We start from the raw sequence: 127,237 nt of genomic DNA on the forward strand, positions 1-127,237 counted from the left end.
TAGTATTATAAGTGTGTCAAAGTTATTACTTAATATATAGGATTTAGAATCATAATTATGTCAAACGTATACTTCATATTTATGAATTAGTATCATAATTATGTCAAAACCTATTATTTCAGAATTAGGATTTAGTACAATTATGTCAAACTTATTACTTCATATTTAGGATTTAGTAATTATGTCGAATGTATTACTTCATATTTAGGATTTTATAATTATGTCAAACCTATTACTTCATATTTAGGATTTAGTATCATGTTTATGTCAAACATTACTTCAGATTTAGTATCATAATTATGTCAAAATCTATTTCAGATTTAGGATTTAGTGCAATTATGTCAAACTTATTACTTCATATTTAGGATTTAGTATCATAATAATGTCGAATGTATTACTTCATATTTAGGATTTAGTATCATAATTATGTCGAATGCATTACTTCATATTTAGGATTTTATAATTATGTCAAACCTATTACTTCATATTTAGGATTTAGTATCATGTTTATGTCAAACATTACTTCAGATTTAGTATCATAATTATGTCTAAAGTATTACTTCAGATTTGTGATTTAGAATCATAATTATGTCAAATGTATTACTTCAGATTTAGTACTATAATTATGTCAAATGTATTACTTCAGATTTAGTACTATAATTATGTCAAACGTATTACTTCAGATTTGTGATTTAGTACCATAATTATGTCAAACTTATTACTTCATATTTAGGATTTAGTATCATAATTATGTCAAACGTATTACTTCAGATTTGTGATTATTATCATAATTATGTCAAACTTATTACTTCATATTTAGGATTTAGTATCATAATAATGTCGAATGTATTACTTCATATTTAGGATTTAGTATCATAATTATGTCGAATGCATTACTTCATATTTAGGATTTTATAATTATGTCAAACCTATTACTTCATATTTAGGATTTAGTATCATGTTTATGTCAAACATTACTTCAGATTTAGTATCATAATTATGTCTAAAGTATTACTTCAGATTTGTGATTTAGAATCATAATTATGTCAAATGTATTACTTCAGATTTAGTACTATAATTATGTCAAATGTATTACTTCAGATTTAGTACTATAATTATGTCAAACGTATTACTTCAGATTTGTGATTTAGTACCATAATTATGTCAAACTTATTACTTCATATTTAGGATTTAGTATCATAATTATGTCAAACGTATTACTTCAGATTTGTGATTATTATCATAATTATGTCAAACATATTACTTCAGATTTTTTTTTTTTTATTTATTTATTTATTTACATTTTAGGCCTGTTTTTTATTATTATTTCACCATACAAATGCATTTGGGTTTTTTCTTCAAAATTATATATGGCAAGTTGCATTCATGCATTTATTTTTGAAGATATTTTTTTCTGTACTTAAAATATACACCTTTGATACTGATACGATACCATAAGTTTTTTTAAATGAATTGAATTTATTAGGCACAAATATGCTTAACAAAAATACCTCGTACACAAACAAAACTCATTTATGATTTAGTATCATATGTCAAATGTATTACTTCAAATTTAGGATTTAGTATCATATTTATGTCAAACATATTACTTCAGATTTAGTATCATAATTGTGTCAAACGTATTACTTCAGATTTAGTATCATAATTGTGTCAAACTTATTTCTTAATATTTAGGATTATAATAATTATGTCAAACATTACTTCATGTTTAGGAATTAGTTAGTGTCATAATTATGTCAAATTTATTACTTTATATTTAGAATTTAGTATCATAATTATGTCAACATATTACTTCACATCTATGATTTACTATCATAATTATGTCAAAAGTATTACTTCATAGGATTTAGTATCATAATATGTCAAATGTACATATTTAGGATTTAGTGTCGTAATTATGTCAAACGTAAAACTTGTGCCCAATTAACATGCAGAACCATCTCGAATCTGCTGTGGTGATCCTGAGTGAAACAAAGGGAGGGTTACTTTTTATTTCGTATTTATGATTTTTTATTTCCTAATTGAATTATTGCTTCCTATTTATATTTTTATGCAACATTATTACTTATTTCCTCATATTTATAATTTAGTAAATCAGAATTATGTTGCTTCATATTTATGATTTTGTACCTAAAAATTATTACATTATTTCACATTTCTGATTTTGTACTTCAGAATGATGACTTATTACTTCACATTTTTTATGCTGTACCTCAGAAGTATGACATTACTCCATATTTATGATTTGTATATAATTATGGCCTTACTTCATATTTATGATTTAGGATCATAACTATGACATATCATATGATTACATTCATTATTTATTTCATTCAATTTATATTTGTGATTTAGTAACTCATACTTCTGACATATTTATGATTGTGCAACTCATAATTATGACATACTTCATATTTATGCCTTAGTATTGCATATTTATGACGTTTAATTTTTATAATTATGAGACTTGATTTTTATGATTTAGTATCTCATCATGACACTTGATTTGTATGAATTAGTATCTTATTATGACACTTTTTTATGATCAAGTATTTTATTATGACACTTGATTTTTGTGATTTAGTAACTCATGACACTTGATTATGATTCAGTATTCCCTCATGACACTCGAGGTTTGTGATTTAGTATTTTATTATAGTACTTGATTTTTATGATTTAGTATGCTATCTCATAGCTGATTTATCACATATGTGACATAACTCATTATCTGACTTAGCATCACAATTTTGAATTAGTACATTTATTTCTGATTTCACAAATTTGACTAAGCTTATATTTGTGGCGTAGTAATTCATAACTGACGTATTTATGGTTTTGTATGTCATACAACCCCAATTCCAATGAAGTTGGGATGTTGTGTAAAATGTAAATAAAAACAGAATACAATGATTTGCAAATCCCCTCCAACCTATATTCAATTTAATACACCACAAAGACAAGATATTTAATGTTCAAACTGAAACTATTGTTTTTGTGCAAATACAGTGGCTTGCAAAAGTATTCAGCCCCTTGGTATTTCACGCATTTTAATTTGTTTATGGCATTTCAGATACAACTAGAAGCACTCAGAGAGTGCAAACCTCCGCCAAGGCCATGGGGTCACTGACGCCATACCTCTACACACCGTGGAATCATTGAACCTAAAAAAGTCTAACAATGATGTTTGCTCAGTAGTAAAAAAAGTTTCATCTGCTGTGAGTGGATAGCATGTATCCTTAGCGCTTGGCATCACAGTTTATTGCAACTTGCACCTTTCCCAGAAGCTACTGTCATCTGAGCACTGATATTGATATTGAATGTGCTTATAGACAAAAACAAATAAGAGACAAAAATCAATTTATTATTCAACTAAACTGCAAATATAAGAATTTTTTAACATTTATGAAACACTTCTCTAAACAAGGCCATAGGGTCACTGACCTTAAAGAGATTCCCTCCTTGGCACAGTGATCTATTTCTTTTTGTCTCTTTCTCTAAAACTGTATATAATAATCATTAGATTATTAATATATAAACAAAAATAAATTTAAGAAATATTACAATTTGAAAACAAATGCACCCGAACGTGATGACTGCTGCAACTGCTTAATGCTAACTTTTAACATTGAAAATACCATAGACATGCTAACGCGTTAGCATCCGGGGATCCGGATCACAACTAAAATTTAATCACTTGTTCCTCTTGTCATTTCCAACCACTCCACAAAATTTCATCAAAATCCGTTCAAAACTTTTTGAGTTATCCTGCTGACAAACAGACAAACAAACAAACACGACCGAAAACCTAACCTCCTTGGCGGAGGGTAATAAAAAGTAAATCAGGCTTCTCAATATAAAAATTCAAAAATATCTTCCTTAGACTCAAACTGAAAGTAAATCTCTACAAGTTGATATAAATTAAGTAAAAATATAAAAGCCAAGATGATGGGTTGCATAGGTAATCAGCCCCTTTGGTATAATACCTGTAAATCAGTTTAATTGCCATTTTCCTTCAGACAAGTCAGCGGATGGATACATGAACATTTCCAAGTCACAGAATATGTCTTGAACTTTATTTATATCTGTTATGTAGAAATACAAACAGTATGGCACGCTATGGTAAATCTGTATGGAGTAGACAGTTCTCAAAAACTGAGTGACAGTGCAAGAAGGAGAAGATGTTATGTGTCGACGCGGGTTGAGGAGCGGACCTGCGTCTGACGGAACCCAGCGCTAAAATAACCAGAAAGCGGTTCCAATAACAAAACAATTTATTTTTCCACCCTCTGGTGCATAACAAAGTGTATGAACAAAAAATGCGTCAGTCTGGTGGAGTGAAGGCTGGCACGCTCTCCAGCGCCTAAAAGGTTCAAGGCTCGGCGCTTCTGGACCCACGTTTACCGCCAAACACCCTCCAGGTGGACACGACAAACCGACTCTCTTCGAAGGATAGAAAAGGTGAGGTAAGTCAGCAGCTACAACCAATATCCTTCAAAAGGCACACACTATCAGCAACACATTCAGGTCTGTATTTAAGTTTTATGTAAATGAGCAGCTTCTCACAACAGGTCTAGGATCACCAGTCCGCATGCCACGGCAGTGAGAAGCAAGCTGCACAATTCTCATCACAATTCAAATATACTGCGTAACAAAATACCAAGTTACTATCAACAATTAGTCAAACAATTAATCACCTCTGATGTGTGCTGACAGCATGTGTCCCTCACCCTTCCTGCTTCACAGGCACGATGTGTCAAACCCAGGCGCGGTCCTCAGCGTCTCACAAACGAACATCACAAGGTCGAGTTCCCGGCAATTCTGCTTGAATCACACATGGCTTAAATGCAGAATGCCATCTCATTATCTGCTTCAGCTGAAAGTCTTTAAGGTTGCACGTGGGCACCATCCACAGGTGCTGCACATAACGTTGATGAGGGTGAAGGACTCTTCTGCCAGCACCTTCTCCACAGACAATAAATCAGTTTGCATACCACCTGGAGAGCAAAGAAAAGAAAAGAACACCAAAATATCCAGCCACACCCCCAACACACAACAGTACCCCCCCCCCCTTTAACGGGAAGCCTCCCGGCGACCGAACAGACCAGGTCCGAGTACAGCACCTCCCTCCGGGGTCCTCGTCAGGAAGCAGACAGCATAACGCTCCCAAGGTCCACCACAGACAGCAGGACAGGGCACCGCAGCTGGAAGGCCAGCTGGCATCAACAAAAACCCCAAAACAGTCCCTAGTACAATCCAACATACAAGAAAAAACATAAAACCCACCCAAAACCTCCCCAGGGGACCGTCCCATCCAACCCCGGGAAGAAAAGAAAAACTCCCAAATGCAAAAACCCAACACAGCCCCACAAACACAATACAAACATAAATGCATAAAAGAAAAATAACAAACAACCCCCCCAGAATGACTTGCAGAGCCCAACACCCCCCAGAAGGCCTTTACCGCCGGTTCCAGGAGGAATAGCCAGAACCGGAATCCCACAAAGGTCCCCAGGTACACATGGAGCAAATGGTGCCCCCCAGAGGACCGTACCATCAAACCCCAGGAGGCACCCTCCCCACAACCCAGGAACCCCAGACCCAGCCACACGTGGCTAGTCGGCCCCACAAGCCAATTCCCCCCCAGAGGACCGTCCCATCAACCCTGGAGGTGGAACCCGGAAGGAAACAAAAAAAAATCAAAATCCAACCCCCGGAGGACTACCTTAAACAACCCCGGGGGCAAATAAAACAACCGTTAAACCCTGTTACCTTCCCCGGCACCCCGAAAGACCCCAGGTCCCTCCCAGAGCCCCTCGGCGGCTCAATTTTGGTGAACTGCACAAAACAGCAAGCCGGGGAAGGGAACAGGAAAAACTAACCCGGCCCCAACCCCAAGGCGCAGCGGAAAACCGGAAATACGTCCGGTGCCCCAACTCGACCATACCCCAGCCTCTCGGGAGGGGTGGAACTACCGAAATGGCAAACGGCAACAGATCGGCCCACCCCTCCGACTGAGGTATGTTCCCGCTGCACCACACCCCGGCAACACCAATGACGAACGGTACAAAGGCCCACCGAGGCTGGAGTGGAACCGGGCCCTAACCAAACCAAAAAAACACCCCTAACAACCCCCCCCTAGGTGCAGAGGTCTTCTGAGAACGCTCAGCGTGACCAACCTGCACCACCCACAACCCACAAGACGAACGGTCTTGGGGCGAGTGAGGTTGGGGTTAGGGAAGTAGGGAAATAAAAAACAACAAAACAAAACGACCCCAGACCCAAACAGAAAATACCTAAATACACATAAAAAAACAACGATCAAGTGAGTCCAGACGGGCTTCTATCCGCCTATCGTTCACTCCACCAGACACGCCTCTGACTCCCCAAACAAATTATAACCCCTTTCAAAAAAACAAAACATTAGCCCATACAAGTTTTTTTTGTGTGTGCGTGTATTATTTCGCCTGTCCCAGAACACCTGGAGATACGTCACCAGAGAACATTGCATCAAAAACGAAGCACAAGCTTCAACGTCTCCCGCATAAGGCTCCAGATGACAAATAATCGGTTTGGACGCCGAATCTCTGGGTGACGGAGTTATCTGCACCGGTATCGATGGTGCCGCAGCTGGAGCAGCAGGAAGCGGAACGGCTTGCGCTGCAAGCTCCGTAACACGGGCGTCTATTTGTTTAATTTGGTTTGCGAGATGCTGTAATTGCTCCCATATTTTCTCCAAGTGTTCTTGAACTCTTTCGGCGAATGGAACCGCCTCTGCCGCTGGGTCCATTATAGAATGGCCGGGAACTACTGTTATGTGTTGACGCGGGTTGAGGAGCGGACCTGCGTCTGACGGAACCCAGTGCTAAAATAACCAGAAAGCGGTTCCAATAACAAAACAATTTATTTTTCCACACTCTGGTGCATAACAAAGTGTATGAACAAAAAATGCGTCAGTCTGGTGGAGTGAAGGCTGGCACGCTCTCCAGCGCCTAAAAGGATCGAAGCCCGGCGCTTCTGGACCCACGTTTACCGCCAAACACCCTCCAGGTGGACACGACAAACTGACTCTCTGCGAAGGGTAGAAAAGGTGAGGTAAGTCAGCAGCTACAACCAATATCCTTCAAAAGGCACACACTATCAGCAACACATTCAGGTCTGAATTTAAGCTTTATGTAAATGAGCAGCTTCTCACAACAGGTGGAGGATCACTTGTCCGCACGCCACGGCAGTGAGAAGCAAGCTGCACAATTCTCATCACAATTCAAATATACTGCGTAACAAAATACCAAGTTACTATCAACAATTAGTCAAACAATTAATCACCTCAGATGTGTGCTGACAGCATGTGTCCCTCACCCTTCTTCCTTCACAGGCACGATGTGTCAAACCCAGGTGCGGTCCTCAGCGTCTCACAAACGAACATCACAAGGTCGAGTTCCCGGCAATTCTGCTTGAATCACACATGGCTTAAATGCAGAACGCCATCTCATTATCTGCTTCAGCTGAAAGTCTTTAAGGTTGCACGTGAGCACCATCCACAGGTGCTGCACATAACGTTGATGAGGGTGAAGGACTCTTCTGCCAGCACCTTCTCCACAGACAATAAATCAGTTTGCATACCACCTGGAGAGCAAAGAAAAGAAAAGAACACCAAAATATCCAGCCACACCCCCCCCAACACACAACAGAAGAGTGAGGAAAGCCACCAAGACATCCTGGAAGAAGTTACAGGCTTCTGTTGCTGTGATTGGAGAAATTGTGCATGGTGCATGTTTTGCATTTTGTATCCCCATTATACAGCTTCATGATGAAGTGGGACAGAGGAGGGTTTTCTTTCACCAAAACATCAAATCTATAGGCTAGTATCAGATGTACCTTCTGGCAAATTGTAGCTGAAGTTTCAGGTCTTCTTTTTAATAAAATCCTCCTCTACACCACTTCATCATGAAGCTGTATAACTGGGGATACAAAATGCAAAATATGCACTGTACACAATTTCTCCAATCACAGGCAGAGAAGCCTGTAACTTCTTCTGGGTTGTCTGGATGTCTTGGTTGCTTTCCTCACTCTGCTCCTTCTTGCACAGTCACAGTTTTTGAGAACTCTCCTCCACACAGATTTACCATAGAGTGCCATACTGTTTGTATTTCTTAATAACTGATGTAAATAAAGTTCAAGACATTCATTGAGTTGGAAATGTTCATGTATCCATCCCAACTTGTATGAAGAAAACTGGCAATTAAACTGATTTACAGGTATTATACCAAAGGGGCTGATTACTTATGCAACCCATCATCTTGGCTTTTATATTTTTAATTAATTTATATCAAGATGTTGAAATTTACTTTGTTTGAATCTAAGGAAGATAATTTTAGAAAATTTTATATTGAGAAGCCTGATTTACTTTTTGTATTTGAAATGCCATAAACAAATTAAAATGTGTGAAATACCAAGGGGCTGAATACTTTTGCAAGCCACTGTATTAGCTCATTTTGAAACGGATGCCTGCAACACGTTTCAAAAAAGCTGGGACAGTGGTATGTTTACCACTGTGTTACATCACCTTTCCTTCTAACAACACTCAATAAGCATTTGGGAACTGAGGACACTAATTGTTGAAGCTTTGTAGGTGGAATTCTTTCCCATTCTTGCTTGATGTATGACTTCAGTTGTTCCAACAGTCCGGGGTCTCCGTTGTCGTATTTTGTGCCTCATAATGCGCCACACATTTTCAATGGGCGACAGGTCTGGATTGCAGGGAGGCCAGTCTAGTAACCGCACTCTTTTACTATGACCCTTACCAAAAAATAGTACTGATAAGTATATAAAAAGTAAACTAGAAGTATACTTGAAACATACTTGCATATACTACTTTTTAGTAAGGGGAAGCCACACTGTTGTAACACGTGCACAATGTGTCTTGGCATTGTCTTGCTGAAATAAGCAGGGACGTCCCTGAAAAAGACGTTGCTTGGATGGCAGCATGTGTTGCTCCAAAACCTGGATGTACTTTTCAGCATTGATGGTGCCATCACAGATGTGTAATTTGCCCATGCCATGGGCGCTAACACACCCCCATACCATCACAGATGCTGGTTTTTGAACTTTACGCTGGTAACAATCTGGATGGTGGTGGCAGTGGTTTCTGGATGTTGATGTATGGCTTTCGCTTTGCATGGTAGAGTTTTAACTTGCACTTGTAGATGTGGTGATGAACTGTGTTAACTGACAAGTTTTCTAAAGTGTTCCTGAGCCCACGCAGTAAGATCCTTTACACAATGTCAGTTTTAATGCAGTGCCGCCTGAAGGATCGAAGGTCATAGGCATTCAATGTTGGCTTTCGGCCTTGCCGTTTACGTACAGAAAGTTCTCCAGATTCTCTGAATCTTCTGATTATATTATGGACTGTAGATGATGGAACCCCTAAATTCCTTGCACTTGACCATTGAGAAACATTGTTCTTAAACTGTGTGTGTGTGGACTATTTTTTCACACAGTTGTTCACAAAGTGGTGATCGTCACCCCATCTTTGCTTGTGAATGGCTGAGCCTTTTGGGGATGCTCCTTTTATACCCAATCATGACACTCACCTGTTTCCAGTTAGGTGTTCTTTGAGCATTCAACTTTCCCAATCTTTTGTTGCCCCTGTCCCAGCTTTTTTGAAATGTGTTGCAGGCATCCATTTCAAAATGCGGAAATATTTGCACAAAACCAATAAAGTTTATCAGTTTGAACATTAAATATCTTGTCTTTGTGGTGTATTCAATTGAATATAGGTTGAAGATTTGCAAATCATTGTATTCTGCTTTTATTTACATTTCACACATCCCAACTTCATTGTAATTGTGATTACCTCATGAATTAGTAACTCAGTTATTTATTTTATTTCTCATCACGTCACAAATGTGATGGTATGTTTTAATATTACATGAAATGATATATACATTGAGGAAGGAGGCCAAATTAACACCTTGGAGTTCAAGTTCAGTTCTAAGGTCCACATGACCATCAGGAACTTATGGAGCCAGAGGCATCAGGTGAGAAATGTGACTTCATGCACCTTATTTAAATTTGGGAAATAATTGATGGCTCTGTACAACTGTGAGTTGTTACCCTGTAACTATCTAATAATTGCGTATTAGTAATTGCTGACAGACGGGTAGTCAAGCCGAGTCAGCACCTCACAGAGGAAATGTACCAGTTGCCTCACAAGAAGGTCATAAGATCACTTCCCGCCTGGCCCTGGCTGCGAGGAGTCTGCTTGTTCCGTGTTCATATGGGGGTCCCTTGGGCTTCCTCACAATTCCAAAGACATGCCAGTTAGTTGAACTGATCACTTTAAATTGATCACAGGTGTTAATGTGTTTGTGTGTCTGTATGTGGCCCCAGGACAGACTGGTGTCCTGTCCAGGGTGTACCCCGCTTCCACCCTGTGACAGCTGTTTCAGCCTCCCCGGGACTCCTGATTGAAGTAAGCGGGTATAGAAAATGAATTAATGAATGAAATAGAGGTATTGATTTCCTGCACCACATAATGTTGTGTGACTATTAACTCCATCTACATATGATTCATTTCTAACAAGGACAAAGTCAGAGTTCTCATTTACAGGATTTCTGCATTTTCTTAAAGTGGATCTCCACTTGATCAGTTGGTGTGTCCAGATTATTTTTTGACAAAAATTGGTCAAACCTTTGGGGGGAGGGAAACAAGGGTTGCTTATAATTATGACATTTCTTCCAATTTAGGCTCAATTATGATTTATTCCCTCATGTTATAGCAGTATATTTATGACCATTCCGCAATTACAACTTCATGGCAATTATGAGAAAATGCTAAAAAAATTTTTTTTGCAGAACCCGATATGCCGTGGCGTAGAAATGACCAGACTTCAGTTTCTAATTAATTCAAACACATCTGTAGTCTTTATTTATTTAGAGACAGTCACACTGTAGTGTGGATACACTGATTTTAAGAAAGGTTATGTGCAAAGAGCCACTGGATGACACTTTATCCATCCAGACATGAGGGATCTTCTTGGAATCTCACATAAAAGCACTACTTTCAACTTTCTGAGATTAATAATCTGGGGCAGGACTGAGCCGAGAGACAAACTGCACTCTCTGTGGGCTGGATTGATAAATTATCAAACAAGCGGCTCATCTGTAGACATCTGTTTGGTACTTGAGGTCCTGGGCTACGTAGGAGCCACATGCAACACCCCCCACCCCAATCTTTATGAAAGATGGTTTGTTTTTGGTTTTGTTTTTTTAGAACCTTGGGGCTTCTAGAATATTAAGTGGAATTGTAACAATGAAAGAAGAAAAAAAAGGATGTAATATGTATGGATGTAGTGATGTTGAACCTCGTATACGAATTGCGTCTCAAATACCAAAAAATAAAAAAAATAAAAAACCAACAGCAGCAGAAACCATGTTTAATCAGCAGAAACATTGAGCCAACATATAGTATGGGTACTACTACTGTCAGATATATGCTTCCCAGTTGCATCCCAATTCCAAAAAAAACCAAAACAAACACACAAAAAACCTTACTTAGCCCCTGGTCACTAAGACTGCAAGTCTTGTGACTTACTGCTGGAGACAGATGCAAAAAATACCCGTTATAATTTCAGCAGTTAAGTTTGATGCGTTCGGACACAAGAGGGCAGCAGAACGACGTTTCTCATACAAGCGAACCAACCTGATCAGTTAAGGCTCAGCACCATGGACTTTATGTCAGCCGTGTTTAGAAGTCAGACAGTTTAAAATACAGAGCTAGACACTGTTATGAGATACAACTGCAAACGCTTTAATTCACTCCTACTTGATATACAGAGGACAGGTTTTAAGAAGTAGGCACACATGAAGCACAGAGTATATAGCAGGAAAAATAAACACCTGGATGCTAAAAAGGTAACACTGCATGCACGCGCCCACAAACAGTGGAAAATGTGACCACAGCTGCACTGGACATGCGACACACAACAGCAGCACTTTGATTCTTCTGACAACAGAGAAGGGTGACTTTTGTTTTTTTAAATGAGACTGCACCAAACATTAATACGTTTCTGGGCAGCCACCATCTGGATTTATAGAAACATTTCACCATAAGGGTTCCCAGAGAACTTTGGAATTGAGTGGACATGAGTTTGATCAAAGAAACAACTCTAATCCTCATACAATCAATCATATTTCGACATTTAAAAATCTATGCAGAGGCATCTAATATTAGAAATTCAAACACAATGAGCATTTTTTTTAATGGTAATCCACAATCCTTCCATTGCCTGTTGAACTAGAACTGCATTTTCCAAAATGGTTTATGATTTAGTGTGGTAAAGGCTGACAGGATAAAAATACAGTACTAGCGTGTTACTTGTTCTCTGATCTAATCCTTTCAGTTAATTAGAGACACTGAAAGGACACATGTCCTTTGAAGCATCATGGCTGCTTCAGTGTAAAAAAAAAAAAACAACAGCAGGAATCGGCAAAAAAGGCAAACTGGTTTCATCCCCTCTTCCCACTGGACCCCTTAACAATCCACACTTTTTCCCCTTTACCCCCTGCCCGCCCGCCCGTCCTCAGTATCCCCTCCAGGACGTGATCGCAGGGGCACCACTCAGCTGCTGATGGTGTGTCCAGACCACGTCTCATGTTTGGATCCTGGATTCAGGTGGGTTATTTTCACCTCCACAGCCTGGACCTTCTCGTTTTTAGGAGGGATCGAACACAACTTGTAGCTCACCTCATCCCCTTCTACTGGCACATACTCGCCCTCAATACTGGAAAGAGGAAATCAAAATGATAAATAAAAAAGCATGAAGGAAGGGTGAGGAGGCGTGCATGACTGCGATGCTGACGTCCGAGCGTTTTAAGCCCGTGGGTGATAATGAAAGCAACATGTTGAAGGTCATGAGATATTCTGCTGCCCACCTACACTCCTGCAGCAGGAGCAGCTGCCATTTACACGTGCCATCTCTCAGTGCTCCTAAACACAGCTCTGCAGTCATGTTAGCAATTAAAAATAAACAGTCACATCAAAGCAATAACAATCAATCAATCAATCAACTTTTTTCTTATATAGCGCCAAATCACAACAAACAGTTGCCCCAAGGCGCTCCAAGCGCATAGTATAGAAATAATGAATGTTTATGAGTTCAATGGTAAGAATATTTCATGACGTGAAAGATGAAACATTCCATCTTTCACCAAACATTCATTATTTGTTTTATATAATGGATAAAATAGATCCTTGTCATTTGATATTTTATTCATTTATAAACAACAGAAAAGGGACTTACATGTTGGTGTTTGTTACTGGTGCTTTGATGTCAGTCCAAACGCAAACTTTAAATAGGAGTCCAAAAATAATTCTGACAATTTAGTCCGTGATGCTGTGCACTGACTGTGTACTCCCCCCCCAAAAAAGTACTTCCTCACTCAGTGAAAAATCACAACAAAAATTTGTCTGGCTTTTATCCTCTTCATCCTAACAGCTCTTGATGCCTCCAGATAGCTTACGGCATCCTGGATTTGTTTTGTGTGTGCGTTAGAAGAATTAGCCCCGACAATTAGCTCCTTCAAATCATCGTCTATCAGCAAACCAAACTCCGCCATGTTTAGCTAAACACCACCTCCCCCACTTGTGTGCGTGGGCGGTTTTCACAGCATGCAATGGTACAAAACGTATGGAACCCTTTTGCATGGTAAACAGAACCAAATTGCACGTTAAATGCAACGCAGTACAAATGGGAGGAATAATCCATGTCACGTGACATACAAAGCACCAATCAAATGACAAGGATCCACTCAGCCTTTATATGATATACAAATCAATGGTTATGAGTGCAATGGAAAGAATATTTCATGGAGGTGAAAGATAGAACGAGGCACTCTGATGACACACACTTGAATGGGAGAGTGTGTCCAAACTTTGACTGGAACTGTATACAGAGACTGCTTGGTGTTCAGAGAGTTAATCCACTATCATCCAAAGCTGCGCACACACTTACTCTGAGATGTGGACGAAGATGGCGCTGCCCCCATCGGATGGTGTGATGAAGCCATGTCCTTTGGAGCGGCAAAAACATTTACACACACCAGTAAAGACGGGACCCTGTGCTGCACGAGCAGTGCTATAAGACAAAAAGACAAGGGTTAGGAAAAAAGAAACATCCTACTACACCTGTTCAACATAATCCACCTGTTCCTCAAGCCTTCGCTCTGTCTCGATTGAATGGTTGCAAGCTCATCCAGACAAAACACTGTCATGAAGCAGCATGCTTTGGTTTGTGAAGTACATTTTAAAAGTCTGTACATAAGGAATATTGTTGTGAACAATTCAGAATAACTTGTCAGGATTACATTGTCTGCCTCAGTGATGTGATGTTTGCCGTATATACAGGATTCATACATTTGGCTTAGTAACAGAGTGGTCCTATGTTGATCAATGTACAGCTGTTACTGTCAAGGAAATGCTGGCAGGTCAGAGAGTGTGTACTGGAGCCACATTCACACTACAGCACTGGCTTGGGTTCAGGATGGCAACCACCCAGGCAGACAACCAGTTCATCCACAATTCTCAAAAATAACCATCGATCTGCCACAGCCAGGTGAAACACGGGCATCACCATGGTCTTCTCCAGCCCCTGGGTCGGTAAACACAAGGCACTTGTGTCCTGGATCACATCCAGAGAAATACGCCACATGACCCAAATGTCAAAGCTGATGTTCCCTAACAATACAAGGGGGAGGTGATGGTCTAGTGGTTAAGGTGTTGGGCTTGAGTCCAGAAGATCATGGGTTCAAATCCCCACCTGACTGGAAAATCACTAAGGGCCCTTGGGCAAGGCTTTTAATCCCCTATTGCTCCCGGTGTGTAGTGAGCGCCTTGTATGGCAGCACCCTGACATCGGGGTGAATGTGAGGCATAATTGTGAAGCGCTTTGACCGTCTGATGCAGATGGAAAAGCGCTATATAAATGCAGTCCATTTACAAGTGGTTTCCTCATCTTAGTCTCCTTAAGAAGCTTAATTTGACACTGATCATTTTAGCAGTACCCAAAAGTCTTCAGTACCAAAGACATCCAAGTTGTCAGCATCCAAGTCTCACAACCATAAAGTAAAACAGGAAGCAGCGGGACCCACAAGACTTTGACCTTCATTCTCCTGCAAAGATATCCGCATTGCCAAACACCTCTGTCCAGCAACCTCATGATCCCAAAAGCTCTTCCCAGGCACCTCTTGCTTAGGACTGAGCACACACAGACATGAACACTAGTGAGACACTTAAGTAAGTGTTTCTACAAGTTCAACACTTTCACCACATACAGATTCACTACTGGTGGCAGAATCCAAGAAGTCATTAAAAGTCTGGATCTTAAGCTATACCCAGAACAATCTCAACAAGAGTCCTCAGAGCACAGTATCCCCTGCTGGCAAAACCTGCTTTGCTACAAGTGCTTGCTACATTCTGATAACATTTCAAGGGCTTGCACGAAGGCTTTAACTCTGGTAAAATGGGCCCAACTCGAACAATATGATTACCAAGTAAGACTTACACCAAGTTTCACGAAATTCCTCCTAAAAATGTGAGAGGAGTTGATTTCAGAATTCAGATACCCACTCATGAAACTGACGTAGTCTGGATTTGTTAATCAAGGGCCATAACTTTGGCAAAATGGGCCAAACTAACATGATAATATGCGTATTACCAAGCTATAACAAGGACTTGCACCAAGTTTCTCAAAATTCCTCCTAAAAATGTGAGTTGATTTCATAATGCTTATACCCTTTACGGGATGGATGGGCAGACAGAAATCACCACAACCTTTGGCCAGTGGGGGATAAAAAAAAAAAATATCAGACAGACAGACTCCTCACTCAGCAATCAGAGTATCATTGACTTCACAGAGATCAGAGCATCATCCATGATGTCAAGGTCAGTAAACCTTTTATCACCAACAAATGCACCTAAGCTGCTGGTTTCCACAAACCTACCCACCACCCAGTCCATGCAAGCGATAAAGAGTGTAGAAACCAGAACTCTTGAGGAATACAAGCATTCATTGTGCATCATTTAGAGGCATGTTTGCTACAGGTATTTAAAAAAAAAAAAAAAAAAAAAAAAAAAAAAACTGAACACACCCCATAACTACCACCATTAGACTCTTATTGATATTAAAATATGCACCGCAAAGAGTGACTACTTTGGTGCTACTTGTAGATACATTTATTTACTATATATTAATTGTAACATATCTTGAGTTATGTAAATGACAACTACTGTTTGTGTGTCCTCACGCTGAGCAGGTCCTGGTTCTTCGTGTAGGCAGCGGGCTGGGGATCAAGAAGCCTTTCGTGGGGGACAGTGAACGCTCTCTCTGTTTGCAGCCCGGATTCGTCAGAGACTCTGATAACAAAAAGCAACATTTATCACATACATTTGTATTTAAATAGGACATCTTCATCCAGAAGGGGTGCTCAGTAAAGTGCGTACTCCTCCAGTTGCAGCAGGCACTTCAGCCATATTATGTATATTAATATAAATATTTATTGCTTTGATAAAAAAAAAAAAATTTTACACACAAACCAATTTTTAAAACTTCAGCGTGTATTAGCAAAAAGTGAATACAGCATTGCGAGCCATTTGTTCATTAGTGTATAAATTACCTGCAACAAGAAATCAATGTGTTTTCAAAAAGCAAACTCAGAGATTTTCATATTTAGATTGGAGTGGCTCGTAAGATTTTGGGGACAGATGAACTGAGAGTGACTCCTGATGAACCAGATGGCTGGAACACTAAAGGCTGTGTCACACTCTGACTGACAGAGCAAAAAGATTAAGTGTGTATTGAAATATTTTGTCTGTTGGCAAATTCGTCAGTCTCCTATGGAGTTGTGGCACTAATGGACAGATGATGTCACATATCCACGGAAATCTGCACTGACCAGAAGCATTTTCCTGGTTTAAAGACAAAAATGCTGCATTCGCGTAGCGTTTCGTGGTCTGACAGCATGACAGAGGGATCTCTTACAGCTGGAAAAAAAAAAAAAAAGAATAAGAAAGTTGAGTGAAGCACAGTCAGAGTTTGGCCTCCCCCTCATTAGCTAACAACAGAGTCCCAAACCAGGTGGGACTCAAGCCCCCCGTCAAAAAACAAGAGGAATTCCTGGAACAGGAGATGGCTATAGCCCACGTCCTGGGGTCTGATATGAAAAGCTGCCATCTTGTGCCCTCTTGGCAAGACACTGAGGTTTTAGAGTCTGTAAATAAAGCAGTCAAACCAATCCAAGACTAATGAGCTGTCAGGGGAAATGTATGAATGTGTCTCCTACATTAAACCAGTTATCCATTTGTTCCAAACCAGTCTTTTGCAGCCTGAGAAAGATGACACAGAGGTTACTAAAACAAAAATAATGCAAAGCTAAAATACCATCACCTGTATGAGCATAAAAACAGGAAACAGAATGTGACCATTTGACCTCTTAAAATAGGTCAAGGTTAACCATCTTTATAGCATGGTCAATGAGAACTCCATGTCTAACTGGCGTGCATTATTTTCGTGTATATGTACACGTAGTTCGAGGAGTTAAGTCACTGTAATATTACCCCACTCTTGTCGTCACCATAGCAACGTGCAAATCAGTTGGCGCAGATCAGCTGTGTTTTGACAGGTGAATGACAAATGCGATAAAACATGGATTTCCAAGTGAATTTTAATATTTTTGGTGATCATTCGAATAACGAGCCATGTATATGAACACTGCTCAAACAATTAAAAAACACTACGTATGAGTGCGAGTGAAAGTGTCAGCGCACACAGCGCAGCTCATCTGATTGATTATAACCAAACGTTAAATCTATCAAAAACATACTTTTAAAGCTGATCAGAAGAAGGAATGAACATGTAACTGTTTTACCAAGCCATTACAATATCAACATTATAAATAATGAATTACCTTTTAGATTGTTCCAAATACGTTCTCCACCTCATGCAGCGAACGAGAGAGAGAGGAAAAAGAGCTCCAGATGAAATGGTCCTCTTTGATTCCAGAAGTGATTGGAGGTGTTTTCAACAGCCAAACAGAGAAAATGATTAATCCGCAACAAAATAATTATATTAGACACAGCGTCCAGCATACAAAGGAGGTGGGATTGTCATGATGAAGTGTGCAAGAGGGCGGAGCCAAAATATCCTGTCCAAAATAGCCTGTCCTTTCCTCAGATAATGGGTTTCTAACAGCTTCATCCTCACCACAAACATGCCTCCGACATCCTCGTTTGTCCTTGTCGTACCTCGTACACAAACTGCCCTACACTGTTCTTGCTAAATTTTGAACTTCTTGAAATTCGAGCCATGCTCAGAGATGAGCCTCGTTAGCCAAATATTCTGCCTCTAAGAGCCACTGTTCTCCCACATTTGTTGAATAACTGGACTCGTACCAAACCAACATGCTACGTGGCTCATTCATCTTTCATTATTCGGTGGAACCAGGGCTTAATGCTATAATTTGTTTTGATCTCTTATGGTGTTTATTATTTTGCTTTCTTCATTTGTTACTTCCAATGTTTTTGACCCCTTGGTTTGTGAGGAAACACTCATTTTGTTCACGTAAAAAAAAAATAAAATAAAAAAAAAAAAAAAATAATAATAATAATAAAGAGCTATTTGAACTATTTTTGGCTGAAGATTTAAGATTGACTCACAAACCTACTGAGCGTTTTCAGGAGATACTTTCTTCAAACAGAGGTACAGGATAAAGTCTGCATCCTTCTAGAAAACCCATGATTTTATGTTTTTAAATGGAGGACAATGCTTCATCACATGCATCCAACTAAGTAATGTACTGCTTGTCTAGCAAGCAAAGGCATCAATGATGCAATAATGATTTTTATAGTTTCATATTTAGTTGCATAATTGTACCCAGTCCCCATTTTCTTTGTTAAACATTCAGGTCAGAGGTTTAGTAACATTTGGGGTTGTCTGCCAGCACTACATTTGTTCAACAATAAAATGAATCCCCAGGAATACAACTTGCCTAATAAATGTGCATGCAGTATATATCAAGTGCCAGTTACAATGAGGAAAATAAGTATTTGAACACCCTGCGATTTTGCAAGTTCTCCCACTTAGAAATCATGGAGGGGTTTGAAATTTTCATCTTAGGTGCATGTCCACTGTGAGAGACATAATCTAAAAAAAAAAAAAAAAAAAAAAAAAAAAAAAAAAAAAAAAATGGAAATCACAATGTATGTTTTTTTTAAATAATTTATTTGTATGTTACTGCTGCAAATAAGTATTTGAACACCTGTGAAAATCAATGTTAATATTTGGTACAGTAGCCTTTGTTTGCAATTACAGAGGCCAAATGTTTCCTGTAGTTCTTGACCACGTTTTCACACTGCAGCAGGGATTTTGGTCCACTCCTCCAAACAGATCTTCTCCAAATTTTTCAGGTTTGGAGTTTCAGCTCCCTCCAAAAATTTTCTATTGAGTTCAGGTCTGGAGACTGGCCAGGCCACTCCAGGACCTTGAAATGCTTCTTACGGAGCCCCTCCTTAGTTTCCCTGGCTGTGTGTTTGGGGTCATTGTCATGCTGGAAGACCCAGCCATGACCCATCTTCAATGCTCTTACTGAGAGAAGGAGGTTGTTTGCCAAAATCTCGCCATACACGACCCCATCCATCCTCCCTTCAATACGGTGCAGTCATCCCGTCCCCTTTGCAGAAGAGCACCCCCAAAGTATGATGTTTCCACCCCCATGCTTCACGGTTGGGATGGTTTTCTTGGGGTTGTTCTCATCCTCTAACCATGGTAAGTGGAGTTGATTCCAAAAAGCTCTATTCTGGTCTTATCTGACCACATGACCTTCTCCCATGCCTCCTCTGGATCATCCAGATGGTCACTGGTGAACTTCAAACGGGCCTGGACATGTGCTGGCTTGAGCAGGGGGACCTTGCTGCCCTGCAGGATTTTAAACTATGACAGCATCATGTGTTACTAATGTAATCTTTGTGACTGTGGTCCCAGCTCTCTTCAGGTCATTGACCAGGTCCTCCTGTGTAGTTCTGAGCTTTCTCAGAATCATCCTTACCCCACAAAGTGAGATCTTGCATGGAATCCCAGACCGAGGGAGACTGACAGTCATCTTGTGTTTCTTCCACTTTCTAATAAATAATCATAACAGTTGTTGTCTTCTACCAAGCTGCTTGCCTGTTGTCCTGTAGTCCATCCCAGCCTTGTGTAGGTCTACAGTTTTGTCCCTGGTGTCCTAAGACAGCTCTTTGGTCTTGCTATAGTGGACAGGTTAGAGTGTGATTGATTGAGTGTGTGAACAGCTGTCTTTTATACAGGTAACATGTTCAAACAGGTGCAAGTAATACAGGTAAAGAGTCCAGAATAAGAGGGCTTCTTAAAGAAAAATTAACAGGTCTGTGTGAGCCAGAATTCTTGCTGGTTGGTAGGTTTTCAAATACTTATTTGCAGCAGTAACATACAAATAAATTATATATATATAAAAAAATAAAAAAAAATCATACATTGTGATTTCCGAATTTTTTTTTTTTTTTTAGATTATGTCTAACAGTGGACATGCACCTAAGATGAAAATTTCAGACCCCTCCATGATTTCTAAGGGGGAGAACTTGCAAAACCGCAGGGTGTTCAAATACTTATTTTCCTCACTGTTCATGTTCATATCACAATACCCAAATTTCTGCTTTTACCATTTGGTGCTGTGGAATCAGCAGCATCTGGTGTCCCCTGGGTGGGTGTGGCATGCGAGGTCATGATGGCAGATCTGAAGTCAAAAGGTGCGGCGAGGTTGTAACGTGTTGGGGGTGGGATGGGTCACCCTTGGAAGACAGCAGAGGTTTGAAAGACCTGAGGAGAAAACCGCACACAATAAAAAATAGGGGCCACTTACATTTGAACAGATAGACTTTACAGCATATTGGAGTAGAAACCAAATAATAAATGAACTCCCAGTGCAGACCATCTGTTTTAATTTGACGGCATCATTAGGGATAGAGAAAATCTGATCCAATATCTGTATTGAGTTCCAATACAAACGTAATTCACAGATCGGAAATTTCCGATACAACCTGCAGAGTTTTCTGATCCAGGAACCACGTGTGTGTGTGCTGAAACATCCTGCTGGCTGCTGAGTATGTGTGTGTGTGTGTGTGGGGGGGGGGGGGTTCCCTGAACAGAGGCGTGTCTCATTGAGATGCAGAGTAACGAGACACGCCCTTCCGCAGTTTGCAGTGACTGTCGCTGACCAACTTATCATCATAACTGAGAGGAAGGGTGTAATGATTTACCCAGACTGACTTCAAATATATGTCATTCAAAGCGCATATTAAACAAATATGTAGGACTGCTTTTTTGCATTTACGCAATATCTCTAAAATCAGAAAGGTCTTGTCTCAGAGTGATGCTGAAAAACTAATTCATGCATTTATTTCCTCTAGGCTGGACTATTGTAATTCATTATTATCAGGTTGTCCTAAAAGTTCCCTAAAAAGCCTTCAGTTAATTCAAAATGCTGCAGCTAGAGTACTGATGGGGACTAGAAGGAGAGAGCATATCTCACCCATATTGGCCTCTCTTCATTGGCTTCCTGTTAATTCTAGAATAGAATTTAAAATTCTTCTTCTTACTTATAAGGTTTTGAATAATCAGGTCCCATCTTATCTTAGGGACCTCGTAGTACCATATCACCCCAATAGAGCGCTTCGCTCTCAGACTGCAGGCTTACTTGTAGTTCCTAGGGTTTGTAAGAGTAGAATGGGAGGCACAGCCTTCAGCTTTCAGGCTCCTCTCCTGTGGAACCAGCTCCCAATTCAGATCAGGGAGACAGACACCCTCTCTACTTTTAAGATTAGGCTTAAAACTTTCCTTTTTGCTAAAGCTTATAGTTAGGGCTGGATCAGGTGACCCTGAACCATCCCTTAGTTATGCTGCTATAGACGTAAACTGCTGGGGGGTTCCCATGATGCACTGTTTCTTTCTCTTTTTGCTCTGTATGCACCACTCTGCATTTAATCATTAGTGATTGATCTCTGCTCCCCTCCACAGCATGTCTTTTTCCTGGTTCTCTCCCTCAGCCCCAACCAGTCCCAGCAGAAGACTGCCCCTCCCTGAGCCTGGTTCTGCTGGAGGTTTCTTCCTGTTAAAAGGGAGTTTTTCCTTCCCACTGTAGCCAAGTGCTTGCTCACAGGGGGTCATTTTGACCGTTGGGGTTTTACATAATTATTGTATGGCCTTGCCTTACAATATAAAGTGCCTTGGGGCAACTGTTTGTTGTGATTTGGCGGTATATAAAAACATTGATTGATTGATTGAAATATGAGTAAATTAACTAGTTTTTTTTTATTTTTTGGTGGTTCTGTGGCATTTTGGAAATGCAGAAATGTGCTCCATCCTCAAAACAATACATGTACTTGGGGCAGGTGTGCCATCTGGTGTTCAAGAGATGAAATTTCAGCCACTGACCCAACAATGGCCCCGTTTACATGCATACCATTAATCAGTTTATTTCATTCTTTCACATTTGCATGTCTCAGCATTCTAAAAGAGTGAATTTCTTGGACAGAGCGACAGCATGAGGGAGAGTCAGAGAGAGAGGGCGAGTGCTGTTTTTTCTCTATATAAAGTGTTTTTTTTTTTTTTTCAAGACCTGCTGTTTCATATCAATCAAGATTTGATTTGTTTCACAGGCGCATCCCAAAAACTGCGTACAAGTACGGTTTTGAGGAAGGAGTGCATTTCCGCATTTCCAAAATGTCACCAAAAAAAAAAAAAAAAAACCCACCAAAAAGCTTAATTCTTGACCCAAAACATCAAATCGAGGCTTGCATCTTAGATGTACCTTCTGGCAAGTTGTAAATGAACTTTCAGGTCTTCTTTTTAAGAAAATCCTCCTCTAAACACTTCGTCATGAAGCTGTATAACTAGGGATATCGGAATAGTATCGGTATTGGCAGATATCTAAAGTCAGGTATCGGGATCGGATTGGAAGTGAAAAATGTGGATTGGTGCATCCCTAGGTATCATAATTACATGTCAACTGGGTCAGCATTGTAGGCAATTTTAAAATGGACACAAAAAGTCTAAGTTGATCATGTTACTTTAGTCTCCATGTATAATATCCATGTCAGGAAGAGCATCCGGTGTAAAACTTGTTAAATAAACACGCTGGACAATTCTCATCATCAACTCAGTGCTAAAATTAACACTATGCACAAGTTTGTTATTCTGGCACTGCAGTGGCCAAGCAGTTAGTGTACTCGTTTCCAGACCAGAAAGGTTCCCGGTCCAAGACCACTCCTACCCATTCTCCATGTAATGTGGATCTGCGTCAGGAAGGGCATCCGGTGTAAAACGCAGCTCCATCTCAGATCTGATACGATGACCCCAAGTGTGTGTGTGTGTTACTCTCAGCAGCACAGAGTTAGTTATACCTTTGGTCATGTCAAAATAATCAACTTTCTGACAATGTCACTAAAAGACATGTAAAACTGCATTTAACACCACAGAGTACTTTAACAGTGATGGGAGACCCTGTTTATAAGCAATACTCCTGTGCGGGGTGTGGGACCTTTACCCTTCACAGCCACCTGTTCTCAAAAGCACATCCACTTAATAACAAACTGACCCCGTGACTTGCTGATCATGTCCTCAGAACCATTAATGTCATGGCAACACCAATTTGAGGGCAGCCCATCAGCACCGTGGCCCATCAGAATAATGGCCTCTTTCCTAGAACTCTGGATCTCTCAGTCATTACAACACCAGCTACAGTAAACAAGTTCTTAGGAGGAGGCAAAAAGAGAAAACTCGCATTGATTTCTCTGATCATGACAAGTGCATTTTTGAAGGAACAGAGGTATGGTGGGGTTTAAACGCAATTAAACATGTCGGTGGCTTAAGTGATTTGTTTGCAAGTTTGGCATGTTTCCTTTCAGATTTTTGGTGATAACGCTATTAGTCTGGCAGGTGATGTGCAAAAAGCAAGCAAACAAACAAAAAAATCCTACTAAGACGTTCCTGCAGAACAATGAGGCCCATCTTTACCCAGAGAGCATTAGTGCATCATGTGGTTTCATTTCAACATTAATATGCTGATAATTCGGCAAGCGGTAGTGGGATGCACATGCCGAGTAATTGAATTGTGCAGAACAAATAAACGACTTGCCTGAGGCACCAAAATGTCTACAATGGCCCTGATACGAGCAATAATGTCAGATGTAATTTCATAATAAAACAAAACAAATGACCATCAAAGCTTCTATCAAGCCTCATAGCAACCGAGTCGCGTAGGAACATAAGTCAACACATGAGCATAGGGGTGTCGTAAAAAAAAAAAAAAATCGATTCATGTCTGAATCGTGATTCTTATTTATTACGATTCTGAATCGATCCAAAATGTCCAAGAATTGATTTTTTAAAAGCATTTTTTAAACATAATCTTGCTTACTCGCTGCGTGTACTGTTTGTCAGGCATTGGCTTCCGTACTACAGCGTCCCCGCGAGGGGAGGGGGGGTGGTCCGGCGTGCTTCAAACACTCGTGCACTGCAGAGTTCAGTGGCTGTAGCTTAGCATGGCGGACGAAGAGCTAATTCAGCCAGCACCGTCTTTGCTGAAAGTAAATGTTTGGGCGTATTTGCTGCGTAAGAAGGAGCTTGACATGACTTATGTAGTGTGCAGAATCTGCAAAATGAAAGTCAAGTACTTCAGAAACAATTCAAATCCACAAGCCCACATGCTACGCTATCACCCGGAGCTAAAAGAGGGGAGCAGCGGTCTCTGCCGACTACTGACCAGCGCTTCGCTAAACTGCCAGCCAACTCCGAACGAGCAAAGCAGATAAGTAAATTTACATCTAGAATCACTTGATTAACCTTGTAAAGCTGCATTTTCTTAAACATAAACATTTCTTAAGTAATATAACTATTTCTCAGAGCTCTTTGAATCGAAAATCAATTCTGAATCGAATCGTCACCCCAAGAATCGGAATCGAATTGAATCGTGAGTTGTTGTACGATTCACATCCCTACATGAGCATTGGAAATAATACCACAAGGTCAAACCACCAGCTACTGGTTCACTGAGCAGTACACCAAAACTCGAAGAGCAGGCAGACCAACCTGAGCACAGCCTGGATCAACTACAGGTAGACCTATGACTCAATGCCTCACACATGGGTACTGGAGTGCTCAGCACTATAAGGCTAACTGTGCACTGATCATCTTCACCAGTAACTCAAGGAGGCTGTGGAAGACATCAATGGAGGCCAACTCTAAGGCCAGCCGATATAAGCCCTTTTCAAAGTACTCACTATTGGCTGAAATTTTGCCAATATAATGCCAATAATTTCTCATAAACAGAACAGTTACTGGAATAATGTTTGTGTTGGCAATGTAAAATGTCCTTGCACCCTTTGTCCAGTAGTCGGAGCTCTGACTCCATTCAAGTGAGAGCTGCTTACACCCCTGCTTAAATGTGTTCATCACCGGCCCCCGTAGTTCGCCGTCACACTGCACTGATCGGCTGACAAAAGCATACAAGTTTATAATAACTTTGCGATTACATTCACCCCACATTTCTCCCGCTTCAGTTCAACTCAGTTTGATTAACTCAGTTTATGGAGTAATGTGTCAAATCTGCTTCATTGCATCGGTCATGCTTTTTATTAAGCCCACGTTGTGTAGACCTTATTTCTAGCATGAAAAACTTTCGTTTAGAGCCCGACCAATATGGATTTTTTGAGGCCGATGCCGATAACGATATTTGGATGAAAACAATGCCGATAATCGATAAATCAGCTGATTTGCCAATAAATCAGTCGATATTTTTTTTTTTTTTTTGAATGAATGAATAAAATGTTCTTTTTGGACCCTTAACAAAAAAGGTATGAGCTGAAAGCTGAAGGGTTGTTCTCATATTGATTAACTTTATAACAGAAGAATTTTCAAGTTCAAAAAATGCAAAAATGCAATTGGAGCAGTTAGGGGGCTATTCAAATGGGCCAACTAGTAAGATATCACTCCTGAAAATGATCTTTGCCATATCACGTGAGGTAAATCTGCCCTACGATTGGATTTTGGAAAACCATGTGAAGGAGAACCAATTCCGATTGGACACTCACATTGCGCACGTCATCACACATCTTCTATGAGGAGTACCAAGATGGCCGACAGTAGATCGAAAGTCCGCGGAGTTATCTTTTCAGCAAAAAAAAAAAAAGAGTAGGTTTCTATCTCATATCATTAAAAAAATTATTTACAATTTAGTAAAGCTTTGTCCCAGCCGTTGTATACAACGGTGTCGGCACCAGAGAGTTAATGGCGAACGGCAGTAATTCCCAGAACCCTTCCGGACGACCAGTGAATCTGAATGTTTCAACCTCTTAGCAGCAGAGGAAAGTTTTTCATGCTAGAAATAAGGTCTACACAACGTGGGCTTAATAAAAAGCGTGACCGACACAATGAAGCACATTTGACACATTACTACATAAACTGAGTTGAACTAAAACGGGAGAAATGTGGGGTGAATGTAATCGCAACGTTATTACAAACAACATCCTTATAAACGTACTTGTATGCTTTTGTCAGCCGATCAGTGCAGTGTGATGGCGAACTACGGGGGCCGGTGATGAACACATTTAAGCAGGGGTGTAAGCAGCTCTCATTTGAATAGAGTCAGAGCTCCATCTACTGGACAAACGGTGGAAGGACATTTTACACTGCCGACACAAACATTATTTCAGTAACTTCTGTTTCTGAGAAATTATCGGCGTTCTATCGGCAAAACTTCGGGCGATAGCGAGTACTTTGAAAAGGGCTTATATCAGTCGATATATCGGTCGGGCTCTACTTTCGTTTACTGCTAAGAGGTTGAAACATTCAGGTTCACCGGTTGTCCGGAAGGGTTCTGGGAATTACTGCCGTTCGCCATTAACTCTCTGGGGCCGACGCAGTCGTATACGACGGCTGGGACCAAGCTTTACTAAACTGTAAATAACTTTTTAATGATATGAGACAGAAACTTACTTTTGTTTTTTTTGCTGAAAAGTTAACTCTGTGGACTTTCAATCCACCGTCAGCCATCTTGGTACTGCTCATAGAAGATGTGTGATGACGTGCGCAATGTGAGTGTCCAATCGGAATTGGTTCTCTGTCATATGGTTTTCCAAAATCCAATCGTAGGGCAGATTTACCTCACGTGACATGACATTTTCAGGAGTGATATCTTACTAGTTGGCCCGTTTGAATAGCCTCCTAACTGCTCCAATTGCATTTTTGAACTTGAAAATTCTTCTGTTATAAACTTAATCAATATGAGGACAAAGTTTCAGCTTTTAGCTAATACCTTTTTTGTTAAGGGTCCAAAAAAGAACATTTTATTCATTAAATAAATAAATAAATAAATAAATATCGGCTGATTTATCGGCTATTGGCAAATCAGCCAATTTATTGATTATCGGCATTTTTTTCCACCCAAATATCGTTATCGGCATCGGCCTCAAATAATCCATATCGGTCAGGCTCTACAGCGAAGATATTGGGATGGCATTCGGATTGGATAAGTGTGGTCGAATGGTGGCAAAGAGAGGAAAGGTGATCCGGACTGAGGGGGTAGAGTTGCCAGAAGGCAGGATAGCGGACATACAGGACAGCTACAAGTACATGAGAATCTCACAAGCCAATGGGAACTATGATGAAGATGCAAGGAGGCCAGCTGCAACCAAATACCTCCAGAAAGTAAGACAGGTGCTGAGAAGCCAGCTCAATGGTAGGAATAAGCTCTATTGAGCTGAGTATTCCATTAACTTTAACTAGTAATGACTTCATGACTTTCTTTGCTAACAAAATTTTGACTATTAGAGAAAAAATTACTCATAACCATCCCAAAGATGTATCGTTATCTTTGGCTGCTTTCAGTGATGCCGGTATTTGGTTAGACTCTTTCTCTCCGATTGTTCTGTCTGAGTTATTTTCATTAGTTACTTCATCCAAACCATCAACATGCTTATTAGACCCCATTCCTGCCAGGCTGCTCAAGGAAGTCCTACCATTATTTAATGCTTCAATCTTAAATATGATCAATCTATCTTTGTTAGTTGGTTATGTACCACAGGCCTTTAAGGTGGCAGTAATTAAACCATTACTTAAAAAGCCATCACTTGACCCAGCTATCTTAGCTAATTATAGGCCAATCTCCAACCTTCCTTTTCTCTCAAAGATTCTTGAGAGGGTAGTTGTAAAACAGCTAACTGATCACCTGCAGAGGAATGGTCTATTTGAAGAGTTTCAGTCAGGTTTTAGAATTCATCATAGTACAGAAACAGCATTAGTGAAGGTTACAAATGATCTTCTTATGGCTTCGGACAGTGGACTTATCTCTGTGCTTGTTCTGTTGGACCTCAGTGCTGCTTTTGATACTGTTGACCATAAAATTTTATTACAGAGATTAGAGCATGTCATAGGTATTAAAGGCATTGCGCTGCGGTGGTTTGAATCATATTTGTCTAATAGATTACAGTTTGTTCATGTAAATGGGGAATCTTCTTCACAGACTAAAGTTAATTATGGAGTTCCACAAGGTTCTGTGCTAGGACCAATTTTATTCACTTTATACATGCTTCCCTTGGGCAGTATTATTAGACGGTATTGCTTAAATTTTCATTGTTACGCAGATGATACCCAGCTTTATCTATCCATGAAGCCAGAGGATACACACCAATTAGCTAAACTGCAGGATTGTCTTACAGACATAAAGACATGGATGACCTCTAATTTCCTGCTTTTAAACTCAGATAAAACTGAAGTTATTGTACTTGGCCCCACAAATCTTAGAAGCATGGTGTCTAACCAGATCGTTACTCTGGATGGCATTTCCCTGATCTCTAGTAATACTGTGAGAAATCTTGGAGTTATTTTTGATCAGGATATGTCATTCAAAGCGCATATTAAACAAATATGTAGGACTGCCTTTTTGCATTTACGCAATATCTCTAAAATCAGAAAGGTCTTGTCTCAGAGTGATGCTTAAAAATTAATTCATGCATTTATTTCCTCTAGGCTGGACTATTGTAATTCATTATTATCAGGTTGTCCTAAAAGTTACCTAAAAAGCCTTCAGTTGGTTCAGAATGCTGCAGCTAGAGTACTGACGGGGACTAGCAGGAGAGAGCATATCTCACCCGTGTTGGCCTCCCTTCATTGGCTTCCTGTTAATGCTAGAATAGAATTTAAAATTCTTCTTCTTACTTATAAGGTTTTGAATAATCAGGTCCCATCTTATCTTAGGGACCTCGTAGTACCATATTACCCCATTAGAGCGCTTCGCTCTCAGACTGTGGGCTTACTTGTAGTTCCTAGGGTTTGTAAGAGTAGAATGGGAGGCAGAGCCTTCAGCTTTCAGGCTCCTCTCCTGTGGAACCAGCTCCCAATTCAGATCAGGGAGACAGATACCCTCTCTACTTTTAAGATTAGGCTTAAAACTTTCCTTTTCACTAAGGCTTATAGTTAGGGCTGGATCGGGTGACCCTGGACCATCCCTTGGTTATGTTGCTTTAGACGTAGACTGTGGGGGGGTTCCCATGATGCACTGTTTCTTTCTCTTTTTGCTCCGTATGCATCACTCTGCATTTAATCATTAGTGATCGATCTCTTTTTCCTGGTTCTTTCCCTCAGCCCCAACCAGTCTCAGCAGAAGACTGCCCCTCCCTGAGCCTGGTTCTGCTGGAGGTTTCTTCCTGTTAAAAGGGAGTTTTTCCTTCCCACTGTGGCCAAGTGCTTGCTCATAGGGGGTCGTTTTGACCGTTGGGGTTTTTCATAATTATTGTATGGCCTTGCCTTGCAATGTGGCGCGCCTTGGGGCAACTGTTTGTTGTGATTTGGCGCTATATAAGAAAAAAGTTGATTGATTGATTGAATAAGATCCGTGCTAAGGCAATGGTGTAGTTGATGGATTCGAATGGCCTCTTTTGTACCAATATTTCTAAGTTTTAAGTTCTCTTAATTCAAATAAGTCTAAAATCTTATTAAAATTTGTTGTGCACAAATACAATTATGATAATGTTGATAAACTAAATGTTGCAAAATTTCAGTTCACATGGTCACTCCAGAGTCACCCGCAACTGTTGTCAGACAAAAGATGTAACTTGATTTGTAAAAGGTCATCGATGTGCATTTGGTGATGTAGGCAAAAAGACTGAAAGAGGAATCAGGGGACCAAAAGCAAAATTATGTTGACACTAGCCGAAAATTGCTAAAATTTCAAAATTTTGATTTGATATCTTAATGCACCAAGGAGGCAAAAAAACAAATAAACCCTTATTTGAGTCATTCAGCCACCATATAGGGCAACTTACAACATGTTAGCCCTTGAAGGAAATGTGCCTGTGCAGAGGGATGGAGAAAGACGAACCTGTCTTTTGTAATTTTCCATTCTACTGCACTCAGACCACCATCACAATGAACGACCCTGCTGATACAGCAACTGCCAGCCCAGTGGGTCACGCACAATCCCATGCATGTATAAACTCATGCATTTCATTGTACACAGCCTAACACTTAATCCATGGTTTTGCTGAGACAAACGGCTCTTGTGATGATGTCACTGTGCTGTATAATGCGTCCTTTAATGACTTTGCACATAGACCACCACACAAACACAATGTCAGCTCAACTCAGCGGTGTAGAATTTCACTCTGCCACTCTTTTATGAGACTACACATACTCATCTAAAACCTTTCTAGACAGCCAATCTAATGTGTAACATCTTGCAGTTACTGCTGTCAGACTTCATGGCTAACAAGCCTGTTTCCCAGCTCAAACCGTTCACATAGAAGAGAATTTAATTACCTGTGAAACTGGCAAAAGGAACACCTTGCACAGATACACGGCATATGACAGTAACCCCCTCACCCAAAAATTAAGGGAACACTTTTTAATCAGAACATAGCAAAAAGTCAGTTCAACTTCTGGTATATTGATCTGGTCATTTAACAGCCGAAATCTGTAACTTTCAAATGGGTGTTGATATATCATGTTTCAGTAGGCCACTGAAGTTTTTTGTATATTGTATTTTTTTGTATATTCCAAACGAACAAAAATTACATATTTTTATCCAAAGTCCCTTCAGGAGGAAAATTACGGCCCTTTTTAGGGTAGGGGTTAAAGGGGCCAAAACAATGACATAGTCAAAATGTGGACATTGACCTTTGAATATCTTTGTGCGTCCCCAGTAAGCCTCATTGATCTTATGGTATATGAATGTATGGATGGAGTTTTCCCATTTAGCGTTATATTTTTCAAGGCTAACTGAGGGCTCTGCCTATAGGTGGCACTTCAAGTGACAACTTTTGGCATTTTGGGCTACATTTGGGACCCTCCCAAGGCCTACGCCCTGAATAAGCCTTGCTCATTTATGCATATTTGGATACACGGATAAGTACTTTCCAAATTTGCATAAATGGCGGTGGCTTAGTTAGTGCCCTTTTGCACAGGTGGTGCTCTTTATGTTAAGAACGCGATGTTTGGCAATTTTCATTTGGCCATATCTCTGGGGGCCCCTATGGATTTCAGTGAAACTTGTTTTATTATGTTCCTCTATATTTCTGCTATTCAGGATAAAGATATCAAGAAGGCTTTTTTGCCTCATTAGCCCACAAGAAGGGTTAATGAGGCAAAATGCCTTCTAATTTTTGTCCGTTTGGAAAATATATCTTCCCCCCCCAAAAAAACAAAAAAACAAAAAAAAAACTTCAGTGGCCTACTGAAACATGATATATCACCCCCTTCTAGTATAAACCATTCCACAGTTACAGACTATGGCTCTTAAGTAGCACAGGGGTGTTGTTAATCAATTTCAGCTGCTATGGTGTTAATGAAATTAACAGGTGCACTAGAGGGGTAACAATGAGATGACCTCCAAAACAGGAATGGTTTTACAGGTGGACTAAGATTTTTTTCGTCCTCATCTTTTCTAATTTTTTTTCACTGGTCTTGCATTTGGCTAGGGTCAGTGTCACTACGGTTAGCATGGTGCGGTACTTGAACCCTACAGAGCTTGCAAAGGTAGTCAAACTCCTCTAGGATGGCACATCAATGTGCCATTGGAAGAAGCTTTGCTGCGTTTCCCAACACAGTCTCAAGAACATGGAGGAGATTCCAAGAAACAAGCAGTTACTCGAGGAGAGCTGGACAGGAACGTAGATGGCCCTTAAGCCATCTGCAGGACCAGTATCTGCTGCTTTGTGAAAGGAGAAATAGGATGAGCATTGCCAGGGCCTGAGAAAATGATCTCCAGCAGGTCACTGATGTGAATCATACCAATTTCATTGCCTTCCATATGGGACTGTGTCAGAAATCTACCATCAGACGATACACACAATCGTACAAAACAGAGCTGTCAATTGTTGATGACAATGTGTTTAAAGACAACAAATTTGTTATTCCAACCTCCATGCGCAAAGACATGCTAAAAAAAAAAAAAAAGATACAGGAAGGCCACTTAGGGAAGAAAAATGCAAACGAAGAGCACGCAAGGTTATGTATTGGCCTCAAATGAACCAAGACATTAGCCACACCATCGCCTCATGTGAACCATGTCTGACATATCGATCTCAAAAACAAGCAGAGCCACTCATGACATACCCTGTGTAGACCTCTTCAAATTAGACCTTTTTCATCAAACTTATGCAAACTGATATTATTCCCATTCTCCAAGGTCTAAATTAACTAAATATACCAGTTACTTTGATCTTGGACCTTGGCTATGCCTGCCTCAAGAGCCATGTAGTTTTTTCAAAAACGCTGCAAAATTCGGGATATTATGTCCTTGTTTTCTTTGTAGCTTCCCAGAGGTTAATGCCATAGCATTGAAAGTGGTACCAAATGAAAGCTAATAAAATTGTCTTGCATATGGTGTCAAACATGAACACCTGTGTAAATATTAACTAATTTTAATGCGCAAACATACATATTTTTGATGCTTGGAAAGGATGACATCATATGATATATAACTATCTCAAAAATGAGTACTCTATAGTCTATACAGCTTTACTAAAGCTGTATAGACTATAGAACTCTAGACTATAGAGCTCATGAAAAATGAGAGCAAAAACAAAAGTGTTGGATTTATATTTTTGTTCAGTGTATAATTGTTTCCTGGAGGTTAATGCAAAATATTAAAATGCATGTTTTGTTTTAATAGCAGTGCTAATATATTCAGTTTCATTTGGCTCATTGTAACTGTATATTTTACTCATTACTTCCAGTGAAATTGATGATTTTGTTTACTTGGTGATAATTTGGCTTTTTACTTGTCAAACTTGTCATGTGATGTTCACTGAGCTTGACGCAGCATTCAGCTTTAGTAAAGCTGTATAGACTATAGAGTAACAGTTTTGAGATAAAGTTATGTATCATATGATGTCATCCTTTCCAAGCATCAAAAATATGTTTGTGCATTAAATTAGTTAACATTTACACAGGTGTTCATGTGTTTGACACCATATGCAAGACAATTTTATTAGCTTTCATTTGGTACCACTTTCAATGCTACAGCATTAACCTCTGGGAAGCTACAAAGAAAACAAGGACATAATATCCCGAATTTTGCAGCGTTTTTGAAAAAACTGCATGGCTCTTGAGGCAGGCATAGCCAAGGTCCAAGATCAAAGTAACTGGTATATTTAGTTAAGTTAGACCTTGGATAATGGGAATAATATCAGTTTGCATAAGTTTGATGAAAAAGGTCAAATTTGAAGAGGTCTAACCCTGTGCCCAACAGACCATTTGAAAGAGTGGGAGCAGATCTATTCAACAGCAATCATAAAAACTACACCGTAGTAACATTTTACTCTTCAAACTATATTTTACCCCTTTAGTGTCCCCGCTCAAACGAGACTGCAGTGCTCAATTTCTTTTTTCTTAAAGGGAGGCGATTTGCTGTTTGGTGTTGTAAACTGCATTTCCCAGAATCCTTGGGGGGGGGTAGGTACCGAGGTAGTAGAACATGATGGCGTGCAGTAAATGTACCCAGAGAAAGCCATGCTGACAATCTCCAAGTCAACTTTTAAGTGCACTACCAAGCATAACAGGCATTTTGGTCCTTTTTAACATTAAATAGTCTCCTTGCAGCAGAACATTTCCATCATTTGGTTTGCAGTTTCAACAAAACGCAGCGTTTACGGTAAAATCTGTAATGGTGTCTCTCATTTGCTGCTGTGTGGATGAGCGGTGGCATGTTACTTTTTTTTTTTAGTATAGAAAAGCCACCATTTCTGACAGTGTTCAATGGACAAATTAAAGCAAAGTGGAGACCTTTGGAAGTGCAGTAAATCAGTTTTACAGCCCAAAGAAAACAACCTATCAATACTAAAACATGGTCAAAGTTCATGGTAATGTTGTGGGGCTGATTTACTGCCTCTGTTAACGGAGACATTAAATGTATCAAAGAAGTGACAAATTCAAAAGACTGAAACACAGAGTGAAGTTCACTGCCTGGTGTCGGAATGTGAGGTCTGACATGAAGGTCTTTGGTCTTTTTCAGCCACATAATAACCCAAAGACACTTCCAACAACACAGTTGAATAGCTGAAAAGGAAAAGATGGACTGGCCAGCAATTAGTCCTGACTAAAAACATCTGGAAAGAGCCGATGTCTGCCAATAAAGAAAAGACTCCTGCAAAATTAAGACCTTTAAAGCACAGCGATGGAAGAGCACCAGAACCTACCAGCAGAGGTGTGCAAGGTGCTTCTACATGGCTTTGAGAAATGTTTAGAGGAGGTCGTTATTCCCAGTGACTTTTTTTTTTTTTTTTGTAATTTATGTTTTATTGATTTTTTTTTCATGAACAATTGAACAAAAACGTGAACAACATTCAAAAACAGATAACAGTGGAGGAAAATAAAATACAGGCATTAAATGAAATCAGGTCTCACTTGACGTATAAAATCCAGCCATTTTGTCCAGTACTCTTCAAAAATGTCCATCTGTGATCTAAGTCTAAAGGTTATTCTTTCCGTTACAAAATTATATACGAGATCGATCCATTCATTAACTGTAGGAGAGTCCTTCACAAGCCACTTACGAGTTATTGTCTTTTTAGAAGCCACCAACAACACTCTAAAGAAATATTTATCAGGTTTTTGCAAATTAAGACACTTTATACTTCCCAGGTACATCAGTGCAAAATTAAACTGTATCCTCCTCTTAAGTATTGTTTCCAGGACCTTATGTATTTCTTTCCAAAAGTTGGTCACGTGGGGGCAGTCCCAAAAAAATATGAAAGTGATTTGCTGGTGAATGTCCACATCCTCTCCAACAGTCGGTCTGATGTGAATATTTAGACTTTTGTGCTGGGACACAAAAGAAACAAACCAGATTCTTCCAATTGAATTCCCTCCAGGAGGGGGCATTCGCTGCAGACCACTGTTCAATACAAATACCCTCCCACTCCTCCAATGTTAGAGTTAGGTTTCCCTCCATTTCCCATCTAGTTTTTATATGGAACGTGTCATTCCCCTTCAAAGCAGAGTTGTAGTCTTACATACCTCTCTGCAGCTTCTCTCCCCCTGCCATCCCCTCATTACCCCATCCCCGTAGAGACGGTGCCTGCTCCCAGACTACCAATAACCAGCAAAAATCTATTTAAGCATTAAAAATTCAAAAAGAAAAAATAATATAGCACCTTCAACTGCACCACAGACTAAAACAGTTAAATGTGGTCTATTAAACATTAGGTCTCTCTCTTCTAAGTCCCTGTTGGTAAATGATATAATAATTGATCAACATATTGATTTATTCTGCCTAACAGAAACCTGGTTACAGCAGGATGAATATGTTAGTTTAAATGAGTCAACACCCCCGAGTCACACTAACTGTCAGAATGCTCGTAGCACGGGCCGGGGCGGAGGATTAGCAGCAATCTTCCATTCCAGCTTATTAATTAATCAAAAACCCAGACAGAGCTTTAATTCATTTGAAAGCTTGTCTCTTAGTCTTGTCCATCGAAATTGGAAGTCCCAAAAAACAGTTTTATTTGTTATTATCTATCGTCCACCTGGTCGTTACTGTGAGTTTCTCTGTGAATTTTCAGACCTTTTGTCTGACTTAGTGCTTAGCTCAGATAAGATAATTATAGTGGGCGATTTTAACATCCACACAGATGCTGAGAATGACAGCCTCAACACTGCATTTAATCTATTATTAGACTCTATTGGCTTTGCTCAAAAAGTAAATGAGTCCACCCACCACTTTAATCATATCTTAGATCTTGTTCTGACTTATGGTATGGAAATAGAAGACTTAACAGTATTTCCTGAAAACTCCCTTCTGTCTGATCATTTCTTAATAACATTTACTCTGATGGACTACCCAGCAGTAGGGAATAAGTTTCATTACACTAGAAGTCTTTCAGAAAGCGCTGTAACTAGGTTTAAGGATATGATTCCTTCTTTATGTTCTCTAATGCCATATACCAACACAGTGCAGAGTAGCTACCTAAACTCTGTAAGGGAGATAGAGTATCTCGTCAATAGTTTTACATCCTCATTGAAGACAACTTTGGATGCTGTAGCTCCTCTGAAAAAGAGAGCTTTAAATCAGAAGTGTCTGACTCCGTGGTATAACTCGCAAACTCGTAGCTTAAAGCAGATAACCCGTAAGTTGGAGAGGAAATGGCGTCTCACTAATTTAGAAGATCTTCACTTAGCCTGGAAAAAGAGTCTGTTGCTCTATAAAAAAGCCCTCCGTAAAGCTAGGACATCTTTCTACTCATCACTAATTGAAGAAAATAAGAACAACCCCAGGTTTCTTTTCAGCACTGTAGCCAGGCTGACAAAGAGTCAGAGCTCTATTGAGCTGAGTATTCCATTAACTTTAACTAGTAATGACTTCATGACTTTCTTTGCTAACAAAATTTTAACTATTAGAGAAAAAATTACTCATAACCATCCCAAAGACGTATCGTTATCTTTGGCTGCTTTCAGTGATGCCGGTATTTGGTTAGACTCTTTCTCTCCGATTGTTCTGTCCGAGTTATTTTCATTAGTTACTTCATCCAAACCATCAACATGTTTATTAGACCCCATTCCTACCAGGCTGCTCAAGGAAGCCCTACCATTATTTAATGCTTCGATCTTAAATATGATCAATCTATCTTTGTTAGTTGGCTATGTACCACAGGCTTTTAAGGTGGCAGTAATTAAACCATTACTTAAAAAGCCATCACTTGACCCAGCTATCTTAGCTAATTATAAGCCAATCTCCAACCTTCCTTTTCTCTCAAAAATTCTTGAAAGGGTAGTTGTAAAACAGCTAACTGATCATCTGCAGAGGAATGGTCTATTTGAAGAGTTTCAGTCAGGTTTTAGAATTCATCATAGTACAGAAACAGCATTAGTGAAGGTTACAAATGATCTTCTTATGGCCTCGGACAGTGGACTCATCTCTGTGCTTGTTCTGTTAGACCTCAGTGCTGCTTTTGATACTGTTGACCATAAAATTTTATTACAGAGATTAAAGCATGCCATAGGTATTAAAGGCACTGCGCTGCGGTGGTTTGAATCATATTTGTCTAATAGATTACAATTTGTTCATGTAAATGGGGAATCTTCTTCACAGACTAAAGTTAATTATGGAGTTCCACAAGGTTCTGTGCTAGGACCAATTTTATTCACTTTATACATGCTTCCCTTAGGCAGTATTATTAGACGGTATTGCTTAAATTTTCATTGTTACGCAGATGATACCCAGCTTTATCTATCCATGAAGCCAGAGGACACACACCAATTAGCTAAACTGCAGGATTGTCTTACAGACATAAAGACATGGATGACCTGTAATTTCCTGCTTTTAAACTCAGATAAAACTGAAGTTATTGTACTTGGCCCCACAAATCTTAGAAACATGGTGTCTAACCAGATCCTTACTCTGGATGGCATTACCCTGACCTCTAGTAATACTGTAGAGAAATCTTGGAGTCATTTTTGATCAGGATATGTCATTCAAAGCGCATATTAAACAAATATGTAGGACTGCTTTTTTGCATTTACGCAATATCTCTAAAATCAGAAAGGTCTTGTCTCAGAGTGATGCTGAAAAACTAATTCATGCATTTATTTCCTCTAGGCTGGACTATTGTAATTCATTATTATCAGGTTGTCCTAAAAGTTCCCTAAAAAGCCTTCAGTTAATTCAAAATGCTGCAGCTAGAGTACTGACGGGGACTAGAAGGAGAGAGCATATCTCACCCATATTGGCCTCTCTTCATTGGCTTCCTGTTAATTCTAGAATAGAATTTAAAATTCTTCTTCTTACTTATAAGGTTTTGAATAATCAGGTCCCATCTTATCTTAGGGACCTCGTAGTACCATATCACCCCAATAGAGAACTTCGCTCTCAGACTGCAGGCTTACTTGTAGTTCCTAGGGTTTGTAAGAGTAGAATGGGAGGCAGAGCCTTCAGCTTTCAGGCTCCTCTCCTGTGGAACCAGCTCCCAATTCAGATCAGGGAGACAGGCACCCTCTCTACTTTTAAGATTAGGCTTAAAACTTTCCTTTTTGCTAAAGCTTATAGTTAGGGCTGGATCAGGTGACCCTGAACCATCCCTTAGTTATGCTGCTATAGACGTAGACTGCTGGGGGGTTCCCATGATGCACTGTTTCTTTCTCTTTTTGCTCTGTATGCACCACTCTGCATTTAATCATTAGTGATCAATCTCTGCTCCCCTCCACAGCATGTCTTTTTCCTGGTTCTCTCCCTCAGCCCCAACCAGTCCCAGCAGAAGACTGCCCCTCCCTGAGCCTGGTTCTGCTGGAGGTTTCTTCCTGTTAAAAGGGAGATTTTCCTTCCCACTGTAGCCAAGTGCTTGCTCACAGGGGGTCGTTTTGACCGTTGGGGTTTTACATAATTATTGTATGGCCTTGCCTTACAATATAAAGCGCCTTGGGGCAACTGTTTGTTGTGATTTGGCGCTATATAAAAAAATTGATTGATTGATTGAAATCACCCAATGCCCGATATAATTTAGAAATTATTTTTTGATATGGTACGTCTCTGTATGCATTCTTAAAAATATCCATGATTTCTTCATTTGGGTTGAGTGATTGTTTTATTAGTTTTTTGTTTAAAAAGTCTCTAATTTGTAGGTACCTAAAAAAAATCCCCATTTTGTAATCCAAATTTATCCTTAAGGTCCTGGAAACTCATCACTTTCCCCTCTTTTACTAGAGTAAAGTATGTTGTAAGACCTTTGTTAGACCATGTTCTAAATGTGAAGTCGATGGTACTTGGTAAAAACTGAGTCATAAGCAAACCATCTGAACAATTTGGCCCGTGTTTTAATTGGTATTTTTTTTTAAGTATATCACTCCATATTTTCAGTGAGCTTCTTATCCAGGGGTTATCAGAGTCTCTCAAATCTTTCGCCACTAGGGGGTCTCCTATCAATGTTTCAACTGGGAAGTTTTCTGCGAGGGAACAATCAATTTCCTTCCATCTTGATTTAAAACTCAATGTACACCAGCCTACCATATGTCTTATCTGAGATGCTTTGTAATAATCATATAAACATGGGAGGCCTAGTCCTCCTTTTACTTTAGGAAGCTGAAGTGACTTAAACCTAACCCTCGGCTTTTTACCTGCCCATATAAATCTTGAGATAATTTTCTCCCATTCTGCAAAATACTGATCTGGTTTCTCAATAGGAAGAGACTGAAATAAGTGCAACAACCTTGGCAGTATGTTGATTTTTATAGTCTCCACTCTAGAGGAAATATTTAAATAGGGGATTATATTCCATCTGTTAATATCTGCTATAATTTCTTTTTTAAGGGGGGAATAATTAATTTCTTCTAGTCTAGATAAGTCCTTAGGTATATAAACGCCCAGATATTTTATAAATGTTTTGTCCCAGTCTATTTTGTATTCACTACGTAAATGCTGTGGAGGACTGTAATGAATTCTAAGAACCTGTGTTTTCTGTTCATTCAATTTATATCCCAAGAACGACCCATACTCCCTTAAAACTGACATAAGCTCCGGTAATGATTCTGTTGGTTCTGAGAGATATACTAAAACATCGTCCGCGAACAAGGCTAGTTTCTGCTCCCCTGCTGCCATATTTATTCCTTTTATCTTTTTATTCTGTCTAATCCACTGGGCTAACAGTTCTATAAAAATAGCAAATAAAAGTGGACTTAACGAGCAACCTTGTCTTGTTGACCTTTCAAGCCTGAAAACGTCCAATAATTCTCCGTTGATCTTTAATCTGGCTGTGGGTCTTTCATATAGCGCCTTTAGTATAGTAATAATTGGTTCTTTAAATCCAAATTTGAGCATAACTTTAAATAAAAATTCCCATCTCACTGAGTCAAAGGCTTTTTCTGCATCTAGACTCAGTAGCGCAGCTTGTATTTTGTTTATGTATCTTATAATTTGCAGTGATCTCCTAACATTATCATGGGTCTGATAAGCTTTGACAAATCCAGTTTGGTCTAAGTCTATTATTTTGGGTAAAATTGTCTCCAGTCTCTTGAATATATTGATGTGAATAGTTTGTAGTCTAAGTTTAGTATGCTTATTGGTCTGTAATTAAACCCTCTAGTTTGTCCTTTCCTTCTTTGGGTATAATAGAGATGACAACCTGTCTCCATGACGGGGGGGCCACCCCTTTTGTAAGGACCCAATTAAAAGTCTTTAATAAAATTGGTGTTAGCGCCTCCTTTAGCTTCTTGTACCATATTGTAGTGAAGCCATCCATACCTGGCATCTTGTTAACTTTCAATCTTCCAATTGCAGAGTGGAGTTCCTCTCTTGTAATTTGTGCCACTAATTTATCATTGTCGGTATCTGTGAGAGTTGGCAAGTTTAATCTAAGCAAATTTTCCATTCCTTCATCATTGTCAATATTTGGTTGTGAATACAGGTTTTCATAGTATCCTTTAAAACAACCCTTTATTTCTTCAATTTCATGCATTACTAATTTAGTATTGGGATCTCTTATCTTATATACTGTGTTGTCCGCTTGTTGTTTTTTTAGTCTATAAGCCAATTGTTTCATGTGTTTAGTACTCCCTTCGTAGTAATTCTGTTTAGTAAACATTAACTTTTTCTGAATTTCTTGGTCGTATATCTCATTAATCTGATTTCTCTTGTTAGCAATTTCTAGTTTTGTTTTGGTATCAATATAATTTTTGTGTTTTATCTCTAAGGATAATAATTCTGATTGTACGGTTTGGAGTCTCGCCTCTTTGAATCTTTTCAGGCTTGAAGTGACCGCAATTACTCTACCTCTCATCACTGCCTTACAGGCATCCCACAGTATGAGCGGGGCTATTTCATCTTTATCATTAAACTCTAAGTAGTCCTCAATGTCCCTAGACAGATGTTGGCATGTTGTTTCATTTAAGATACTAGAGTTTAGTTTCCAGACGGTCTGTTTTTTCCTCTGAGTCACTGTTAAAGACAGGTATAAGGGGCTGTGGTCTGAGATGTCCATTGTTCCAATGTGGCAGTCTTGAATCCTATTTATTTCTGTGCCAAAAGAAAAAAAGTAATCAATTCTCGAGTAGGTTGCATGTGGAGAAGAATAAAATGTGTAATCCCTCATTGTTGGATTATAGTGCCTCCAAATATCCACCAGCCCAATCTCTGATAACATAAGGTTTATCTTTCTTGTTAGTTTCTGTGATTGGAATGTTCTCCTTCCAGTTGAGTCTAAATGTGGCTTTAAAGTGGTGTTAAAATCTCCTCCACATACAAGTATCCCTTTTGCTTTTGACACTATTTGGTCTAATATTTGCATATAAAATTCAGATATAGCACCTGGTGGTATATAGACATTATAGAAGGTAACCAGCTCACGCTCCACTTTACCTTGTACCATTACAAAACTGCCTTGTTTGTCCTTAATTGTAGCAACATGTTCAAAAATAACCCTCCTGGAAATTAAAATGACCACGCCTCTCGTGTGCCTTGTACCATTAGATGACAAGAAAGTATGTTTAAACCCCTGTTTCATCAGTTTCTCATGTTCCAGACCCGACAGATGTGTCTCTTGAAGGAATGCCACATCTATTTTCTCCTTTACCAGTTTACTCAGGACTTTCCTCTGTTCCGATGGGCTCTGAAGCCCATTCACATTAAGTGAAAGTACCTTTAGCATTAAACACTGTATTTAAGTGTAAGGCTAGCATTTATTCGAGTGTAGTTTTCTAGTGAAACAAAATAAAAATACAAAACCCCCACTGTTATCACTAAACTAAAACACACATATACAAACAACATAAGTTTCAGAACATTCCGTATACTCAGGGTCACTTTGACCCTTAAAGTCTTTGTTGGTGAGAAGAGAGTAAAGTCCCTCCGCTGGGTTGGGGCTTTCCCTAGTGGTGGAGTGGCTGACCTGCAGATACATCCCACTTGCACTAGATGTGTCCAACATTCACCCATTATTTGCCTTTGGCTCAACCAAAGGATTTGGTTAAGATTTCAAATATTTAAGAGAACAAAGAAAAATTTAAAAGAAATGTTAGAAATGTTACCTCTCTGTTTGGGCTGCACACTCAAAAATACAAGTCCTCTTCATTTCTTCTTGTGATGCTTTGATCTTTAAACGTCTCTTCTAAACTCCTGCAATTTACATCTGACCCGAGTTCCTATTTGTGACTCTCCTTCCTCAGTCGTAACTTCTTGCCATGAGAACACATTGCGTATCTGTTCCTCTATTCTGGCGTCTGCGCCCACCCGCGTAGTAGTCACCTCGATGCCCCATGCTCTCAGCTCCCTCGCCGCGCCTTCTGCGTCTCCGTAGGTCCGCGGGCCGGTGCTCCAGTGTATGCAAATCCACGTGAAGGGCGTCTGAAAGCGAATGCCCGTCTCTCTTAGAGCCTTCTTAATCGGGCCGTAGCTTTTACGCTTCTCCATAACTTCGTAAGCGTAATCATGGTCGAAGAAAATCTGTTTGTTGTTTAGCATTAGCTTTTTCTTCCAGGCGAGTCTGAGAATTGTCTCTTTCACAACATGTCGGAGGAAAGTAATTATCAATGAACTCGGGGTCGCGTCAGGCTCCGGCTTTTGGGTTGCAGCTCTATGCGCACTTAAAATTTGTAGAGACATACCGTCTGGGAGAGGTAGCTCCTTTGTGAGCAGGTTTTGGATAAAGCCGGTCACTGATTCGCCCTCAGAGTCCTCTGGTACTCCGTGTATGCGGATATTATTCCTGGACCTGCTCTCCAGGTCAATAACCTTTTCCCGAAGTTTACATTGTTCTTTAAGCAGTTGGAGTAAAGCCTGTTTACAATACCACTCTCTTCCATTTCTGCTATACGCCCCTCTGCTTCGGTAATAGCTTTACCCTGGTCCTCTTGTGTTTTAGCTAGCTCCGCTAGCTTATGGCTCAGTTCCTGGTTAAAGGCCGACAGCTCGTCTTTCAATTTTTTGCCGATTTCTTCCTTGAATCCCGAAAATGACTCGTGTGTCTCTCTTGAAGTTTCCGAGCTCTCTTTGGACATTTTTGTAATCTCACGCAGAATCTCCCCTCCAGTCTGATTCTGTCTCATTGCTGGTTAGCGAGCCGCCGCCATCTTCCTCGTGCAGCTCCATTCCTTCTTTTTCTGTTATCTCTGCTTCAGTTGTAGAATTATTGTTGTTTCTCTGTCCTCTTTTCAATTTGCCCCTTCTCATATCTATTCAAAATAATTCGAGTGTGGGGGCTTTATTTCAGCTCGGTTGAGTCGGAGCAAAAGCTATGCGTCCATTCCCCTGCACATCCCGACCGGAAGCCCAGTGACTTTTCAACCAAATATTAGTCACGGGTGCCAACATTTTATGTCTGCATTTTTAACTGCACCATATTTGTGCAGCGGATAAATGCCAATATCATAAGAATCTTTTATTTTGTGATACAAGCACCAAACTTGGTCTACTTCTTGCAAAAAACCCATTAGCCACTTCCATTTTCAAGATGGTGGCCCAGAAATAATATATAATATGTATTTTTGTCATATTTGCACAATCTTGATTTATTTCAATGTTGCACCTGTTAAAAACTGCACTGTGGACTAGGGAAGATTTGAAATTAAACTTAACTTCAGGCAAAATTTTACTTGCTTTTTAAATGGATAATATGTTTTTAATACATGTACATACATGCTATAGAATGTGTATGCTGCAGAACATGTCATACCATTTGGGGTAGGGTTTAGTAGTAGAGGTAGTACTTTTGCTTTTAAAGTCAGCCATGTCCTTTGATGAATGCTAGTCCTCACTGCTTACCTAACTCTGACCTGTGGGTCTAACTACTTGGTTGTGCACAGCAATGGCCACATCCCAGTAAATTGCACTGGCTTCTGGGCTACACTAGGTAAGAGTAGCACAGCTGCTCACATCCTCAACACTAAGCAGGTTTAAATTATAAATTTGTGCAAAATGTCAGCAATATTTTTAAAATGTTGACAAACAGATGCACCATAACACCATTTACACAGAGTGATGTTATATCACTACTGGGTTTTGTCCTCTCTCGCCATCTGTCATTCTAATAATCACAGAGACAGATTTGCAAAATGTTTTAAATGTAACACTTTATAAGGTTCAACAAGCTCAAAGTGTCTTCATTGGTGCATGCATAGTATATCTATTTAGGTCCTGGCAAGGGCTGTGACCCACTTTCTGAGATGATTACATGGTTAATCAAGAAATCAATCAAGTTAAAAAAAAAAACAACAAAAAACCCAGCAACAACACAGTTTGCCAGGTCGCAATATATAGTTCAATCAATGATTAATGCAAGATAAATACATACGAGGGGAGAATGATAGCAAAATGAACCATATTGTAATGCTTAATAATCAGGAACCATAACAGTTACAGCCTTTTGCAGCTCCACCTGTACTAGGGTGGAAACTTTGCCGGGGTGTTAGACATATAGTCCAATTAATGTTAGATGCAAGATACAGACACTAACTGATTTCACGTCCAAAACGCTGTAAAACTGAAAAGGGGGTGGGGGTGCCAGCTTTACAATCCTTGTGGTTTTCTCTCTCCCTCTCACCATTTTGTATATTCTGTTCATAGCGTTCATAACCGCTTTCTTATACTTTGTTGTTGTTGCTTGTCTACCTTTTCTCCCCATTATGCTGCTTTAACAAGTGAATTTCCCCAAGTGTGGAACCAATAAGGTCTTTAATAAAGCCCACAAAAAATAAAAAAAACCCAACAATTTCCAATTCTAGTCCTCAATGGAACCCCGAGTCCCTGACCTGTACATCCCATGTCATCTTTGTCTGCTGATTGGATGAGCACAACTGAATGTGCTAATCAGATTTTGGCAGACCTGGGGGGGGGGGGGGGTCACCAAGAACCGGAATTGGGATTCACTGCTCTTGATTAAATAAAGTAAAGAAAATGTTAAGATGTGTTGATTGATATCTTGTTTTAGACCACTAATTAACACTGAACTTACTAAGAGACTCCAGCTGAAACAGATGCCCCACTTTGGGAGTTTGGGATGTGATCATCATTCAGGACCTATGGCACATCCTTATTATTAATACTACTAATATTTTTTTTTCCTTTTCTTTACTGTGGTGGCTCTCTAGACTAGAACACAACTCCCCACCCCCCAAAAGGCAACAGTCAAAAAGTGGATGTGAAATGGATAAGACGGTTACAGCTTCAGGCAGGGTATTTAGAAACTGTACACACTTAGGAGAATGACAGGATGGGAACGAGAGAGAAAACATGGTTACTAAGCACAAGGAAGTGAAAATGCAACTGCAAAACAGGATGAGAGTGAATAGAAAATCTGCTGCTTTTAAAAAGCTAAAGTTTGATGACACATTAGAAGCTTTGTGCAGTGTTGGACAAAAGAAAACATTAACCTTAACAGAAACAGCGCAGTGTACGACTGCAGTCCATCAACCTATAGTGAATAGGATGGTCCAGATACTTCAGTGTGATGATTCACCACCAGCGTGCATCAGTGCAGCATCACCATCTTTAATCATACAGTGCACACGAGGGCTCAGAGTGCACAGACAGAAACCGGGACACCCCTTTTGTTTAGCCCGTTATATTAAATAGCAACATAAAAATTTTTCTGTTTTTTGTGGATCTGCTAATGTTAAGAGTTGTGTTGTAATGCAACAAAGACACGCACATCCAAAACACATAAAAAGGCGTGCTGGACCAAGAAAAATTGTACCAAAAATAGAAACCAAATGATCTGCACAACCACAGCGCTCCAATACAAAAAAGGTTTCATTAAACAAGATGCAACGTTTCGGACAGCCTGCCCTTCATCAGAAAGAAACAGAAGGGTTGTGTTGTGTCATCATTTCTGTTACAATGAAAGTAGTAATTACTTGCTCATGAATTAGCCAAAGGCTACCACATTACATCATACACCAATCTGTGTTGTGATCCTTAAGCCACCTTGACAATTGGACAAATTTGATTCTCGCACTGCTGCGAAATTCGTTGTGCCAAGGCAACCCGTTGTGTCCTACTGGAAGTTTATTGTATGTATTTATTTTTAATTATTAGTATTTTTGTTCCCAATTTGTGGGAAACAAGCAGAATCTCTTTTTCAGACGATATTTTTCCTAATCTCTTCTGCCTATTAAATTACACGAAATGGCCACCAGTGTTATTTAAAAAAAGATAAAGTGCTACAGCAGCTTCTGCTCCATTTGAAATAAAAATAAAAAATCCCTATTGTGACATCCCCCAAGCGCCACTATGCTTTAAGTTTCTGGGGAGAGCCCTGTGCTGCATATTTAATGTGGAGCAGTGTAACAATGTACTTTTAAAACACAGAAAGTGCTTTGTATAGCACTGTGTGCCTGCTCACTCCATTGGATCAGATTAGACAGAACTTAATTGATCCCTCAGGAAGACTCCCTCAGGAAATTGAGGTTCCTGCAGCATTGTATAGCAGCACACAGGGTAAGAAGCACACAAGTGAAAAGCTTAAAAAAAAAAAAAAAAAAAAAAGAGTTTGCAAATCTAATCAATAAAAACACCATCATGGAGGCTACAGCACCTCTTCCTGGACTACAAAAGAGTTCTCATTTGATAATGCTACTTAAATATCTCACCCATATTGGCCTCTCTTCATTGGCTTCCTGTTAATTCTAGAATAGAATTTAAAATTCTTCTTCTTACTTATAAGGTTTTGAATAATCAGGTCCCATCTTATCTTAGGGACCTCATAGTACCATATCACCCGAATAGAGCACTTCGCTCTCAGACTGCAGGCTTACTTGTAGTTCCTAGGGTTTGTAAGAGTAGAATGGGAGGCAGAGCCTTCAGCTTTCAGGCTCCTCTCCTGTGGAACCAGCTCCCAATTCAGATCAGGGAGACAGACACCCTCTCTACTTTTAAGATTAGGCTTAAAACTTTCCTTTTTGCTAAAGCTTATAGTTAGGGCTGGATCAGGTGACCCTGAACCATCCCTTAGTTATGCTGCTATAGACGTAGACTGCTGGGGGGTTCCCATGATGCACTGAGTGTTTCTTTCTCTTTTTGCTCTGTATGCACCACTCTGCATTTAATCATTAGTGATTGATCTCTGCTCCCCTCCACAGCATGTCTTTTTCCTGGTTCTCTCCCTCAGCCCCAACCAGTCCCAGCAGAAGACTGCCCCTCCCTGAGCCTGGTTCTGCTGGAGGTTTCTTCCTGTTAAAAGGGAGTTTTTCCTTCCCACTGTCTTGCCAAGTGCTTGCTCACAGGTGTCATTTTAACCGTTGGGGTTTTTACGTAATTATTGTATGGCCTTGCCTTACAATATAAAGCGCCTTGGGGCAACTGTTTGTTGTGATCTGGTGCTATATAAATAAAATTGATTGATTGATTGATTGATGTTCTTGTAGAGATGATCTAGTATTGTCAATAAAGTTACTAGAGTCCAGGTGGCTATATATTTAAACCCCACAAAAAAACCTTGCATGCATCACACTCCATTATGACATTCTATCCTTTGTGTGGGATTTCATTATTTACCTGCTGTAGACAGGAAGGCAGGACAGCAGGGAGGAAAAAGGAGGCACAATGTCCACAGTCTAAAATGAAACCTGTTCCTGAGTGTGTCCGGAATACCATCATCAAGATCAAATCTCCTTCACACCTCGTTATCATCTTTACACCTTTCCATCTGCTGTTGCCACAGTGGAACAATACCGCCAATGCTCATACAATTCTCTGTCAAAAGTTAAGTTTCACTAATTGAATAAGTTATACAAAAAAGAAAAGCAAAATAAGTAAGACGCACAGACATTTAAGTCTTCGACATATGGTCCAGAAGGTAAACTAGTCCCTTAAGTAATTTCACAGACAGACATTCACCTCAAGTTCAAGCTTGACAAATTCAAATCGATGCTTAAGTTCGGGTGGGAACTGATGTGACTGATAGATGCTATGATCGACTCTGCAAACCAGTTTGATTTTTTATCAATTCCTAGTCGGTTTTTGATGAGGAAAAATGTAGGCCTATGCAGGTTTAAGCATCAATGCAGTTTTCCTTTTAATGCAATGATGTTACATCTCAAATCATAGGTTTTTACAACCTGAAATGGTTAGGAAACAAGAGTCAGACATTTAGAGACATGTAGAGTCTTGTGTGTCCATCAAAGTCCATCCATCCATCCATTTTCTCCCGCTTTATCCAGAGTAAGGTCGCAGGGGCAGCAGCTCAAGCAAAGCCACCCAGACCTCCCGATCCACACACACCTCCCCCAGCTCCTCCGGGGGAACCCCAAGGCGTTCCCAAGCCAGCCGAGAGATGTAGTCCCTCCAGCGTGTCCTGGGTCTTCCCCGGGGCCTCCTCCCAATGGGACATGCCCGGAACACCTCTCCAGCGAGGCGTCCAGGGGGCATCCGGAAAAGATGCCCGAGCCACTTCAACTGACTCCTTTCGATGTGGAGGAGCAGTGGCTCGACTCCGAGCTCCTCACCCTATCTCTAAGGGAGCGCCCAGCAACCCTGCGGGGGAAACTCATCTCGGCCACTTGTACTCACGATCTCGTTCTTTCAGTCATGAGCCAAATCTCATGACCATAGGTGAGGATCGGAACGTAGATCGATCGGTAAATCGAGAGCTTTGCCCCCCTACTCAGCTCTCTCTTCACCACAACGGTCCGATACAGCAACCGCATTACTGCAGACGCTGCACCGATCCGTCTATCGATCTCACGCTCCATCCGTCCCTCACTCGTGAACAAGACCCCGAGATACTTAAACTCCTCCACTTGAGGCAAGGACACTCCACCGACCTGAAGAAGGCAAAGCACCTTTTTCCGGTCAAGAACCATGGCCTCGGATTTGGAGGTGCTGATTTCCATCCCGGATGCTTCACACTCGGCTGCAAACCACCCCAGTGCACGCTGAAGGTCCTGATTTGACGAAGCCAACAGAACCACATCGTCCGCAAACAGCAGAGACGAGATTCTGTGGTTCCCAAACCAGACCCCCTCTACACCCTGGCTGCGCCTAGAAATTCTGTCCATAAAAATAATGAACAGAACCGGTGACAAAGGGCAGCCCTGGCGGAGGCCAACGTGCACTGGAAACAGGTTTTACTTACTACCGGCAATGCGAACCAAGCTCCTGCTGCAGTCGTACAGGGACCGAATAGCCCTTAGCAAAGGACCCCGGGCCCCGTACTCCCGGAGCACCCCCCACAGGGTACCCCGAGAGACATGGTCGAACGCCTTCTCCAGATCCACAAAACACATGTGGACTGGTTGGGCGAACTCCCATGAACCCTCGAGCACCCGATGGAGCGTGTAGAACTGGTCCAGTGTGCCGCGACCAGGACGAAAACCACACTGCTCCTCTTGAATCCGAGGTTCGACCATCGGTCGAATTCTCCTCTCCAGTACTCTGGAATAGACCTTACCGGGGAGGCTGAGGAGTGTGATCCCCTATAGCTGGAACACACCCTCCAGTCCCCCTTCTTAAACAGAGGGACCACCACCCCGGTCTGCCAATCCAGAGGCACTGTCCCCGATCGCCACGCGATGTTGCAGAGGCGTGTCAGCCAAGACAGTCCCACAACATCCAGAGACTTAAGGTACTCAGGACGGATTTCGTCCACCCCAGGAGCCTTGCCACCGAGGAGCTTTCTAACCACCTCGGTGACTTCGGCCTGGGTAATGGATGAGTCCGCCTCCAAGTCCCCAGTCTCTGCTTCCTCTTCGGAAGACGTGACGATGGGATTGAGGAGATCCTCGAAGTATTCCTTCCACCGCCCGACAACATCCCCAGTCAGGGTCAACAGATCCCCACCGGCACCGTAAACAGTGCTGGTGGACAGCTGCTTCCGCCTCCTGAGGCGTCGGACGGTTTGCCAGAACCTCTTCGAGGCCGACCGATAGTCCTCCTCCATGGCCTCCTCGAACTCCTCCCAGACCCAAGTTTTTGCCTCTGCGACCGCACGGGCTGCGGCACGCTTGGCCTGCCGGTACCTGTCAGCTGCCTCCGTAAAATCATAAAATATATATGCAAATACATCAACAAGGGATATGGCTACTTTCACCATTAGACACAAGAAAATACATGAAATCAGTGGATAGCTTCGTAGCAGATATATGTGGAGGATTTGTGCCTTTTGCTGGAGATCTTCTTTCGACTGCTCCCATTAGGGTTCACCACAGATCAATCGTTTCCATCTCCCCAAATACTGTAATGGCACATTTTGTTAGTTTTTCCTTTTTCCATTTACACACTTCCTGGAAAGCCACAAAGTCAGCATTAGATCTTGCTAAATGTTATGTAACATACATTGCCAGTCTGGGAATTAAACCAAGAATGCCGTGCTACTTACAGTGCAGCCTGAAAGTATTCACAGGCTGTAACATAACAAAATGTGGAAAAAGCAAAGTGTGTTCATAATAATTATCATCAACATCATTACTATTAAATTTGCATGCGTGATTTTTTTTGGGGAATATAAGTTGCACCGGAGTATAGGTCACAGTACCTTCCAAACTATATACCGTATTTTTCGGACTGTAAGTCGCACTTTTTTACATGTTTTGGCCGGGGGTGTGACCTATACTCCAGAGCGACTTATAAATGAAAAATATACTGGTAGATTCTCAATTAATTTACTGTAATAAAAAAATTTTACGTGACAAAGTCGCTCTATTTTAAAATGACTACCAGAAACGGAAATGCAATGCATCATGGGCACTGTAGTATGGTGGCCGCCCTATAGGTCATGCCGGTCGCGATAACCAATCAGAGAACAGAACATTGGATGCGTATTCCTCACCTCACCCAGACAGTGATTGTGAAACAGCGTGTGAAGCAGACAAACACGGTGCTTGCTGTTATTCCGGGAGGGCTAGCAAAATAGCGTCAACCCTTGGATATCAGTGTGAGTGTTTAAGTTAACGCTGAGAGCTGCATGGGAGAACTGGGTGAGCGACGGCGGAGGATTAGCGTCTGCACTTGGAAGGAGCTGGCGTCGACACCACGGGGAGGTCATGACCTGCGCAGGTAGGTGCTGCACGAACATCGGCAGCTGACACCTGGTGTGTACTATGGTCCACAGCGGGTAATATGCTAGAAAAGAACCGTTCAGAGATGGTGCGGGTTGGTTCGGCTTGCAATGTGGTCCGCAAAATACAAACATATCCGTAGGTAAAATGCAGCTCACGAGAGGGCACTCAAGGCTTGTGTGACTGTTCCTGCGACTTCTGACTACCATAGAAAAATAAAAATTTCAACATTACTGATAACTTAAAGTAGACCTGCATTGAAATAAATGCAGTCAGCTCTTTGGACCAAAAAATGACTTATATTTACACATAAGATCCTTCTGAATGCAGTAAAGTAAATCTGCAATCCCAGATCTGTCATTCAACGGAGAAATCTTCATTTAAAAGTGACAAATTTACAGCTAAAATTTAGCTCTCCGCAAAACTGTCATCACATCCGGGACGCTGCTGAGACGTCAGGGAAAAGACCCTCTCCCAGCATGCATTGCGCGCGCCAACTGTAATTTGTGGATTTACGTCAGTTTGCATCTGCACCTTTTTCTTGTCTTATACGGAAGGATCTACTTTTTTAAAACTTCATATTGTCTTGCGGCACGTTTGGTGAGTACACATTTCTTTTATTTGTGCTAGAAAATTATTCTGGGGGACTTTTTCATACGCCCGTTTGATTGAGTGGTGTCGCATTAAAAATCTACTGTCTTTCGCCTCCGGTACCGTTGCGGGGTACGGAGGTGGGACCCGCAAAGAATTCAAGTCATTAAAAAGATATAAACCTCTCTCACCGGCCATGGAGCTCTGCGGCTCCGATTACCGAGACGTGCGGCGCTGCGGGAAGTCTGTCCTTGCAGCAACAGATGTCACCAGCCGCTCCGCATCAAAACAGCGAGCTTAGTCTCTGGACTTGTGCCAAGTTGGCTGCACCTCCATTCAGTAGACAGAGACGTTGTGCTGGCTGCACAGCAGACACGGGGGCGGTGTGAGTGGCCTGCTTCGGCGGTTACCGAGCACGACTCGGTAAGCGCAGCGGAGGCAGCGAGAGCGAGGCGTCTGGGAAGAACGGCGCCCGCTGCTGATATGAGCATGCAGAGCTGTATCTCATATTCATTGCAGCTTACTTTTGGATGCTGAAACCAGGATGTGTATAACAGTAACATTACTAACAGATAAAATCAATTTCAATGCGGAATCGGACTGAAGGCGCGAGCGCGCAGTCTTCTGCCGAACGTCACTGCAATGACCCGGATGTACAAACAGTTTTCACTGAGGGCCAAATTTTAGCTGCAAATCTGTCATTTTTAAACAAAGATTTCTCAGCTGAATTACAAATTTGGGCTTGTAGATTTACTTTACTGCATTCATAAGGGTCTTATAAATACATATCAGCTATTTCTTTCTGAGGTCTGACCACATTTATTTCAATGCAGGTCTACTTTAAGACAATGAAGAAGGCCTGAAAAAAATGCCACCAAAAACAAAATCATACTCTGCAGATTACAAGTTGCGACTGGTGAAATATGCATCCGAAAATGGTAGCCGTCACAATATTATCATTGACTTTTCATGTTAACATACCTGTATGTCCATGCGACTTACAGTCTAGTGCGACTTATTTATGTTTTATTGTTCTTTATAATGGATAAAGTGGCTGGTGCGATACGGTATATATATATATATATATATATATATATATATATACCGTATTTTCCGGACTACAAGTCGCACCAGCCACTTTATCCATATATATACACCGGGAGTGACATGTTTAGCCGCATGTTCTCCTTGAATTGCTGGCTGTCTGAGTGGTGTCCAAAAAATGAGGTGGGCTTCATAGATAATTGGCAAAGCTTCTGGGGAAAACCTGGTCTTGTTAGGAGAGACGGCATCCATCCCACTTTGGATGGAGCAGCTCTCATTTCTAGAAATCTGGCCAATTTTCTTAAATCCTCCAAACCGTGACTATCCAGGGTTGGGACCAGGAAGCAGAGTTGTAGTCTTACACACCTCTCTGCAGCTTCTCTCCCCCTGCCATCCCCTCATTACCCCATCCCCATAGAGACGGTGCCTGCTCCCAGACTACCAATAACCAGCAAAAATCTATTTAAGCATAAAAATTCAAAAAGAAAAAATAATATAGCACCTTCAACTGCACCACAGACTAAAACAGTTAAATGTGGTCTATTAAACATTAGGTCTCTCTCTTCTAAGTCCCTGTTGGTAAATTATATAATAATTGATCAACATATTGATTTATTCTGCCTAACAGAAACCTGGTTACAGCAGGATGAATATGTTAGTTTAAATGAGTCAACACCCCCGAGTCACACTAACTGTCAGAATGCTCGTAGCACGGGCCGGGGCGGAGGATTAGCAGCAATCTTCCATTCCAGCTTATTAATTAATCAAAAACCCAGACAGAGCTTTAATTCATTTGAAAGCTTGTCTCTTAGTCTTGTCCATCCAAATTGGAAGTCCCAAAAACCAGTTTTATTTGTTATTATCTATCGTCCACCTGGTCGTTACTGTGAGTTTCTCTGTGAATATTCAGACCTTTTGTCTGACTTAGTGCTTAGCTCAGATAAGATAATTATAGTGGGCGATTTTAACATCCACACAGATGCTGAGAATGACAGCCTCAACACTGCATTTAATCTATTATTAGACTCTATTGGCTTTGCTCAAAAAGTAAATGAGTCCACCCACCACTTTAATCATATCTTAGATCTTGTTCTGACTTATGGTATGGAAATAGAAGACTTAACAGTATTCCCTGAAAACTCCCTTCTGTCTGATCATTTCTTAATAACATTTACATTTACTCTGATGGACTACCCAGCAGTGGGGAATAAGTTTCATTACACTAGAAGTCTTTCAGAAAGCGCTGTAACTAGGTTTAAGGATATGATTCCTTCTTTATGTTCTCTAATGCCATATACCAACACAGTGCAGAGTAGCTACCTCAACTCTGTAAGTGAGATAGAGTATCTCGTCAATAGTTTTACATCCTCATTGAAGACAACTTTGGATGCTGTAGCTCCTCTGAAAAAGAGAGCTTTAAATCAGAAGTGTCTGACTCCGTGGTATAACTCACAAACTCGTAGCTTAAAGCAGATAACCCGTAAGTTGGAGAGGAAATGGCGTCTCACTAATTTAGAAGATCTTCACTTAGCCTGGAAAAAGAGTCTGTTGCTCTATAAAAAAGCCCTCCGTAAAGCTAGGACATCTTTCTACTCATCACTAATTGAAGAAAATAAGAACAACCCCAGGTTTCTTTTCAGCACTGTAGCCAGGCTGACAAAGAGTCAGAGCTCTATTGAGCTGAGTATTCCATTAACTTTAACTAGTAATGACTTCATGACTTTCTTTGCTAACAAAATTTTAACTATTAGAGAAAAAATTACTCATAACCATCACAAAGACGTATCGTTATCTTTGGCTGCTTTCAGTGATGCCGGTATTTGGTTAGACTCTTTCTCTCCGATTGATCTGTCTGAGTTATTCTCATTAGTTACTTCATCCAAACCATCAACATGTTTATTAGACCCCATTCCTACCAGGCTGCTCAAGGAAGCCCTACCATTATTTAATGCTTCGATCTTAAATATGATCAATCTATCTTTGTTAGTTGGCTATGTACCACAGGCTTTTAAGGTGGCAGTAATTAAACCATTACTTAAAAAGCCATCACTTGACCCAGCTATCTTAGCTAATTATAGGCCAATCTCCAACCTTCCTTTTCTCTCAAAAATTCTTGAAAGGGTAGTTGTAAAACAGCTAACTGATCATCTGCAGAGGAATGGTCTATTTGAAGAGTTTCAGTCAGGTTTTAGAATTCATCATAGTACAGAAACAGCATTAGTGAAGGTTACAAATGATCTTCTTATGGCCTCGGACAGTGGACTCATCTCTGTGCTTGTTCTGTTAGACCTCAGTGCTGCTTTTGATACTGTTGACCATAAAATTTTATTACAGAGATTAGAGCATGCCATAGGTATTAAAGGCACTGCGCTGCGGTGGTTTGAATCATATTTGTCTAATAGATTACAATTTGTTCATGTAAATGGGGAATCTTCTTCACAGACTAAAGTTAATTATGGAGTTCCACAAGGTTCTGTGCTAGGACCAATTTTATTCACTTTATACATGCTTCCCTTAGGCAGTATTATTAGACGGTATTGCTTAAATTTTCATTGTTACGCAGATGATACCCAGCTTTATCTATCCATGAAGCCAGAGGACACACACCAATTAGCTAAACTGCAGGATTGTCTTACAGACATAAAGACATGGATGACCTCTAATTTCCTGCTTTTAAACTCAGATAAAACTGAAGTTATTGTACTTGGCCCCACAAATCTTAGAAACATGGTGTCTAACCAGATCCTTACTCTGGATGGCATTACCCTGACCTCTAGTAATACTGTGAGAAATCTTGGAGTCATTTTTGATCAGGATATGTCATTCAAAGCGCATATTAAACAAATATGTAGGACTGCTTTTTTGCATTTACGCAATATCTCTAAAATCAGAAAGGTCTTGTCTCAGAGTGATGCTGAAAAACTAATTCATGCATTTATTTCCTCTAGGCTGGACTATTGTAATTCATTATTATCAGGTTGTCCTAAAAGTTCCCTAAAAAGCCTTCAGTTAATTCAAAATGCTGCAGCTAGAGTACTGACGGGGACTAGAAGGAGAGAGCATATCTCACCCATATTGGCCTCTCTTCATTGGCTTCCTGTTAATTCTAGAATAGAATTTAAAATTCTTCTTCTTACTTATAAGGTTTTGAATAATCAGGTCCCATCTTATCTTAGGGACCTCGTAGTACCATATCACCCCAATAGAGCGCTTCGCTCTCAGACTGCAGGCTTACTTGTAGTTCCTAGGGTTTGTAAGAGTAGAATGGGAGGCAGAGCCTTCAGCTTTCAGGCTCCTCTCCTGTGGAACCAGCTCCCAATTCAGATCAGGGAGACAGACACCCTCTCTACTTTTAAGATTAGGCTTAAAACTTTCCTTTTTGCTAAAGCTTATAGTTAGGGCTGGATCAGGTGACCCTGAACCATCCCTTAGTTATGCTGCTATAGACGTAGACTGCTGGGGGGTTCCCATGATGCACTGTTTCTTTCTCTTTTTGCTCTGTATGCACCACTCTGCATTTAATCATTAGTGATCGATCTCTGCTCCCCTCCACAGCAATGCTCTTTCCTGGTTCTCTCCCTCAGCCCCAACCAGTCCCAGCAGAAGACTGCCCCTCCCTGAGCCTGGTTCTGCTGGAGGTTTCTTCCTGTTAAAAGGGAGTTTTTCCTTCCCACTGTAGCCAAGTGCTTGCTCACAGGGGGTCATTTTGACCGTTGGGGTTTTACATAATTATTGTATGGCCTTGCCTTACAATATAAAGCGCCTTGGGGCAACTGTTTGTTGTGATTTGGCGCTATATAAAAAAAATTGATATATATATATATATATATATATATATATATATATATATATATATATATATATATATATACACACACACACACACACACACACACACACACACACACACAGAGAGTAGTGTTCAGAATAATAGTAGTGCTATGTGACTAAAATGATTAATCCAAGTTTTGAGTATATTTCTTATTGTTACATGCGAAACAAGGTACCAGTAGATTCAGTAGATTCTCACAAATCCAACAAGACCAAGCATTCATGATATGCACTCTTAAGGCTATGAAATTGGGCTATTAGTAAAAAAAAAAAAAAAAGTAGAAAAGGGGGTGTTCACAATAATACTAGCATCTGCTGTTGATGCTACAAACTCAAAACTATTATGTTCAAGCTGCTTTTTTAGCAATTATGTGAATCACTAAACTAGTATTTAGTTGTATAACCACAGTTTTTCATGATTTCTTCACATCTGCGAGGCATTAATTTTGTTGGTTTGGAACCAAGACTTTGCTCATTTACTAGTGTGCTTGGGGTCATTGTCTTGTTGAAACACCGATTTCAAGGGCATGTCCTCTTCAGCATAAGGCAACATGACCTCTTCAAGTATTCTGACATATCCAAACTGATCCATGATACCTGGTATGCAATATATAGGCCCAACACCATAGTAGGAGAAACATGCCCATATCATGATGCTTGCACCACCATGCCTCACTGTCTTCACTGTGAACTATGGTTTGAATTCAGAGTTTGGGGGTCATCTCACAAACTGTCTGCGGCCCTTGGACCCAAAAAGAACAGTTTTACTCTCATCAGTCCACAAAATATTCCTCCATTTCTTGTTAGGCCAGTTGATGTGTTCCCTGGCCTTGTAACCTCTTCTGAACGTCTTTTATTTAAAGAGGGACTTTGCGGGGGATTCTTGCAAATAAATTAGCTTCACACAGGCGTCTTCTAACGCCCCGTTTACACATAGATGGTAAGAGCTCCCGGGAAGAGTTTTTGGCCGGCTTAAGGATCAAATGCCGCTGTTAATGCCGGTGCAAGGGGGCGTGGCTTAGTTCCGGCTTCACCGAGAGTCGTCGAAAAAATTATTCAATATGTCAAATAATTCCGGGAGCGCTCCCGGAGAATTCGCGTGACGACGGAGACAACGCGAACAACGGCGTTTGATACTTTTTAATCGCCGTTTCATCCTGCCCCTTCCTGTAGTGCCGCAGTTTACACCGCCGTAATTGGCGGCCGGCATTGTATCCCTAACCCACGGCGTGTAAAACGGCGATAGAGCCCACGGCGGACATTACGCCGTTCTAAACGCCACCTCCCGGTTAAAACGGCGTTCCAAACAGCCAACAGGCGGCGGTCAGTATAAAAACGCTAGCGCGCTGCATGCAGGCCTCTCTCTCGCGGCCAGCTCCAGATATTTTTGCAGAGAAGCTTCAGTATACCTCCTAAAAGAAAGTTGGCACCGGCAAGGACTTAAAGAAGAAGGAAACCAAGAGGTCTGGTTCAGAAGCAGAGGGGAGGCCTGTGGTGGAGATGGAGCAACACGTTGAGGAGGGGGAAAGGAAGGAGAAGAAAAGGCTAAGGATGATCTCCCTCCCCCTGCAGTGACAGAGGCATGTATTCCTGCTGCTTCAGCCTATTATATTCTGGGGGCGGTGCCTATATGCAAATGATCCTGGAGTAATGCAGGATTTGCCTGGATAAAAACTTGCGTATTAACCAGCGGTACACAGGGCATTATAGGCGGCAGCAGAACACCGACGTTCTTACGCGTGTCTTAACCTGCGATTGTAAAGGATAGAACTGGGTATTAACCCCCTGTTGCCTGACGTGTGCCAGATGCTACAGCGTCAAAACGGCGCTTTATTTAGTGGATTTAGCGGCGTTTTATCCGCCCATTTGTGGATAGTACGGCGGTCAAAATGCCGGCGAAATGCTCCACGCCTTTCCACCGCGAAAACAGCCGGAACTACCGCGAACTTCAGTCTACGTACTACCCGCCGATAAAAACAGTCTATGTGTAAACGGGGCTTAACTGTCACAGCAATTACAGGTAACTCCAGACTGTCTTTGATCATCCTGGAGCTGATCAATGGGTGAGCCTTTGGCCTTCTGGTTATTCTTCTATTCATTTTGATGGTTGTTTTCCATTTTCTGCAATGCATCGCTGTTTTTTTTTTTTTGTCCATTTTAAAGCACTGGAGATCATTGTAGATGAACAGCCTAGAATTTTTTGCACCTGCGTATAGGTTTTCCCCTCTCCAATCAACTTTTTAATCAAATTACACTGTTCTTCTGAACAATGTCTTGAACGTCCCATTTTCCTCAGGCTTTCAAAGAGAAAAGCATGTTCAACAGGTGCTGGCTTCATCCTTACATACGGGACACCTGATTCACACCTGTTTGTTCCACAAAATTGACCAACTCACTGACCGAATGCCACACTACTATTATTGTGAACACCCCCTTTTCTACTTTTTTTTTTTTTTTTTAATAATAGCCCAATTTCATAGCCTGAAGAGTGTGCATATCATGAATGCTTGGTCTTGTTGGATTTGTGAGAATCTACTGAATCTACTGGTACCTTGTTTCCCATATAACAATAAAAAATATACTCAAAACCTGGATTAATCTTTTTAGTCATATAGCACTACTATTATTCTGAACACTACTGTATGCTTATAGTGAGGAAAATAAGTATTTGAACACCCTGTGATTTTGCAAGTTCTCCCACTTAGAAATCATGGAGGGGTCTGAAATTTTCATCTTAGGTGCCTGTCCACTGTGAGGGACATAATCTAAAAAAAAAACAAAAAAAAAAAAAAAATCCAGAAATCACAAGGGATGATTTTTTAAATAATTTATTTGTATGTTACTGCTGCAAATAAGTATTTGAACACCTGCGAAAATCAATGTTAATATTTGGTACAGTAGCCTTTGTTTGCAATTACAGAGGTCAAACGTTAACTGTAGTTTTTCACCAGGTTTGCACACACTGCAGCAGGGATTTTGGGCCACTCCTCCATACAGATCTTCTCCAGATCTTTCAGGTGTGGAGTTTCAGCTCCCTCCAAAGATTTTCTATTTAGTTCAGGTCTGGAGACTGGCCAGGCCACTCCAGGACCTTGAAATGCTTCTTACGGAGCCCCTCCTTAGTTGTCCTGGCTGTGTGTTTGGGGTCACTGTCATGCTGGAAGACGCAGCCATGACCCATCTTCACGGTTGGGATGGTTTTCTTGGGGTTGTTCTCATCCTCTAAACATGGTAAGTGGAGTTGATTCCAAAAAGCTCTATTCTGGTCTCATCGGGCCTGAACATGTGCTGGCTTGAGCAGGGGGACCTTGCTGCCCTGCAGGATTTTAAACCATGACAGCATCATGTGTTACTAATGTAATCTTTGTGACTGTGGTCCCAGCTCTCTTCAGGTCATTGACCAGGTCCTCCTGTGTAGTTCTGAGCTTTCTCAGAATCATCCTTACCCCACAAAGTGAGATCTTGCATGGAATCCTAGGCTGAGGGAGATTGACAGTCATCTTGTATTTCTTCCACTTTCTAATAAATAATCATAACAGTTGTTGTCTTCTATCTAGCTGCTTGCCTGTTGTCCTGTAGTCCATCCCAGCCTTATGCAGGTCTACAGTTCTGTCCCTGGTGTCCTTAGACAGCTCTTTGGTCTTGGCTATGTTGGACAGGTTGGAGTGTGATTGATTGAGTGTGTGAACAGGTGTCTTTTATACAGGTAAAAAGTTCAAACAGGTGCAATTAATACAGGTAAAGAGTGCAGAATAAGAGGGCTTCTTAAAGAAAAATTAACAGGTCTGTGAGAGACAGAATTCTTGCTGGTTGGTAGGTGATCAAATACTTATTTTCCTCACTGAAAAGTATTTGAACACCCTGCGGTTTTGCAAGTTCTCCCACTTAGAAATCATGGACGGGTCTGAAATTTTCATCTTAGGTGCATGTCCACTGTGAGAGACAATCTAAAAAAAAAAAAAAATCCGGAAATCACAATGTATGAATTTTTAATCATTATATACAACCCCTGGCAAAAATTATGGAATCAACGGCCTCGGAGGATGTTCATTGAGTTGTTTAATTTTGTAGAAAAAAAGTAGATCACAGACATGACACAAAACTAAAGTCATTTCAAATGGCAACATTCTGGCTTTAAGAAACACTATAAGAAATCAGGGAAAAAAATTGTGGCAGTCAGTAACGGTTACTTTTTTAGACCAAGCAGATGGAAAAAAATATGGAATCACTCAATTCTGAGGAATAAATTATGTAATCACCCTGTAAATTTTCATCCTCAAAACTAACACCTGCATCAAATCAGATCTGCTCGTTAGTCTGCATCTAAAAAGGAGTGATCACACCTTGGAGAGCTGTTGCACCAAGTGGACTAACATGAATCATGGCTCCAACACGAGAGATGTCAATTGAAACAAAGGAGAGGATTATCAAACTCTTAAAAGAGGGTAAATCATCACGCAATGTTGCAAAAGATGTTGGTTGTTCACAGTCAGCTGTGTCTAAACTCTGGACCAAATACAAACATGGGAAGGTTGTTAAAGGCAAACATACTGGTAGACCAAGGAAGACATCAAAGTGTCAAGACAGAAAACTTAAAGCAATATGCCTCAAAAATCGAAAATGCACAACAAAACAAATGAGGAACGAATGGGAGGAAACTGGAGTCAACGTCTGTGACCGAACTGTAAGAAACTGCCTAAAGGAAATGGGATTTACATACAGAAAAGCTAAAAGAAAGCCATCATTAACACCTAAACAGAAAAAAACAAGGTTACAATGGGCTAAGGAAAAGCAATCGTGGACTGTGGATGATTGGATGAAAGTCATATTCAGTGATGAATCTCGAATCTGCATTGGGCAAAGTGATGATGCTGGAACTTTTGTTTGGTGCCGTTCCAATGACATTTATAAAGATGACTGCCTGAAGAGAACATGTAAATTTCCACAGTCGATGATATGGGGCTGCAAGTCAGGTAAAGGCACTGGGGAGATGGTTGTCATTACATCATCAATAAATGCACAAATTTACGTTGATATTTTGGACACTTTTCTTATCCCATCAATTGAAAGGATGGTTGGGGATGATGAAATCATTTTTCAAGATGATAATGCATCTTGCCATACAGCAAAAACTGTGAAAACATTCCTTGCAAAAAGACACATAGGGTCAATGTCATGGCCTACAAATAGTCCGGATCTTAATCCAATTGAAAATCTTTGGTGGAAGTTGAAGAAAATGGTCCATGACAAGGCTCCAACCTGCAAAGCTGATCTGGCAACAGCAATCAGAGAAAGTTGGAGCCAGATTGATGAAGAGTACTGTTTGTCACTCATTAAGTCCATGCCTCAGAGACTGCAAGCTGTTATAAAAGCCAGAGGTGGTGCAACAAAATACTAGTGATGTGTTGGAGCGTTCTTTTGTTTTTCATGATTCCATAATTTTTTCCTCAGAATTGAGTGATTCCATATTTTTTTCCCCTCTGCTTGGTCTAAAAAAGTAACCATTACTGACTCCTAAATTTTTTTTTCCTGATTTCTTATAGTGTTTCTTAAAGCCAGAAAGTTGCCATTTGAAATGACTTTAGTTTTGTGTCATGTCTGTGATCTGCTTTTTTTCTACAAAATTAAACAACTGAATGAACATCCTCTGAGGCCGGTGATTCCATAATTTTTGCCAGGGGTTGTATATACGAGGTCTGTTAGAAAAGTATCCGACCTTTTTATTTTTTTCAAAAACTATATGGATTTGAATCATGTGCGCTTGCATCAGCCAAGCTTGAACCTTGATTTGATTTATTTATTTGAAACAGGGACAGTGCACAATATACATTATCCTTAAACAGGAGAGATGCATTATGCCAGGTTGTAGCACATGTGCTAATTTCCACCTGTAGTCCCTAGACAGGCTGATGGAAAACAATTAAAAAGAGGAAATTTACATTACATTACATTAAATTTTTAAAATTACAGACACTGTGTCCAAAGCACATGACATTAGATCACACCTTCATGGAACCCATTCGGAAGATTCAGATAGCTTTCGGTGGCTTTTCAGTCGAGTGAGTATCCGAGAAATTGTGTAACAGCTGGGCATGCCACAACATGTCCTGTGAGACTTCCAACATGGAGGTGTTTTTTGTTGTGCGCCATGAGCGGCTCGGTCACGACGCGCGAATTCCTCCGCACGTCTTTCATTACAACATCTCCTGTAACAGTGGAATGTGCCGCAAAAGTGCTGATGTCCACATTTTCTGCGATTTCTCTGGTAGTCACACGACGTCCCGGATCAACACAGCCTTCACTTTGGAAATTATCTGGTCGTTTCAGCCTGTCGATGGCCGCTCGGAGCGCGGCGCGCCCTCTGACATTGTGCGCCGTCTTTAAACCGGTTGTAATCCTCCTTAACCTGTGTGACGCTGATAGAATCTTCACCGAAAGCCATCTGAATTTTCCAAATTGTTTCCACCTGGCTGTTTCACACAGTTTCTGAAAAATTTTCATGGAGCAAAGCGGCAGTCGCTCAGCCATTTTCCTGACAATGAAAAGCCAACGAGGGGGCTGGACCAGTGCTCACTCAAAGCCTGCCCACAGGCGAATGACGCAACCGACAGGTGTGAAAAAACTCAGGCATGCGCACTAAGGTTCAAGCTTGGCTGATGCAAGCGCACATGATTCAAATCCATATAGTTTTTGAAAAAAATAAAAAGGTCGGAAACTTTTCTAACAGACCTCATATATACATATATATATATACATATATATAAATAAAAGACTTGTACTCTGGAAAATATGGTATATGCATGTACTTACGCTACATATTACTCATTTTAGCCTTCCTATGATAATGTAGCTACTGCAGGGTTCGAATTTAGCCGTTACCCGGGAACCCGTGGCACCCTACTTTGGGGGCAGGCACACAACTCTAGACTTGCATTCCCGACTGGAATCCACCTTTTTTTATTCGATAACTGTACAGAAATATATCAAATTTGGACAAAATTTGCGCAGAATTCGACTTTGAGACCTACACATACACAAAACGTCATCAAAAAATGTTCTTCTCCTCTGCTTGTAATAACACGCAATTTTATTGGCTGCAGCAACCACTCCAGTAAGCGATACAGCCAATCAGCACTCATGTATGAAAGGCAGCTTGAAAGCAACTACTTCCGTAGAGATGTTCAAACATGTTGGGTGCGTGGCTGAAAACCAGTAAATTGCGGGCAGAAAATTGGCAAAATGGGGACACAGGGGGTCAGCTATCGCCAAAAAAACACGCTAGAACAGAAGAGGAAAAGAAGGAGAAACAAAGGGAATATGAGAAGATCCAACAGAGAAATTTCAAACAGAGCTGGCAGGAAGAATTTAAATGGCTATTGTATGATGGTGAAGAGATGTTCTGCAAGATCTGCCGAGCCGAGTATGGGAATCTCGACCCCAAGAAAGTTCGTCAGCCAGGGATGGCGAACAAACTTGTTAAGTACTTCAGAAATGCCCATGCACTTATGAAGCATGGCCGGCCATTCACAGATTATGTGTGGATGGCCGAACTGGACAGTATGAAGGGACTGGAAATGGGTTCCACCTACAGAACTGATAAGAAGCGCAGAGAATTTGTTGGTGCCATAGCAAGGTGTAGACTTTATGAAATCGAAGATCTGGTAAAGGAAGCCAAATTCATGTCTGTTTTGAGTGATGGCCCTGATGGACTTGGTTCTTACACTGCCCGGGAGTTCTGCAGAGTGTGAACAGGGCTTCAGTGTGATGAAATTGGTGAAGACGGACACCAGGAACAAACTGAAATCAGATAAATGTTCATATTGGTAATTTTATTTGCACTATAAATTCACAGCTCCATAATTATGAATCTGCTTATAATTATTCTTTGGTGAAATTTTGTACAGGAATTGTATATACTGTCTGCCATCTCCCAAATTTTGTCATATGCTTAATAACTCATGATCAACCTCTCTTGCAGAAACAATGACAGATGTGATGACTGTCAAGCTGAACACCCCTGACATCTGTGACTTTGATCCACTTCCTGCCATCATCCTCTTCCTGCCATCAGGGGAGAGGTCTAGGCGGCCAGCCTTCAAGGACACCCATGTGCAGGTTGCTGCCACTACCATCAGTTCTGGTTCTGTGACAGTGGCAGTGGATGCTGATGAAGAGGCTGCTGCTGGTGATCCTGCTGCTGCCTATACAGCTGGAGCCTCTAATGTAGACTCAGACTCTGACTCTGGCTCACATTCTGCCTTAGATTCTGAGTTTAATTCTGATTCTGAGAAATAACACCTTGAAGTGCTGCAGAGAATGGCAGATGACCATGACTGCTAATAGATTTTCTGTAATCACAAGTGTAATCAACACTCATGGCAGCCATGATTGTTAATGGGCTGGATGTTTAATAAAACATCGGGAGCTTAGATGACCCCAATGCCAATCTGCCTGTGCATATTGGCATGGGGTCATCTAAGCTTCTAACAAGTAGAGCTGAAACAACTAATCGAGTTAATCGATTAAAATCGATTATTAAAAGAGTTGTCAACTAATTTAGTCATCGATTAGTTGCTAAATAACTTTGTTTTACCGCAAATGTTTCGTTTATTCCATATAATCAACCGAGCTTTGCTTTGAATCTTGAACTAATGAAGGAGTGCTTCAAGCTGTTGCTTCGTTGGTTTCATTTGTTTTATTTCGCTTTATCTTAATTTTTCCCCACTAAAACCCTAAAGAGCATATGTCTGTGAGGAATATTTACCTTTTTTATGTTAAACTGACCTGTTATGGTCTTCTGAAACAGTTGATAGATGTATTTTATGCTAACGCCGATGCTAATGCATTAGCATGTCTATGGCATTTTCAATGTTAAAGTTAGCATTAAGCTGCTGGTATTTCAGCCTGTTTGTGCATTTGTTTTCTGTATAATAATTAATGACTCAGTGTTTGTTGTTGTAAAAAAGTCAAATGTATTACAAATTATAATATTTAATTTATTTTTATGTATATATTAAAAGTAATAGCAACAATAATAGTAATAATAACTAATAATGCTACAATACCATTTTAGAGAAAGAGACATGAGTCACATGTGTCATTACAGAGATATACAGAGAATGTTGCACATATGAGTCAAGCTACAGTTTTTGATTTAGGTTTTATGGTTAACTGGTTATGCTAATTGCTCATTTGCAGCAACAAAAATACCTCTTTTTCACCATATATTTTATAACATTTATATGTTTCAATGTTTTATGGCAACTCAGCACTTTGAAAGCAATGCCATTTGAAATAATTATTTTTGTTCTTTATTATAAACTGTTTCATTCTTTATTATTTTATATTTCAACAGCCAAGGGACATTTGATGATTTATTGATTTTCAAGTATTTTACGTTTTCAAATAATGTTCTGCTGTTAAATGTGATGGAAGGAGAGAAAAATTGTTTCCCTGGTACATTTTAAAAACCCCATCAGATTCATCGATGATCCAAATAATTGTTTGTTGCAGCCCTACTGACAAGGTTAGAAAGTTTCTAAATTGGCACCGAACTTTTCCCCACACCCATTTTCTCCTCTGGTTTCCTCTTATTGTTCCCTTCACTCTTTAGAAACACACACAAAATATATATATATATATATATGTGTGTGTGTGTGTGTGTGTGTGTGTGAATCACACTGAACAGTTATCCACGCAAACACATTCCAAACTCCCAAGCAAATAAGTGCTCAGATTTACTTCCATACATGCTGCATATTCACCATTTCTTCCTGCTGTACCAAGACAAGTGTATCCAGTTAAACAAAAGCTGGGCAACACTATAGTGCTCAACACCTGGTAGCTATTAGTCAGTCAGACGTGGGCAAAGTAGCTAGAAATGTATGGAAGTAGAAATATGTAGGGGTGTCCACAGGACCGGCGTTCCCCCAGGACCAGGGTTCATAAAACCATTAATCATGTTCCGTCCTGCAAGAATAAATCAAAAGACAGTCGAGCGCATAGCTTCACCACGGGGAATAAGTCCTTCAACAAATTCTAACCATTTGAACTAGAACAACTACAGTGCCTTCATCATAATCTAATAGATTATCTGAAGAAAATGTCCTAGTCACACAATACTGAAACAATTTCCTGATCTGGAGTCTTTCTTGGTCAAAGCCCCACCAACTTTGGGGAAAGGGGTATGAGGAGTGTCATAGGATGGAATAATTCTGATGACAAAACTTACCGTACCAGTGGATGTGGGAGAGAACATTATGTCTTTGGCAAAAACTGTTGTGGCTGTCCTGAGCTAATCCTTTTAACACTCTTCAACTTGAACATCAAAGTTGGTTTGAAATAATAACAATAACAACAGCTGACTTTTAATCCCATGTTCACTGCAACAAAGCCACCCCCATCATATTGTTAAATGTTAGCCCTGAAAACTAAAACCACAAGCTCCACTAAAGGTAACACAGGGAGCAGCTCAACATGCATCCAAATGATTACAGGTGTAACAATACAAGTCACTCAAGGTTTGATAAGAATCGTTGTTTCAAAGTAACACTATGGTTCAAATCACAGTACGTTACGGTCAGGTTTCCTCACACCAATATAGCACAAAAGACTTGCAGTCATTTCAACGTGTAGTTTCAATTATTGAGAAGTGCACGTCAGGATACAGACAGGGGCCAGGAGAGGGATCGCAACAACGCAGGGGGCTCAGAGAGGGATCGCAATGATGCAGGGGGCTCAGAGAGGGGCCTCGAGAGGGATTGCAATGACATAGAGGGCTCCTAGAGGGATCGCAACGACGCAGGGGGCTCTGCCTGGCTACGGAGCTGTGGATACAAAGTAGCATAAATTGGGCTTAAACTGCATATAACGCTCTGGCAGTGACGGCCTTTACATATTCATTCTGTTTTGAACAGTCCATTCTATTATTTGTTTAATCATCCAAGTGAGCATTTTAAATCAACCAACACTGGTTATGGAATAAAATAAGTCAGCATTAATCGATTCAATTAATCAGCTTTTACAGACACATTTTTAAAAATAATGTCTAATAATCATTATCAAAGTCACAAAAAAAAAAAAGATTTTTTTTTTTTTTGGTCCATATCACACATCCCTACCATGAGTTATGGTATAATACCACACTGCATTATGGGTAATATGTAAACAACAAATTCTGTACATGCCCACAGAGCAAAGGTCCTGAGCAGTGCAAACTCAGGATTCAGAATGAGGCTCTAAATCCAATGTATCAGCTGCTTATCAACCACACAAATTACTTACTGTGAAATGATTTGGGGTTACAGTTTAATTTTTTTCTGAAATGTGTTTACTGGAAATTTCAACAGTACTTCAGCATCCTGGCAATGTCGTGCAGCAGCATCAGTCTGATACGGTTGAGGTTCTTAATTCTCCACATTTCCGACACATTATAAGCCACGGGGCCTATATTCGTGTCACAGAGGCCCTTAAAAACTTACTAGTGCTGAAATAAGTGGTTCATGCAGTTAGCAGGAAACCTCCGACTGTGACCTTGCACGTCTTACTAACAGTCTAGTCACTAAAAAAACATGACAGTGTAATAAATTCTGTACACACACTTCTACAACCAAAAAACACCGAATCCAAACTTCACCTAACGGGAAATACTCGTTTCGACGAATACTTTCATACGACATTCAGCTCTGTGACGTTCACAGCGCGTCTGCGAATCACTCACCTTTCCCCACGACTTCCACCTTTTTTAAAAGAAAAACCGATCCTGAAGTTAAAGAAAACGTAGGAGACATAAAAGTGTAGACTTCTATCAAGTATTAACGGTGATTTAGAAAGCAGATGTAGATCTTATGTGCAGGAAAGAGCACAGGTTCGCGTTCTCCGTCTTTTTCTTTTTTTTTTTTTTTCGCGACCTTTGAATGGGCGTGGCTTATTTGTCGCGCTCGAATTCTACCGTAAATGTCGCCATAACGTGCCCCCAAATCATGGTTACCGTAACACTTCGTGTAGAGGAGATAACGATTTTTTAAAGTACATCTAACACTCGTTACATCAGCATATATGGGGTTAAAATTATATTAAATGCTTAGACACGTTGTACTTTGTGTGGTAATAATCATCAAATACACCTTGCAGTGCAGTGGGACCCAAACTAGCAGCTTTTTAGTAGAGGTGGGCGATACAGGGAATTTTGGTATTGATCCGATACCAAGTAAATACAGGCCCAGTATCGCCGATATCGATACTGATACCGACACTTTTTCATATTTAAGCTTCATAGATCCAAAGGATCCAAAAGACCTAGGATAGAATTTTGCCAAACATTGTACGTGACAACAAAATACATTATTATCACTGTAGCGGGATGAAAGTCCCGGGTCCCAATTGAAAAGACGTTCCCATTAGCATGGCTAACGGGGAGTTCCCCTTTGGCTGACCTGGTAGAGGAACAGTCTTTTGTGCGAGCCGCGTGGGTTCGATCCCCACCGTCGTCCCGGCCACGAAGGTCCTGCTGCTTCAATCTGGCGTCACGAACAGGATGTGGGTCACAGAGTATGCTAACATGCACCTGTGACTTCGGGACGAAGTCAAAAATGGTGGGGAAATGTGTAGCAGGATGAAAGTCCCGGGTCCCAATTGAAAAGATGTTCCCGCTAGCTTGGCTAGCAGGGAGTTCCCCTTTGGCTGACCTGGTAGAGGAACGGTCTTTTGTGCGAGCCGCGTGGGTTCGAGCCCCACCGTCATCCCAGCCACGAAGGTCCTGCTGCTTCAATCTGGCGTCATGAACAGGATGTGGGTCACAGAGTATGCTAAAGCCTGGTTCACACGACAGGATTTTAAAATTATCTTTAGGTTTCCAAAACCTGAGAAACCACACACGTGAAGATAAAAAATCATGGATCTAACAGGTTTGGTCGTACAGTGTGTGGTGTCCAGCCACACGGTAATAACAACAACACCACACACGAACAGATTTCACACACGAACATTTACAGTTCAGACAGGAAATCTCGCAAAAATCTCTCGAGATTAAACATGACTTCAGAGTAAATAAACGGAGGTACTTTGTGGACTATTTAAAACAGAGGGAATAAACGATACAAAAAGAAAAAGACAAGGCGTTCTTTAAAGAAGTGGAGACAGCGCGACCACCGGACCTTATGGTAAGTCAGAACAGCTGTTTTGATTTTATTTTCCACTCCGTATGTCCGTCACCTCGCTTTCTGATTGGCTGCATGTCACATTCAGCAGGCTGCGTGCTCGTTTGTGGTCGGAGGTCACAACACACGCTGCGATATCGGGCCAAAAAAAACAACATGTTGAATATCCCCGATTTGCGATCGGCGCACTCCTGACGCCCTTCCGAGCAGATCAGAGCGCTCTGAACACACCACACACGGCAGGAATATCTAAGATTATCTTTGACGTCATCACGATTGTCGGGGCGTCCTTACAATTGTCGGAAGGGGTTAGATCGGGTCCGATATCGGCCTAATTATCCTGCCGTGTGAACCCGGCTTAACATGCACCTGTGACTTCGGGACGAAGTCAAAAATGGTGGGGAGATGTGTAGCGGGATGAAAGTCCCGGGTCCCAATTGAAAAGACGTTCCCACTAGCTTGGTTAACGGGGATTTCCCCTTTGGCTGACCTGGTAGAGGAACGGTCTTTTGTACGAGCCGCGTGGGTTCGATCCCCACCGTCGTCCCGGCCACGAAGGTCCTGCTGCTTCATCACAATCAACATTTTTGTTTAAGAAATATCACTCAACACAACTTAAAGCAAAATCTCCTGAGGTAGAGGGCTGACTCGAGGAGAGCGCTGAGTGGGCGGGCCAGGCCTACCTGCATGGCTGTTGGCTGGCGCCGCTGCGTGCGCAGCAGTTGGTGCGTGCAGGAGAGAAAAAAGCTTGATCTTTTTACACAAGAATCGTTCAATATCAGTACCAGTGTTGGTATTGATATTATCGATATTAGGATCGATCCACCCACCTCTACTTCTTAGTTCATTCACCAACTTCACAGCCCTGCACTACTCCTGGGAACCGTGATGTGTTCCAAGGATGCAGGCACATGGGGGAACAACTACCCTGGTTACAGCTACAGCGAACCTTGGACCTTCTCTTTGTGAGGCAAAAATGCTCGCCACTAAGCCGCTGTGCTGTCCAGTATATATCCTTATAAAGAACCTAAAACATAGATGCATATTTAAAAATGTTCCCAAGACCATAAGTAAGCGTTGGCTATATGGGCAACCAATGTTTGTAATTCTGATGACAACAGCAGAATTGTCTGACCTCTAAATTTTAGCCTGGTCCACAATCAGCATTTTGATATAACTCAAGTGCATTTCATAGAAATTAAACCATTTAAGAGAAAGTTTTTTAAAGGATGCAAACATCATCTTAGAACGTTGTTCCCATTCCAGAAGTGTGTGGTATTCTTCTGGAAGTGCCGCACAGTGTCAAAAGCACAAAAAGGTCAATTTGGGTCAGTTTCCAATATATCCAAGTTCACAGTTTTGAGTGTGCGTACACACAGAACCAGAGGTTAAAAGGACATAAAAGCTATTCAGTCATGGCATGCGTGAGCTTGGCAACAGAAAGCGTTTAACTTGTGAGAGCTACTGGGACAGGGGTTGAACCAATTTACACTTTCCTTGGCTAGCAATATAGCGCTTTGTCAAAGTGGCTAAATGATGTGTAGCCGTGACACCAACTGCATTAGCAGCAAAGGGGTCGGCAAAGATATCTGGCAAGAAATAATTCCACCTGGTGTGTAATTTGTAAGAAGTGTATAACCACGATAATTAGGTTCTTAGTCACTATGGCTAAAAGCAACCAAATTTTTAGCTACCTGGCATTTTTTTTCAGTATTTGGTGAAGCAGCCCAGCTTTCCAAAAACTCCACATTGATCAAAGAAAAATCATTGTTTGAAATGCCAAGTGCTGTGCTAGCATATTATTAATGTGCTTTAGCTGAACCCAGTAATGGTCACAAAAAACAGCTGATTACGAGGGCTGTCAATAAAGTAACGGTCCTTTTTATTTTTTTCAAAAACTATATGGATTTCATTCATATGTTTTTACGTCAGACATGCTTGAACCCTCGTGCGCATGCGTGAGTTTTTCCACGCCTGTCGGTGACGTCATTCGCCTGTGAGCACTCCTTGTGGGAGGAGTCGTCCAGCCCCTCGTCGGAATTCCTTTGTCTGAGAAGTTGCTGAGAGACTGGCGCTTTGTTTGATCAAAATTTTTTCTAAACCTGTGAGACACATCGAAGTGGACACGGTTCGAAAAATTAAGCTGGTTTCAGTGAAAATTTTAACAGCTGATGAGAGATTTTGAGGTGATTCTGTCGCTTTAAGGACTTTTCACGGTGCGAGACGTCGCTCAGAGCTCTCAGGCGGCGTCATCAGCCTGTTCAAGCTGAAAACCTCCACATTTCAGGCTCTATTGATCCAGGACGTCGTGAGAGAACAGAGAAGTTTCAGAAGAAGTCGGTTTCAGCATTTTATCCGGATATTCCACTGTTAAAGGAGATTTTTTTAATGAAAGACGTGCGGACGGATCCGCGCGTCGGGATCCGCGCGTCGGGACGCAGCCGACGCGGTGCGGCGGCACAGGAAAAACACCTCCGTGTTGATAACCATTTGTAAAATCCAGGCGGCTTTTGATGGCTTTCAGTGGAGTGAGTATATGAGAAATTGTTTAACAGGCAGGACATGTTCCAACTTGTCCTTAAGGCTTTCAACAGAGGTGTTTTTCCTGTGGCGGAGCGTCGCGGCGGCTGCGTCCCGACGCGCGGACCCGTCCGCACGTCTTTCATTAAAAAAATCTCCTTTAACAGTGGAATATCCGGATAAAATGCTGAAACCGACTTCTTCTGAAACTTCTCTGTTCTCTCACGACGTCCTGGATCAATAGAGCCTGAAATGTGGAGGTTTTCAGCTTGAACAGGCTGATGACGCCGCCTGAGAGCTCTGAGCGACGTCTCGCACCGTGAAAAGTCCTTAAAGCGACAGAATCACCTCAAAATCTCTCATCAGCCGTTAAAATTTTCACTGAAAACCAGCTTAATTTTTCGAACCGTGTCCACTTCGATGTGTCTCACAGGTTTAGAAAAAATTTTGATCAAACAAAGCGCCAGTCTCTCAGCAACTTCTCAGACAAAGGAATTCCGACGAGGGGCTGGACGACTCCTCCCACAAGGAGTGCTCACAGGCGACTGACGTCACCGACAGGCGTGGAAAAACTCACGCATGCGCACGAGGGTTCAAGCATGTCTGACGTAAAAACATATGAATGAAATCCATATAGTTTTTGAAAAAAATAAAAAGGACCGTAACTTTATTGACAGCCCTCGTAAGTCCACGGGGATCTTGAGCTACTGTCATCGCTAACGTAGCATTATGGGGAAAAGGATTAATGCCATTGTCTCACCTGGCAAATAGAGTTCATGTTATGAACATTAATTACTAAAGTGAACTTTTATGTTTATATCCAAAGATTTGCATGTAATTAATAAGCAATTTTAAAGTTATCCTTTGTCAAAAAATAGCACAGCAATGAGGTCCCACTTAGCACGTTCCATGCAAACTCTGAGCTCTGTGGATGATGACATTTCTACTCACAGTAGGCGATATATCAAGACATTTACAGACTTAAACACATCAAATTGAATAAATGAGAGGGAAAATGTGTCACTGTGTGAAACAGAACCACAGCTCTAGTAATTTGGATGTTTCTGTTGTGTGGCTGGGGGGCCCTGGCTGCCTTTTGTTTCTGTTTTCTGTCCTGTCTTTTGTTTTTCCTTCCAGGTGGCTTGCATTTGGGACCGAGTGGCTGTGTAGCTGAGTTTATCAGGACCTCACCCTGATCACCTGCGGCTCGTCAGGACTCACAGCTGTGTTGCATCTACAATGGATTGGAACATGGTGGCATTTAAGACTGGAGTACACAGTGTGTATTTGCCAGAGACTCGGCCTTGTGACCGGACGGGTGAGATCGTCGTCTCGGGAGCCATCTCATCATCAGTGGATGCAGAGAACGTCCAGGTTTGATGCATGGTCTGTGAAAGAGGAGGGGGTGAGGTCTCACGCTCGTCAGCACACTTCCTGAGGTACGTTAGATTTTGTGACTGACATTTATACAGTCAGTAAATGTGGTGTCCCTCACACCTTATTATATTGAGCTGTATGTTGGTCGTGTAATCAGCTTCCACTGCTGTGGAGTTTTGTGAACTGGATGTTCCATACCTGCAGGGTGGGAAGCTGATTAGTAATTAAGCCAGGAAGTGTTTGCTGTTTGTGCACCTTTGAGCGTTCTCTCTGTGTGTTGAGTGTGGACTCACATAATGATTCCTTCTTTCACAGACTCGGTTTGTCGCGGCCACCTGGGGGGTGTCGGCGGGGTCCTTGGGTCCGAATTGGTTCTGGCTCCGGACCGTTGGCGCTGCTGGGAGCGCACCGCAAAACCACCACGCCAGACCGCGCACTTTTATATTTTTTCACAGCACTGTTATGTTCATTAAACTCTGTTATCCTTTGTACCGTGCTCTGCTTATTTTATACTGGGTCCTTCAAACGTTGGTCGGTTCTCCGGGCTGCGTCTGACACATAACAGTAGTCTCTGGCCAAACATCACGGACCCAGCGGTAGCAGAGACGGTAACGCGCCGGGAAGGCGGCAGCAGACGTTCAGAAGTTATCCGGATCAGTTGCTGGTGCTCTCCGCCCGGATGGTGCGTGTTTGTGAAGCCATTACTGAATACTGATTCGTGCTCTCTTGCAGCCGTGTTTTCTGTGTTTGTGCCTTATCCGTGGGTCGTGGTGGAGTGTGACTGGCGACGGCTTCGCGTCACACTTCGACCGGATAAGAGGTTTAAACGGGAGCTGCAGGAGTGGGTCTGTAATGGGTGAACGCGCACGGCGGAGCTCTGTGGCACGGGTCGCGGTGCTTCCTGTGTTACAGTCGTAGCCCCGTTTCCCCGGGTAATGATAGCTACTGCGTCTGTTGTGTCAGCTCCGGTGTTATTTAGTTGAATCACATTTTTGGTTGTGTTGCGCACAGAAAAGCAGCTCGTTTGTTTTCTGTCACCAAAGGGGGTTTTTCGTTTTTAGCACTCTGGCTCCCTCTGTTGGTGACTGAGTCACATTACCGTCAAGCTCTTAAGTTGGAACAGGTGTGTTCCATTTGTTTGAGCTTGACGGTATAAATCACTTGTTTTGTGTTAGTTCATTTTGTGTGGGTGTTTTTTGAGTTGGTTTTTGTGTGGGATTTTATTTTTTTTTTCCACTTAGTGTCTGGGGTTGTGACCCTGCAGCCTGTTTAGAGCAACAAAACAGGACCCAAGCAACTTTATGTTAGTCTGTTAGTCTTTCTTTTTATTTTTTTTAGTTTCACCTCCCCAGGGTTTGATGGGACGGTCCCCTGGGGGGTGATGGGGTGGTAATTGGGTTGTTTTTTCTTTTTTTTTTGTTATGCCCTCTCTTCTCCTCTGACTCCAGCCTGGTGTGCCGTACGTGTCGGCGTCGCTGGAGTGGTGCAGTTTGGTTATGCTGGGCGTTTCCCAGATAACCTCTGCACGGGGGGGGGGGGTGTTTGTTTTTTTGTTTTTTTTTGTTGATTCCCTGTTCCACCTCCGGCTTCAGCGCGCCTTTGAGCCATCTGCCATCAGAGTGGCTGAGGTTTGGGGCAGTGGGATGTACCCATGGCTGGTTTAGAAGTCGGAGGAGTGGCGCCGTTTTGTGCCGTCTGCCATAACCGCTGTTCCACTCCTCCCGGTTGGCTTCTGGGGTATAGTCATGGTTGGTGACACTGGACATGCTTCCAGTTTCCACTGCGCCAAGGGGGTGGGGTTGGGGTTGTTTTTTTTGTTTTCCCCCCAGTTTCCGCCCTCAGGGTTTGACTGTGGTGTCCTCTGGGGGGGAAAGGGCTGTGGGTCCATCTAGCCATAGACGGCCGGGGCTGGGTCCGTTGGTCATGAGGGGAGGCGTCTCCTGGGGTTGATGGAATGTCCTCTGGGAGGCGCTGGGAGTCCCCGTGGGTGACGTTGGATCCCAGAGGGACCTCGGCTGTGGCTATTACTCCTGGAGCTGGCGGGATGTCCTCTGGGGGGTGTTGGTCCCTACATGTCGTTGGGGGGGGGGGGGGGGTGTTTAGCATTTTTATTTGTTAGCTTAAGTTTGGGTTGTTTTTCTTTTCTCCTCTTCCCGGGGTTTGATGGGACGATCCCCTGGGGAGAGGGGGGTGGTTTGGTTGTTTGTTTGTCTTTTTTTGTTTTATGACTAATCAGACTGTGAACATGGTTGGACAAAGGCTGACCGCACAGGTTTAAGAACTCCTGGCCACACCTGTGCTAAGTGACTGACAGAAACAAAGGCAAAGATGCAGCCAGAGGAGAAGACATCAACCATTCTGTTGGAAGACGAATGCAGATACGGTTTCCAGCCATGGCCCCTGGAGGGGGGTGTTTCTCCTGGGCCGGGTTTGTGTGGTCGCCGGGAGGCTTCCCGTGAGGGTGGGGTGCTGTTGTGTGGCTGGGGGGGTCTGGCTGCCTTTTGTTTCTGTTTTCTGTCCTGTCTTTTGTTTTTCCTTCCAGGTGGCTTGCATTTGGGACTGAGTGGCTGTGTAGCTGAGTTTATCAGGACCTCACCCTGATCACCTGAGGTTGATCACCTGCAGCTCGTCAGGACTCACAGCTGTGGTGCATCTACAATGGATTGGAACATGGTGGCATTTAAGACCGGAGTACACAGTGTGTATTTGCCAGAGACTCGACCTTGTGACCAGACGGGTGAGATCGTCGTCTCGGGAGCCATCTCATCATCAGTGGATGCAGAGAACGTCCAGGTTTGATGCATGGTCTGTGAAAGAGGAGGGGGTGAGGTCTCACGCTCGTCAGCACACTTCCTGAGGTACGTTAGATTTTGTGACTAACATTTATACAGTCAGTAAATGTGGTGTCCCTCACACCTTATTATATTGAGCTGTATGTTGGTCGTGTAATCAGCTTCCACTGCTGTGGAGTTTTGTGAACTGGATGTTCCATGCCTGCAGGGTGGGAAGCTGATTAGTAATTAAGCCAGGAAGTGTTTGCTGTTTGTGCACCTTTGAGCGTTCTCTCTGTGTGTTGAGTGTGGACTCACATAATGATTCCTTCTTTCACAGACTCGGTTTGTCGCGGCCACCTGGGGGGTGTCAGCGGGGTCCTTGGGTCCGAATTGGTTCTGGCTCCGGACCGTTGACGCTGCTGGGAGCGCACTGCAAAACCACCACGCCAGACCGCGCACTTTTATATTTTTTCACAGCACTGTTATGTTCATTAAACTCTGTTATCCTTTGTACCGTGCTCTACTTATTTTATACTGGGTCCTTCAAACGCTGGTCGGTTCTCCGGGCTGCGTCCGACACATAACAGTTTCAGTGTCCATCCTCAGAGTGAAAGTTTACAGGACAGAAACTGATTATTAAAATCCCTTGTCTTTATTCAGCAAAATCATCTAAAGGACTTTAGCAAGCAAACTAAAAGTTTAGAGCTAAACCCAAATCAATCTGAAATCAGACTGAGTTAAACATTTTAAATACATGTATTCAAATTTGATGAAAGTGAGCAATGCCATCACAAGAACTTAAATGCAAAAACAAACTAGAGCACTGCGCCCATAGAGCACAAACCTCTGCCAACACTAGCTTCCAATTCCACAAAATTTTACCTTGGAAAAAATTTTCAAGGTCAAAGTCTGCTAGAAGTGGATTTTCAATAAGCTAAATTATGTGATCAAACGTCAGGAGTATGTATTTAGTTCATGCACTTGAATCAAATGTTTTTTTGTGGCGTCAAGTTTTTTTTTTTCAACTTTCTCTGAATTCTTTTTAGATTTTCACAGAACATTGGTTATCTCTGCAATGCACAATTTGTCATTGCTTTTTGACACTTGGTTTCTGACTAATAACTGGAAAATAGACAAACAAGCATAAAATTGGAACCTTCATCCAATTTTGGTGGTGTAGGTAAATCGATAACAGAAAAAAATGAGTAATTGAGGCACTTTTGATGCATTGCAAAATGTACACCAAATGTGTTTTTCAATATTAAATTCAAATGTCCACAATCTGGATCAGAGCCAGATCAAACTTTGTCAGGCGATAGTGAGTGCCAGTCTGCACCTCAAATACGTATGAGAATGACTGGGGCATGGCCACAAAATCTGTAATCTGAATCAGCTCCAGATCAAACTTTGCCAGTCAATAAAGGATTTGATAGAGGTATGAATTTTTGAAAACTCAATGTTAAAGATAGGGACTTTTTGACTTTGAAAACTGAATCAATTCTTGCCTATCAGGATATAAATCTTCAGTAAAAACTTCATAACAATATATGAAAAATTGTGGGCTCCAGGCTGTCCACAAACAAACAGGGGCAAAAACATAACCTCCTCGAACTTTGTTGGCAGAGATAATAAATGCTGAAAGCCACAGTCCTGGTGCAGTAATATGATCACAGCGCTGAAGTTCCACCACCAGAGTTTCACACACAGCTTACACTGTAATTTTATCTATAGCCTCTCCACAGTGTATTTTTGCAGTCGAAGCCAATTGCTTGTGATACTTCAGTCAGTGGTGCCAAACCAAACAGGATGCAGCTTTGAGATCTTTTATGACACAAGACTGATGCCACTGCATCATTACTGGCTTCCTTATTTTGTGCTGTAATTGTATCCATGCTTTCAAAAATATCTTCCAATTTATGTAAACTCCCAGTCAGTATTCTATCAAATTTCTTAAATATAAAACAAAGTAAATGGAGTGAATACAAATTAAACAAAAACAAGCAGAAACGTAAGTGGGGCTTACAAACACCTAGTGGCATAGATGACAGCTTCGTTTGAGAAGAATCGTATGAACTGGTTTTGTAAAATCAGCCAGACAACATTAATGGTAATAAATAAATACAATCATAAGTTTAAAATTTAACTGTGCTATAAAAAAAAATCAATATCAAACTGTGGTGCACCTCTCCACGTGACACTGACTTATCAAGCTTCATTAAAATAATAATAATAAGCATCAGTTGAAAGGTTTTGGAAAATTAGTCAGACAACTATATATATATATATATTTTTTTTTTTTAAATCTTAAGTTTAAAATTTGAATACCTGTAAAAATAAATAAAAATCCCAATGTCATTCATTTCAATAAAGCCTTGCCCTGCACCTCTCCTTGTGGTAGATACTGGCTTCATTTTAAAAGAATTGATTGAAGAGTTTTGTGGAAAAAAAAAGTCAAAAATTCATAAAATGAAATATCACCCTTTCATTCAGTAAAAATCGGCATCAAAACATTCGTAACTTAATTTTCAACCAAACCTTCACATTTGTTGTTTTTAAGGCACACTTTGACACAAACCTGCTGTGGTCCTCACATAGTGTACAATCTATGATGGCCACCAAAGCCTCCAAAACCACACCAGTTGTTCCTTATTGATTGAAGCAGTCTCCCCATAATGTTGTCCTGTTTGGACAGTGTGATTTTGATGAAACATTCTTAAATTTCATACAAAATTAAGTTATTTTTAAAATATCTTCATTTTCTTGATGTCCACTTTGTGTGACTGTACATGTCACTACACACAAAGCACATGGAACAATCGAGTCTACTCATAGGAGTAATGCTTCTTAAAGAAACAAGTAAGGCATTTGTAAAATTTACAAGAATATATTAAGTCTCTCGCTCTATGGCTGCTGGGATAGGCTCCAGCCCCCCGCGACCCTTAATTGGACTAAGCTGTAGAAGATGAATGAATGAATGAATGAATATTAAGTCTATTTTAAAAATAAAACATGTTTTGTGTAATGGGGGGAGGTGACTGTCTCTTCACAGTCAGCAGGGGGCAGTATAAGAATAGCTTCACTTTAAGGGAGCCAAATTTCTAAGTAAGATCTTTCTTTTTCTGGAGTAACAAAGTCCAAATCTACACACTCAGTGTAGTGTCATGTGATGACAAAACACAACACCCAGGTACAATAACGCAATATCGCTTCAAAGATTCACAATTTTAGCCTTGCAATTTGAAGATTTCAGCAAACTTGGATGATAAATCTCTTTTGAACCGCATGAGGAAAAAAAAAATAAAAGCACATTATACAGATTAACAGGACACCCAGAGACAGCAGGGTACGTCTTGTTCCACGTTATTTTCCTGTTACACCTGCACCAAAACAGTAAAATGGAAACAGATGCTCACTGTGAGATTCTGTTGGTCTTCTTAGAAACAGGATTACTGCAAAAATGTCAATCCAACAGATGAACACAGCTCACACAATAGAACAAGGTCTTATTTTTATCCTACAGATAGTTAAATAACATGGACATATGAGTCAGATCAGGAGCTAGGTATAATGAAATAACATTGCTTTCACAATGTTTAAGCTTTCAGTCTTAATGTCTGGGTCACTTTTGAAAAATCAATGAGCAACATTCCCATTATTTTTGCACAAATCCTTTGCAAAATGTGCAGAGGTTTTGCAGCATAACAACCCAGCGTATGGGCATGTTGGGTGTTGCACTGCAAACCCTTGCAATGGTGAGTCAGGCAGTGATGAAATCAAAACGTCACAAACCTTCTACTTTGACTTATCTAGATACAATCATATTTTAGCTGGACTTGTGTAGCTACAGTCCAGCACAAACTTTTGTGATTTCGTGTTTTGTTTAATCAAAACAGCACTAATGTTCTTGGAATGGAAATCACGGTATATGTACATTAAAAATAAATGAGGCTCACTGAGAAAACAGGCCAACTGTCAAAGTGGCTTGTTGGGGAAGAACACACGTAAGAAGATGTATTGAAGGCAAGCAGTTGAAACAAATGCATACTGTATATTTAAAAAAATGTTCATGTTTATGTACAACAGTCACATAGTGAAGGTCAACAGTCCAACTCATTCTTAACATTGACTCAAATCAAAGTGAAATTTATTGCATACTTGCTTTGGAGTCAAAAACTTCACAAACTGAGCAGGTTATGTAAATTTTACACAGAAAGTTACCCATAACATTTTCAGTGCTCTGTCACATGTAAAATTAGATACTAACATTAGCTTATGACTAATGCAAAGGACCAGCATCATGAAGTGCAACAAAATGCAATAAAACTGAGAATCAGCATCGACAAAGAAACCAGTCAACACAGTAGGAAACAGCACTGGTTTGTCTTTCATAGACAAATGTTTACAGCTTTTCACAATTGCTACGCACTAATTTGGACCCTGGCTGGACAGACATGGACACATACATACACACACAAAGGGCCCTATCTTCCACCAAGCCCAAATCAGCAGACAGCACAGAACAGGTGCCATTGCTACTTTCCAACTGACATGGTTGATATTTTCACACCAACTGGCCACACTGTTTATGTACTTGCGCTCTAGTGATGTGCACGTCAGATGGGTGCAAGTAAGCTTGGTCAGAAAATATTGTGGGTGTAAGCGGGGCAGGTCAAAAAGTGACAAAGTTGAGTTCCTATACAAAGCAATCAATAACTTACATATACAGGCTCTCGAAACAGAATACAACAGGGTAAGATGTGATTACTTCTATCTTTTCTTCATGTCTTCCCCTCACACACAATTGCAGCACAGTGCGCTCTGCACTCTTAGTTATCGCGTGCATTTATACTGCGTTCACATGTTGGCAAGAGAAAAAAAGTCATACCGGTCTTTGCATCAGAATTCTTGTCTGTAGGCTGTAGGTGATGACATGAAATGTGGCCATTTTTCAAAGCTAACAATTTACTTGACTGAGGAATGCAGTATTTTGCACAGCATTATTTTAAAACAGCGGATGCACTCTGCAGTTCTTCATACTACCTGCATCAAGTAGTGTAACATATATCTCACAAATCTCTCTACACCAAATCATAATTGAAAAAAAATCTAAAGTACAATGCATTTACCGTCTGGCAGTAGTCTGCTTTGGCAAAAAAGATATACATATATACGAGGTCTGTCAATAAAGCAACGGTCCTTTTTATTTTTTTCAAAAACTATATGGATTTCATTCATATGTTTTTACGTCAGACATGCTTGAACCCTCGTGCGCATGCGTGAGTTTTTCCACGCTTGTCGGTGATGTCATTCGCCTGTGAGCACTCCTTGTGGGAGGAGTCGTCCAGCCCCTCGTCGGAATTCCTTTGTCTGAGAAGTTGCTGAGAGACTGGCACGTTGTTTGATCAAAATTTTTTCTAAACCTGTGAGACACATCGAAGTGGACACGGTTCGAAAAATTAAGCTGGTTTTCAGTGAAAATTTTAACGGCTGATGAGAGATTTTGAGGTGATTCTGTCGCTTTAAGGACTTCCCACGGTGCGAGACGTCGGTCAGCACTCTCAGCCGCCGTCATCAGCCTGTTCAAGCTGAAAACCTCCACATTTCAGGCTCTATTGATCCAGGACGTCGTGAGAGAACAGAGAAGTTTCAGAAGAAGTCGGTTTCAGCATTTTATCCGGATATTCCACTGTTAAAGGAGATTTTTTTAATGAAAGACGTGCGGACGGGTCCGCGCGTCGGGACGCAGCCGACGCAACGCTCCGCCACAGGAAAAACACCTCTGTTGAAAGCCTTAAGGACAAGTTGGAACATGTCCTGCCTGTTAAACAATTTCTCATATACTCACTCCACTGAAAGCCATCAAAAGCCGCCTGGATTTTACAAATGGTTATCAACACGGAGGTGTTTTTCCTGTGCCGCCGCACCGCGTCGGCTGCGTCCCGACGCGCGGACCCGTCCGCACGTCTTTCATTAAAAAAATCTCCTTTAACAGTGGAATATCCGGATAAAATGCTGAAACCGACTTCTTCTGAAACTTCTCTGTTCTCTTACGACGTCCTGGATCAGTAGAGCCTGAAATGTGGAGGTTTTCAGCTTGAACAGGCTGACGACGGCGGCTGAGAGCGCTGAGCGACGTCTCGCACCGTGAAAAGTCCTTAAAGCGACAGAATCACCTCAAAATCTCTCATCAGCCGTTAAAATTTTCACTGAAAACCAGCTTAATTTTTCGAACCGTGTCCACTTCGATGTGTCTCACAGGTTTAGAAAAAATTTTGATCAAACAACGTGCCAGTCTCTCAGCAACTTCTCAGACAAAGGAATTCCGACGAGGGGCTGGACGACTCCTCCCACAAGGAGTGCTCACAGGCGAATGACGTCACCGACAGGCTTGGAAAAACTCACGCATGCGCACGAGGGTTCAAGCATGTCTGACGTAAAAACATATGAATGAAATCCATATAGTTTTTGAAAAAAATAAAAAGGACCGTTACTTCATTGACAGCCCTCGTATATATATATATATATATATATATATATATATATATATATATATATATATATATATATATATATATATATATATATATATAAAATGACTGGTGGGCAGTTCAGCTCATCTGATAACCGGTAATTATCAAAGCTAATGTTTTTGCCAGCGGATTAGCTTTTCAGATAAGTTTTATAACCATCATCGGACCAATTATCTTCCAATAAATTTAGTTCCGATAACTTTCAGTCCAATAACATTTTTTTTTTTGTTTGTTTGTAAAATGAGCAAAGTTTAACAGTCAAAAATGTTTGTAAACCTTAAAATCAAACATTTTAGTCCATCTGTTGTGTGTTTGTGGCAGACCGGCTGCCTGTCGTTTGTTGATGACGCCATCATTAAACGCAAAACGTGATTGGCGGGTCAACGCAGGGAGCATAGTGAGTAGTGTAGTTCAGGTTCGCTTTGGACGTTACAGTGAGTGTTATCTGCTCGACACAAAAACAAAATTGCTAAAACTAATGCTGCTAAAACTAATTTTAGCATTATTTTATTTTATTTTTTGTGTGGCTGATGGTATAATTTAATCGCCAAGACTCTGTGGGGCAGAGGAGCTCTCACGGCACAGCTGTGTACAAAGGGAGGGACTTTTCTTTATTGTTTAGACACTGTTTTGGATTTTTTCTTAAAAGGGACGCTTTATGTGGATTATTTCTTCAGATGAATCCCACTGAAACTAACAAGTAAGAATTTATATTTACTACACGTCTTTTATTCTGGTAATCAATGCATTAATGGACACATGTCAGTTGTTTAAGCCGCAGGGTTCAAAGTGTGTGAAAAAACAGCAGCTTTTTAGTTCATAAATGATGGTATATCTAATACCGAGATAAACCTGTGACTTCTAATACTGTGTTTTGCTGCTTTTGAAAGATGATGACAGTGTTTGGGGTTTTATTCGTTCATTTTTCGTGTGTTCTTATGTGTTTGTGATCCTTGAATTTACTCAGCAGCCCCTGCAGTGTTTAGAGTGAAACTGGTTTATCAGAAACCGACAGTGTAATCTGATGTGGCCACGTCCGAATCATTACGAAATGTTATCGGTTAATAAAGATTTTTTTTTTTAGCCGTTTATCGGTTTAGCATCATAAAAGATAACTTTTCAGTTATCGGATTTTATATATATGTCTATATATAGGTGTAACGATACATATATTTGTATTGAACGGGACAGTACGGGACATTCGGTTCGGTACAGGGCTGTGCACGGGTGAGTTCACGATGCGTGTGTTTACCGTAATTTCTGGACTATAGAGTGCACCTGAATATTAGCCGCACCAACCAATTTTAAAAAGAAAAAAGAAATTGTACATAAATAAGCCGCACTTGTCTATTAGCCACGGGTAACATGAGATATTTAAACAGAAAGATGTTAGAAAGATTTTTTAACTTTTAATTAAATAGGTACCGTAAATGCTGTCATCCAGCGCGTGCGCACGGTGTTCCTGCTCCACACGGACAACTGAGTAATTCTATAACTTTTTCTTGAGATTTCATCACGTGTGTAGCCAGGACTGCATGGAGGCTGTGGTAAATGAGACACTACTGAAGCGCTGTGACTTTTTCGACTTGTTGCGCCAAGACAGAGAACCGGTGGGGACGGAGGTGAGAGAAGGCTCCGCTCCACTAACTGATCTGACAGCGCAAAGTGCTGCAGAGCGACTTTTCTTCACTAAAACGCACAGGTAAGACCTCATATTTACGCTGTGTGTGTGTGTGAATTCACACCGCATGAGGAGCGCAGCTTTCAGGAAATCAATTGACAGCATCAGTTCATATATTTGTTTATTTGAGTACATTTTATTTAACTTATTACCAGGAAGCACTTTGCAATTATTTTATTTTCCCGTTTGTATAATGTTACAATAAATTGTTGGTTCAAACAACAAGCAAATTTAAGGTTTTGCATTTTGTTCCCATACTGTACCGAAAATGAACCGAAAAGTGACCTCAAAACCGAGGTACATATCGAACCGTGATTTTTGTGTATCGTTACACCCCTAATACAGTAGTGTTCAGAATAATAGTAGTGCTATGTGACTAAAAAGATTAATCCAGGTTTTGGGTATATTTCTTATTGTTACATGGGAAACAAGGTACCAGTAGATTCAGTAGATTCTCACAAATCCAACAAGACCAAGCATTCATGATATGCACACTTTTAAGGCTATGAAATTGGGCTATTAGTAAAAAAAAAAAAAAGTAGAAAAGGGGGTGTTCACAATAATAGTAGTGTGGCATTCAGTCAGTGAGTTTGTCAGTTTTGTGGAACAAACAGGTGTGAATCAGGTGTCCCCTATTTAAGGATGAAGCCAGCACCTGTTGAACATGCTTTTCTCTTTGAAAGCCTGAGGAAAATGGGACGTTCAAGACATTGTTCAGAAGATTGATTGGAGAGGGGAAAACTTATGTGCAGGTGCAAAAAATTCTAGGCTGTTCATCTACAATAATCTCCAATGCTTTAAAATGGACAAAAAAAAACAGAGACGTGTGGAAGAAAATGGAAAACAACCATCAAAATGGATAGAAGAATAACCAGAATGGCAAAGGCTCACCTATTGATCAGCTCCAGGATGATCAAAGACAGTCTGGAGTTACCTGTAAGTGCTGTGACAGTTAGAAGATGCCTGTATGAAGCTAATGTATTTGCAAGAATCCCCCGCAAAGTCCCTCTGTTAAATAAAAGACGTGCAGAAGAGGTTACAATTTGCCAAAGAACACAACTGGACTAAAGAGAAATGGAGGAATGTTTTGTGGACTGATGAGAGTAAAATTGTTCTTTTTGGGTCCAAGGGCCACAGACAGTTTGTGAGACGACCCCCAAACTCTGAATTCAAGCCACAGTTCACAGTGAAGACAGTGAAGCAAGGTGGTGCAAGCATCATGATATGGGCATGTTTCTCCAACTATGGTGTTGGGGCTATATATCGCATACCAGGTATCATGGATCAGTTTGGATATGTCAAAATACTTGAAGAGGTCATGTTGCCTTATGCTGAAGAGGACATGCCCTTGAAATGGGTGTTTCAACAAGACAATGACCCCAAGCACACTAGTAAATGAGCAAAATCTTGGTTCCAAACCAACAAAATTAATGTTTTGGAGTGGCCTGCCCAATCCCCAGACCTAAATCCAATTGAAAACTTGTGGGGTGACATCGAAAAAGCTGTTTCTGAAGCAAAACCAAGAAATGTGAATGAATTATGGAATGTTGTTAAAGAATCTTGGAGTGGAATAACAGCTGAAAGGTGCCACAAGTTGGTTGACTCCATGCCTCGCAGATGTGAAGAAATCATGAAAAACTGTGGTTATACAACTAAATACTAGTTTAGTGATTCACAGGATTGCTAAAAAAGCAGTTTGAACATAATAGTTTTGAGTTTGTAGCGTCAACAGCAGATGCTACTATTATTGTGAACACCCCCTTTTCTACTTTTTTTTTTTTTACTAATAGCCCAATTTCATAGCCTTAAGAGTGTGCATATCATGAATGCTTGGTCTTGTTGGATTTGTGAGAATCTACTGGTACCTTGTTTCCCACGTAACAATAAGAAATATACTCAAAACCTGGATTAATCTTTTTAGTCACATAGCACTACTATTATTCTGAACACTACTGTGTGTGTGTGTGTGTGTGTGTGTGTGTGTGTGTGTGTGTGTGTGTGTGTGTGTGTGTATATATATATATATATATATATATATATATATATACACACACGAGGTCTCTTAGATAATAAACCGACCCTTTTATTTTTTTTTTAACTATATGGATTTGAATGACGTGCAATTACACCAATCATGCTTGAACCCTCGTGCGCATGTGAGTTTTTTCACGCGTGTCGGTGACGTCATTTCCCTGTGGGCAGGCCTTGAGTGAGATGTGGTCCCGCCCTCTCGGCTGAATTCCTTTGTTTCACACGCTGCTCGAGACGACGCGCGTTGCTTTATCAAAATTTTTTCTGGACCTGTGAGGAATATCCGAGTGGACACTATTCGAGAAATTAAGCTGGTTTTCGGTGAAAAGTTTAACGGCTGATGAGAGATTATGGGGTGTTTCTGTCGGTGTAAGGACTTGACATGGAGCGGGACGTCCTGCAGTGCTTCCAGGCGCCGTCGTCGGCCTTTTTCGAGCTGAAAACATCCTAATTTAAGGCTTAATTCACCCAGGACGTCGTGAGAGAACAGAGAAAATTCAGAAGAGGCCGGCATGAGGACTTTATGCGGACATTCCACTGTTTAAGGACATTTTTTAATGAAAGACGTGCGCGCAAATTCGCCGAGTTGTTTCCGTGACGACTCAGCAAATCTGTGTGCGCCGCGACAGGAAAAACACCTCCGTGTTGAAAACCATTTGTAAAATTCAGGCGGCTTTTGATGGCTTTCAACAAGTGAGTATCTGAGAAATTGTTTAACAGCTTGGGCATGTTCCAACTTGCCCGTTAAGGTTTCCAACGGAGGTGTTTTTCCTGTCGCGACCCCCCGCGGTCGGGTCCGGCCCGACATGCGACTCTGCCCGCATGTTCTTTCATTACAAAATGTCCGTTAACAATGGAATGTCCGAATAAACGCCTCATACCGACTTCTTCTGAAAGTTCTCTGTTCTCTGATGACTTACTGGGTCAACAGAGCCTGAAATGCGGAAGTTTTCAACTTGAAACGGCGAGACGCTGCCACCTCGAAGCGCAGATCGCCGTCAGGCGCCGTGGGCTATCCTTACGGCGACACTACCAGACCAAAATCTCTCAGCCGTTAAAATTTTTACCGAAAACCAGCTGAATTTATCGAATGGTGTCCACTCAGTTGTGCCTTACAGTTTTGAAAAAATTTTGATCAAACAAAGCAGCAGTCTCTGAGCCATTCCTAAACAATGAAAAAAACGACGAGAGGGTGGGCGACTCCTCACTCAAAGACTGCCCACAGGCGAATGACGTAACCGACAGGCGTGAAAAAACTCTCGCATGCCCACGAGGGTTCAAGCATGTCTGATGTAATCACACGTGATTCAAATCCATATGGTTTTTGAAAAAAATAATAAGGTCGGATACTTTTCTAATAGACCTCGTATATGAGCTGGGTTTGGGTCATTAATCAGTGTATACTTTTGTGGTTCGGGCGGTGGGGATTAGCTCTCATGATGAGTCGGGTGGGTGCTGGGGTTAAAACACCCTGACCCGCCCATCACTACTGCCCTCACTCTGTGTGCCCATCAATGTGTAAACGCCTGACATAGGCGGGTTCACGTCCGTACATTGCACTTCTACACAGAGGAGTGCACATCAGTGCTCATATTTTACTGCAGTCATCAAGGTAGAATGAAACTGAATTTAGAGCAAAAATTAAAAACTAACAGAAAATACAAAATTTTAAAAACTGTGGTTTGCACAACATTTTTTGGCAGTGGGAAGGGGGTGTCAGGTGGAGGAGGCATTGCTCAGGAATGAGGCACTCAGCTGTTCAACCTCAGGGAGCCGTGGCTGTTGACTGATGCTCCTGTAACTGATCTACTGCAAAATTTGTGTGCAGACGATTTTCTCACCAGAAAACCTCACTTCTGAATCTGCCATATAAATAGCAAGGTGCTAGTTTCAAGAACACGTTCTTAAAATCAATCACAGATGACTGATTGGTTTAATTTGCGCTATGCCCAAAACACACTCATGATTATTCAAGTGACTAAACGTTTCTCACCACTCCCAGTCTTACTTTGTGCTCAGATTATGCAATGTGGAAATAGCAAAGTGGAACCGGACACACTGCAATCACACTTGTGATATGCAAATTAGACCATGCAACATTAACCATCAAGATAGGGCCCAAAGTGTATGACATCCTTTCTTTTCTTCTGCAGACTGATGTAAATTGGCATATTTTAAGATCTAGGAAGTCACATATACTCTCTCACACACACACACACACCTTCAACCGCTTAGTCCAATCAAGGGTCGTGGGGGGCTGGGCGACACCCAGGACAGGACGCCAGTCTGTCACAGGGCCACAAACAAACACATTCACACCCACAGACACACCTACAGACAATTTAAAGATTCCAATCCACCGAACCTGCATGTCTTTAGATGTGGAAGGAAACCGGAGCACCCGGAGGAATCCCACACAAGCACAGGGAGAACATGCAAACTCCACACAGAAAGGCCACAGCCGGGAATTGAACCCATGACCTTTTAGCTGTGAGTCAACAGTGCTAACCACTAAGCCACCGTGCTGCCAAGTCACATATAATATTTATTTGATTTAACCACAGAGCATTCAGACTGGACTTAAACCAGCTCCAAATCAAAAGTTCTATAAAAATCAAAAACTCCTACATCCCAAAGGATTTGCGAATTATGAAGATGCAGTTTTTCCTCAAAAATGTAGAAAGACTGTTTTGCTGTATTCAACTATATTTGTCTGCAATGTTTAGTGGTGGACACTATAGACTGTGTGCTTTGTGTCCAAACTGTCCATTAGACCCTTCGATGATGTCACAAGAGTTTCCTTTATTGCACACATGAATCAGACAACCATATAAACAATATTAAAAAGGGAAGCATTGTTTTGAAACATTCTTGTTGCTACTGAACATAATGCCACATGGTATCTGAAAGTTTTCTCTGTATTAGCATTACGATGCTCGAGTATTGAGTAGCCTCAGAAGTTTTTAGAAATTCTTCAGCTTGTTCAGTTCTTTGTTGTAGAAAGTGGAGTCGACTTCAACTCTCAATTCAGTCTATGCTCAAAAGAGGGAACTGGAGTAAGTGGGAACTCTTCCAACTCAGCCCACTAACAGCATGAGTAGACATAATAATCAGATAAATTTATATTTGTTTAGTGTATATATATATATATATATATATATATATAATATACAAAGTGTATACATACATAGTCTCTGTGACCACGGTGGACAGGAAGCGGGGAATGTGATCCTGCAGCCTCTGTCGGGTTTAGGAATGTTACCCCCCTTTCACACCAAAACAATGACCCTGAACAAACGTGTTTGGCATTTGTGCGTCTTATCCAAACCCATATTTCATACAAAGACACATATCGCAAAACAACCACAGTAATTCCCAGTTTCAACACACATTATGGCCCTGTCACACCTTGACGATTTAGTTAGCATTATGCTAACAGTCCCGTTTCCTTGAGTGGTACGGGTCGGTACTGTGGATTGGTTTGCGTTTCTATCGCCAGTAGAACCCTTTTGTTTGGCAGGTGGAACACCTAAATATTGACGAGCAACAAATCCAGCGCATGTACGCTGTTGCACGGTGCCTCCACTTCACACAGAGACAAAACAGAGTAATTTAACATTATTTTATTTTAGTCTTGGTGTATCATGAGATTTAGTTTCATTGCGTGCAGACTGCTGATGGCTGTGGTAAATGCTCCCGTGAATGAATGAAGTACTGTGACTTCCAACTTTTAAGCGACGATCGTGGAGTAATCAGTCCCCTTGTGAGGTCTAATTAGTCCACCCCCCGATCAGTCCAGAGTCTGAACAGTCACACGAGGGGACTAAACAGACCGTGGATCCAGCATCCTCAGATTGAGAAACGCACTTGGAGCAGAAAAACCACAGGGGGACTTGCCTTAAAACGCTACGTTTCTTCAGCCATGACAAGGAAGTATTTTCAGACGTCATTCTCCAAAATCAGGACGTTTTATGTGGATACATTTTCATCAGGATGTGATGATGAATCTGACTGAAACAAACAGGTAAGATTAAAACTTTACATTTATTCTGTGTGTGAATGTTTGAAACAGTCTGTTTGCATGAGGACTGCAGCTTTCAGCCAATCAATGCACAGCATTAATGGACATATTTCAACTTATGAGTAAATTACAAGAAACATGTCAACAATCATCTACAACTTATGTCCCGCATGTGTGCGATGTATGAGACATACGCTGGCATACGTCAAAAAATCTTAAGCATGCCCTAAATTTTTCAAGGTACTTGGCGTATTATGACGTATATCATCATGCTCTTAACTTATAAAAAAAAACTTACCCATAACATATTAGAAGTATGCCCGCGTATGCCAGCGTTTTTTAAAACAGTTGGCATATGCTGTCTGTATTGTCAAGATGTGACAGGGGTGTTAATGCTGTGTCCAGTGTAAATGCAGCACTGGGTTTTTAAAGACGTAACCACCATATTTAGCAGTGATGGGTACAGAACTACAACCTACAGCCAAGAGCCTGGATCTGGAACAGTGCCAAACATGCTTTTACCGGCCCCAGATATTTTGGTGTGATGGTGACACACAGGCTGAATGTCAGTTGTGTGTCATTCACAGTTATTGTGTGTGAAAACTTGACAAGAGAATGTGAGTATGTTGTTGCAGTGTATAGGGAAGACTGATTAGAAAAAAGTTCTCCCTAAAGAGAAAAGATACAGAATCAGACCTTCATTTGTTGTCAAATATAGACAGAAAAAGTCCAAAATGGTGCTGTGTCATTGGCGCCCACCATGTTGTGTCACATGGTTCTGCTGTACTGTATGCCGGTCTTCGAGGCAATGTTGGACCACGGGAGCAGTGAGCGTAGCAGGGACTGGGCCTGGCGGTACAGCCGCTGTGGGATGGAACACGGGCTCAGGCTGGCCAGGGCAGAACCAATGTGCTGGATGTAGTCAGTGAGACAATGAGTCAAGCAAAACGGGAACCAAATGTGTGTTTGCCTTTTCTACCAGATATGTGCCACGACAGAAAAAAAAACACCAAAAAAACGCACACATACAATTATCTGCAAATAGGCCTGTCACGGTAAATATTTTTGTTGGATGATATACTGTCCCAGAAATATCAGTAATTAATGTTTAAAAATGGATTCAAACAAAACATAATTTCTATTTTCTATAGACATTCTCACATGTAAACCTTTGAACCCAGTGTGTCAGCGGCACCGAGCTCATCTGAGCTTATTTTCCAACCTATTTTCTCACACTATGTAGTTTAAGAAAATGATGACGTACTGTAAGTAAAATCCGTGATCAATACTTATACATTTTCAAAGAGTTATTGCAGCATTTACACTGAAACCTGAACTACTGGGTGAAATGTCAACAGCAGTCTTGGGGGATACTAATTCACACACTGCTGTAAATATTTGTGCTGGTAGTTGAATTTTTTTTCCAAAATCTTTAGGACAATGTGTAAATTTTCTTGATTGGCATCTTATTTTAGTGATTTTTTTTTTTTTCTGCAACTATGCAGTTCAGGAACATGTCCTATTTTGGTTGAATCTGACTGTTTTTACCATCAAAAGTCTAATTTTTTTCCACAAAATTCAAAATTCTACAAGGAAGAATAGTGAACAGTGCTTAGATGAATCAAGCAAAACCATCAGAATTCAACTGCATCAGAAACTGGAGAAGGAGCACTTTGACTGAATTTTAGGTTTTGCTGCAAAAAGTATTTTCTCACAAAATTCAAAATTTTTAAATTCTCTAAGGAAGAACTGTGAACAGAACTTAAATCAAGCAAAGAAAGAAAGAAATCAGAATCAAAATCCATCAAGAACTTAAGGAGAAACAAGTACTTTCTATGAATTGTGGACAGACGATGAATGAATGGGTGGATATACGACAAACGCTACGCTATGACCTTAGCTCATCAGTCTATTGGTGCAGATGAGCTAAAAAAATACTTGGTTTCAATCGCAGTATTTCAGTCGTAGTAGTGAATTTGTATTTATGTAAATATGACTGATTACAATTGATGGACTTGTACTAGCAGGGGTGGGCGCTAATAAGCTTTGCTTCAGCCCACAACCTTTCGGACTCACTAGTTTTGTTTATGCTTTGTGGAATTATTCATTTTTTTCTATTTGAATATTTTGTGTGCCGAATAAAACTGTCACTCAGTCTTTGAGCAATAATTTCATGAACTGAGATTTACTTTTGTTTTTTTTAAATAGCCTCCACATTAAAACATTACTGCATCCTAGAGTTATAATAAAAGTAGTGTGTTATGCTCCCCTGCCCCCATTATTATTGGCATGTCAACACAAAGTCAGTTCCAACAAATGAATGAATATGTGAGCTGTATTTTTTCCTACTACAATGATGATGATGATGTCAATAACACCAATAATAATAATTTTGTTGTATGTATACTGGCCAGTAGAATACCACATAAACACAGTTGCAAATGATTGCTAATATTTTTAATGCTTTTATGATGCATTAAATGTGCCTAAAACATTTGCACAGTACTGTAGACAACAGGCCCACTGAATCCCTTCTGCAGGAATTAAAATGCAATAAAGTTTCTTTCCCACAATAATAATCTGTATTCTACCCTCAATATTCTAAATATTTTCCTCACAGCATCCTCTCTCATAAGCCTTTTCACCTTCTTTCTGACTGGAAAGGATATAATATTGTCCACGGCGGATGACCCCCGTTGATGTAGAGCACATAAGTGAAGCCGTCTTTGAGGACGCCTCGTATGGAGTAGTAGTACGGCAGGTAGTGGTGCTGCCTGAAGTCTCTGTTCTCATAGAAGTGAATGGCAGTGTTGTTGGTGGTGAGGACGTGCAGGTAGATGGCCTTACAGTGGTCCTGGGCTGTGGTTGAAATGTGCTCCTTCAAACTGTCCAGCAGCAGGGAGCCTGAACAATCACACACAGACAGAGAGACAAGTTGGTCAGTGACAGGTGCAGAAGAGAGGACGAGGGCTACTCTAATGTAGCCTGAACAAGGGTCAGGCACACGTCATTTAGTCTGTCAGAAGACAACCGAGGAACAAAAGAAGAAATCAGTTTGGAGGGTCAAGTCATGCTCCTCTAGAACCCGTAAAGCACTCAAAAAAAAAATACACTGAGAGGGGTAGCAGAATAAAGGTGAGAGTCAGCGTGAGCCATGATAGTGATGTAATCACGAAGCTGCCTCAATAATTTACAAGTCAACAGAGGAAGTGAGAGGATCTGAGTGAAAGTACTGCAGTTCAAACTGTCAAGAGCAGAGCCAAGCAGTACCTATGCCGTGTTTCCTAAACTCTTTAACCACTCCCAGGCTGAGGATGTAGGCTACTTGTGTGTCCACAGGAAAACTGGAGGCCAGGATGTCTCCGTCCTAACACAGAAACACAAGATTAAAGATAATCCAAGTACACAATCCTACACAATCAGAAAACACAATACATTAATATCCATAATAATTGGGGGCGAGGGGGCAAAATAAACTAAAAGCACTTGTGCAAATGTCTCGTGAATAACTGCTGACAATATACAGAGTGGGAGTCATCTGAGCCCAAAATTACAACTAATGATTAGCTCAATTAATGACAATTTAATGAACTGTGCACAAAATAAAAGGAAGCACAATAATGGATAAAGGTCAACTAGTGGGTCAGAGTGCAAAGACTCAGCTTGCATTTGTCCATAAATTTGTTTTTGTGTTTTGGTTTTTCAAATTGAACAAATTTAAATCCATTTTCAAATCATTTACAGCTGTTTAACTCCAGTAAGTCACTTAAAGTTGGTTTTAAATGGATTAAACCTGTTTAAAATGCTTGAAACACACTTTAAATCAGCCTGCTGAGAATAACTGCTGTGTGAATGCAGTTATACTTTAAAGTAGTTTAAAACATTTTAAACATTTTACTTTAATCCTGTCAATTCTTTGTATAAAACAATATAAACAGTCAAACCATTAAAAAAAAAAGTCATTATTGAATTCTACAAGTAACAAAAAGTCAATTTTTTTCTTAATGGCATGAAATGACTGATCAAGTATCAAAATAATTAGATTATTTGTTTGTTTGTTTTGTGGTCAGTCAACTAATTAATTAATGGACTAATTCCACTCAGTGCTATTTCATTCTTTCTTTAAAAAATAATTTATCTGAACAATCTTGGCCATGTCAGTTCCTGTGTGCTCCACAAAACCATCCCATTTTTCCTTATTTCTGTCGTTTCTCGTGTCTCCCTGCAGTCAGGAGCATCTGATTCTACGTAATTAGGAGACTAAAAACAGAATCTGGGACATCGGTGTTGCATTTGAGACTTTTCATTTTATATACAGTGGGGGAAATAAGTATTTGATCCACTGTAAAATTTGCAGGTTTTCCCACCTACAAAGAATGGAGAGGTCTATATTTTTTTTATCGTAGGTACACCTCAACTGTGAGAGACAGAATCAAAAAAAAAAAAAAAAAAAAAAAATCTGGAAAATCACATTGTATGATTTTTAAAAAATTAATTTGCATTTTATTGCATGAAATAAGTATTTGATTCCCCTAGAAAAACAGACCTTAACAACTGGTACAGAAACATTTGTCTGCCATTACAGAGGTCAGGCATTTCCTGTAGTTCTTGACCACGTTTTCACACACTGCAGCAGGATTTTGGTCCACTCCTCCATACAGATCTTCTCCAGATCTTTAAGGTTTGGAGTTTCAGCTCCCTCCAAAGATTTTCTATTGAGTTCAGGTCTGGAGACTGGCCAGGCCACTCCAGGACCTTGAAATGCTTCTTACGGAGCCCCTCCTAAGTTGCCCTGGCTGTGTGTTTGGGGTCATTGTCATGCTGGAAGACCCAGCCATGACCCATCTTCAATGCTCTTACTGAGGGAAGGAGGTTGTTTGCCAAAATCTCACAATACATGACCCCATCCTTCCTCCGTTCAATACGGTGCAGTCGTCCTGTCCCCTTTGCAGAAGAGCACCCCGAGACTATGATGTTTCCACCCCCATGCTTCACAGTTGGGATGGTTTTGTTGGGGTTGTTCATATCCTGTAAACAGGGCAAGTGGATTTGATTCCAAAAAGCTCTATTTTGGTCTCATCTGATGACATGACCTTCTCCTATGCCTCCTCTGGATCATCCAGATGGTCACTGGTGAACTTTAAACAGGCCTGGACATGTGCTGGCATGAGCAGGGGGACCTTGCTGCCCTGCAGGATTTTAAACCATGACAGCATCATGTGTTACTAATGTAATCTTTGTGACTGTGGTCTCAGCTCTCTTCAAATCATTGACCAGGTCCTCCTGTGTAGTTCTGGGCTTTCTCAGAATCATCCTTACCCCACGAAGTGAGACCTTGCATGGAATCCCAGACCGAGGGAGATTGACAGTCATCATGTGTTTCTTCCACTTTCTAATAAATCATAACAGTTGTTGTCTTCTACCAAGCTGCTTGCCTGTTGTCCTGTAGTCCATCCCAGCCTTCTGCAGGTCTACAGTTTTGTCCCTGGTGTCCTTAGACAGCTCTTTGGTCTTGGCCATGGTGGACAGGTTGCAGTGTGATTGAGTGTGTGAACAGGTGTCTTTTATACAGGTAACAAGTTCAAACAGGTGCAATTAATACAGGTAAAGAGTGCAGAATAAGAGGGCTTCTTAAAGAAAAATTAACAGGTCTGTGAGAGACAGAATTCTTGCTGGTTGGTAGGGGATCAAATACTTATTTCATGCAATAAAATGCAAATGAATTATTTAAAAATCATACAATGTGATTTTCTGGATTTCTTTTTTTATTCTGTCCCTAACCAATCTTTGCAGGTGGGAAAACCTGCAAAATTGACAATGGATCAAATACTTATTTCCCCCACTATATGGGGGCGATGGCAGCCTGGAGGTTAGAGAGAAAAGCTCCTAACCAGAAGATCCTGGGTTCAATTCCCCAGTAAGGTGTTCACGAGTAAGGTCCTTTACGGCAAAGTTGCTCTCAGCAGCTCAGTGTGTTGAGTTTGTGTGAAAGTGAGGCAGTGAGCACATCTGCTAAGTGAGTGGAAGTAAAGTGCACGTGGAATGCACTCTCTGTCCCGAAGGTTTAAATTAATGCACACAAACACCTCTTGAATTTAACACCAATCATCTACTTTTATCTAATTTCAGAATGTAGAGTTTGCAAAATGATGGCTGACAAAAAGATGCGACTTTTCCACTGAGTCGGCATGAGAGCTTTTCTTCAAAAATACAACTTCAAAGAACATGAATAAAAACATGTTACCTCTTTGTGTACTTTTGTTCGGCCTTTAATTTCAGCCACGATCATTCCAACGATGCCTCCTCTGAAGGTAGCAGCCAGGGAGAAGAACTTCTTGTTTGAGGTGATGTCCTGGTACCATGAGTCTGGGTACCTGATGTCAAAGGTCAACAGTTTAGGAACATAAACTGTGTTGTGGCGGCTGTCTGCAAATAAATTGCGTCACACTGAGTTTCTTTGGTACACAAATAAAAAAAATAAAAAAAATCTGTAACCAAGTGCAAATGTTAAATAATGAATTTAACAGGATTTGAATTTTAAATAGTCAATTATACAACAAATTCAGATGTGGACAAAATGTTTTCCAATTCCTGGTGCACTTTCTCAGACTGAAAGTGAGTCTGAGTGTGTGCCTGCTGATTACCAAAAGTAACATATTACAGGCCGTAGGGCATGAAGTGTCTACTGGCTTGTGTGTTGTCATTTTGGCTGTTCCCATCTCGGGATGGGGTCGCCACAGCGGATACAGCCAGATCTGCGTTGGTAATTAGCACAAGTTTTACGCCTGATGCCCTTCCTGATACAACTCCAGTTTCACCCAGAGAAACACACACACAGCCGCTGGTGGTCCAAAGAGGTCTCCCAACCAAGTACTAACTAGATGCTGCACTGCTTAGCTTCTGAGATCTGACAGGATCAGGCTGACACAGAGCAGACTGGATGAAGTGTCTACTGGCTTAATATTTCAATTTTGTGAAACAACACTGGAGACAACTAGAAACTGGTTTGATGTTGTAGAGAATAGTCTCCTGACCAAAAATATCAATGTCCCCACCCAGGGGGATGCTCATAATTTTATAACATGCAGTTGATGAAAATGCACATTTTCAAATAGTACATTAAGTGTATGATGGCTCAAAACTAAATTTTCCAGCCTATTTTGTCACCTGATTGGTCACTATACCAGTTAGGAAGTATAGCATTCCATGTTCAGACATCCGTTTTGAAGGAGTCACGGGGTGGGGGTCTACCAGGTGGGGTCACGCACTTGTAATGGTGAATTAATGTCAAAAAAAAATTTTTTGACAAAGAGCTACATTTTCTGTCCAAATTAAATAAGGCTGCTAGTATAATTATTACTAGCATTCTTCCATATTTACATTTCTGTATCCCAATGCAGAAATTGGTGGGGGTGTAAGGGGGAGGCAACTGTTATCACACGCATTGAGAGGATGATGCCAAAGTAACTGAACAATAAGTTAAAACTTTTTTAATATTGTGTGTTCAAAAGTAATTACTAGACTTCTCTACTACAGATGACATGATCTCAAGGACAGGATGATACCCCTAGACCCCATCCAGGACCCCATGGACTGGATGAGACCCCAAGGAAATTTTAATTTCACAATGGTTGTAAAGGCAGAATGGTATAATACTGCATACAACCAAAGACCACATTCTAAAATTTAAAATTTCATTATCCAGAGCATTTTCTGTGACTGTTCATATGTATAGTGCATCATGTTGTTGTGCTGCCTTGGTATTTGCTCTGCTCTCTCCCTTTCTGTTTCTACAGGTGCCACATCAGAGCTGATTTTCCCTCACCTGTCTACAATAAACTCACCTGTTTATAGCTCTTCAACCACTCCACCTTTGCCAGAAATGCAGTTATCGCTCTGTGATAACCTGGCCTCCCTATCAGTTAACTAGCAAAACATGTTGTTCTTGTCACCGTTGATTCATTTTCTGACCAACCTTTGTTTCTTTGTTCCCAATGTTCTAGTCTACTATCACTTTAGTTGGTTTTAAATGAAACCATGAGTAAAAGGTGCTTTGCATTTCATGTCTCCTGCCCACTGTCTGAGTATCGGCATGCTGAAAGTAAATGACATTTTTTTTTCTTCTTTGCAATAGCAGCTGGCAGCTGGTCCGCCCACTTTTACTGGGGGAGGACTGAGCTTCTCACAGCAGTCTGTTTATTGCAAAGCACACAACAGATATCAACATGTAGGATTTTAGGTTTCACAGACATTTCTGACCGTTCAGCTTTACTCAATATGCCAGCAAAATAAATAAATAAAAAAGTTAGCGGACCGAAAGTTACTGGAACTAAATTTAGTGGAAGCTAATTGGTCCGCTGATGGTTTTCAAAGTTAGCTGAAAAGCTAATCTGCTAACAAAAATGCTAGCCTCACAAATTAGCGGTTAGCAGATTAGTGGAACTGTGCCCACCACTACCATGCACTAGGCGTTAAATAATTTAACTAATTATTGCAAATTTATATCATGATCTATTTCATCTCCATTTTTACATAACTGAATCATGATATTTATCTTAAAATAGATTACCATGGAATGCTGAAGAAAAGTCAGTTACACTTGATGCAAAACAAACTATAACAACTCAAAATCTCCAAAATTAAAATTCTCTCCACTCACAATAGTTTTAAATTTACTTTCTGTTTTTGCAAATCACTGCTATTATTCACGTTAGACCAAGGTAAGATCAGTGTCCTATTCTGTTGTAGGAGCTGAAACTAAATTGGCACAGAGCTCACAGATCATTTGTATGTGTGATGCAATAGCTGTCAACAATCTTATAGACAGACATCATGAATCTTCCGGACAAAAGCCTGAAAATACCTGCATGTCTCGATATAATAAGGGAAATAAGAAAAGACAGCTGATCCTTTAAAATACTAAGCTGTGACTTACTCGATTGGGAACCAATCACCACAGAGCAACTTGACATTTTCAATGTCATCATGGCAGAGGAACCGGAGCTGGATTTCACTTAGTGCTGTGGGTGGCACCACGTCAGTCATTCACACCTGCAGTGACCAAAGAGAAAACAGCATATTTCAGTCAGTATATGATCTAAAAGCCACAGGAGTAGAGCCCGACCGATATATCGGCCGGCCGATATTATCGGCTGATATAATCCCTTTTCAAAGTACTCACTATCGGCCGAAATTTTGACGATAGAAAGCTGATAATTTCTCATATACAGAACAGTTTCTGAAATAATGTTTGTGTCAGCAATGTAAAATGTGCTTGCACCGTTTGTCCAGTAGATGGAGGTCTGACTCCATTCAACTGAGAGCTGCTTAGACTCCTGCTTAAATGTGTTCATCACCGGCCCCATAGTTCGCCGTCACACTGCACTGATCGGCTGACAAAAGCATACAAGTAAGTTTATAAGGATGTTGTTTGTAATAACTTTGCGATTACATTCACCCCACATTTCTCCTGTTTCATTTCAACTCAGTTTGATTAACTCAGTTTATGTAGTAACGTGTCAAATGTGCTTGGTCATGCTTTTTATTAAGCCCACATTGTGTAGACCTTATTTCTAGCATGAACAATTTTTGTTTACTGCTAAGAGGTTGAAACATTCAGATTCACTGGTCGTCCGGAAGGGTTCTGGGAATTACTGCCATTCGCCATTAACCCTCTGGGGCCGCCGCCGCCGTATACAATGGCTGCGACCAAGCTTTACTAAATTGTAAATAATTTTTTAATGATATGAGATAGAAACTTACTCTTTTTTTGCTGAAAAGTTAACTCTGCGGACTTTCGATCCACCGTCGGCCATCTTGATACTCCTCATAGAAGATGTGTGATGACGTGCGCAATGTGAGTGTTCAATCGGAATTGGTTCTCCATCACATGGTTTTCCAAATTCCAATTGTAGGGCAGATTTAGCTCATGTGACATGGCAAAGATCATTTTCATGAGTGATATCTTACTAGTTGGTACGTTTGAATAGCCTCCTAACTGCTCCAATTGCATTTTTGCATTTTTTTGAACTTGAAATTTCTTCTCTGTTATAAATTGAATTAATGTGAGGACAAAGCTTCAGCTTTTAGCTCATACCTTTTTTGTTAAGGGTCCAAAAAAGAACATTTTATTCATTTAAAAAAAATATCGGCTGATTTATCGGCTATCGGCAAATCAGCCGATTTATCGATTATCTGCATTTTTTTCATCCAAATGTCGTTATCGGCATCGGCCTTAAAAAATCCATATTGGTCGGGCTCTACACAGGAGGCACAGAGTAAAAGACTAAATAAACAGACTCCACAAACACAGGAGGAACACATTAGCAGGAACAAATGGGATCAACCAAGTAGTGTGGATCGTTTCAGGAGAAGCTGTAATTGTAACACCCTCTTGCATTCATGTGGCGTGAGAGATACAAGGAGCACTGAGTCAGTGTTCAAATGGCCATGAATGCAGTTTGACCCACATATGTGTCCAGGTCCACAAAAAACGCTGTGTATTTGGATCCAAAACCAAAATTTTAAAATCGATACGAAATTTGATGGGAAGCCAGTGCAGGGAGGATAGAATGGGGGTTATGTGAGTCTGTCTGCTTGCTCTTGTTAAAAGTCTTGCTGCAGCATTTTGTACCATTTGAAGACGATTTAAGGCAGATTTGTTAAAACAAGTAAAAAGCGAGTTGAATCTAAACGAGAAGAAATACAAGCATGAATCACAACTTCCAGATGCTACAGTTTCAAACAAAAACTTTGAGTTATGCTTGTTTTTATTGATCAAATCAGAATAATAGGCCCGCCTTATAGCCAGTAGTGCTTATAATCTAGGATAGCATCACGCCATGCAAGGTGGAACACCTCTAATTTGGAACTACGCCATTTCCGTTCCAAACCTTTTGGAACCTTTTGCCTAAGGTCACGCAAGTAACCACTGAACCAAGGCGACTGTGCCTTGGTTCATTACTCGTGTAATGACAATGACAATAAAGCAGCTCATCTCATCTCTCATTTGGGAGGGGTCTGATAGGTTTGTATTGTTATATCAGTGAGACACCCTCAAAGTTGGGAGAAAAAGGGGTCCAAAAAAGGGTCCAGACTAAAAAAAAAAGGGTAAAAAAAGGGGTCCTTTAAGGACCCCATTTCTCAAAACTTTGAGGGTGAATTCATAAACAAGTTACAGTATTTGAAAGGCATAAACGTAAATGTTAAAACAAGAAAAGAACTGGGATCTAAAAAGATCTAAAAGTACGCAACAGTAGAACAGGATACTTATCCTGCTGTCTGGGTGAGTGTGGACATTACAGCTTCCATAGTTTGGAGTTTTAATGTGATTAAAGGCCAATGGCCATTACTATAGCACGTCATTTAAATTCAATGCACAGAGCGATTCCACTTGATTTCTGTTCTAAACCCTTCTGTTGGTTATTGGATAGAATCATGACACCAGCCATTATTACTGTGCTGGACGTTATGTGCTTTGAAAATTCCCGTCTAATTATTGCTGGGGTTTCTAGTCATACCCTGCTTAGCCTGTTTATTACAGTATTTACACAGACAACATTTAAGTAGATCACAAGAAAATAACAAAAAAAAGCAGCACTTAATTTGAATGTACTTTTTGCAGCTGCAAACTATTATGCTAACATTAGCTGCCGCTAGCTATGTTGCTAACGCTAAGCTAACCTACCTTGTTTCAACGCTTGGATCGGAAGAAAGACAGGGACAATATTCCTTCTTATGAAAACACTATTCAGTCAGTACTCCGAACACTCCATTGTAAAATACAAGTTTACTTTCTTCTCAGAAAACACAATGATATGTTGTTATGTGACCCACAGTGAAGCTACAACATCTGGTGGTTTTCTTCCTGTTATGGTTGAGGCGGCTACAGAAATGACGTCACTGTAATGCTGCCAATATAGGTTATGGGTGCATTAGCGCCACTTAGTGGACTGGAGGCAATAGATTCGGGCAATCCTTTTTTTTTGTTTTGTTTTTTTTGTTTTGTTTTGTTTAATTCCCCAGTTTGCAGAAGCTGCAGTGTCCGAAGGACAGGGGATGATGCTGCCAGCATTAACAATAAAAATGGAAAAACAGTGAATAAGTTGTGGAGCTCAGCGTTGTCAATGAAATATTTGAAATATAATTTCTGTCATTTGAACATTTAATATTCTAATAAATGTTATTTGATTTATTTCACTTATAAGTATCACAGTTTAGATAAAAAACAAAAAATACAATGAAACAAATGATGATTAAAAAAATTTAAAATATCTAAAATATGTCACAGTAAACATGTTTAAATCTTGTGATGCCTCTTTATGTTTTTCTGCTAGTCAAAGTACACTCACCTACAGCATGCGGAATATCTGAAGGGACTATTTTTAACGTCACTGTGCACTGCAGCAGTGAGAACATACCAGGTGGCATAAAAAATATATGATAAGGAAAGCGAGGGGACACGGGGTCATTGTGATGGAAATTTTAACTTTTTTTTTAATCTGCAGCAAGATGTGTGTGTGTGTGTGTGTGTGTGTGTGAAATTGTGATTTAAAACATGTACTGTTTGTTTTTTTTATAAAATTCTGTACTGGTCTTTTGTGGAAGTGACTGGTTAAGAAATAGTGATTATTAATAAATAAATAAACATTTTAAAATGTAACTTATTATATGATCTAAGATTAATATTTTCATATTAATTATTAGTTTTAAAGAGTTTCCACAGCTCATTCCTAGTATTTTAATGTGATGTCAGACTTCGGGTGTTAAGAAAAAAAAAATCACTTTTAATCAGATAGTGAATTTACACCCATAGACATAAATCACACATGTTCAGTAATATGTGTGTACATCATGTACTGTAATGTACTGTAAAACACTGTGTGCTTGATTGATCCTTTAGTGGTTAATGTTCAGCATAACTGAAAATAACTGTTTAAAAGTTAATGATAAAACAAAGTAGAAGCACTCAGAGAGTGCAAACCTCCACCAAGGACATGGAGTCACATGATGCCATAACATCTACACGCCGTGGAATCATTGAACCTAAAAAAGTCTAACAATGATGTTTGCTCAGTAGTAAAAAAAAAAGTTTCATCTACTGTGACTGGATAGCATGTATCCTGAGCGCTTGGCATCACAGTTTATTGCAACTTGCACCTTTCCCAGAAGCTACTGTCATCTGAGCACTGATATTGATATTGCATGTGCTTATAGACAAAAACAAATAAGAGACAAAATTCAATTTATTATTCAACTAAACTGCAAATATATTAATTTTTTTAACATTTATGAAACACTTCTGTAAACAAGGCCATAGGGTCACTGACCCTAAAGAGATTCCCTCCTTGGCACAGTGATCTATTTGTTTTTGTCTCTTTCTCTAAAATGGTCTTGATGCCCAGAGTGAGGATGAAAATAGCTCGATTGTCATAAAGGATGACTGATGGGTCATTCAGATTTGTGTTAAAGTATTGGCATATTTGTTAGCCACTGGTTCTATATTTTGATGCTACAATTCCTATATTGTTTTCATTTTTGTTGCAAAGAAAAAAATGCAAGAAAAAAGGAACATGCATTTTACAAGATATAACAGACAAGGGCTGCATAAATAAATGTAATATTGTTCTGCGTGTGATTTATGGCTTTTTTTCTTGTAAAAAAATAATAATCAAATTCCATACCTTATTAAATTAGATGATGGACAAATATATTAGAGAGTGAAATAAATATGAGGAACCTTAAACAATCATTTACGTATATACAACCCCTGGCAAAAATTATGGAATCACCGGCCTCAGAGGATGTTCATTCAGTTGTTTAATTTTGTAGAAAAAAAAGCAGATCACAGACATGACACAAAACTAAAGTCATTTCAAATGAAGAAGTTGTTTTTCATTGCAGTCAGAAGAAAGAGGAAGTGAAGTTGTTTTTCAGTGCAGAGTTAGAGAAAAGAGGAAGTTAGTGATGTCGTAAGCAGAGCAAGAGAAGCTGATGATAAACAACTGATCAAATGATTAAGATGTGAAAATATGAAATGAATAGTAAGGAATGAAAATGTTTGTATATGATCATGTGAATTGTTTTTATGTGAAAGAGAGTTGTAATGAAATGATTGAATATGATTGATGTGATTCTAAAGAAATGAATTAAAAAGAATGAATTCTTAGAAAAGCTGAAGTGTTAACAGAAAAGAGGAACTTGAGAAATAATTACTGGCAAAAGGCCGCAGATGGCTTCCAGTAAGGGATGGAGAAGGGAGGAGGTTTTGAGTCACCATCGTCCCCATGGTAACCAAGATCATCTGAAGAACGGCAAAAGTCAGCACATATATAAACTGTAAAACACCAGGAAACGGGGTTATTCTTCCAGGGAGAGGTGCTGTTGTCACTTCTCCCCTGCTACGAGGAGATCACAAGACTTGACCATCTTGTGAGCAGCAATTGGAATCGTGGAGTGAGAGGATTGGAGCCATAAGAGATCATGTGAGAGAGTTTTCAACTCCCACTCAGGCCGTCCAGTCACGGAGTAGCAGAGCATTGGAGAATAATCACTGGCCTAAAGTCTGAGTGAGGAAGTTTCAACGTTTTCTCTCTCAAGGAACATCACATCATACCAGAATGGATTAGATCAACTTTTGGTTGATTGAAGAAGGAATAAACTCTTATGTGGATTAATTTCCTGAAGGATTACAACATCACACAAGGATCGTGGTCAGCTAACAACTAATAGCTGATGAAGAGGAAATCAAGTTCATCGAACTGGGGATTTTAACATCAAAAACCTCCTTCCCTCACTCCTAGAAAAATTGTTAAGAAGTTAATCCAGTCCAGTCAGAGTGAGATCAGACAGCATTATTGAGTCAAAAACAAAAATCTCTGCCAATCATTATTCTGATTATATTTGAATTTCTGTTGTGAAATTATCATCATATAACCTATTTTGATTATGTTGTCGGCACTTGCAAAACCTGCAATAAATTTCCAAGCATGCAGTTAAAGTGTTAAGGTGCGGACATTGGATTTATTGATTCTTCTTAAGGTGTAAAAGTTAAAGTTTATTGGGTGTATAACATCAAAAAGTGCTCTAAAAGGTTAGTCTGGTTTTTAATGAAATTAACGCGTCCTGGGGACTCTCTGTACGAGTCACTAAATTCAAAATCTAGCAACATTCCAAGAGCCCTGATCCATAAGAGGAGAGCTGCCGTTAACGGGTGTGGCCGGCTCGTATCCTGGTTCCAGAGGAGGCTATTCGACCGGGGTGCGAGATCAGCGTCAGCGGGGTGGACATCCGGATGGAGGCAGTGAGCGGCTAGACGAATCTCCTCGCCACCAGCTTGAACAGCCTTTGTGCAGCCCTGCTGGGTAATACCCGTGGAGACACGAAGGTCGGACCCCAGAGATGGAGAGCTGGTTTTTAGTACACAAACACACTCATCGGAGGGTGAGCGTGTGCCGCATGTATCTAAAAAAATAATAACGGGATCTGATACTCCCCAGTGCCTTTACCTGACATGCAGCCCCATATCATCAATGACTGTGGAAATTTACATGTTCTCTTCAGGCAGTCATCTTTATAAATCTCATTGGAACGGCACCAAACAAAAGTTCCAGCATCATCACCTTGCCCAATGCAGATTCGAGATTCATCACTGAATATGACTTTCATCCAATCATCCACAGTCCACAATTGCTTTTCCTTAGCCCATTGTAACCTTGTTTTTTTCTGTTTAGGTGTTAATGATGCCTTTCATTTAGCTTTTCTGTATGTAAATCCCATTTCCTTTAGGCGGTTTCTTACAGTTCGGTCACAGACGTTGACTCCAGTTTCCTCCCATTCGTTCCTCATTTGTTTTGTTGTACATTTTTCGATTTTTGAGACATATTGCTTTAAGTTTTCTGTCTTGACGCTTTGATGTCTTCCTTGGTCTACCAGTATGTTTGCCTTTAACAACCTTCCCATGTTGTTTGTATTTGGTCCAGAGTTTAGACACAGCTGACTGTGAACAACCAACATCTTTTGCAACATTGCGTGATGATTTACTCTCTTTTAAGAGTTTGATAATCCTCTCCTTTGTTTCAATTGACATCTCTCGTGTTGGAGTCATGATTCATGTCAGTCCACTTGGTGCAATAGCTCTCCAAGGTGTGTTCACGCCTTTTTAGATGCAGACTAATGAGCAGATCTGATATGATGCAGGTGTTAGTTTTGGGGATGAAAATATATAGGGTGATTTCATAATTTTTTCCTCAGAATTGAGTGATTCCATATTTTTTTCCTCTGCTTGGTCTAAAAAAGTAACCGTTACTGACTGCCACAATCTTTTTTTCTTGATTTCTTATAGTGTTTCTTAAAGCCAGAAAGTTGCCATTTGAAATGACTTAGTTTTGTGTCATGTCTGTGATCTGCTTTTTTTCTACAAAAATTAAACAACTGAATGAACATCCTCCGAGGCCGGTGATTCCATAATTAGTGCCAGGGGTTGTAGAAGTGTTCCAATATAAAGTCATTGAGGTCATAAATAACCCCCTCGGTCATATTCATCTCTAACATATCTTGGTCACTTGAGGGTTAATAATAAAATAGTGTAGAATGAAGCTGAACATAGATACTTTAGATAGTTTATACTACTTTATCACTGGAGATAAATGGAATTACCAGTGAATCCAACTCAATAGGTTTCCTTCACCCCTGATGGTTAAAGTGCATGTTAGAAAACACCTGTCCTTATTTGCTTTTTTGTTATTCTCTTTTGTTGTGCATTACTGATACATTGCTGTGCAAAAGTCTGAAAGACGTCTGCACATGCTTTTATTGTTTTTTCTTTGTATGTCATCAAATTTGTAATATTCAAAATATTTTTTTTAAATAAAAACCCAAATGTTAGAGATTTTGTGTAAATCTATTTCATTAAGGTAAACTAACTAGCCCATTTTAAGTGAATAAAAACCTGATTGTTTTGTAGGTTTATATCACAAACAGGGTTAATAATCAGTGGATAATGAACTGATCAACAATCACCCCAAAACAATTCAGTTTCAAGTGAAATCGACATGTCTTATTATTTTTGCCCAGTAAGCCCTCTTTACTGCCAAATATTGAAATGTTTGATATTTAGAATGTTTTTGTTGTTTTTGCAGCATTTTTGCTTTATGGCTTTTTCCTTGTTGTGTCTAAGATTTTTGCACATTGGCGTAAATTACAAAAATGGGCTGTAGGCTGAGTGTTTTCATATCAGTGGGATGGGGGCTGGTGCACGCCTCCCTGTTCCGGTTAGTCACTTGTGCTAACAGGTGAATAAAAATCAGAAGAAAGTGTGGCTCTGCTCAAACGACACATTGGAGCCTCCAGAGATTCATACAATCGAGCCTCTGTTCTCTGCTGATGCAAAAGACCTTCAACTTCCAGAAACACCAGGTAGCTGTGCTCCTCTTCTGCACACTGTAACATCAGCTAGAACTGCAGCCTGATATTTAGCTCCACACTCACATTATGTAACAATGAGTTTATGTTAAAGTTACAACAGATTCATTTTTCAGTGCTCTGTGTCTGACTACAAACCTTAACTTTTATGTATTTCTTCTTCTTATTATTATTATTACATATTTTTATTTTATTTTATTTATTTTTCTTTCTGCACTAACTTCCCCAAATCCAACGATATTCTGACAGCATGAGAGTATAAGGTGGTATTTGCTTTTACTATAGTGCAACTTGGTGTTAAATTATAGTTTGCAGTGACAAAAGTTGGACTGCTTGCTGTTAAAATGGTTTTCGAAACATATAGACTCATTTTCAGAGTGGCTTCATTAACTGATTCATTTGTTTCCTGGTGAAATAATTTTTGACTCTGTGTGTCAACATGTAAGAAAAGCAAGTGATTTTTTTTCTCATTTCCTCCCACATTGTGAAAATAAATAGTCTTCATGGTCTCAGGAATTATAATCATCATTTCATCTTTTACCTGCTATAAGATAGTCATGATGTGGACATTTGATCAAAGAGTTTTGTCATTTCACAGTCACACTGGTCACTAATGTTGATGTAGCGATTTAAAAGTAATACATTTTGATGCAGCTATTTCCACATCAGTATCACTATTACCACACTGCACTCTCCTATCACAGAACCTCTGCATTCATAATGTTGCTGATAAAATTTCCTTTTTGCCTTTACGGTTCTTCAATGCTCACGGTCACAGCTGAACAGACTGTTCACTGTGAGGAAATACTGTGTATTTGGATTCCGTACCTATTAACAGTCCTGGACAAAATGTCAGTGTCACGGACTGAGATGACCCCAGCACCAGATTTGTATATCTGCTATCTACACTTGCCCAAAAAATGGTTTGTCCTGTACTGTTTGTTCTGTACACCCCTTCTTTGTGTGGAAAGAACTGAGAGCTGGTTTCAGTTTATGGAGAAAAATAACCTGCCTGTAAACCAGTTTTTGGTCCACACAGAACCGTAAAACTTTTCTAAAGGCGCCTGCTCATCGCAGGATGGGCAGGCGTGCACGATCCCAGTGCCAAGGGTTTGTGCGACAGTGTCTTTCAAGCAGGAACACAGTGCGACTAACCACATCGGGCTGCTGATGTGGAATAAATAAAACATAAAAACCAGCTGGTACCTGTGGAACCACATCGAGACGCTAATGTGGAATAAATTGTTGTGTGGGCCGCTGAAGAGGAGGTACTGCTGGCCCACCACCACCAGAGGGCGCCCTGCCTGGAGTGCGGGCTCCAGGCACCAGAGGGCGCTGCCGCCTAACAGGAGCAGCCAGGGTGACAGCTGATGCTCATCATCCTTGACAGCTGTCACCACTCAACAGGATCAGCATTGGTATATCAGCCAGACGACATCTTCACCTCTTTGCCGAGATATCGTTCTACCTTGAAGGTAACGTACCTCAGCTGGTTGTGAGATAATAACCCTTTGTTGCTTGAGCGTTTTTTGTGAACTCTTTATTCGACGAGAGGAGGAGGTGGTTTTCCACCGTACGTATTGCTGGGTGCACACGCACCCACTTCTAACTGTGTTTGCTCCTCGCCAGCAGTACCAGATCCGACACGCGGAGGCAGTGGCCACCTGGGAGTTCGGGACTTGGCGGCTCCAGTATTCCCGGGGTTCGGTGGCGGAGGAAATCGTGTGGTTCCGGTTCGACTTCGGACTGATGTCTCCTATCTTCGAGCCTGCCCACATGACATCTTGTATTTGACTCACTATTGTAATCTGTTGTTGTTGTTGTGCATTTTCACAACAGTAAAGTGTTGTATTTGGCTTTATCCATTGTCCGTTCATTTGCGCCCCCTGTTGTGGGTCCGTGCTCCTACACTTTCCCCAACATAAATAAAACATAAAAAACAGCTGGACCTGTGGAACCACATCGAGACGCTAATAAATAAAACATAAAAACCAGCTGGTACCTGTGGAACCACATCACACTGCTTATGTGGTATAAATAAAACATAAAAACCAGCTGGTACCTGTGGAACCACCGCTGATGTGGAATAAATAAAACAAAAACCAGCTGGTACCTGTGGAACCACATCACACTGCTGATGTGGAATAAAAAAAACATAAAAACCAGCTGGTACCTGTGGAACCACATCACACTGCTGATGTGGAATAAAAAAAACATAAAAACCAGCTGGTACCTGTGGAACCACATCGCACCGCTGATGTGGAATAAAAAAAACATAAAAACCAGCTGGTACCTGTGGAACCACATCACACTGCTGATGTGGAATAAATAAAACATAAAAACCAGCTGGACCTGTGGAACCACATCCAGACGCTAATGTGGAATAAATAAAACATAAAAACCAGCTGGTATCTGTGGAACCACATCGAGACGCTAATGTGGAATAAATAAAACATAAAAACCAGCTGGTACCTGTGGAACCACATCGAGACGCTAATGTGGAATAAATAAACCATAAAAACCAGCTGGTACCTGTGGAACCACCGCTGATGTGGAATAAATAAAACAAAAACCAGCTGGTACCTGTGGAACCACATCACACTGCTGATGTGGAATAAAAAAAACATAAAAACCAGCTGGTACCTGTGGAACCACATCGCGCCGCTGATGTGGAATAAATAAAACATAAAAACCAGCTGGACCTGTGGAACCACATCCAGACGCTAATAAATAAAACATAAAAACCAGCTGGTACCTGTGGAACCACATCACACTGCTGATGTGGAATAAATAAAACAAAAACCAGCTGGTACCTGTGGAACCACATCGAGATGCTAATGTGGAATAAATAAAACATAAAAACCAGCTGGTACCTGTGGAACCACATCGAGACGCTAATGTGGAATAAATAAAACATAAAAACCAGCTGGTACCTGTGGAACCACATCACACTGCTGATGTGGAATAAATAAAACAAAAACCAGCTGGTACCTGTGGAACCACATCGAGACGCTAATGTGGAATAAATAAAACATAAAAACCAGCTGGTACCTGTGGAACCACATCGAGACGCTAAACATAAAAACCAGCTGGTACCTGTGGAACCACATCGAGACGCTAATGTGGAATAAATAAAACATAAAAACCAGCTGGTACCTGTGGAACCACATCGAGACGCTAATGTGGAATAAATAAAACATAAAAACCAGCTGGTACCTGTGGAACCACATCGAGACGCTAATAAATAAAACATAAAAACCAGCTGGTACCTGTGGAACCACATCGAGACGCTAATGTGGAATAAATAAAACATAAAAACCAGCTGGTACCTGTGGAACCACATCGAGACGCTAATGTGGAATAAATAAAACATAAAAACCAGCTGGACCTGTGGAACCACATCGAGACGCAAATAAATAAAACATAAAAACCAGCTGGTACCTGTGGAACCACCGCTGATGTGGAATAAATAAAACAAAAACCAGCTGGTACCTGTGGAACCACATCACACTGCTGATGTGGAATAAATAAAACATAAAAACCAGCTGGTACCTGTGGAACCACCGCTGATGTGGAATAAATAAAACAAAAACCAGCTGGTACCTCTGGAACCACATCATGATGTGGAATAAATAAAACATAAAAACCAGCTGGTACCTGTGGAACCACATCGCACCGCTGATGTGGAATAAATAAAACAAAAACCAGCTGGTACCTGTGGAACCACATCGAGATGCTAATGTGGAATAAATAAAACATAAAAACCAGCTGGTACCTGTGGAACCACATCGCGCCGCTGATGTGGAATAAATAAAACATAAAAACCAGCTGGTACCTGTGGAACCACATCGCGCCGCTGATGTGGAATAAATAAAACATAAAAACCAGCTGGTACCTGTGGAACCACATCACCCTGCTGATGTGGAATAAAAAAAACATAAAAACCAGCTGGTACCTGTGGAACCACATCGCGCCGCTGATGTGGAATAAATAAAACCTAAAAACCAGCTGGTACCTGTGGAACCACATCGCGTCGTTAATGTGGAATAAATAAAACATAAAAATGAGCTGGTACCTGTGGAACCACATTCGCTGCTTATGTGGTATAAATAAAACATAAAAACCAGCTGGTACCTGTGGAACCACATTCGCTGCTTATGTGGTATAAATAAAACATAAAAACCAGCTGGTACCTGTGGAACCACATTCACTGCTTATGTGGTATAAATAAAACATAAAAACCATGCACGCTGATGTGGAATAAATAAAACAGAAAAACCAGCTGGTACCTGTGGAACCACATTGTGCCACTGATATGGAATATTAAAACAAAACATACCACCCACAGGATTTATACCTGCACTTTACTGATTGCCAGCCCAAGCTACTTGTACCATCACTGGTTTGTAAATGGTGTGGAGAAAATTCCTGAAATCAACAAAAAGCTGGATGTATTAAAAAAATACACCATAAAAAAACACAGCATTTTATATTGAATTCCTTTTATCAAGCAGGCAATACAAATATAATCCGTCTGTTCCTCTGTAGATGGTCCATGGTCACAGACATACAGTCATGAAATTACATTAATAAGAAGCAGTTCACTCGTCTCATGTCCACATCTGCTGGTGTGTGTCCAGCCGGCCTGCGTGCGTGTCTTGTAGATGGCGCGCCAGAAGTGACACTGTGTCATATGGAACAGAGCTCACGTGGGTGTCGTGAAAGTCAGATCGCCCGCTGTGTGTTCTGATCTGATGGTCTGGCTCAACCTGGGAGCAGCCTTTCAATGGGATGCAGCAAGGGAGCATGTGCATGTTGCAGCCCACAGCATATATCGCCACAGCGATATATGTTTTTATTTATGTCCACGTGATGACAGCAAACAGAAACACATGCGTCACAGTGGGCAGTTGTTAGTCCATGTCTGTCCAAACAACTTAGACAAATTTCACTGTGAGTACGACAGTGATCGTGTGCAGACTGTTGTCGTGGCAAGAGTGCGAATGGCCACACATTTTCTAAGTGCCAAACGAGCAGTATTAGATGTTTGTGCATGTCAGCTGGAATTTGGCCAACACCTGCCGCGAGAGGGATCAATGGGTTCGCATAGCGCACACTGTCTTTCAGCCGCTGGTGTGCGCAAATAGTTGTAGCAACAGGTGTATGAGGTGTTTGAGGCAGGGATGATTTTACATGTTTTGCACATGACTCCTGCTTCATGCGCACTTTGACCAAACTTTGCACTATGTGTGAAGGGGCCCTACCATTTTACAACATTTGCTGGACTGCTGGAGCCTATCCCAGCAGTCATGGTGCATGAGGCAGGGTGCACTCTGGACAGTACCGAGCCACATATAGACAAACAAACACATTCATACCCACTCCTACTATCAATTTAGAGTTCCCAATTCACCACCTGCACATCTTTTGAAGTGGGAGGAAGGGATTATATATATATATATATATATATATATATATATATATATAACACACACACACACAACCCCAATTCCATGTTGGGAAAGTGTAGGAACACGGACCCACAACAGGGGGCGCAAATGAACGGACAACGGAGTAAGTCAAATAACAACGCTTTACTGTTGTGAATGTGCACAACGAATACAACCAATCACAGAAATGGACAACAGTCAATTCACAAAAGTGTCGTGTGGGCAGGCTCGAAGATAGGAGACGCCTCTCCAAGGTAAGACCGGTACCACACGGCTTCCTCCGCCACAGGACCCCGGGAATACTGGAGCCGCCAAGTCCCGAACTCCCAGGTGGGCGCTGCCTCCGCGTGTCGGACCTGGTACTGCTGGCGAGGAAACAAAGTACAGTCAGATGGGGGCGCGTTTGCACCCAGGACTCCGAACAGCAGGAAAGTTACCTCCACCTCTCGTTGGAACAGTAATCCAAATAACTAGCTCAATCCAAAAAGATACACTCTGTTAGCGTCAATACGTTACCTCTCCGGTAAAAACGATATCTCGGCAATGAGGTGGAGATGCCGTCCTGCTGATATACCCCACTGATGATTGCCGTCAGCTGTCTCAGGTGATGGGTGACAGCTGTCACCGAGGCTGCTCCCGTGAGGCGGCGGCGCCCTCTGGTGCCTGGAGCCCGCACTCCAGGCAGGGCGCCCTCTGGTGGTGGTGGGCCAGCAGTACCTCCTCTTCAGCGGCCCACACAACATTCCAATGAAGTTGGGACGTTGTATAAAATGTAAATAAAAACAGAATACAATGATTTGCAAATCCTCTTCAACCTATATTCAATTGAATACACCATAAAGACAAGATATTTAATTTTCAAACTGAAAGACTAATTTGTTTTTGTGCAAATATTTGCTCATTTTGAAATGGATGCCTGCAACACATTTCAAAAAAGCTGGGACAGGGGCAACAAAAGATCGGGAAAGTTGATGAATTTTGTGTATAACAATGCGATTAATTGCGATTAATCATGAAAACCATGTAATTAATCATGATTAAAATTTTTAATCGTTGCAAGGCTCTACTTTTTTGTATCAGCCTGTTGTAAGATTTGCATCACCCTGATTTTATTGCCAGTTTCCAGAGCAGTAAAATTGATAGGACAAGTATAGGGCAGATTTTTGTTGTAATATGTAATAAATATAGGGAACACTTAAATTAATTCGGTCTGTCCAAATGAAATTAACAAGGTGTTCTAAAATTTACTTGTTAATTTTGATGAACCTAATTCATTTGACTACCAGTCAAAGTCATTTATTTGGCTAGTCTAGCAGGTCTGTATGTCTGTGTGTGTGTGTGTGTGTGTTTTCAGTGCGGTTATACAATACTGTGGGAAAATTTTAGCGACTCAACACTTTTGATAAAAAATGTTTGATGTGTATTTCTTTCATCAGCGTGGCACGAAAAATTATTTTGAAATGCCTATATATGAAATAATATCACTGTTCTAATAAAAGATAAATGTAGTATTTTTTAAATATATATATTCCAAGTCAGTCAAATTAGAAACTTCATTTAAAAAAACAAAAATTATTTCTTAGGCTAACTCCCAGGGTGGTACATGATGATTACTTGATAACAAACTGTAAAAACCTCATTTTAACCCAGATTTTCTTAGAAATTGCAACCCACTAAAAATAAATTTTTTAAAGGTGAAAAATACACATTTTACTTATTTATGCTGATCTGTAATTAGATTTTTTTTAAAAGCAGCTTTTCATTATTTTTACATTTTACACTCAGTCATACTTAAAATGTTTGCATAATACAGTAATATTATTATTATTATGAAGTATTACATTTGAAATTGCACAAGGTGTCTGCAATGTAGCTGTGCGCGCACGCACACACACACACACACACACACACACACACACACACACACACATACACAAAGTATATCTATTTGATTTGGAGCAGGTGTTCTTTCCCTTTTGGCCCTCCAGGATGCGTCTGTTGCTGTTTGTGAGCATCTCGGTGGCTGTGCTCCATTTGTCTGCATCTCTGCTGCTCGGGGCCTTTAACATCAAGTCCTTTGGGGACAAGAAAGCCTCCAACACAACTCTTATGAATATCATCAGCAAGGTGCAAATGTCTGCTCTTTAACTATTTACTTTGCCTGTGAGTGTGGATCAGATCACTGGTCGTGAAAGTAACTAAATACAAACCTTTGAAGGGTCCACAGCAGAATTAAAGCTTCATTTGACACTACTGTAATGTAGGAGCACTGCACATACAGTAAAAGAACTGTGAAATGTGACTTACAGCATGCTTGTTTTTGCAGATTGTCCATCGCTATGACATCATTCTGATCCAAGAGGTCAGGGACAGTGATCTGTCAGCAACCAAAAAACTAATGGAGCACGTCAACAAGTTAGACTGAACACATTATTCCGTCTGTATCACCTGCATTTGTTTGCTTGTTGGTTAGTTAGCAGTCTCACAAGCACAGTTCTGCATCTATCATCATAAAATGTGGACATATGGAGTTGAGTTGATATTGAGTTAATTTTTCAAGATCATAGTTCAAGTTTCAAGGTCAAGGTCACCCAAAAAAGTGAAAATCGCATAATCAGCCATAACTTTGCAACTACTCACCATAGAAACATCCAATTTGGCTCATATTGTTCCTCTTAGGGGGGCGCTTTCTGATTGACTTTGGCCTTTGACTTTGACCTTTAAAGGTTTGGTCAAGGTCAAAGTTGACCCCCCCCAAAAAATAATATTCTGTATTTAAATCTGATGTGTTTAAGTGGTGTAATGATCCTAGAATATAGTGAGTTCATTTTTCAAGGTCATAGTTCAAATTTCAAGGGCAAGGTTACATAAAACATGAAAAAAAAACCATAATGAATTTAGATCCCACTTTAATTTTGCCATTCTTAATTGTCATTTTGGTCAACATTTAGTTGGAATTTTCAAGTGGAACCACTTGCAGGAAATGATTGGCTTCACGCCAAAACTCCTTCAGAAATATTTGATCCAACTTGAATTTCAACATTCTGAAGTTCCAGTTCGGGTCAACGTTTTATTTCATAGTGTGACATCCAAAGTAGCAACCCTGTTGGCAGAGGCACTGCACTGTCTGAGCGCAGCTCTAGTTAGTAAAGTGTGGAGCTTCTGCATTCACACACTTTGCTTTACGTGTGTTTTTGGCAGAGATTCTCCTCAGTGGAAGTACAGTCACATCGTCAGTGAGCCTCTGGGGAGGAGCAGGTACAAGGAGCGATATCTGTTTCTCTACAGGTACACAAAATCACCAGAGAAACACACCACACTGTACAAATGTATAACACAGAGAGAAATCTCTGCCACATGTCAAAATTCTCTTTTCTGAAATTTCTTGACAACATATGGAATTACTTTTCTGTTATAAATATATTTTATGCAAAAAAAAAAAAAAAAAAAAAATCAAGAATGAATGTAAACGAACTAACAAGACTTTGAACTAACACCCTTCCACACACACCAGAATTTATCATTTCTTCTTCCCCATGCCAGCGGCCAGCGGATGAGACGTCACTATGTGCAGGAAGTCAGTCAGTCAGCCAGTCATGATATTTCACTTGTATTACTTCAGTTGTATTGGCTTGATTTCATCAAATGAGGAATATCTATTACATAGTAACCCCAAAAAGCCCAGTGGTTTGGGATTAAAAGGTCAAGGTCCCTGGAGTATATTTTGTAAAAATCTGGGGAGCCCAATATCTTTTGTAACTGTGCAATTGTCACCGATCTTGGTATTTGCTTTCAGTATATTGACCCCAAGAAGCCTACAGTCTTTGGGGTCAAAAGCTCAAAGGTTAAGTTTACTAGCATTTACTTTGTAGAAAACTTGTGAAAGCAATAACTTCTTTCATAAGTGCCTGATTGTCACCAAAACTTGATACAGTGACCCCAAGAAGGTAATTATTTGGGGGTCAAAAGGCCAAAATTCATCTTGAACTTGAACATTGTAAAAAATCTTCCGCAGCAAAGCCGTGTTACATGCATGGTAAACTTATCAGTGTTTGCCCTTGCAGGGCACCGAGGGTTAGAGCCGACTACGTACGTGATTAAATAGACGAAAGAGACACCCACACAAATAATCACATCAACCAGAGCCAATATGGAGAAAAACCCTTTGCACCTGTTATACAAAAGTGAAAGAGTTAAAAAGATAAGGAAGAGGGGAGAGAGAAAACAAGATTTATTTTTTTTTAATTTATCCAATCCTCCCGCGTTCACTTAATTGGAGTAAGCGGTATGGCTGGATGGATGGATGATGGATGAGTTTTATTATCATTGTCATTACAAGTGCAACAACAACAACAACATTACACTCAAATTGCCACAGACAAGATACAGCAATTAATCCACAATTATTACTTGTTTACCGTAATAACGGCACACATCAGAATTAACCCTATAAAGCCCACCCTGTGAAATAATTGTGAGAAAATTCTAATTTTTTGAAACAACAGTCTTTATTGGACCTTTTAACAAACCCACCAAAAAAACAAAACAAAAACAAACAAAAAACAAAAACCTTTTTGCATATATGAGTTTTTATTTGTATCATATTTGCTACATTGGGCGTTCTAGCATAAAAACATCCATTTTAAATCCAGAGCAAACATAACATTTCAAACCTATAAAATGCTGCATTTTCTTAGGGAAATTACTGTGGATCACTTGTTTCAGGCAGCCATTATGAATGTCTCATCTGAAGGCCCTCTGATGCATAAGATACTGACATCAGGTGGTTTGTCTGTGCACTACAAGTATCTCATTGTATACGATAGGTTTTTTGGGGAGAAAATATCACACTGATGAAGCAGACATCTCAGAAAATCCCGTATCAAATATGATACACTTGGCGTTATAGGGTTAAGACAAAACATATACATTTGACATTGTTTATGTGCACTAAATTTGAAACAGTCCGTTTTCTGAATTGAGGCTGTGAGTGTGGGGGAGCCGCTGCAACAGGAGTCGTGCCGCCATCATCTTGGGGGGGAATGAGGACCTGCCGCAGCTAAAACTGCACATCCCCCAGAGGGGAGAAGGGGTGGTTTGAGCGGTGGCTGGGATGGGGTGCGTGATGGGGGCAGGAGGGAAGGTAGAGAGGGAAGTGGAGTATGTTTCAGTCTTTGTCCATGTGTGAGTCAGTTACTGTCCTTGAGCCAATGTTCCCCAAGGCCGTAGAGATTCTTCTGGAGGAAAACAATGGGGCATTTTGTCCTTCAGAGGCTGATAAGCCTGCCGTGTTTGTGGTTGAGCAGTGAAAAACACTTTTTCGGCTTCCCATGAACAAACCAGATCCCAAATTATGAAAATTCTCCGGTCTCTGAAATCTTCACTTTCTCCTGCAAGGCACACATTTGCTCCGAGATGTTATCCAATTTGCGTCTGGGTTCAAGGGTTAACGCAGTCTGAGAATGCATCACCTTGACCAACTCATTAATCATGACGGACAAGCGAGGGGTCGTGGTTTTGGCGGCAGCCCTCTTGCCAATCTTCCGGTAGGTCAGGGCAGCACATAAGCCAATAAGTACCAACCCTCCTACTATGAATCCAAAATGAATAAATCCTCGACATCCTCCACAGAGAATGGCGTAAAGCATGCGACACGCCACGTCTCCCAGGCGTCGAGAACATAGCCCGCAGCAGGGGTGGGCAATCATGTGCCATAAAGGGCCGAGACACTGCAGGTTTTCCATGCAACCAATCGCCTCAGCAGGTGATTTCATTAAAGATCAGGTGTTTCAGCAGGTGATTTCATTGACAACCAGGTGTTTATGTTCAGAGCAGAAGCTCATCAGTAACCCACCTGCTGAGGTGATTGGTTACACGGAAAACCTGCAGTGTCTCGGCCAACGATGCCCACCCCTGCCGCAGGGTAACTTCCATCTGGGCACACAGGGTCCCCCGGCCCTGATCTTCTTGTAGAAAAAATGGTGTCAATAGTGTTCAGAGACCAGCTGATCAATTCCATGATTAATCCAATATAGTTTGAAGACTTCACAGCCTGGTGAAGTAGGGACTTTGAAGGTTGGAGCAGAGATAGAGGAGAGAGGAGGAGATACGACCGCCCTCGCCGGAGTCCCAAGCTGCAAGCTGGGTATAGAAAATGGATGGATGGATTTTCCTGCTGATTTTTTTTGGAATACTCGTGACACAAATCTGCTCCCATGCAAGTTGCTGGAGCATCACAGAAGTATGTTTCCAGTATGAAAATCTGCAAAACCAGGTGCTGCCGACACCTGGTTTTGCAGATACACAGACAAGCAAACATGGATTTGTTGGTTCATAATATATTTTTTTTAACGTATAACTCTTATAACTTTCTTTTGTAACAGAAATATTGGATTTGTTTTTGTTTTATATGTGTTTCCCCAAACCTCAATACAATGTCATATATAGGACAAGTAATGAGAATGATACAGTGTGACCAACGAATGTACACTCTCACGAGCGCCACTAGCTTAGCTTATGGCAAGCGAAAAGTAGACAAAGGTTTAAGAGTGGCTGTAATACATACGTATTTAAGAAACTTAAAGTTTATGAGCAACTTCACCGCTCAAGCACGTAGTAAACACTGACACGATGCAGTTTGTTGCAGAAGAGTTCAGAAACATATGATTGGAATGTTTTTATTACCATTTACAGTTGCCGATGAAAGACTTGGGTGTTAACTTCATGTTGAAGTCAGAACATGAAGCTGCACTGAAAGAGATCTATCTGGGAAGAGACACATTCTGTGTGTTGTTGCTCCAACGAGAGCGGCACGCTGAGCAGGGCGGCGAAAGTAGTCCGGCGAACTCAATCTGTGGGCGCGACCTATCCCACAAGTCCAAAATAGCAGAGATGTCTGTCCAATGACAGCGGCTCTCAGAGCAGGGTGCAACGAATGTTGGGAGAGGAAGTATTGTGCTTTATACAGAATCGCAATAACTTTGGAAATTTTAGATTTAACATAATTTATATGAGCTCTCCAACTTAGTTTATCGTCAATAAAAATGCCAATAAAAATGCCAAGAAATTTAGTTTCAGATACAATTTTGATTTCAGCATCATTCAGTAATAAATAAAAAACAAATATACATTAAAAAACAACCTAAAATTGTAGGTCAGACTTTACACTCTGCTGATAATTCCACCAGGAAAGAAATCTTAATTTTAAAGAGTTACACCGACCTGACTGTTTGCAAAGCAGATGAAAAAGGTTCAGTATCCCGGCGGTGATGAAGACTCACTGTGAAGTTTCTTCTTTTCAGGGAAGAGATGGTGTCAGTGGCTAAAAACTACATCTATGATGATGGTTGTGAGCCCTGTGGGACAGACACCTTCATCAGAGAGCCGTTTGTCGTCATGTTCTCTTCCAGTCATTCAGGTACACTTCACCTACAGACACAGTACATCACTTCAATACAAAGCTCCTGAAGTGTGCAGGAGGAAGGATCTGCTCACCAGCACTGAAGAACCATGGAACATGGTGCTACAGTACGTCCTTACAAGATTCTCTTAACGTGGCCTTTACTAGGCAACAATAGCTGTTGGCATGAAGATGCCAAGAGCTGTGCAGATAGGGCAAGTATATCATCAATAAGGTCATGGTTACTTTGTTTAGCATTGAATTTCTTGGTAAACAATGCAATTCTTTGCCTGGTGGAAATCTGGCCTTTGACCCCAATGACCTTGACACACATGATTGACCATGGGCTGATATTGGGAGGGATATTCGGGAATTTAGCTACATATGTATGTCACGTTTGATAGAAATCAACCAAAGGTCCTGGGAGGAGTGGGCCAACAGAGACAGACATGACCTTGACCCCATGATTTTGAGTTTAGAAAATTTACCGTGACACCAACTAGGCTATTATGTAAGCATCTTCATACAGTGTGCCATGTGCACACTGGAATTCAAAATAAGTCATCATTTTGACCTTCATCCTCAAAAACCTTGATCTTTACCCAAATGACTGAATTTTGGCTGACCTAGTCAGGGCAATTCTGGAATTTAGCGCCACGTGTTCCAAGTTTGGTCAAAATGGTTTGAGAATAAAGGAGCAATTCTGCCATCAGCCTTCATCCCCATCAAATTTAGTATAAAGCATACAAAAAACCTGGGAGAAGTAGGCCAAGAAACAGACAGATATAACCTTGACGCTATTCATTGACCTATAGCATATTTGGCCTTATGTGGGGAATTCCAGAACCAACCATGTGTGCCAAGTTTGGTGCAAATTGGAGTGTGTGTTTGTGTGTAGGGAGACTGGGGTTTGAACTTTAATTATCTTGACCCAAAGTAATTGACCTACGGCAAATGTGACCTCTCTTAGTCCACCTAAATATGTGTGCCAATGTTGGGATTACAATTTGACCTCTGACTCCAATGACCATGCTCTTTGGCAAAACAAATCCTTTAAGTGTAATTTCGGGGTGGAACAAACAAATAAACAATCAATCAATCAAGCAAGCATTGGTCAAATGAATGAATTGAGCCTGATAGGCCAGGACAGATATTCCGATATTTCATTTTGTCATATTCCTTTCTTCTGTTCTCTAGCTGTGAGGAACGTTGTCCTGATCCCTCAGCACACCTCTCCAGACTTCGCTGTGGAAGAAACAGACGCTCTTTACGATGTGGTGACTGATGTCCGAAACCGCTGGAAAACCAATGTGAACATCTACTCTTAGAATCTACACACACAGTCATTTAATTGGCAGAACAGCATTACTAACTAGAGGCACGTAGAGCACCAACATGCAACTCTGCCAAGGTTGAGTAATCCTGCAAACAATCCAACCGACGTGTGTGTGTGTGGGGGGGTGTACCCCTGTTTTGCAGAGATTTAAAAAGTAGTATTTGAGAATAACTGTGATTGAAGCACCCCACTGTCCCTGCAGGACATCGTGGTGCTCGGTGACCTCAACACAGGCTGTCAGTATGTGTCAGGTTCTGACTGGGAAAAGATCCGACTCTTCACAGACAAGAGTTTCCACTGGCTGATCCCCGACGAGGCCGACACCACAGTGTCACACACCAACTGCCCATACGACAGGTACCACACACAGGAAATACACGCACATGCTCTCACAAACCCAACTCCTATTCCTGCTTTTACAGGATTGTGGTCACGGCTGACATGATGGAGGGAGTGATGCCCGACAGCGCTGAGGTCTACGACTACATGAGGGACCTGCATCTCAGCCACAATCTGGTAAAAAAAACCCATCTGTTCCAAATTACAGTAGCTGGATATCTTGTTTTTGCTGCCATCCAGTGGAGTCAAACTGCTGTAGTGATTTAAATGACAAGTTGACTCGTCCTTAGAGCCTCTGCTGCTTTCCATCTTTTGACTATTGAGCTACATGCAAGAAATCCCTTTTTTCCACAATTTGCTGAAAAAAAATTATAAAGACATTCAGAGAAACAACACTTTCAGTTCTATCTTCATTTATTCTTCATACTCTCCTAATAATCTTGAACATTTTAAGCAACTGACTACATTAATTAACTACATGTTACAATAATCAGGAACACTTTTAAAAATATGGCAAATAAGAAAAACCGCAGGCAAACATTCATATGTAAAGTCTGAGATGAGTCTATTTAATGGGCAGCAAGCTAAAGCTGAGCATATACTGCACTAATCCAATCTGACTTTGAGTCATCTTGTTGGGTCTGGCAGTCGCACGGTCAAATGAATTTCCGACATACCAGAGGTTTTGGTCGCCCTTCATGAGGGTATTACGCAGTTGAAGCAGAACTGCAAATCAGTTCTGCTAAATTCAGTCTTTTGTTTTCCTCACTCTGCATGTATGATTGTCATGAAGAGAACTGAAAACATGGCGACACAGCGACAGCATGCGGTTTGGGTGGACAGAAGCACTGGAGCTGGTTAAGCTGTGGCGGCAGCAGTGTGCAAGCTTCTTCAATGTGTCGCCCTCAACCTATCGCAACAGAAATGCCGAAGGAAATAACTGCAAAGCTGCTACTGCATAGAAGTTTATGGTTGGGAGGTCCTACGACTCATGCAATCTGAGTTATATGAATACTGAAGAATCGTGCTCGTGATTAAAAATATTAACTATTCTGATAGATCTTTCTCAAGAATCATTGCACTAAATAAAATAAACTGATAAAGTGAGAATAACATGTACTACAATAACACACAAAAATCCTAGATTAAAGAGCTGATATATAAAAAAAAAAATCTATGTACTCACGTTACATTGTAGCGTTTCACTGTGGTCCAGCAATCAGTATCCATCTGTGTCAAATAACATGTCATATGTTGTCCAATGCACATTTATTGCTTATTTTTGTAATGTAAATGTCTGTGTGTTAAGTAACAGCAATGCTGTGGTGTGTACATGGTGCATTGGGCTCCTGTCCCTTGTTAAAACCAGGCAAACACTGTTAGAAAGTGAGTTCCACATACAGAAAAAAGTGATATATGTATAGTGTTATACTCCAGCAGTGATGCCGGTAACGCGTTACTCTAATCTGACCACTTTTTTTAGTAACGAGTAATCTAACGCGTTAATCTTTCCAAATCAGTAATCAGATTAAAATTACTTCTCCATGTCACTGTGCGTTACTATTATTTTCCATTGTGGGTCGATAGCAGCATTAAACTTGGTCTGTGGGCAGGAGGTCGGGGTTCGACTGAACTGCCCACTTTCAGTGAGCTGTGAGCTTTTCATCCACGTTTTTTGCAGCTGCTCGACTCGTCGTCTCCTCTTAAAGCGCGGTGATCAGCACACCTGCACTGAGCTTTACAAAGACATTTTATACTTTTTTCCTCCTTTATTTAGAGCTGAGCTGAGCTGCTCCGTATCTGCACATTAAAACAGCTGATCCTCCGCGACGCGTCAACAACTAACACTATTTTCCACTCAAATGCACCTAAACTCTCTTTCTGAGGACCACATGATGTGAAAACACAATAAAACTTTCTTACCTGTAAATGTGGTCACGTTTTCTGCATAAATAAATGTTATCCATTCTTTGTGCTCAAACGCCAAAGTAGGGGCGAATCCAGATGGAATGGGGGCGTGGGGCAAGGATGTGCCCCCCTCACAACACCCCTAGATTAAAGGTCCAGTTTTGAAGCCTTTTTTTTTTACTACAACTACTAATACTACTTAAAATAATATTAATTTCGACAAGTAAAATATTTAGAGAGAATTTAAATGTTAGAAAAATGCTAGAATGAATTTAATAGTTACATTTATAAACAATGTAGGTTCGAAATTGCAAGTTTTACTGTTACAGTGCTGTCAGCAGTTAAATATGAGGTCAAGAAAGAGGTCTTTAGTTTACTTTTTACAAAACAAGTATTTATTTTCATTGAAGTCAAGAAAGGGTGACTATAAAGTAAGTTTTGGCAAAACAGGTATCATTGTCATGTTGAGGTGGCAGAGGGTTGTTGTCGGCAGCTGGGAAAAGTAACTAGTAATCTAACTTAGTTACTTTTACAATTGAGTAATCAGTAAAGTAACTAAGTTACTTTTTCAAGGAGTAATCAGTCATCAGATTACTTTTTCAAAGTAACTGTGGCAACACTGTACTCCAGTGTCAGTTTTTGACAGGGGCAACTTATGTGACATACTCCCTGTAGTGGAGCATGTTTACATAACCATATAATAATTAGATAACTGTTTGTAATCAGATAACTAATAATCTGATCTCTCATGTTTACATGCACTTCAGCAATTTCATAATCAGAAAAACCTGGTTTACATGATTTCAGTTTCTAAACTGAATTTCTTTTGAAGGGGAGAAAAGAGAAACAGCAGATCTTGGAAAAAAGCGTAGACTTTAGAGACTTTATACAGTGCTTGCTCTCTCTCTCTCCCACAAATGAGCTCTTTAGAATGCTGAAACGTGCAAATGTAAAAGAATGAAATAAATCTGATTAATGGTACATATATTTATGTACATGTAAACAGGGCTATTGTTGGGTCAGTGGCTGAAGTTTCATCTCTTGAACATCAGATGGCACACCTGCCTCGAGTACATGTACCCTTTTTTGAGGACGGAGCAAATTTCAAAAATGCCACAAAAAAAACCACCAAAAAATAAAATAAAATGAAATAAAAGCACTTAATTTACTCATATTTGGAGTCAGTTTGGGTAAATCGTCGCACCTTTCCTCTGACTCATTTTATTTTTCTGCTCCCAGCTAAAAAATGCTTGTGCTCTTGCAAATGTTTAAGTTTAAATGTGACATACTCTGGAAAATACAGCAGCTAGAGTTGCATTAGCTTGCAAGTTACCATGTCAATATCTGCCTTTTTTTAAAAGTTAATTGTATGCGATTAAGAGTGAGAACTTAATAAAAACATTGCTAAACTTTCACAGTGTATGCTCATCTTAAAGCCTAATGGCAGCCTAAGCAGCAAACACTGAAACACATTTCAGGACCAGTCACATGTTAAAGTGTGTAAAATGCTGCCAACAATTAGCCAAACTGCACAGACAGCAAAAACTGTGCCAAAATGTAAGATGTGCTAACATTTTCTCTTCATCTCAGGCTTTGGCTGTCAGCGACCATTTCCCAGTGGAGGTGAAACTCTTCGGAACCTCACCTACTGCCTGAACCTCATCTCGCTCATGGAATCAAACCTTAAAAAATAAATAAAACCTGCAAAAGTGTATCATTGGATCAAATTTATACAAATCAACAAGGAGTCATTCTGCACCTTTGGGAAATCAGCAGGTGAACCATTTCTGTTTTGCTCAGAACAATTTATGCTCATCTGAAATGTATGAACTTCAGCATGGTTTTCTACTAAAAACATACCATGTCCTGCAATGAGATACACAATCAGTGTGTGATTTTGTCCCTGTTATGCCTGCTCCCGTTTTGTCCTCAACACATCCGGTATGGATACAAGTGATTTTACAACAAATGCCCTTCTTGTACACAACTGCAGATATACAACGAATGAGGCCAACATGGTTGGACTCTGAAACTTGGACAGTCTTGCTTTGAGTCAACTAAGCGCACCACCTAGTCGTGTTTCAGTAAGGGCTGCCAAATGTCATGGCCTTCCTACAAACAGTAGAGGGCAGTAAATCGCCACATCAAAGCTTAGAATATGAAACATTAATGGTATCTGGTTTTGATTTCCCACTGTGCCCAACATTAAAATGGTTATGTTGCACATTATGGCAAGCATACAAATTAATAACATACAATATACAAGTTAAATCCAC

The 127,237-nt window shown here is 40.7% G+C and overlaps 3 protein-coding genes across 6 annotated transcripts; 1 reads left to right on the forward strand and 2 right to left on the reverse strand.

Annotated features, from left to right (window-relative positions):
- Positions 1–11,806: 11,806 nt before the first annotated feature.
- carhsp1 (calcium regulated heat stable protein 1) lies at positions 11,807–68,915 on the reverse strand. 2 transcript variants are annotated; one of them, XM_034190905.1, is made up of 6 exons: positions 68,737–68,915; positions 48,052–48,110; positions 20,750–20,906; positions 16,324–16,432; positions 14,034–14,156; positions 11,807–12,803 (listed from the first exon to the last, which is right to left on the reverse strand). In XM_034190905.1, exons 3-6 carry the CDS (start codon positions 20,811–20,813, stop codon positions 12,641–12,643), a joined length of 459 nt encoding a protein of 152 aa, XP_034046796.1. In that variant the 5' UTR covers positions 20,814–20,906; positions 48,052–48,110; positions 68,737–68,915; the 3' UTR covers positions 11,807–12,640. The 2 variants fall into 2 exon arrangements, with proteins under 2 accessions (XP_034046796.1, XP_034046795.1); XM_034190904.1 differs by lacking the exon at positions 48,052–48,110.
- Positions 68,916–91,226: 22,311 nt separating this feature from the next.
- nat15 (N-acetyltransferase 15 (GCN5-related, putative)) lies at positions 91,227–102,985 on the reverse strand. Its single transcript, XM_034190975.1, has 6 exons — positions 102,795–102,985; positions 100,044–100,159; positions 97,353–97,482; positions 94,379–94,475; positions 93,778–94,012; positions 91,227–92,033 (listed from the first exon to the last, which is right to left on the reverse strand). The coding sequence occupies exons 2-6, from the start codon at positions 100,151–100,153 to the stop codon at positions 91,877–91,879; spliced, it is 729 nt and encodes a 242-aa protein (XP_034046866.1). The 5' UTR covers positions 100,154–100,159; positions 102,795–102,985; the 3' UTR covers positions 91,227–91,876.
- A 5,424-nt stretch (positions 102,986–108,409) lies between these two features.
- On the forward strand, positions 108,410–126,670 carry dnase1 (deoxyribonuclease I). Of its 3 annotated transcripts, none has more exons than XM_034190758.1 (9): positions 108,410–108,523; positions 115,939–116,106; positions 116,306–116,394; positions 117,181–117,267; positions 121,281–121,396; positions 122,576–122,688; positions 122,917–123,071; positions 123,137–123,230; positions 126,552–126,670. In XM_034190758.1, exons 1-9 carry the CDS (start codon positions 108,491–108,493, stop codon positions 126,615–126,617), a joined length of 921 nt encoding a protein of 306 aa, XP_034046649.1. In that variant the 5' UTR covers positions 108,410–108,490; the 3' UTR covers positions 126,618–126,670. The 3 variants fall into 3 exon arrangements, with proteins under 3 accessions (XP_034046649.1, XP_034046653.1, XP_034046652.1); XM_034190762.1 differs by having other exon boundaries at positions 108,419–108,523; positions 115,968–116,106; XM_034190761.1 differs by having other exon boundaries at positions 108,432–108,524; positions 115,954–116,106.
- Positions 126,671–127,237: the final 567 nt, after the last annotated feature.

Source organism: Thalassophryne amazonica, chromosome 16 (genome assembly GCF_902500255.1).
Source record: "Thalassophryne amazonica chromosome 16, fThaAma1.1, whole genome shotgun sequence".
Taxonomy (NCBI): domain Eukaryota; kingdom Metazoa; phylum Chordata; class Actinopteri; order Batrachoidiformes; family Batrachoididae; genus Thalassophryne; species Thalassophryne amazonica.

Bases quoted from the DNA above. Each gene is read 5' to 3' on its own strand.
- nat15 (XM_034190975.1), bottom strand. From the start codon at position 100,153: ATGACTGACGTGGTGCCACCCACAGCACTAAGTGAAATCCAGCTCCGG. The intron at 97,483-100,043 runs GTAAGTCACAGC...CTTTGACATCAG, and splicing joins GGTGATTGGTTCCCAATCGA to GTACCCAGACTCATGGTACC. The intron at 94,013-94,378 runs GTACTGCTTGGC...GTGATTGTTCAG, and splicing joins GTTTAGGAAACACGGCATAG to GCTCCCTGCTGCTGGACAGT.
- carhsp1 (XM_034190904.1), bottom strand. From the start codon at position 20,813: ATGACCTCGCATGCCACACCCACCCAGGGGACACCAGATGCTGCTGAT. The intron at 16,433-20,749 runs GTAAAAGCAGAA...TTTTGTTATCAG, and splicing joins TGATTCCACAGCACCAAATG to AGTCTCTGACGAATCCGGGC. The intron at 12,804-14,033 runs GTAAGTGTGTGC...TCCTCTTTCCAG, and splicing joins ATCTTCGTCCACATCTCAGA to TATTGAGGGCGAGTATGTGC.
- dnase1 (XM_034190758.1), top strand. From the start codon at position 108,491: ATGCAAAAGACCTTCAACTTCCAGAAACACCAG. The intron at 116,395-117,180 runs GTTAGACTGAAC...TGTTTTTGGCAG, and splicing joins CTAATGGAGCACGTCAACAA to AGATTCTCCTCAGTGGAAGT. The intron at 123,231-126,551 runs GTAAAAAAAACC...TCTTCATCTCAG, and splicing joins TGCATCTCAGCCACAATCTG to GCTTTGGCTGTCAGCGACCA.